Raw genomic sequence first — 144,179 nt, forward strand, 5'->3', positions numbered from 1 at the left:
ACTGAGGTTGTAAACTTGGCTCTATGGTTCTATACCATTTTACCCATCTCAGGAACGTGTGTAGTGTACTTCAGCAAATGAAAGGGGGTTCTCCATAGGTCCTGGCAGAAGAAGTCTTAGCAGTGGTAAATGCATTCCTGCCAAACTTCTGACTTAAAATTACAGGTCATGCGAAGTGGGTGATCAGGTTAAGGTGAATAGTTTAAAACTCTTTGTTGGAGCGTGTTCAAGGTTTAAAAAGGAGTGTCTACAGTGAACTTTATGGAGGCATTTGGTTTGTTAGTTATCCGAATACAAGTAAAAAGAGGGTTACATCTACCAAATGTACGTGACTTGACAGATATGTTATGTTACCAGAATGTTGTCATATTCTATGTCCGTTTTGACATGATATTCATTGTCCCATGATAGAGGATAGAAAATTGTCCACAGTATGGCATGTTGAATTATTTCAAGCCTTCAAAACCTACAGGAATATGGCAAAATGACTGGATGATGTCAATGTTGATATTATCATTGATGTCATTTAACATATCATGAGGGATGTAAATATGTGAGATCATAAGCAGTGCTAGATGGGCGCAAATTATAGTTATCTTAGTATACAATAAATTAAGAATTTCATTGTTTTTTAGTATTACCTTTTATCTTAATTTAACAACTAAAGATATAACTTTAACCTTTGTGTTTTTCAATGAATTTCTGATTTTTGTTGATCATATTCAGCTAACACCCCACCCCCAATGTCCATGGCCTTCAATTGTGTGGAGCTAGAAGTTGGGTGAATGGCTTGGCCGCTTCCAATCCCTCCACTTGCATGGGCAGAGGAGATGCAAAGCTGGGGTTCAGCACAGAATATGTGTCCAACCCTGCCATGGGTGTTCAACCGCTTGCTGTGCATGGCCTTTGGCTGTGCGCACAGAGGGACTCACTGCAGGACCTGGCCAGAGGCAGGGCCTTCACCTTACCCGTTGTGAGTGGCCAACCCCCTGCTGTGAACAGATTTCGTCGATTCACGATGGGGTGTTTGGCTCAGAACCTTCACTCACCCTCATGGGGCCACTCAACTCCCCATGAGTCCCCAATCCACATTTTATTTGCTCTTTTCATTTTAAATTGTTTTTGGGTACTGTGGTACTCAGCGATAACTTCCACACATGTGCCTACCCAGGGGTACAGCAGTACCCTGCAATCTTCCCTGAGTACTGCTAGCCAGCATTCCAGATATATCTATCTATTTAACCTCTTCAAGCCCAAATTGTGCCCTTCGTTAAATACTAATCCTGCAAACGGCTGAATGTATTTACACAAATAGCCTTCACTTCTGAGTGAAGTTCGACCCTTCTGGCAAATGTGGTGAAATTACAGTCAGCCTCTTTTCCTGTATCAGAAATCAAAGTTTCATAAGGAATTAATTTGGGAACTCAATGTGTTGACAGATCAGCGTGAACCTTTCCATGAAGGAGCTGAGGTGGATCAGATGTTATTTTGGAAAGTTTTGTCTTGCAAGTACCAAGATAAAAGGGATCTTCAATTGTCTACTCTTAAGCTTCTGTTTGCAACCTTGTTGGTTCTGATGTATTCGCCTTGAGCTTTTGCTTTTGCTGCTCTTGCTTTGCTGGTGTTGACTGCAGGTTTATTTTCCTTTTTGACTGAAGATCCCTTATTTATGCTGGTGTTTCTTGGGACCCAGTACCTCTTGGCAGGTTGATGTCACTGTTTCTTTGATATTCTCCCCCTGGCTTTATACTGGGTCACTGATGTCCTCTTGTTCTTGCTGGACCTGAAACGTTTTACTGAGGGTGACTGAGTATTCACTACATTTATGTGAATCTTTGAGTAGGATGGTGTTATGTTGCTGAAGTTTGTTTGTCAGTTCCATCAATGCTTTCTTCAGCTTTAGCTATAGCCTGGTCATGACAGGGGGATGGTCTGATGCCAAGTCCATTCCTCTCATCACCCTCATCTCCTGAACTTCTTGGGAATGTAGACATGGTCGATCTGATTCACTGTTGATGTCTGATGACACCCACTTTGCCTTGTGCAGTCTTTTGTGTATGAATACACTGCTGCCTATCACCAGACTGGTCAGGACACAGAGACCCACTTTCATTAAAACTATCATGCCTCTTACCTTGATTCCTTCGGCCTTTGGACCTTCTTTTATGTTTTGGACTCCAGACATGTTAATGATGGTCATAATTTCTTCTTTCCACAGCTTGAGGCATTGCTGAAGTGTAGAACTACCACCTGTCACATTTCTTTGGTGCTTGTACTTGGCATCACAATCCTAGAATTTCAAGGTTTGGATCCTGTTTTTAATGTTATCAACATTGGGTATGTCGATTTTCTCCATTATCTTCTTCCACAATCATGGTGTCTTACCACTTCCTTGGCCAGGGATTGGGATCCATAGATTTGCACTTCCTTTCCCTGCCTGGGCCAATCATCAAAGAGTCCAGCAGGTTTCTGCTTGTGTTGAATGAATTATAGCTGAGTATGGCAGTGGATTGTGTTTGTCTTACTTCAAGGTGCTGTGTTCACACAAATTGAATGCCTGCACTCCCCCTCACAGGAAGGTGTTAGTATATGGTCAGGGTGTCCTAAGTTCCATTTGTGTATAGCTGTGGCTGTTTCCGTTCTCTGGAGATTCATTTACACACTCTCGGATCTTAAAATGCCTGAAAATGAGCACTTCCTGGTGTTTTGTGCATGTGATGTGTATCAGGTGCAGTATTTACCACATGAGCTAAATAACACACATTTGGGAATTAACACATGCAGAAAATAATGATTTCGCAATACATGTCAACAAAATTCATAATCTATTTTATTAGACACATGCTGTTTACCAAACATGTGAAATTGATATTTACCCTAAGTGCATGTTTATTGGTTTTTACCACCAAACTCCAGACCATCTCCAACAAGTGGTTTGAGTTCAAAAGGGATAGCAAAAGAGTGACCATTTGCTAATAACATTGACACTGTGTGATGCGTCTGCACAAAATGTGGTAGATGATTGGAAGGTTTGGATTTGATTGATATGTGAAGTTCTGTGCCAATTCATTGGGGTAGCAAAATTAAAAGGGGGGGCAATACAATGTTCAGCTGCTTATAACCTCAGTAAAGTTTGATGAATATGCATCAAATGTGGCAGGCAGTCAACAAGCTACACCCAATGTAGGTATTTCCATTTTGTGCAGATCCTATGGGAGAGTTAAAGAGGGGTCTCCAAACCTTTTTGATTTACTAATAACTTTGGCACCGTGTGAGGGGTGTGCTCAAAATTAGACAGAGACTTAGCATGTTTAGCCTACTCTTGCTATTCTCAATTTCATGCAGTTCCATCATTGGTGAATTTGATGAGTGAGATGTGAAATAAGTATTTAACTGCTAATAAATTTGGAACTGTTTCATGAATCCGCACAAAATTAGGGAGACATTTTGCAGGTTTCGCTTACTGTTGGGCATGTCTGGTTTTCAGCAGATCCGTTGAGCATTGGTAAAATAAATGGGAGAGCAATTAGAGTTCCATTCACTAATAACTTCGACGCTGTTCAATTCATCTGCATGAAATTTGGCAGATAGCAAATTAAGTCAGTTGCAAGGCAGGGCAAATCCTGCTGCACACAGGAAATTGTGATTGAACCTAGGGCCTGGATAAGACTGTGCATGGTGCAAAATGGGTTACTTACTATGCCATACACAGAGGGATTTGGCTACCGGTAGGGGTTAAGCAGCAGTCCTGGCTCTGTATGCTGGACGGCCACAGCCAATTGGGAGCAGGGCAAGGCTGTGTGCAGCAGGGGTTGAAATGCTAGTAAATCATAAAATAATGAAATTCACTGAAAAAAAGCCTCTGTTAAAAAGTGAGCTATAATTCTGCCTGTAAGTCATCAAATCGCAGGAATCTACCAATTATAATTAGCAATTCACACAGCACCCACTCGATCTAAGCTCCATGCTCAAAGCACCAGTTTTTGCAACTCCCATCCCCCACGCCCCACCATATATATTTTATTTACATTTTTTCACAGGATAGCGGAATAAGTTCACAATTCCTAAATTGGCTTTGACCACATCTTACTTAATGTGGTGGTTGCCAATCAGAGCATATTTTTTGATCTGCTGGATCCGTAGATCCTCTGCAGTGGGATATATACCTACATTTTGATCCTTAATTTCACAAAAACTACTGAATGTATTTAAAATAAGTTACAAAAACATGCCTTCTGGGCCAGGATCATGCTTTCTACCAAAATTCGTGTAATTCCACTCAGCCATTTTTTTGTGGTATCACTATTACATTTTACAATGGAAAATTGTTTGAGGAAAACGTGTTTTGAGTCCATCCTTTTTCTCGGTCTCCACTAGGACCCCACTTGACAGATCCCCTAAAACCGTCCAGGAAGGAGCTGAGGTGGATGAAACCTTTCTGGAATTTGTTTTTGAAAATTCATCAAACTGCACCAAAGTTATAAGCAAACCAAAAATGCTTTACCTATGGAAACATGGCCATAACTGTAAGTACTCCGCATAGCCAAGTGGTTGTTTCTATTCCAAGAGTTTATCTTTAACATGGAATATGTTCCAGGGTTCAGGAATTCTATAGCAGATTACCTCTTCACTTTACCCATGGGAAATAGCGAGGAGCATGTGGGTGGAAAGGAATGCACGGTGACAGCAGTGGATGAAGTAATTTCTTGGTATGTGTCTCATGAGGAGCAGGTGAAAGAATTCCAAAATGATCAGGTGTTGCGAAATTTGGGAGCTTATGTGCAAACTGGGTGGCCTTAGAAGAACATACTTTAAGATGAAGAAAAGTCATTTGAATTAATAAAGTGGGAGTTATTTTGGAAAGACAGGGTTTTGAGAAGGAAATAATTGTTGATGTATCCATTTAGTATGAGATAAGGATGATGGGGACAGCTAACCAAGAACATGTAAAAGTGAGTGCTGTGACAATGATTGTTGGTGGCTAGGACTGGATGAAGATGTAGCGAATAAAGATAGAGTTTGTATAGGTGCTGCTTGGAGTGATAAGCCCCAGAGAACCAAAGCAAATCCATCTCACGAAGCATAGATATTTTGTGGGCTGTAGACCATGTACAGTGGGAATATCTATAGCCGGTTTAGGTGCAGGGTCCTTCTGTAGACCAGACTCTGTTCTGGTGAGGGATCATTCAGGCCAGTGTGTGACCAAACGTGAAGTCATTTTTCATAAAAATAACTAATAGTAAATTTATATACACTACAAGTGTATAACAAAATATTTGCAAAAAAATAAATAAACAAGTGAGCAATCATAGTGATGCCATTGATGATGTCAATTGTGTGGTTATATGTGGCATTGCTAATGATGCAATTGAAGTTGCCATTTGTGATGTCATCTGTGATGTCAGAGGTAATAGCTTGGCATTGGGGCTGATTTGGGGTTATCACATATTGCCATAACTCGCCAATTTCAATACATTTTGGTTTTGCTTCTTAACCAATGTCAATGTAGCAGCTACTACCTTTAGCCACCTGTGCCTGTCAAGACCCTTGCTAATGCTAGTCCCAAGGCTTATGAAAGCAGAAGCAGGAACAGAGTTTAAAAAGACCTTTTATAAGACTATTTTCAATTGATGTAGTTTTAACTCTTAACTTCCCCTTAGCCCATGAGTGGGATGTGGGTCAATCACAGTAATGTCATCAGCATTGAGGGGTGGATAATGGCCCGGCCACTCACCAAATGCATAGCTGAAGCTTTGTGACAAATCTTTCTTTAGCTCCTGAAGCTCCAATAATATTTGAGAGTTGAAAGAGAGACACTGGGAATCCCAAGTCTGATATGAGGCACAGTCAGAGACAAAAAGTATAAAAAAGACCTAGAAGTTAAGGGTTGATCTGTGCTCATGGCATGGACTCCATGAAAGAGCACAAAGTGGATCAGAGCCAGCGTTTATTTCATAATGATTCTATGGCAGGACCTGAGGCTTCGGATTATGCCTTCTTTCTCCTCTTTTATTTTACAGCAGCGTTATAACAATAAACAAAAAAACACATTTCCCATGAGCACTTGGGAAAAGGAAAGAAAGTCCATCAGCATGAGTCCTTCTTCTCTGACAGCACCCATGCCTGCCCTGATAGTACTTCCTCGGTGATTCCTCATCCTCTTTCTTTGCTGCTCAGCAGCAAGTTATTTTATTGCATGGGTTTGGGGAATGTTTTATAGTGATTACTGTTGACGCTTGACTCGCGGGTGATTATTTTCTACTTTTCATATTCCCTGAAAATCGTGGGACGCTGCGGGCGTACCTACTGTGATTTTTAGCCCAGTAGTGGGTGCTGTGTGGTCCTCCCGCCGCCAGGGGGTGGACTTCCCTCTCTATGACCAGCGCAAGTGGGAAGCACGAAAATCAGAGTTTTCTTGCTGGCGCTGCTCCCTTGAGGTTACCTGTCCTCTGCCACCCTGTTTTGCGTCCTTGGGGGGGTCTGTTTTTACCTTTCTTTCCACCCTGAACGTCCTCTGGGGCCAGTAGTTTATTTACCCCTGAACACCCTGTAAAAAGGGGTCATTATTGGCACTGTGTGTGGTGCGCAGGGACACTGTCCCGGGTGGCTTACCCTAGGATAAGGAGGGCTGGTGTGTCCCTAGGGCTCTGCCCATTCATTGTGCGCCTATGGCCACCTACATTCACCTGGGCTCCCTCCCAGCTCCAAATCTACGCCTTGCCAGGCCCATATGCATTTATACCTCGTGTTACTGCACACAGGCTGCCTGGCAATTTTGACCCTGTGGAGCCTACTGTAACCCAGCATGCAGGGGGAACAGGATCACTACCAGGAGGAGGACCCCCTGAGCTACCTCCCCTGGGATGATGATTTTTACCAGGGGGTAGACGATTCTATCTACAGAGCTGTAGATCAGGCCATGGGGCCCGTGGAGCAAAATCTGTCAGCCCACATGGAGGAGGCATATGCAAAATTGGCAGCCCTCATTCCCACTACCCCTGCCCCACCCCCGGTTCCTACTCCCTCCCCCTAGCAAAAAGCCTTGCATTGAAGGGTTTGATAGGGAAGCCTTTGCCCGTTTAAAGAGGCTGTTTGTGGCTCAGCCGCCCTCTCACCCCAACCCGCCAGCCCCTACAGGGGGGCACCCTCCGTCTCCCTGGCCCATCACTCCAGACACCCTTGATGACGGAGACTCCCCAGATACGGACGAGGAAGCATGCTCCTCGAGGTTCTGGGCCCCGGCCCCCGTCCCTTCGGGCCTTCTGACATGCTGGACTCAGACAATATAGTCCACCCGAGGTCTTCAGACTGGGTTCCCGAGGATAAGGTGGCCAGTACATGGCGGCGCGCCTACGGAAGTCCTTAGATAAGGATGCACGCTGCCACCTTTGGGTGGAGTGTCCCCGCCCTACTCTGGAAGGGAAGGTTGCCCTCATGTCCGAGATTGACCAGAAAATGGCGACATTCCTGGCCAAGTTCGTTAGGGACCCAAAAAAGGGTATAGAACATTCCTGGTGCGCCTGTCAGGACAAGCTGCTTGATGCAGTGGGGCCAGTCACGAAGATCTTAGACATGGCTGAGGAGGCCAAGGTGTCGGGGATGTGATTTTCCCAGAGGTTCTATACAATTAGGCGCAACGCACAATAGTCTTCATTGGAAATGCGAACTGCGCACTTTCCACGGAAAGGAGAAGGTCATTCCTCATCAAGGTGGATCCCAAGCTGGGGAACCTCGCCTCTTCCGAGGCCGGAGCGGTGGCCTTCGTGGGCTGTTTGGTGATCCCTTTGTCAAGGAGTTGGGGAGGTTTTTAGCTACTTTCACCTCCCTTGACAGGGCGCAAGCCAACATCCGGGAGGTGTTCACCCCTCTGGTTTTTGATAGGGCCGGACATGGAAGGAGCCTCTCGGTCGCTTCAACAGCTATAACCAGGGGCGATGCTCCGGTCGTGATCAAGTCCAGGACAACGCCCGGTTTAATAACTCCTACCCAACAAGAACACAGAAGTTCCATGGCCGTGGCCATCAGAGGACAGCATCAAGGAGCTCGACGAGGTGAGTGTGCTGCCTTCGGCGAGCTTGCAGGTGGGGGGGCACTTGGCGCAGCTCTTCCCAGCTTGGGTTACCCTCACCAGCAGTGCGTGGGTGATACAGATGGTCTAGGGCTTCCAGCTGGAGTTCCATGGCCGTCATTGTCAGCTTCATCACCCCGTCCCATTTCCTTTTCGCAGTGTGACACAGAGTTGATGCGCAAGGAGGTTTGCGCCCTCCCCCAAAAAGGGGTGATTTGCTTTTCAGCCGAGCATCCAAGAGGTTTTGTCAGCAATATTTTCTTGGTCGGCAAGGTCGACGGTGGCAGGCACCCAGTTATCAACTTGAAGGAGTTCAACGAGTGGCTGGTGTACCGCCACTTCAAGATGGAGGGCATTCTCCTCCTCCGGGACGTCTTGAGACCGAACAATTGGATGGTCAGGCTAGATCTAAAGGACGCGTACCTGATGGTTCCTATATTTCCCCCATATCACCGTTTTTTGCACTTCAGTTGGGAAGGTCAGGTTTACGAGTTCACCACACTCCCTTTCGGTCTATCCTCCGCGCAGTGGTGCTACACGAAAGTCCTTCGGTCGGTGGTGGAGTTCCTCAGGGCGAGGGAAGTGCGAATGTTCATCTACTTGGACGACATGTTATTTTTGGACCAGTGTCCCCAGAGGTTGTCAGCCCAGTTTCAGACCGCAGTCAACCTCCTTCAGGGTCTGGGTTTCGAAATCAACGAAAAGAAGTCCCTGCTGGTCCCCGTCCAGTGTGCAACATTTTTGGGTTTCAACATCGACTCAGTAGCGTCCATTCTGAGTCTTCCCGCCAGAAAGATGGTGAAGATTAGACACAAGTTGCGTCAGATTTTGGCGAAGAGTCAAATCTCTTTGCAAAACCAAAGGAAATGATGGACGAAGCGTTGACAATACAAGCACTCACCCCCAGTCAACTGATCTGGGTTTAATCCATCACCATTCTTTAGCCCACTCTGCAACCCCAGTTCAGACAGGGCCATATGCAAATCAGTCTGACCCTGTGCCTCATGGGAACAGTCCAGCCCGAACTGACAAGCAATGCCTTCCCTGGACCGGAAACAAGCTTCCCAAGACCGGTTTCTGGCATTGCAGCCGTCTTCAGCCGGGCTTGCTTGAATCTAGTGGCAAAGTCAGCTGGCGCCCCTAGTGGGGTTGCTTGCTTCTTCCATTCAGGTCACGGTCCCGGTCCCTTGCATTACCAAGCCATGCAGCCCCTGAAGGCCTATCACCTCAGACGGGGGCTGACCTATTCTCATTTGATCCCCCTATCAGACAAAGTACGGGACGAAATGAGGTGGTGGCTCACGCACATGGAAGCCTGGAATGGCCATGTGATTTTCGGGTCGTCCCAGATGGTATTATCGAGTCCAACTCAGGGTGGGGTGCCCGCTGCGGGGAGTTTTCCACCGGTGGCGCCTGGTCCACTCAAGAGCAGTCGTTACACATCAACTGCTTAGAGTTGCTGGCGGGCTCCTTTGCGGTACAGTGCTAGACAAAGGACAGAGTGCAGTTGTGTGTCCTACTCAGGATGGCCAATGTTTCAGCGGTCCGTTACATCAATCATCTTGGTGGGACCAGGTCCAGGATGTTAGTGAACCTAGCCAGGGATTTCTGGCATTTTTGCCTCGACAACCAGATTTCGGTTACGGCAGAGTACTTGCCGGGGCGGGAGAACGAGGTGGCCGATTGGCACTCCCGCCATCTTTTGGATGCCAGCATGTGGAAGCTGGCCCCCCAGGTCTTTGCCCGCCTGTCGGGGATAAAGGGTCCGTTCTCGGTGGACCTGTTTGCGTCGAGACTAGATCATCAGCTACCGAGATTTTCAGTTGGCGGCCAGATCCTCTAGCGGAGGCGACAGATGCGTTCCTCCAGTACTGGCAGGGGGAGCAGGGCTATGTCTTTCGCCCATTCTCTATGATCATGAGGGTATCAGCGCTCCTGCGTCACCAACAAGCACAGGTGGTGTTGATCACCCCGCAGTGGAGGTCTCAAGTTTGGTTTCCGGTTCTACTGGAACTTTCTTGGGATATTCCAATCCAACTCCTCCACTCTCCTTACATTCTTCTCAATCTGGATCTCGTTCCTCTTCGACTAGTCCAAGACGTGACATTGAGACTAATGGCCTGGAGGATCTCCTGTGTCGTTGGACACTCCCAAGTTTTTCGGGAAAGGCTGAGGACTTGCTCTCCAAGGCATGGTCAGACAGCACAACAAAGAGATACAGATCAGCCTGGCACCGCTGAAGTCGTTGGTGTTTGTGACGGGGTGTTGATTCCGTGGGAGTGGATGTAGTCCATTTCCTTAATTTTTAAGCGAGTCTGGCAGAAGACGAGCTGGCCTATCGGTCAATTAACATCTTCTGATCCACAATCTCGGCAGGACATGTGATGGTGCAGGGCTCACCTATCGGCGAACACCCCTTGGTGTGCCGTCTCCTTAATGGAATACGCCTCTCACTTCCCCCGGAGCCGCGATATTCTGTTCTGTGGACGTGAACAGAGTCTTAAACCTGTTCCTCTCTTGGCAACCGAACAGGTTCCTCTCCCGTAAAGAGTTAACGGCCAAGTTGGCGATGTTGTTGTGTTTAGTGTCCTGCAGAAGGGTCTCAGATGTCACTGCCTTTGAAATTTCTGCCAGAGTTTCTTCCCCTGAAGGGGTATCCTTCACAGTGAGCAGAAGGACGAAGTTTAACACATGGGTAATTTCAAGCCCAGCTTTTCCTGACTCCCCAAAGCTGTGTGTGGTTCAGTGCCTCCGTGCTTACGAAGAAATGACTGATGAGTCTCGCCCTCCGGACGAAAGACAACTGCTCATTGCGCTACGCAAGCCGTACAAGGCGGTTTCTTCCCCCGACTATCGCCAGATGGGTGCATTGGGTGATGCAGGAGGCTGGTAAAGATACGAAGCAGTTTGGTGCTCATTCAGCAAGGGGTGCAATGGCATCTAAAGCTTTTGCCCGAGGGACACGGTTGGAGGATCTGATGCGTGCGGCCGATTGGTCCTCAGATTCTACCTTTAAGATGTTCTATTTCAAGCCGGTGGTAGAGGTGGCAAGGCTAGTTGTCAACAAGCTTTGAACTGGCATAATCCGAAGCCTCCGGTCCTGCCATAGCAGGGGAATTTGCCTAGCCTAGGTGCCGGTAAGTACCGAGATACAATACATACAGTTAATAAGGGGTCCAAGGGAACGTTTTTTATAGACCAAGGAATATTCTATCCCCAATTTATAATATACCATAACAAAAAAGATACTACTGGTCTAACAAAAAGTAATATAGGTCAAAATAAGAAACTGTAGCATCTAGACCTGTGCTGAGCTGGAAAGGAATCCCATCAGCCCACCAAATGGCAGAACTTCATCATCTGGGAATTGAGAAGGCCGGTATTTGATAGCACAGCTCACCTTGTGTGATCGAGAGCTGTCCTAAATCAAAACCACCAGTGATGGATCAGGCCATGATCGTAAGATTTGTGGTGCTGAAAAACAATTTTTACAGTGATACTAAATATAAGAAAAATCAAAGGTGCAATTTAAAATTGGCTACTATGATAACAAAGGTAACTTTATTAGAAGCTTATCACAGTTTCAAGACTAAAAACAGTGTGTGGATAGTTTGTCAAAATAACAATCGTCAGTTGGTTAGACAAGTCTACATGTTTCAGCCATTATAGGTAACAATAAACCTCTGGCTTTCTTCAGGACCGAAGACTACACTACTGCAAAAACGACGAAAAAACTGTGTGGTGAAAAATAAGTGAATCATAGTGATACATCCTACCATACTTTATGGTTCCATTGTGTAGGACGAATGTTCAGATAATAGATTCTTTCCTAGAGAAATACACAAGAAAAACACTGATAACAGTTCATAACTACAGATTCACATGTATGTGCCGCATACACCCATTAATTTAATTATGTATGAGTAATCAAACAAGGATTTACTTAAATATTTTCAAATAACATACATTTTTGTTGACTCACCCATTATCTCATGGGTGTAATCCTCACCTCTCCTGGCAACTGCTCTGGTGATGAGGCCCCGCTCAGTGAGTGGATAAAAAGTGGCAGAGGACTAAATCAGTATCCCTCCCTCAATTTTCCACTAGCTTAAAGAAGCTAAAAACCTTGATACTTGGTATAATCAAATAGATAACCGCATAATTGAGACTCCTCTTCTAAACGAATGTGCCAGTGACTCCTCCCTTCAAAGTACTGATAGAAAATTGACCTAAATCGCTAGCATTCAGTATGTGTAAAGATGTGACCAAGACATACTGTGATCAATGGTACGTTGTATGTGGTCTGGACTTGGACTCAGAGTTGCAGATAATGCTTGATCACTATTCAAAGTAATTACCTCAATTTTCATAACCCTGCAGGGCGGCGTTCATGATGATCCCAAACGCCTTACTCAAAGAGAGTTGTTAAATGACTTAGTCAGAGGTTTCGAGATTGATGTTGCTAAAGCATCTGCAGCAGTATTGGACCTAACGCTGTATTACCGCCAGGCACACAACATTAATGTACATAGCAACAATACCGCCACGCTGTTTGTAATTCAGTTAATGGAGTGCATTCTGAATGGAAATAAACAACAAATGGAGATACTGGGTCAAAGTCCATACACACAAGTTCACTTATATCTCCAGAAAGGCGCACAAAAATCGTTATGAGTGCCTACCTCAAAAGCAAAAAACAAAGGGTTAGATGGCTACTTGAAAGACCAACACCCTGAAATGTACAGACAAACTGCAGAAGACCCAGGAAACAAGTAGTAATGCCGCCCTACCTGTCCATCGGTACCTCAGGCTATTCCTAAGCCGAAGGGGCGGTAACCAGATGGGCAGGAAGGGCCTTTTTATGCACGTCACTATTAACACGTCACTGTTAACAAGGTGGACAACAGAGGGAACTAATGTAGCAAGGACCGCTAAAGGAAATGCTATGTTATTACTTCCTGTTTAGGTGGCGCATGCGCAAAAGGTGGCGGACCAGGGAGAAAGGAGAAAGTCTACCTGCCTATGCGCTGACAGGAAATACTGTATTTTATCTTTCCTGCCTAATGACACATGCGCATATGGTGGCGGGCCCTAGAGGAAGCTGAAAGGTTAACCGCCGCACATGCGCAAAGATGCGTAGTACATCAAAATAGGTCTAACAATTGAATGGATCAAAATGGATAGAGTAATCTACTGATTACTCAGCACCTGTGTGTCAATCAGTGTGGACCAGACAAACGGCAATGTGTCCATAAAACAATATATTGTTATAACTGAAAGTAACCATACACATCAGACTGTGCGCCAAGTATCTAGTTACGCTATGAGATATAGCAGGACCTCAGCAGAACCGGGGATGGTAATGCCTGCTAACCCGAGTGTCTCACGTCTGAAAAAAATAGCAGTCTTTGAAAAGCAACAAAGTGAGTTACTAATACATAGTCACTAGATTAGTTATTATTTAAAAATTATGGGGTCGGGGGGGGCGTGGCTAGCAGCCTAAGATGGTGGCAGCTTAGAGGGCAAGCTCCGCGGTTGAAGCGGCCTCCAGACATATCCGATCACGAATCCACTACTACATTTCGCCCTGCGGGCTGGGACTGCGGCCCGGGGCCGGGCGGCACGCCCGACAGCAACCAGATTTTAAATCCGATTGCGGGAAGTAAAGTTATCCGCGCCACCCGCACTGGCCTTGGAGGGAGATTGCAGCCGGGGACCTGCCTGGCGTGACGGAGCCGGCGGGAAGTGCTCAGGACTGGGCGTGAGAGAGCCGGAAGTGGGAGCGGACGCCGGAGCACCGGAGACGTGGGGAGCTCGAGACCCGGCGCGGCCACCGGCGCCCTTGGGGCCTGCAAGAGAGTGTCCGGCCGCCACCGACTGCTACCCGGTGAGTGCTGGGAGCGCTCCGGTCCTCCGCATTGCGGCGACGGGACCTGATCCGGGCCCGCGACCGCCATCTTGACTCCTGGCCACCAGAGGGACCGGGGCCCGGCCTTGCACTGCTATAAAGCCTGCTACGCTGAGATCAGCTGAGACCGACACCCGCACTGCGGCAGGATTGTCACAGGAGGCTTCTGGGGGTGAGACGCGGGGGCAGCCACTGACGCGCTGGTAGCGCGACCGCATCCTGAAGAAAACGCGCAACCTGCGTCTCGGCTCAGCTCAGCCTGGACGCACGCACCCCATCCACGGTGCTCTGGGTCCTCGCTTCGTCTGCTGGGGAGTGACGCAGCTGAGCCCCCGCCGCTGCGGGGGCAGATCCTGACCCGCTGTGGGCGCCATAGTGTACCCTGTGCCCTTCAGACCAGCAGGCGCCCCCCGGAGTGTGGCCGCGCCATACCAGGTGAGGGCCTGGGGACATCGAGATCTGCACCTCATTTGCGCCCCTGGGGACTTGGTACTCACGCACCGCCCTGACCACTGGATATTTCTTCTCCTTCGGTGAAGAGGGCCGCCTGGATCGCCGAATCACGCAGCGAACCGACCTCACCCGCTGATCTAGTCGGCGGACCAAGAGGCGAGGGCGACGACAATTGATCCCCCGATCCAACCGCTTTCGGGGACTGCTGCTACCGGAGCTCCTTTTGAAGAGTCTTGGCTCCCTCGCAACCCTGCGCATAACACTCACTGCGGCACAAGCACATCTGTCATGGCGGGCAAAGGACCGAAGGGTGGCAATGCACAGACACGACTTGAGAGGTACGCATTCGACAAAGCATCCACCTCCCCACCAGACGCTAAAACGCAGGCAAGCAAGTCGGCCGACCCAGCGGGGGGGAAAAAAGCAACCCTTGATGACGTTATGCGGGCCCTGACGCAAGTTCAGGCTACAGTGGGTTCGATCTCGACGGAAATAACACTGATTAGAGCCGACTTCCACAAGATGTCGGAAAAAGTTTCCTCGATGGAGGTGGTGACCAAATCCTTGGTGGAGGACGTCTCGGAGCTCCAGATTAGTGTTGAACGGATCTCCAACGAAAACAAGGACCTACGTGCAAAGCTGGACGAGCAGGAGGGACGCTCGAGGCGAAACAACATCCGAATTATTGGGGTTCCGGAGTCGGAGGACACGAGAGTGATGGACCTCTATGTGGAACAACTGATCGAACAGGAACTCAAACCCAAGGGACTATCCGCCTTCTTTTCAGTGGAGAGGGCGCATCGGGTCCCGGGGGGACGTCCGAAACAAGGAGTGGCGCCGCGGCCAATCGTTGCATGACTCTTCAATTTTAGGGACCGCGATGCGATCTTACAAGCAGCAAGGACTTCTCCCCCAGTCAGGGTTCAAAATTCCACCATTGCGTTTTTCCCGGACTACACGGCGGAGGTCGCACGTAGGAGGAGAACATTCTTTGAAGTCAAAAAGGAACTGAGGGCGAGAGAACTTCCCTATGCCATGCTCTTTCCAGCCAAGTTGAGAGTAGTGGCTGACAACAGAACGTGGTTCTTCGACACTCCGGAGGCTGCACACGACTGGCTGGAAGGATGGAGACAAGCAGGTCTACCCCGCCGCTCCACGCGACCGAATAAACACCGTACAAATGGATCCCGATCAGGTCCCCACGTGCCCGGAGGGGACGTGGATCCGCATTCCCCGCTGAGTGAAGCCCAAGAACCTGAGAACAACGACGACCAATGACTTCCCAGGCTCACTAGACTAGATTGAAGGTAACGCTGGCCGGGCGGGCCGTCCAGGACGCCGGGCGGAGGTCCTCCGTGGACATGAAGGGAGGCCGCCGACTCCGGAGAGTCCCTCACCCCGACGAGCAAGTACTATGTTTGGGGTTTGGATCAGGCACTCTGCTAAGTTGGGGGGGCGGGCAGTTCGGGGTCCGTCTAGCAGGTGGGCAGGGAGGGGGGAAGTTGGGAAGGGGGGATGTTTGTTTGTTTTGGTTGGTGTTACAGGTGTAGATTGGCAACACGAGGCACACACACTTAGTAGGATGGGCTCATGTCGAGAGATTAGCTCGCACTTTCTATGTTACACAGATTTTCTCAACCACAGGAGCAATGGCTTGCAATTCACGGAATGAAGTAGAAAGGGGGGACCTGGGGTCAGGGAGAATGACACCTCTGCAACTAATGTCCTGGAATGTGAGGGGGCTGGGGGACAAGGTCAAGCGAGGTCTGGTGCTACACAGTATTAAGAGGTTCAACCCGGCCCTGGTCCTATTGCAGGAGACGCACCTCACAGGCACAGCCACACGCGCCTTAGACAGGAAAGTCTACAGTATGATCGTCCATTCAGAATTCACGAGGGGGTCCCGTGGGACAGGAATACTGATGCACCGGTCCTCCAGATTTATACTTCAATCCACGAAGCTAGACACGCAGGGGCGCTTCGCAGCAGCACTCGGGCAGTGGGAGGGGAGACAGCTGAATATTGTTTCGGTGTATATTCCACCGGCGCTACACACGATAGCTCTCCCAGATTTGGGAAAATTCCTATTGGAACTCCCGGAAGGAGACCTTCTTGTAGGGGGGGACTTCAATGCAGTGGTACACAATACACTAGATAGGTTCCCGATTCGAACACGGGCTGCAGGGCTCTCCCGGCTCAATGACTTCCTAGAAGCGCAAGGCCTGATAGACCTTTGGAGGCGCCTGCACCCGACTGACCAACACTACACCTACCACTCGGCGGTCCACGACAGCCTGTCGCGGATCGACTACTTCCTTGCACCGGGACACGGGAGGTTCACTGTCGATGACGTTCAGATTAAACCCAGGGGGGTCTCGGACCATTCCCCGCTGACGTTGACCCTCTCCAACCCAGAACGGTCCCGAGGGCGCATATACCCGATATTCCCGGGATACCTTAGGGTCCCACAGGTGACCAAAACTCTTAAAACAGCGACAAGGTGTTACCTCACGGAGAATAGTGGCTCGGTCTCTTCCCCGTCGGTTCTCTGGGAGGCTTATAAAACGGTCCTCCGAGGCCAAGCCATCTCCGCTATTACGAGCTATAAGCGCTCTCAGACAGAAGAACTAATAGATCTAGAGGACAGACTCGCCAGGGCGCATGAGGCTCACATGGCTGACCCGACCGGAGATACACTCCACACACTACGGCTGTGTCAACAGAGTAATACTGATCTTCTACGCCGTAGAGTGGTCGAAAGCATGACTGCCTCTGAAACTAGGGTATACGATGTAGGAGATAAGGCGAGTAAACTCCTGGCCTGGCTGGCGAAAAAACATGAGGGACAGAGGACCATCTTACAACTGAGGGACTCTGCTGGGGCAATGCACACTCGCCCTGCCCAGATAGTCGAACTCTTAGCTGATCACTTCCAGGCGGTGTATACCCCTGACATAGAGGTTTCCCGGGAAATGGCGGAAGGGGCACTCACGGGGGTGCCCACCCGCACCCTGACACAGGACGGGGTTGATGACCTAGAATCAGACTTAACGACTGAGGAGGTACAATCGGCTATCGCAGCACTGCATCCGGGGAAAGCCATGGGCCCCAACGGAATCCCGATTGAATGGTACAAGATCATGTCAGAAACGCTCGCAACACCGCTACTCAATATGTACCTAGACAGCTTAGAGCAAGGACGCCTGCCTCCGGATCAATACATGGCCACCATTGTGGCAATCCCGAAACCTGGTAAGCCCCCTGAGGACTGCGGCTCTTATCGGCCGATTTCCCTCCTCAATGCCGAAAGCAAAATTCTAGCGAAATTACTAGCCAACAGACTGTTGCCTCACCGTAGTCATCTCATTCATCCAGACCAATCGGGATTCATGCCGCACAGGAGCACGGCGCTGAATCTCAGATGCCTGCATGGTGTTATGGCGAGAGCTCCGTTGTTGACAACCGATGCAGCGATCCTCTCATTGGACGCTACTATGGCGTTCGATTTGGTAGAGTGGAGGTACCTCTTTGCAGTCCTGCACCATATGGGCTTCGGCCCGAAATTTATAGGGTGGATCAAGCTACTGTACACATCCCCTATGGCACGAGTGACTGCGAACGGACACGTCTCGAGAGTCATCTCATTAGCAAGGGGCACGAGACAAGGCTGCCCGCTCTCGCCGCTACTGTTTGCTCTGGTATTAGAGCCGTTGGCAACTATCATTAGGACTACGCCACTACTCCGGGGCATTGACTGGGGGGATGGCTGGGAGGACAGAGTGTCCTTATATGCCGATGATATGCTAATTTACCTAACGAACCCGGCAGAGGGGATTCCAATATTATTGGCACTGTGTGAGCGGCAGGGTGTGGCCTCAGGCTACAAGATTAACTGGATGAAATCGGTGCTCTTCATGCTGCATGGGACCCCGCCGCGTCTGGAGGAGAATTGCCCCTTGGTGTTAGAGGCTGTTTCCTTTCGATATTTAGGGGTTCGGATCGCGCGAGATCCTGTGACCTTTCAAGATTTGAATCTGAGACCGCTGCTCGACAGATTGAAAGCGGACGTGCGCCACTGGATGGCGCTCCCGCTGACACTATTGGGCAGAGCGGCGCTTTTCAAAATGATGGCGCTGCCCCGGTTCCTCTATGTTTTAGAAAGCTCGCCGGTGATAGTACCGCCTTCCTTTTTCAAACAGATAGCGGGGCAATTGTCGGGACTGTTGTGGGGAGGCAGACCGGCGAGGGTAGCACAGGTAAAACTGATTATAGATTGGTACAGTGGGGGAATTGCGCTCCCAAACCTGGAATTGTACTACTGGGCGGCACACCTTAAGGTGATCAACCAGTGGCTGCATGCACCGCAGGACGACCCGGCATACTTAGCGGATAGACGGCAGCTTGGCACTAATACACTTCTGGCCCCGCTTTACAACAAAGGACTTATGACAAAACTGATCGGCCCGACTAAACACACCGTCACGTTGTGGCACAGAGCTCAATCCCGTCTGAAATGGGGGGGGGGGTGATTACACAGCTCACACCACTATGGGACACTAGATCGCTTGGTAACCTGAGGCGTAGTAAAGGATTTGACCACTGGGACACGATAGGGATTTCCACGGTGGGTGATCTCTGGACTAATGAGGGGGTGGTGCCGTTTGACACGCTGCGAGAACAGTATGAGCTGAACACCACTGAGACATATCAATACATACAGATTAGACATGCTTTACTGGGAGCACTGACACCGGGTACTCAGGTCCCGGCTTCGGCCCCTTTGGAAGATAGGCTGCTCACTGATTACATGGAAACCAGCGCTACATCCTTAACGTATCGCAAATTGGTGAATAACCTGCCTGACCCATTACAGAAATTGAAAGGCAAATGGGAGGAGGATGTTGGAGACCTGGATGAGGCAGATTGGAATGCCGCAATGGCATCGCCTAAAGAAGCGGGAATCTCAGCAAGATTCCGCTTGGTACAATTCAAGATATTACACCGAGTGTACTACACACGCACCACCCTACACAAAGTCCAAAGGGCAGATCACCCGTATTGTTTGCGAAATTGTGGGGAGGAGGGCACGCTGTTCCATACCCTTTGGTCCTGTCCGAACATAATCGACTACTGGAAGCGAGTGGCACGCACAGTCGCCCAAACACTACAGCTCTCCTACACTCCCGACCCTAGAATTTGTTTGTTAAATGTATGGGGCCCGACCGACCTTACACCACACGGGCGGAAATGGGTGGTTATTGGGATGCTGCTAGCGAAACGGGATATAGCACAAAGGTGGGGGGCATCAGAGTTACCGACTTTGGCACAGTGGTGCAGGAATATGGATTTGCTCATGATGGTGGAGCGGGCGGTCTATCAACAGCGAGCCAATCCTCGTAAATGGAACAAAATATGGCTGCCATGGAACACTTACAGGGGGGAACCTTGTGAACCACTACCGGAAGAAGAAGAAGTGGACAGTTCAGAGGGGGAGGATGAGGTAGAATAGCAATGGGACTGCGGGTGGGAGGGGGTGGCGCGGGAGCGGGCTGCTTAGGTCCTCCATTGCCCGTCAGACGTAGCCGATGGTACGACTACCTGTGGATGGTGAAATCTGGCCAGCTGGCCTGACATAACTAGAATAGATACTGTACAATTAACATGCTTCTGTAAGCCCAATCTGTACACCTGAATGTTGTTCTTGGTTCAATATTACAAAAATATGAAAATGTTGCGCTTCAACTTGATTTTGGCGGAATGTTGACGCCACGTCTCTTGCGACGTACACTGCTACATATGTTTACTTGCTGCAACAATAAAATTATATATAAAAAATAAAAAAATAAAAAATTATGGGGTCGATTATGATTGCGGTTTTTCCGCATCCTCCGGGCCGGCGGAAGCCACCGCCGGCCCGGAGGATGCGGAAAAACGCTGCGGAGCCTCCAAAGACCCACAGCCAAATTAGGATGGCTGGTGGGTCTGGAATTCCGTCCGCAGCTTTTCCGCCGCGGTCGCCTTCCGACCGCGGCGGAAAAGCTCTAACATGGCTGGCGGTGTCTATCAGACACCGCCAGCCATATTAGGATGGTGGTGAATACATGCTTTTCCGCGGCGCCTTTTCCGCCGTGGAAAAGCATACGGACTTTCACTTTGGGGGCCCGTTGCGGGCCCCCTGGGTGAAAGGGGGGTGGGGGGTGCACAATGGGGGGTACCTATGGTACCCCCCTGCATTTGCATGCACAAAGCAGCAGGCACTGCGCAGTGCCTGCTGCTTTGTGCATGCAAATGCGATGCATGCATTTTTAACATTGCGGTGGGTGCAGCTTGAAGCTGCATCCGCCGAAATGTTAAATATAGAGGATGTGACCGCCACCCTGGCGGTCACATCCTAATCTGCTCGGAGGGAACGCCGCAGCCCATGCGGACGTTCCCTCCTCCTCAGGGGTCGCGGACGGACTCAAGTCCGTCCGCGATCCTAATCGGACCCTAAGTATGTGACCCAGAGACAAAAATACCGCTGTACACGGTTTGCTGGTGATATAATATAGCGGTCTTTGAAAAAGCAACAAAGTGAGTTACTAATACAGAGTCACTGGATTAGTTCAACACATACAAAAATACCTATTTAAAAATTATGTATGTGACCCAGAGACAGAAAACAACGCTGTACACGGTTCGCTGGTAATGTAATACATGTTGTTTAGACGTAACCACCAGAGACATGGCATAATATCCATCGTACGCCCAGGCCAAGGTGTAATGTAGCCCGACAGACATAACATGTTGTCCATCACATGCCAGGGCCACTATGTTAAATGTTGAACAGCCAGGTGCATGTGCTACAGCTGTGTTGTAATCTACTCGACCATCTATGCCTTGAACAGCCGGCCTCACGGTAGAAGAGTGAAAGTGTGTACACTGGGAACCAGACAATAGATATGCTAGACATACCGCAAGAAGCAAAAGCAAGCTATTGGTCATGTGTAGCCATATCATGACCCACGGAATGTCATCATTCAAACCTTCAGTATCACACCTAAGCTTGAAAATCCATTTTTGTTCCTTCAGAAAAAGATATCGTGTGACATCACTGATATGCAGCGGAACAAATGGTTGTTCCAAAATAACCCATTTCATCTCTTCTGCCTTATGTTTCATGCTCAGAAAGTGACTAGTCAGGCGTGTCGCTTGTTTATTACACCTAATAGTGCTCTTATGCTCGTTAATTCTCAGTTTGACCTTTCTGGTCGTCATGCCCATATACTTCATGGAACATGGGCATGTGATCATGTAAATGACCTTTTCACTATTGCAATTAGTATGCTTTCCACAGCGCCGGGACACCCCCGTTGAGGGTAGCCGTGCGCTCTACAAGTCTCATAAATAAATAATAAATAAATTCTGAGGAGCTATGGCCTACTCGTCCCTATGTCCACTGAAGAGGTTTTCTGTGTCTGAGGGCATGCCGTGCAGGAGCCGCATGGATAATGCCCTTGGACCTCAGGGAGGTTCCACAGAGTATTTGTTGGCTCCTGAGTTTGATGTCTCGGTCTGGTATGAACTAGACTGTCCCGTAAATTCATCCCCCTTTTGAAGGAAAAGAGTGGTGTCGGAATGGTTTCTCCAGCCACATTAAGAATTCTCCAATTTCTGCAAACAGACTTTTGGACCTGATGGGACAGAGTACTAAAGGTGGTTACAAAAGTAAGTCTGCCCAACTGTGGTTTCTCTACTGGTGGTTCCAGAAGGGCGTCACAATCATTATGTGAGGCTCTTTTCAGAGCTCTACCCACCAGGCGTTTAGGGTAATCTCGTCTGAGTTTGGTCGACAAATCTCTGGCATATGTGGCAAAGTCCTATATGTCCGTGCAATTACGGCGGACCCGTAAAAGTTGTCCAACCGGAAGATTTTCTCTAAGTGATTTTGGACGATGGCTATTAAAGGTCAGTAATGAATTCCTTGCCATTGGTTTCCTATACAGTTTGCTGCCCAACCTGCCAGCTGTCGGGAAAATCAGGATGTCCAGAAAGGGGAGTTCAGATTGGCTGTACTCGACTGTGAACTTCAAATATTTGTTCTTGGTATTAAGCCAGGTCTGAAAGTCAAGTATGGCTTCGGCATCGCCACGCCAGATGACAAGAATGTCATCTATATATCTTTTCCACAGCTACACATGATGGAAAAATGGGTTGCTGTGGTTAAGAACGCAATCTTTCTCAAAAAGATGAACATAGTGATTGGCTAAACTAGGCGCGAAGACGCTGCGCATCGAGGTCCCCGAAGTTTGCAGAAAGATGGTCTCCTCGAATTTGAAAAAGTTTTTGGTCATCGCTATCCTGGTGCATTGTATTATAAAGCTCACTGGTGTAATGCTATCCAGGTTGCTAACCTCTAGCAGACTCCTAACTGCTTCAAGAGTTTCCTCCTGAGGGGTACAGGTGTATAATGATTCAACATCAAAACTGACCAAGTAGTCAGTCTCGATTTTGAACTCAACCTCAGGAAGCAGCCTAAGGACATCTTTAGTGTCCTGTAGGTATGTAGGCATGGTTTTTACAAGAGGCCTAAGGAACAAGTCCACAAATGTTGATAAAGGTTCTAATAAAGAACCAATGCCAGAGATTATTGGGCGATCAGGAGGAGGTCTTTGTGTTTTGTGAATCTTGGGCAAGACGTAGAAGTATGGTATCACCGGATGTGAAGTAATGAGAAACTGGGCTTCTCAAGCAGTGATCCACCCTTCTACGCTTGCCTCCTCAACCAAATGACCAATCTCAATTATCAACCTAGCTGTAGGATCGGTAGTCAAAGGAGCAGTCTCAGACACTTTGCACGGTAGGTGTCAGTGTCTAAAATGACATTGGCTCCCCCTTTGTCGGCGGGTTTGATGGTAATGGTGCTATCTTTCGACAAAGTCTCAGCAGCCAGTCTCTCTTTGGCTGACAGATTTTGAAATGTCTGATGTCTAAGTGCACACAGGTCATAACATCATGAGCCACTGCCTTTCAAAAGCACCTACTTCAGGAGGCACTTGATGAATGAGGGGGGTAAAGGTGGAGGGTCTGTTCAAGCCGGTGTTGTGGTCCAACTCCATCACCTTTCCCTCTTTCTCCTTGTTTGCAAAAAAGAAATGAAGCCGTACCTTCCGAAAAACATTTTCGAGCTCGCAGCGTAACTGAAAGGGGTCCCCGTTGTTCGTGGGGAAAAACCCCAAACCTTTATTAAGAACCCGTCGTTCAACCTCAGTGAGGGTACGAGAACTCAGATTTACTATGAGGTCTTCCCGTCCGAGCTCGCCCCTGCTTGTTGTTGCTGTTGTTGCTGTCCTCGCCTTCTCCGTGTGTTCGGGAACGTTGGTTCGTCCTCCCAATGTACCTGGGACTGACCTCTTCTCCTGCCTCTGTTCCGTCCACGGCCTTGCCCTAAAAAAGCCTGGCTGAGAAAGAACTGTGGCTGTGGTTGAAAGTGTGGCATGGGATGTGAAAACTGTGGTTGATGATATACCCATGGTGTTGGAGGCCACCAAGGACCTTATTGGTAATAGTTCCAATTCTATTAAGTACTCGGAGGCACGGATTATCCCTTCCAATGACTTCAGTGAAGTTGACCCTCCCCATATTGCTGTAAGTACTCTATTCATGGGGATTGTATATCCTGGTGAATGGTTGCTATGGCTTACAGTTGTTGTGCCTAGTGCTGTGTGACACTATTTTTCCAGCTCAGCCTCTGACACTGCCTCTTTTGCAGGAAATGATGGTTCCAAGCAAGATGCGTGAAAATCCGACACAAGATGCATCGCGCGAAGAAAGAGAGATGAGGAATCACTGAGGAAGGACTATCAGGGCTGGCTGGGGTGCTGTCAGAGAAGAAGGACTCATGCTGATGGACTTTCTTTCCTCTTCCCTAGTGTTCATGGGAAATGTGTTTTTTTGTTTGTTGTTATAAGCTGCTGTAAAATAAAAGTGGAGAAAGAAGGCATAATCCTTGCCTCAGAGGCCTTAATAGAATCGGAACTTACTGCCACATAGGTGTGGTATCCTCCTGCATGACAGAGTAGAATGCATGGGTTATCGTTACCATGCATGACATAGTAGAATGCATGACACAGTAGAATATTGGGGGGTCATTGTGTTGTGATCTGAACTGTAACAGTTGGAGCTGATCTGGAAGGCAGGATGGATGGGATCTTCAATGGAGAATAAACCTACCTTCAAACCTACTTTGATGTGAGCCTGCATCTTTTTAAATTCTACACTGGTGTAGTCTGCAGTCTCATTTTCTACTCCAAGAAGAGCCTAACACATTTTCAAGTTCAAGTTCAAGTTCAAGAATTTGTATAGCGCACTACTCACCCAGAGGGTCTCAAGGCGCTTGGGGAGGGGGTTCATTATTTATCGAATAGCCAGGTTTTAAGTTCTTTCCTGAAGGAGATGTGGTTCTGAGTGAGGCGGAGGTGAGTGGGGAGTGAGTTCCAGGCCTTGGCCGCTAAGTAGGAGAAGGATCTACCTCCCATGGTGGACCTTTGGATACGCGGGACTTTGGCGAGGCCTTGATTGGAGGATCTTAGTTGGTGGGTGGGTGTATAGAAGGATAGTCTAGTGTTGAGGCATTCGGGTCCTAGTTTGTAGAGGGCCTTGTGTGCGTGGGTGAGGAGACGGAATGTTATTCTCTTGTTGACGGGAAGCCAGTGGAGGTCTTTCAGGTGGCCGGTAATGTGATCTTGGCAGGGGATGTCTAAAATGAGTCTCGCCGATGCGTTTTGGATGCGTTGGAGTTTTTTCTGTAGTTTGGCTGTAATTCCGGCATAGAGGGTGTTTCCGTAGTCTAGTCGACTCGTAACCAGTGCGTGGGTGACAGTCTTTCTTGTCTCGGTGGGGATCCAATGGAAGATTTTTTTGAGCATACGGAGTACGTTGAAGCAGGAGGATGAGACGGCGTTGACTTGTCTGGTCATCGAGAGGGAGGAGTCTAGGATGAAGCCTAGGTTACATGCGTGGTCTGTGGGTATGGGAGCGGAGCCCAGATCCGAAGGCCACCATGAGTCGTCCCAGGCAGAGGGGGATGATCCTAGAATGAGCACTTCCGTTTTGTCTGAATTAAGTTTTAGGCGGCTGTTTTTCATCCATATGGCTACTTCTTTCATGCCTTCGTGGAGATTGGTTTTGGCGGTGTTGGGGTCTTTGGTGAGGGAAAGGATCAGCTGGGTGTCGTCAGCGTAGGAGATGATGTTGAGGTTGTGTTGGCGCGCGATGGAAGCGAGTGGACTCATGTAAACGTTGAAGAGGGTGGGACTAAGTGATGATCCTTGTGCTACCCCGCAGATGACTTCGTTGGCCTCTGATTTGAATGGGGGGAGGCGGACTCTCTGGGTTCTTCTGGCAAGGAACGAGATGATCCAGTCCAAGGCTTTACCTTTTATGCCGATGTTGCTGAGGCGTTGTATGAGGGTGCTGTGACAGACAGTGTCGAAGGCGGCGGAGAGGTTGAGTAGAATGAGGGCCACTGTTTCTCCGTTATCCAGTAGTGTTTGGATGTCATCTGTTGCTGCGATGAGGGCGGTTTCGGTGCTGTGTTTGGCTCGAAAGCCGGATTGTGATGGATCGAGGGAGTTGTTGGATTCCAGGAAGGTGGCGAGTTGGCTATTGATGGCTTTCTCAATGACTTTGGCCGGGAATGGGAGGAGGGATATGGGGCGGTAGTTTTTAAGTTCAGCGGGGTCTGCTGTGGGTTTCTTCAGGAGGGCGCTGACTTCGGCATGTTTCCAACTTTCTGGGAAGGTAGAAGAGTTGAAGGAGCAGTTGATGACATCCCGGAGATGGGGTGCGATGATGGAGTCTGCTTTGTTGTAGATGTGGTGGGGACATGGGTCAGTTGGCGAGCCAGAGTGGATGGAATTCATTAGGCGGATGGTGTCTTCAGTGGTGATTGGGTTCCAGGCGTTGAGGTAGTTGGAGGGCGGTTTAGGTTCTGAGGGCGGTGGAGAGGATTGTTCGTTGGAACTGTTTTCGAAGCTGTTATGTATGTCGGCGATTTTGTTGTAGAAGAAGGAGGATAACGAGTCGCCGAGGTCTTGGGAGGGAGTGATGTCGTTTGAGGCTGTGGTGGGGTTGGTGAATTCCTTGACGATGTTGAATAGCTCCTTTCTGTTATGGGCGTTGTTGTCGAGTCGATTCTTGAATGCTGATTTCTTGGTGGATCGAATCAGCTGGTGGTGTTTGCGGGTGGCTGCCTTGATGGTGGTCATGTTGTCGGTGGTTGGGTTTTTTCTCCATGTTTTCTCGAGAGTACGGCATAGCTTCTTGGATTTCTTGAGGTCATCGTTGAACGAGGGGGCCTTTTTGCTGTCTTGTTTGGTGTGATGGTTTTTCAAGGGTGCTAATTCGTCAGCGCTGTGAGTGATCCATTGTTTGAATTTGATGGCAGCTTGGTTTGGGTCCAGTGAGAGGGCGGGTGGGTTCTGGTTGAGCGATGTGAGGAGTTGGTCGGTGGTGATTTTGTTCCATTTTCTTCGGGGAATAGGTTGTGGGGGGTTGTGGGTCGAGGTGGTTGTGTAGCTGAAGTGAACACAACTGTGGTCCGTCCAGTTGAGAGCTGTGGTGTGATCGAAGGAGATGTGTTTGCTGGAGGTGAAAATTGGGTCGAGCGTATGTCCGGCTACATGGGTGGGGGTGTCAACAAGTTGTTTGAGGCCGAGATTAGCCAGGTTGTCGAGAAGGGTGGTGGTGTTGCTGTCGTTTTTCTTTTCCAGGTGGAAGTTGAGGTCTCCTAGTAGAATGTAGTTCTCGGAGGCGAGGGCATGTGGACTGATGAAGTCAGTGATGTCTTCGCTGAATTGTTTACGTGTTCCTGGTGGTCTGTAGATGAGGGTGCCTCTAAGTGTGGTTCTGGGGTCGGTGTGGATCTGAAAGGGGAGGTGTTCGGCGGTTGTGAGGTTATCGTCGGAGCTGGTCATGATTTTGATGGTGATCTTATGGACAATGGCGATGCCTCCTCCTGTTTGGACGGTGCGGTCTTTCCGGATGATCTTGTAGTTGTCGGGGATGGCAATGGCGATGTCGGGTGTTGATGATGCGTTCATCCATGTTTCAGTAAGGAAGGCGATGTCCGGTGATGTAGTGTTGAGTAGAACCCAGAGTTCGGTGGCGTGTCTGTGGACAGAGCGGGTGTTCAGCAGGATGCACTTCAGGTGGTTAGAGTCGGGGTTGTGTTTGGGGTTAGTGGGTGTGGTGTGGGTCTTACCGCAGGAAAATTTGCAGGAGCGACAGGCGAAGGGGCCGTGGGTACGTCCCGGGGCAGCTTCGTAGCATTGTGGTGTGTGTCCGTGGTTAAGGGCGAGGAGAGTTGCGGCGTCATACGTGAAGCGAGTGGGCAGGGTAAGGCGGGGACCAGGGGGTCTGGCGCTGGGCGCGGTCCAGGCGTGGACGGGCATAGACGGGCTTACCTTTGGCGCACCTTCGGCGCGCATGGGGCACGACCGCTGCGCGTGGACGCTGCGCGCAAAGGCCTCTGTCATAAAAGGAGAGTGGAAGGGGCGGAGCGTGGGAGGGGCCGCTGGGAGGCGGGAGCGGGGGGATGGGCTGGAGGCACAACACAAAATGGCAGCAGACAACAACAACAGGCAAATAGGACGAGATTGGGGCACGATGCGCAATGAGCGCTACAGCAGCTGGGCAGGTACAAATATAAGCAGGCAAATAAATTCAAAGTCACTGCGAGCAAGCACAGGGTCGATTTTGGCAGCGGTGCTAGCGCTACGGTACCAAGAGGCACTAATTAAGCAGGCAAAAGAATTCTGAAAGCGCTACAATATCAGAGGCACAAATTAAGCAGGCTATTAAATTCAGAGTCAGTGCGAGCAAAGCACAGGGACGATTTTGGCAGCAGTGCAAGCGCTACGATACCAAGAGGCAGGGAGGCAGGGAGGCAGGGAGGAGCGACCGCGTCTGCAGGAGTCAGGCTGGTCACAGGGCTTCTCCGGACGGGACGTTCCTGGTCGCCAGTGGGTGGGAGGGGCCGCTGGGAGGCGGGAGCGGGGGGGATGGGCTGGAGGCACAACACAAAATGGCAGCAGACAACAACAACAGGCAAATAGGACGAGATTGGGGCACGATGCGCAATGAGCGCTGCAGCAGCTGGGCAGGTACAAATATAAGGAGGCAAATAAATTCAAAGTCACTGCGAGCAAGCACAGGGTCGATTTTGGCAGCAGTGCTAGCGCTACGGTACCAAGAGGCACTAATTAAGCAAGCAAAAGAATTCTGAAAGCGCTACGATATCAGAGGCACAAATTAAGCAGGCTAATAAATTCAGAGTCAGTGCGAGCAAAGCACAGGGACGATTTTGGCAGCAGTGCAAGCGCTACGATACCAAGAGGCAGGGAGGCAGGGAGGAGCGACCGCGTCTGCAGGAGTCAGGCTGGTCACACCATTTTCAACTTCATGTCTGTGGTGAGACTCTCTACTTTACATTTCGTGGTTAATTTCTTTGACCCTTGATATTTGTGTGTTTCCACTTTAATTTTAATGCCCAGCTTAAAGCACCTCCACCATTCACCGTATTTTTTAACTATTTTGGAGTGTGGATTTGTAGAGTCGGCGCTCTAGTTGATGCAACCACGTGATGACGTGGCACGCCTGCGGCCATGAGGGAATGCGCGCGCAGCTTAGGTAAAAAGAGCGCGAGTGTCGGAGCCGGCTAGAACCGCGGCTCGGCGCTCTCTGATGTTCAAATAGAGAATAAAGGCTCAAAACATACCTCGGTTCCTGTCATCATTTCAGGAGTGATAGACAACTTCACAATGGCGACGAGGAGGTGATGGAAAAACAAAAACAAAGAAAAAAAAACGAGGAAAATAAAACGGACCACAGGCAATATCGACCACTGAGCCCTGGGGCAAGAACACTTCACTAACACCACGACGTGCTCGCCAAAACCCCTCTATTACTGGACAGGGACATCAGAGAGCATGGCAGAGCCCGCCCACTTGCAAAGGAGCCACATAGCCACCACAGAAAGTGAGAGGGCCGAAAGGAGGGGGCAAGACAGCGCAGAACCCCACTGACCCCACACCCCAAGGGCTGGAGAGCTGGCGACTCCGGGTAAAGGCGAAGGGGAAGACAACAAGAGCCCCCAGAGACAACCAAAGAAACAGGAAGAAGACGACTCGCTAGGCAGCCCCAAGAACCACAGTGGGACTGGCCCCCCAGAAAAGTGCGAGAGAATGTGTGCCCAGACATCTTCAGCCATGGCACCGGTGCCATTCCTACCCAAACCAGGGGAACCCCTCATGCGGTGGGAAGATTGGAGAGAATATATAGACAACTTTATAGAAGTACTGGAGGATGAAAACGAGGAGAAATTCACAAGCCAGAAGAAGAGACGTATACTACTACTTAACCTAGGCCCAGAGGGACTCAGGGTCTTCAAGAACTTAGTACCCAAGCAACGGGCAAGCACGGACGACGACGTCTACGCCCATGCCATCGAGGAATTAAACGAACACTTCCGCCCAGCGGTCTGCGTCTCAATCGACAGATACAATTTCCAACAAAGGAAACAAGAGGCAGGTGAATCAGTTGAAGAATATGTGGCGACGTTGAGGAAATTGGCTTCCACATGCAGGTATGCCGCGTTCCAGGATGAGTTCATCAAGGACCAGATTGTGATGCACACCACGAGCAAAGCTGTGCAGGAGAAACTATGGGCAAGTTGTGACGCCACGTTGAAGGAGGTCATGGCGACGGTCAAGAAAGCGGAACTCGCAAAATGGTGTGCTGAGGCAGCGAAGAAAGAATCGGTGGCCAGGCCAATGGTGAACAGGATAGAGGATGAGGGGCCCCGAAGAGAAAGCAAGCACAAAGGTACGGTGCAGAAGAATCCCAACAGATGGCAAGGCAACCCAGGACCCCCAGGGAAACAGACGGGAACCAACAAACGGAGCTGTTACAGATGCGGGAGCACGGCACACGAGGCTCACGACAGGAAGTGCCCGGCATTCCGCGCCAAATGCCTGTTCTGCTGGATCGTAGGACACTATGAGAAAGTGTGCCGCCGGAAAGCGACCAAGACCATGGTGAAGTTTGTAAAACAAGAGCAGGAAGACCAAGGAGAAGACAACTACGAAGAAGACAACACCGTGCTATGCATCTACGACCAGATACTCTGCGTCGACAACAAAAGGTCAACCAAACCAGTGCTGGACCTGACTATAGGAGGTGTGCCAATCAGCATAGTGGCGGACACGGGCTCTCCATACACAATAGTCCAGAGGGCGGTATGGAACGAGACATTCAAGCCGTCACTGGGACCAGAACTGGAGCGTCTAGATATTCGCCCGGTCACGTACAATGGAGACCGCATTCCAATGGCAGGGTTCAGGCCGTAGAAGTTTGAATTTAGGGGGCGCACAGCTATCTGCAAACTGTACGTCTCGGAGAAAGGACCCTCAGTCTTGGGCTGGTTGGATCAAGGGGACCTGGTTATCAAACTAGACCCGGGAGGAAAGATCCAGATACTGCTCACCGAACCAGACAGTTGGCCGGACGTAGACCAGTGGAAGAAGGAGTACCCCAAGGTGTTTGGAGGCAAGGTGGGGAGACTTGAGAAGTTTACTCACAAGATAATACTCAAAGAAGGAGCGGTACCAGTGTCGCACAAAGTGAGGAGCATACCCCTGGCCGTGAGAGAGGCAGTCCAGGAGGAGCTACGCGAACTAGAGAGCAAGGGCATAATTGAACCCATCACATGTGCAGAATGGCTGGCACCACTGGTGGTGGTAATGAAACCCAGTGGGAAGGTCAGGCTGTGTGTTGACCTCCGCGAGCTCAACAAGAGCATCGTAGTGGAAACATTTCCGTTGCCCCACATCGAGGAGATGCTAGCGAAGACCCGGGGGATAAAGTGGTATTCCACGATAGACTCGACTTTTGCCTACCACCAGATTGCGTTACATCCGGAGAGCAAGAGACTGACGTCCTTCAACACCCCCTTTGGGTGCTACCAGTTCTGCCGCATGCCGTTTGGACTGGCATCGGCTGCGGCGGTGTTCCAAAAATGAATGCACCAACTCTTCAAGAACATGGATGGCATCCAATATTTTCAGGACGATATCCTGGTGATGGGACGAGACAGATTAGACCACGACGCAAAACTGACCAAGGTGCTGAGTGTACTGGAGAAAAAGGGGCTGACGGCGGAATGGAAAAAATGCCGCCTGGGCATGGAGTCTTTAACCTACCTGGGACATGAGATAGGAGTACAAGGAATCAAACCGAAAACTGAAAATGTAAGAGCAATTTGTGACGCACCGCCCCCCGCCAACAGAGAGGAGGTCAGGTCCTTCTTGGGCATGGCGGAGTATTATAGTAAGTTCGTCCAACACTTCGCAACAAAGACCCACCACATGCGGCAATTGACAAGGGAGAAGACACCGTTCAGCTGGACGGAAGAAACACAACAGGAGTTTGAGAGTGTCAAGAGAGATGTGGTGAACGCAGTGCCCCTACAAGGATATGACCCCCAAGGCCAAACGGTACTCACGACAGACGCCAGCGACAAGGGGTGAGGTTACGTAGTTTTAGCCTCGCTTTGCTACAGTCGCCATTTTGCGTTCAGTCGCCATTTTATGTTGCCTCACTCAGGCAGCACGGCTAACGCAGGAAAATGGTCTTTCTGCCACTTTCAGCTGCTCGGTGTTTTTCTAGTCGAAGAGGAACCTTTGTCCTTGTATGCAATACTGATGTCAGGGTCCGGCCGAGTTCGCAAAGCCATGTCTAGACTGATTAATCCATGACTTACTCCACTGTTTGGGTCCCACCATTCTTCTCTACCTTATCTTATTTAACTGGCCTTCACTATTCTCTCCGTGTGTTCTCTTGTTACATAGCTCTTCTTTTAAAGTATTCTACACATGTTTTACCACCTGCAAACTGGATTACGGGCACAAGTGTTGATTAACCTGATGGGAGGTTAGCACACGGGGTCTGAAAGGAGGGCGTGTTTTAGACATCTGATACTTGTTTTCGAACTATTCCTATTTGTCAGTTTTGTGTATCTTGGGAGTTGTCATTGTAAAATTGTGTTGTATAATAGACTGTGCGCCACAGATTGAAGTGGCAGTCTCTTGAGAGCCTACCTGTGTGGTACTTCTTAGATAACTGTGCTTAGCTGCAGCTAATAAAACTACTTTTCTACGCCTAACAGAGTGTCCAGTGTCTCTGTCGGTCGAGGCAGGTGAACCCGGGGATCTTAGGCGTGCCCTGCGCCACTCGACCCATAAGGTCGGGTTCTCCAATTGGCGGCCCAATGTGTGGGCGACTTCAGTGGTAGTAGTTTTGCCCGAGAGTCGTGAGGAGCTTCGCAGGAAAATTCCGGAGGATTTCGCGAACCACGTGAGCGACCCATGCATGTCGAAGTGGACCAAAGGTCTTTTGAAGCGTGGCTACTCCTTCCCGACGGCTGCTGACGACTGCTGCCCTGACTGTCGCCCTGCCTTGGCCCTTTGGTGATGATTGGTATCGCGAGACGATAGACGGACATCTGTTGGCGTGAGAAAAGCATTTAGTTAAGTATTTGTGGGTAGCGCCCACTCTCTTTGTTTTGTATTTTTGTTATTCGATTAGCGCGCTAACCGAAGCCAAGGGGTAAGTACGTTTGTGCTGTGACTCTATTGTCTAAAAGACCCCTTGACGTTTGTAAGGATAAAATGCCTGGATTTAGCAAGTTTAAGAAATTCTGTTGTTGTGCTTGTTTTTCGGACTCTCGGCTGGAGGATTCTTGTCCAATTCCTCCAGTTGGAACTCCTAATTACGAGCTTTACTCAAAGCACGGTGTGGATCCCATAATTTTTTAATGAAATATGGACCCGTTACACTAAAAAAGACGGTGTTTTACAATGGCCACAAAATGGGTCCTTTGAGACAGATATTTTAGATAATTTGGAAGCGATTTTATTCAAGAGAAAAGCCCGGCTGGCAATGTTTGACTCTTTTCGCTTGTGGCGCAAGGAAGCCAAACAGAAAGAAATTAAGCAAATGAAGAAAGAGAAGAAACAACAGAGTATGTCTATTCTACAGGCTGCCCAGCAATTTAAAAATGATGAAACTGATCAGGTGATTGAGGCGTCAGAAAGACAACATCGTATGGCAGTAGAAAGATGCTATCCTGTATTACCTACTGTAACAAAGAGTAAAAATCCTGATGACGATTCTTTTATGTCCCTTTTGTTGACATTACCTCCGCCTTATGTGGTAGGAGCTAATGCACCACCATTACAGCCCGCTGCCAATCTGGCCGCTGTAATTCCTGCACAATTGCCTGCCCCCGTGATTCCGCCTCAACCCCCTTTGCCAACAATACATGTACCCCAATCTCCTGTGCCTCAGCCTTCTCCATCTGTCGTTTCTTTTGCTACAGATTCTTCTTCTGTTTTACAGAATACATTGTCTCCTGTCTTAGTCTCAGATTCCCCTACAGCTAGACGACGTTTTGTTGATACTGTTTCAGGTCTTTTGTCGCCTTTGCCTGGATCTCTTTTCTTCTCTCCTGCCTCGTCTAGGAGGCAATCTCGTAGTCAGTTTCCAGATTTTGAAGAACGAACTAAATTAGATTCCCTTGCTTATAATTGGATTACGAGTCGTGTACAGTATGGTACACGTGATATATTTGATACTTTTCTTCAATGGAACGCGCCCACACAGAGATACGTATTTGATGTTATGTGCAATACTTTAATTAAAGCATGGGGAGACGTAGATCTAGACTCGCCTCCTCGGGATTTATTTGAAATACAGGATCAATTTGATAAGGGACTTATTGTGGGTCCTGCTGTAGAGCATGCTGTTCAGCAAGTTGTTGCTTTTCGTTCTACCCTTTTCTCTTAAAGTTCTCTCAAGCCTGATCCCGCGGTTCGTCGTAAGACGGCACAATATCCTATGCGAGAAGTTCCTCCAATATGGAGAGATGCAGTTCCACAAGCAGGTAATATTCCCGGTGTCCCTGCTCATTTTCAGCGTATATGGGTACATGACCCTTGGAAAAGGTCAGAAGTATTGGCACTCAAACAGTCTTTACCGGATCCTCGTAAGAATCCTGCTGGATATTATAAGGAGCTGTCTCAGACTGTTGACGCTTGTATTATGAATTTGGCCGATATTGACTTGCTTATGGGGAATGTAGTCCCACAAGCAATATGGGCTAAGATTCGTAGGCAGGATCATGCGGTAGCTTTAGGTGGTGATTGGGCTGCCATTACAGCTGCGGACGCAGGTCAAGTAGGTGGGGCCAAACCAGATGCTCTGATTACAGAATTACCTGGAAAAATAATAGATTTGATGAAAACTTTAATGCCTGCGATGCGCGTTAACTGGGATAAGTTAGCGGCGTGTAAGCAAAAGACGGATGAAAGTGTCTCCGACTTTTTTACTCGTTTCGAGGAGACTTTCATCGACCACAGTGGGCAAGATATGAGCACTGAAGGTGGACAGCGATTATTTGTAGACAAGTTTGTTTTTAATTTACTTCCAGAATTATCGAATAAACTAAAACAATCGGAGAGTTCGTGGGCTGTCTCTTCCACTGCCCAGATATTGGCTACTGCTCAATATTATGAGAATAGGGAGAAGGAAGATAAGGAGATAGCGGAGAAAAAGACAAAAGACTTGAAAACGAAGGTTCTTTTGCAGCAGGCTTATCCCCCTCGTTCTGCTCAACCCTCATTTTCACAGCCCCCACAGTTTCAGAGGTTGTTGCAGAAGCCCGTTCCCTCAGTTCCACGAGCTCCATTGGGCCCCAACCAGTGTGCTTACTGTAAGGAAGATGGTCATTTTAAAAATACTTGTCCGATTTTATTACAATGGTATGGTGGATCATTGGCACCACGGGGTCGTGGTGATTCTCGATCCATATCCAGAGGTAGAGGTCGTGGTGCGCTCACTCAGGAACGACGTCCCTCCCCTTCTCAAGCTTCTACGAATTATTTCGATCAGCAGAATTCTCAATCTGCACAATACTACAATGATGACTATTGTTACGATAATGAGGACGTTGCTTTCCATACTAGCTAGGACAGCCATAGGCAAAGTAAGGGAGTCATATCAGTTCCAGTAGATCAGGAAGGACCTTATGTTAATGTTATGGCATTAGGTGTTACAGAACCATTTCTCTTGGGTACTGGCGCTATGAGAAGTTCTATAATGCATTCTAAACTCCCTGGGGCACCTTTGTCTGGCTTAACAAATGTTTCTGTAGGATTCTCTGGCGTCCCAGTTTCAAATCCTGTTTCTTGTCCTTTGCCCATTTCTATTGGTCCATATGATTTGGAAGCTCCACTCCTTTTAACGACAGGTTGCGGAGAGAATTTATTGGGTTTAGACCTTTTGAAACGTTTATATGCTACGCTGTATTGTTCACCCTCTGGTGTACACCTTACTTTGGGTGATACATTGACTTCTCCAATGTATGTTTCTAAGGAACAGCTACCACCCGAGTTGCTATCTCTTCCTGCTACACTTTGGGCTGTGGGTCCAAATGATGTTGGTTTGTTACAAATTCCACCATATGTCATTACTGTTAAAGACAACGTTAAGATGCCACGTGTTCCACAATATAAAATCTCCAGTGATGGTGAAAGAGCCTTGTTAGCCATTGTCCATGATTTGGTTCAAAAGGGTGTGGTTGAAGAGACTAGAGGAAACGTCTGCAATAGTCCTGTTTTGCCTATTCTTAAACGTACTGATGCCTCTCAGCCACCTGTTTACCGTTTTGTAATTGATCTTCGAGAGGTCAACAAAATTGTTGTCCCTCAATTTCCTGTTGTGCCAGATATCACGTCTTTGCTTACTATGATTCCTGCTTCAGCAGTTTGGTTCTCAGTGATCGATCTTAAGAATGCTTTCTTTAGCATTCCTATTGCTGAAGAAAGTAGGGATCTTTTCGGCTTCTCGCTCGGAGGTCGAAGCTTCCGGTTTAAGCGCGCACCCCAAGGCTATTGTGAAAGTCCTTCAATATACAGTCAAGCTTTGAAATCTCAACTTGATACCTTTTCTTTGCCCTCAGGTGCCACTCTTATCCAATATGTGGATGATTTGTTGATCGCTTCCGATTCTGAAACTGTTTGTAAAGCAGCAACTGTATCGCTCTTGCAGCATTTGTCTGATTTACATCATAAAGTATCGTCTTCCAAGTTACAATATTGCCGACAAGAGGTTACCTATTTAGGTCATCTCTTGTCGAAGGAGGGAAGGCGATTGACTCCAGAACGTATTCATGCAATTGCACGAATGCCTGTACCGTCGACACAGAGAGAAGTGCGTGCTTTTTTAAGCATTACCTCTTACTGTAGACAGTGGATTCCAAATTTTTCCCTTCTTGCTAAACCTCTGTTGGCACTTACACTTAAAGATACGCCTCAGCCTTTGCCTTGGACTGATGAATGCCAAAAGAGTTTTACAGACTTATGTACTGCCTTGTGTTCCGCTCCTGTGTTGGGTACTCCAGATTACAGTAAACCTTTCACACTCTATGTGCATGAAAGGGAAGGTTGCGCATTATCAGTATTGACGCAACGATTTGGTGACAACAAAGGCCGTGTGCCTATTTTTCTGCAACATTAGATCCAGTAGCGAAGGCATTACCTAGTTGCCTTAGAGCAACAGCAGCAGCGGCAATTTCTATTCGTCAATCCGCTGGACTAGTGTTAGATCATACTCTTAATGTTATGGTGCCACATGCAGTAGACACTCTTCTTAACAGGACGAAAACTCAGCATTTAACGAGTGCTCGCTTGTCTGGATATGAGTTGACACTTCTAGCTAGTCACATACATATAAGAAGATGTAACGCTTTGAATCCAGCAACATTGTTGCCTGTTTTGGATGTTAACAATGTACAAGATCAGCATGATTGTTTTCTTCGCACTGAAGAAGAAACAAAGGGTCGAATAGACCTCAAGGATACACCACTTGTGGATCCGGATGGTATCCTATGGGTGGATGGGTCATGTTTCAAGCTCCCTAATGGCGAAACAACAGCTGCTTATGCAGTCACGACGTTGTATACAGTGGTAGAAACTGCACGCATTCTGCATAACTCAGCGCAAGCTGCAGAATTGATTGCGTTGACAAGAGCATGTGTGTTGGCGAAAGGGAAAAGAGTGACTGTCTATACTGACAGTCAATATGCATTTGGCGTTGCCCATAGTTGCCCATAGTTTTGGTCGTTTGTGGAGGGAAAGAGGATTCTTTACCTCCCACGGCACTAAGATACAGCATGGTCAGCTGGTAACTGACCTTCTTGAATCACTTGCCCTGCCTACTCAAATAGCGATTGTGAAGTGCAGTGTGCACAAGAAGATTACTGATGACGTGGGTCGAGGAAATGCATTTGCAGATGAGATAGCGAAGGAAACAGCGAGGAATGTTGAAAGTCGCATGTATGTTGCAGGGCCTGCTAGATGGGTTACAGAAGCTGGTATGTGTGAAGACACAGTGGAAAGTGTGAAAGCAATTCAGAAGGAGACCACTGAGAAAGAATTGAGTACGTGGAGAGAAAGTACGGGAATGTTGGATAGTACGGGATGTTGGACGGAATTGTCAGAGCATCAACGATGGTTGTTACCTGATGCGTATGTACTGCCGGTAGTTACTATGGCTCATGGACCAGCCCAGATTAATGCACGCGGTATATGTAAGCTTTTAGCCCCAGTATGGCAAAATGATGGTATTCCAAAATGTGCAGAAAATGTGGTGAAACATTGCATTGTTTGTTTGATGCACAACCCAGGGAAAGGAACTCCAACTCCAGCAGGTCACTTTGCACCCCCTACGTACCCATTCGAGGTACTACAGATAGATTACATCCATATGGAACGTTTCAATAACCTCAAGTATGTCCTGGTGGTGGTTTGTGCCTTTTCCAGATGGATAGAGGCCTACCCCCTAAAGGACAACACTGCTTTGTCCACTGCTAAAATACTTTTGAAAGAATTCTTTCCGAGGTTTGGTTTGCCGCGCATTGTCTGGAGTGACAATGGAAGTGAATTTGTAGATCAAATTATGCAAAAGGTGTGTGTAGGTCTAGGTATTAGACAAAAATTCCATGCGGCAAACCATCCTCAGTCAGCGGGTCTGGTAGAGTGTTACATTGGCACCCTCAAACTTAAGCTAGCAAAGATACAGGCCAGCACGGGCCTTTCTTGGCCTGATGCTTTGCCTTTAGCACTCCTTTCCACTAGAACAACTGTTCATTCTCGTTTGGGGCTTAGCCCATACGAGATTGTGTTCGGACGCCCAGCTAACGTCTGGGGAGTCCCCAGACCCAAGAAGTACTCAGATATTCCCTACCCACTGTTGATTGACTATTTGCATGATCTCACCACTAAATTGCATGTTATTCGTCAACAGGTTCAAAACGCTCTACCAGAGGCCTCTTCAGATCCCGGACACACCATCCAGCCTGGGTATGGGTGTGCCTGAAAAATTTCCAGAGAAAAAAGAATTTGGAACCTCGCTGGGGGCCTCCAAGACAAGTCCTGCTTACAACTCGTACAGCTGTCAAGGTCCTGGTGAAAAGATATTGGATCCACGGTGTGCATTGCAAAAGGGTATGGTACCCTTTTGCAATGCACACCGTGGATCCAATGCCTTTGCCTTATGACCAGTGGGTCCGAGAAGGTATTGGTGATAGTGAGTGTGAGAAGGTACCCAAGTTTGTACCATTCAGCAGTGCACACCTGGATTGGACTAGTTCAGAGAAAGAGGACGATGATGTTCTACAGGAAGCTGTACCCGTTCATCTAAGACTCAATACAACAGATCCCGAACACTTATTCCAGGACCAGACAACACTCGGAAAGAGACAATATAATTTGAGGAAAAGATCCCCTAAAGACAATTAATTTTGACTTCCTTTTTAAATTCTGTTAATAAAGAAAAGTTTTTCCTTCCCTTATCCATCAAGTTGCAGGGTCGCGGTAGGAGTCTTGAGCTGTGACCTGAATAGTGACTAGGTCAACAGGACTTGCAGTGTCATAGGACGGCTAACAATCACAGCCAAGTGATTCAGGAAGATTATCGTGAGCAACGCCTTTAGAGTAATGGATAGTACAGGGAAAGGAAGTGATATTAAAATGTTGAAGAGAGCTCATTACAAGAAATTATTATTTGGTCGTTGTGGCGTAGCACTATGTGTTTTAGTAGGTTTGAGTAGTTTATTAGCATGCATAGGATGGCTTATTCATGTCCTGCAGTTAGTACCTGTTCCTGTTTCTGTCCCTCTAACTCCCTCTACTACTGTTTCACCACACAAATTTTACTCACTCCCAGATCATGAGCAAATGAGAAGAATGGAATATCTTAACAATTCGTTTATTCAACTGTTACACCAGCATCAATTGATAGTAAATATTACTGATTGTTGGGTATGTGGTCTCATACCACATAATACACAAAGAGGAATGCCGTATCTAGTCCTCCCCTTTTCATATGAAGGTTCTGCTTGGGCTTATCTGGTTATGTTTTCTAATGCATACCAGAATTTACTTAGATATCCTTCTGGTGGATCCTATAATGGTGGAGTGGATTTCAGTCACAGTTCTTTGATAAAGGGCATTGTAACTATGGCAAAGATTGCTGACATCATCAAGATTCCTAAAGACGAAAAGAGAGCGTATGATGGGTGGAATATAACTTGCTATACTCTTAGCCTCACTGACATGCTTAAGCAACGGAGTTCTGCACCGATTTGAGTCCTACCCCAAAGAGGTCGTTTGTGCTTGCAAATAAATGGTCAGAATACCAAAACTAAGCAAGAGAGGAGCAACTGTTCCCACACTTATGTCTATACTCCTTCTACTCCCGCACCGTTAGTGGCATCACAAGGTACACATTTCATCTGTCAGGATAAAGCTTATACATGGCTTCCCACACACTGCTCGGGAGCATGTTATATAGCTTTTCTCCTCCCTCCTACATACACCGCTCCTGCTGATTATCACAAGAAGAGAGTTGCTAGAGGAGTAATAGATTCGGAAGATACAGCAGGGCAAGAAGGAGGGGATTTTCTGAAAGGATTCCTTCCCTTTTGGGGTCCGATGGCCAATAGTAAAAATATCAGACAGTTGGTCCGTGTGGTTGATGCCACAATCAATGTAACTTCTGGAGCATTGAAAAATTTGACTGCTGAGCTTCAGGCGGATCGACTTATGACTTTACAGAACAGAATGGTTTTAGACATAGTGCTTGCAGATAAAGGAGGAGTTTGCAAATTAATTGGGTCTAGTTGTTGCATTTACATTCCTGACAACGCCCCTACAGTATACCAAGCTATCTCTAAGCTACATGTCATGTCTGAATCTATTCACCAAGATACTGGAGATTGGTCTGTGATGGGATGGTTTTGGGGACTACTGTCCACTTGGGGATGGAAAGTGCTAACTTTCCTTGGAATGATTCTAGCACTCGTCTTTTCTTGTTGTCTTTGTCTGCAGTGTGGTCCAGCTATTTGTGGACTTTGTGCCACGATCTGTGTCCCCAAACCAGTAGCACAACAGACAGAACACATTAAGATGATGGTGCAACAACATCTTAGTGACCTCATGACCATTGATATCGACTCAGATTGACATGGGTTCCTTCGTGCTTTGCCTGAGTATGGCAAAAGGAGGGTCTGAGGTTACGTAGTTTTAGCCTCGCTTTGCTACAGTCGCCATTTTGCGTTCAGTCGCCATTTTATGTTGCCTCACTCAGGCAGCACGGCTAACGCAGGAAAATGGTATTTCTGCCACTTTCAGCTGCTCTGTGTTTTTCTTGTCGAAGAGGAACCTTTGTCCTTGTATGCAATACTGATGTCAGGGTCCGGCCGAGTTCGCAAAGCCATGTTTAGACTGATTAATCCATGACTTACTCCACTGTTTGGGTCCCACCATTCTTCTCTACCTTATCTTATTTAACTGGCCTTCACTATTTTCTCCGTGTGTTCTCTTGTTACATAGCTCTTCTTTTGAAGCATTCTATACATGTTTTACCACCTGCAAACTGGATTACGGGCACCAGTGTTGATTAACCTGATGGGAGGGGAGTACACGGGGTCTGAAAGGAGGGCGTGTTTTAGACATCTGATACTTGTTTTCGAACTATTCCTATTTGTCCGTTTTGTGTATCTTGGGAGTTGTCATTGTAAACTTGTGTTGTATAATAGACTGTGCGCCACAGATTGAAGTGGCAGTCTCTTGAGAACCTACCTGTGTGGTACTTCTTAGATAACTGTGCTTAGCTGCAGCTAATAAAACTACTTTTCTACACCTAACAGCGTGTCCAGTGTCTCTGTCGGTCGAGGCAGGTGAACCCGGGGATCTTAGGCGTGCCCTGCGCCGCTCGACCCATAAGGTCGGGTTCTCCAGGGGCTGGGCACAGTGTTAATGCAGGACAGAGGCCAAGGAGTGGTGGAAACGTTGAGCTTTGCATCACGCACACTGAGTGACACAGAGAAGAAATTCAGTGTCATAGAAAAGGAGATGCTGGCAGTAGTGTGGGCAATGGCAAGATTCAGACAATTCCTGTGGGGCACACGGTTCCAGTTGAAAACGGACCACAAGCCGTTAGTAAAGGTATTAACCTCAAGTGGACATGCCAGCGCCACGCCCAGAATAGCCAAAATGACATTGAAGCTGCTGGAGTACAGATATGATGTGGAGTATATCCCGGGCAGCCGGAACAAAGTAGCTGACTATCTGAGTAGATCAGCAGCAATGGAGACAGAAGCAGAAGACGGAGAAGTTGGTGGAGAAATGGTGGCGTTGACGGAGGACCAGGAAAGGGTCATCAGCAGTCAAGACTGGCACGAAGCTTATACAGAGGACGAAGGCTTACAGAAGGTGAAGGAATGCATAGTGAAGGGATGGCCGGAGAAAAGACATATGGATGAAAATCTAAGGAAGTACTACGAACTCAGGGAAGAACTATCAGTTGGCGACAAAGGAATGTTCGTATACAGAGGGGACAAGGTCATCCCCCCGTCAAGAATTATCCCAAGGTTACTGGAGATACTCCATGAGGGACACCTAGGGATTGGAAAGATGAAATCACGGACCAAGCAAGGGTACTGGTGGCCGGGCGTGGATGCCCAAGCTGAACGATATGTCAGGGTGTGCGCACAATGCCAAGAAGCAGACAAAACACTAAAACCCTTGAGGCCAGCACTAGGAAAATTCGAGTCCCCAAGGAACCCATGGGAAGAACTGTCCATTGATATCCTAGGCCCAATTTTGGATGGGCAAGGGACCCAGAAGTACGTATGCGTCCTCGTGGACCGGTACTCTAAGTGGCCAGAAATGAAGGTGGCAGAAGTGATGGACACGGAGACAGTGGTAAGGTTTCTGAACGACACATTTGTGAGAGAAGGTATTCCCAAAACCATATTAAGTGGCAATGGTCCCCAGTTCACGTCAGAGAAATGGACCAACTTCATGAAAAGAAATGGAATCCTATCCAAACACACGTCTATTTACCACCCGGCCGGGAATGGCCTAGTAGAACGTTTCAATAGAGTGGTAATGGGGTCGGTGCAGGCGGCCATCATGAGTGAGAAAGATTGGGAGAAGGAAATCTGGAAAATCATATGGGCCTACCGAATCACCCCCACGGGAACAGGATATAGCCCTTTCCAGATACTGAGAGGTCGTGACCCATTCACGAGAGACAACAGAGCGTGGAAGGAAAAAACAGTGACCAGCCAATGGTCCCCTGCTGTAGTTCAGGCCAATCTGGAGAGAGCCCAAGCAGTGTATGCAAAACACTACAACACACGAAGGAACGTGAGAGACACAAGACTGGAGAAGGGCGAATGGGTGAGAGTCAAGCTGGCGACGTTACAAAGGAAAGGGGACAGCAAGTACAGCAAACCACTCCAAGTCAAGGAGTTATATGACAGAGCGACCTTGTTGAGCGACGGTAATGTTTGGTCCCAAGATAGGATGGCGAGGTGCAATAGAAAAGTGAGATGGGACGCCGATGAACATGATCTGGAAGGAACAGTGGACTGCGGACAGGAATTGGAATCTTCCATCTCGGAGGCGGCCGCAGATGCAGGAGGTTTGAGTGAGGAGCAAGACAGCTGCACCAACTACCGAGTGGAAGCGGAGAGGAGCGCAAGGAGATTAACGGAGAGCCAGGCTGAACCCGACCAAGGTGAAGGTGGTGGAGCCACCCAGGAGAGAGTGGACACTGCGACCCCGGTAAGACGCACCCGAGGGGGGAGAGCAGTGGTGAGACCGTCCAGGTTTCAGGACTATGATATGGGTGATGGACAATAGTGCAAGTTTTGTTATATGTATAAAAAGGGGAGATATGTAGAGTCGGCGCTCTAGTTGATGCAGCCACGTGATGACGTGGCACGCCTGCGGCCATGAGGGAATGCGCGCGCAGCTTAGGCAAAAAGAGCGCGAGTGTTGGAGCCGGCTAGAACCGCTGCTCGGCGCTCCCTGATGTTCAAATAGAGAATAAAGGCTCAAAACATACCTCGGTTCCTGTCATCATTTCAGGAGTGATAGACAACTTCACAGGATTTAGCGACACACGAATGCTCGCTTCATTATCTTGAATAATATCGGGGCTGGGAGCTATTGGTGTGTGACACTTTCATTGGAGCGTTGAAAGACAGTTTGTGAAATTGACTGTATTATTCAGTAGTGGAGTCAGTTTGGTTTTGCATGCACAAGGTACTTAAGTTTGTAAAACACACGTAATAGTAGAGGAATTTATTCAGCGGCAAGTGAAGCATTTTGTTAAGGCTTCGAGTGACTTTTATTGAAATTGGCATTATCCTGGTGAAAATGGCTTTATCCTGTATCTGTGCAGTTTGTTGTGTTTTACACACACAACATTGAAGTTTGAAAGAATACACTCAACTGTTGAGGAATTACTCATGCGGCTTGCTGAGCATTTCCGTCAAAGCTTTCGAACTCCATTCTTTTATTTATGCGTCACTGAGAGGCAGCACATATTCAGCGCGTCACTAAGAGGCAGCACGTATTCAGCGTTAACGTCTTCACGCTGCGCTGACGTCTCCGAGCATTCATCTACGTTACTGGTTGCCTAGTAATCATACCACGGGAGCTAATATCATCACCTTTGTACTGTGTTTGCCGTGTCATGCATGAGAACAGCAATACGCATGCCTTAATTTCATTTCAAGATCACAGTATGGAGGTTTTCTGATCTTGGAATTGTCTTATACATGCGTGTCGCTTGCCTTTCACAGCGATACGCACGCTTATGCTGTCATATGTTCATATATTAAATTCAGCGATACGCACGTTTTGGTTTATGACTGCACTGCGTGTCCTTTGCCTTTCACAGCGATACGCACGCTTATGTTGTCATATCTTTGTTTATTAAGTTCAACGATACGCACGCTTTGGTGTTTATGACTGCACTGAGTAATACTGGATTTCACACGTTTTGAATACTTAATACGTTTATTCTTGCATGTCACTTTCCTCTCACAGCGATACCCACGCTTATGTTGTCACTATGAGCACTGAATCACAGCTTTAGTTTTACACTATTTTAAGTTCGTATGTAACTTTATTAGGCTTGCATTAAGCATCTGATACTTTTCATTTCAATTAACATTCTTTTAATTTATTCAGGTGACAATCTTTGTGGTTCGTGAATTATGAAAAATTGTTTAAAGATTAATTCCACCTTAAGCTGCAGATAACATTCTTAGTTATAAGAAATAATATTCTCATTTACATGTTACAAATTATTCTGTTTTTGTTCGGATTGTACTTCTCATGTTCGGTGCAATGCAGAATGTTACTGCATCTCAATTTTTTTTAGCTTCTCCAGGTGAGTCCCCCATAAAGTGGAAACAATGGAAGAAAGTTTTTGAAAGGTTTGCAAGGGGATGTGGTGCGTCATTAAGTGCTGAAAGGAAGACATCTCTTTTACTTCACTGCTTGGGTTCGGAAGGCCAGGATGTATTCGATCACCTACCTGAGCTACCTACTGTTGAAGCTGAGGGTTTAAATGATTACTAGTTCAGTATATGTAAATTAGATAAATACTATCTGCCTAAGATAAGTACAATTCTAGAAAGGTACCTTTTTGGTAAAAGAATGCAACGTGGAGAGGAAACTGTTGAGAGTTATTTAATGGAATTGAGAAAATTAGCTTCATCGTGTAAGTTTGAAGGTTTAACTGATGAACACATACGAGACCAATTCATGTTGGGCTGTAACATGGATAAGGTTAGAGAGGAGCTATAGCTAGGAGACGAGCCCCCCGTGGATGAAGTTGTGGCCATTGCCAAAAGATTGAAACATTTGTTGAAGTGTGTGACCATTATTAATAAAGACAAGCTTAATGATGTTAAAGTACAAAGCATTAATGAGAGGAAATCTGTTCCCAAAACAAAGGGTAAGGAGAAGTTTACAAATAACAAAGGAAAGTTAGTTAATACTCCGGTATCCTTGAAATGTTACAGGTGTGATAAAAGTGGACATCTAGACAACGATAGAAGATGTTCAGCTCTCGGTAATATTTGTAGCAAATGTAAAAAAAAAGGGCCATTATCCATCAGTAGATGTCTATGATGATGAAGGGGTAAATACCAGTTCTGACAATGCACTCTACTCTGTCATGCAGGAGGATACCACACTAGGCTAGGCAAATTCCCATTGCCATTCAAAGGGCTATGAGAAGGGCCTGATTATAATGTGCTTGGTGCATTCTGGCCCTGTGAAAACTGCTGTTAATGCATGGTTTAGAATTACAAGTTTAAATGTATCTAACGTATTCAGTAATTATGGCATGAGTTAAATACCTCAAGGCTTGTTAAGGTTCGGCAGGTTAAACCTGCCGAAATTTAACAGGGGTAAAGCATATGGTATTTACCTTATCAATTCAGTGCTTAATTTGAGGCGGTGGTTTCCAGAGCTCTGCACCGGCATTTAAATGTCAGCACCAGCTCTTATACCAGTCTGCCTAACTAGGGATGAGAACAAGAACACTTGTTTATTAATTGAATACACATTAACAATGACTCATAACTAACACCCAAGTCATTCCTATAGCTTTGGAGGCCTGGAATAGTATTCATTTTCATACGTGTTAGTGTGATGGTTAGTAGTTGAGTTGGTATTGTCATTGACAGCACTGGCAGGGCCAATCGATGGTGCAAGCTGCAGTGGCCTCCTGACGAGGGCCCTGGCACTTACTTTTTTACAAATTAAGCACTGCTTATCATGCAGATTTTGGTGGGTTAAACACCAAAATCAGCATGTTATTTCCCATAAACTGGTAATAAGTGATAGTTATAGCACCCAATAAATAAAGGGCCGCTTGGTATCTTTATTTATCAGGTGCACTAAATAGCATCTACGTTCCTAGTCAGAGCATTATAATTTATAATATAATTTAAATCCTACTTGGTCAAAATTCCTGCAGTTATGAAAATATATTTTATCGCATTGTTCAAAATTAGAGAGCTAAGGAACTATAACAGTTCTACCAAACCCTGCACATATGAAAATATTTTGGCTAAGCAAAGAAAGTTAATGAAAGTCTACTCCAGATGTGCATTGTCCAGTTCACTTTTTCATAATTTACATTGGCTTTGCATTGGTCAAACTTAAGGCCTCCTTCTAAGGGTCCCACCGTTGCCCCCCCCCAATTCTCCAGAGAAATGAGGACTTACTGAGGGAACCAGTATTTATGCAGTAGATCCCCCAATAATTTCTCATGTCCTCTAGATTCACTTTAAGATATTCTATGTTTTTGGGTGTGGGAGCCTAGACGCCTAGGTGAAATGTACAGCGTCCAAGGATTTATTGGGCACCTTGCTATTCCTAAAGCATCTGATAAGTATGCCAGGCAATTTGTAGTTGCCACATAATATTTGATTAAACTCTAACTTGTTTTTTTTGCATCTGGCAGGTTGAAGCATGATCTAAGGTCTACAACTGCTCTAGGAACTCTTGGCTTCCTGTTCTCCTCTAGGCCAGTGTAATCACTTCTTAGTCAATTTAGAATTTACTTTTCAGAACTAGTGGGGGTTTCAAGAGACTACACTGTTCCTGTGAGAATCAAGGCATGGTCTGACAACAACTTATTCATCAACAATTTATAGCGAAAAGCAAAATATCAATATTACATTAGAATTGTGACCTGTACTGAAGATTTAGAAGGGAAGTGACTAACTGTGAATTCCTCATAACACTGATACCTGTATGTGTGGCTGTAGGTCAGACGCTCACTGACCTGTGGGGGGTCATCCAGGCAGGGCTCCAGATCTCCGCAGCCTCAGCGCTGCCCTCCTCCAACACTCCCCAGGCTCCCTGCTACCTGGACGCGACGTGACGGCAGACGGCTGATCGGGGACTTCATCCCCCAACACCCCTAGCGCCTTGGAAGGCGTGCTTCCGGTCCCGCCCCCCGGAGGTGCGCTAAAGGACAGCGCGAGCCCCGGGGGAGCGGGGAACTCTGGCCAGACGCTCACTGACCTGTGGGGGGTCATCCAGGCAGGGCTCCAGATCTCCGCAGCCTCAGCGCTGCCCTCCTCCAACACTCCCCAGGCTCCCTGCTACCTGGACGCGACGTGACGGCAGACGGCTGATCGGGGACTTCATCCCCCAACACCCCTAGCGCCTTGGAAGGCGTGCTTCCGGTCCCGCCCCCCGGAGGTGCGCTAAAGGACAGCGCGAGCCCCGGGGGAGCGGGGAACTCTGGCCAGACGCTCACTGACCTGTGGGGGGTCATCCAGGCAGGGCTCCAGATCTCCGCAGCCTCAGCGCTGCCCTCCTCCAACACTCCCCAGGCTCCCTGCTACCTGGACGCGACGTGACGGCAGACGGCTGATCGGGGACTTCATCCCCCAACACCCCTAGCGCCTTGGAAGGCGTGCTTCCGGTCCCGCCCCCCGGAGGTGCGCTAAAGGACAGCGCGAGCCCCCGCGTCGCGGGATCGCGCGCGGGAGAGGGCGGGCCCTCTGTGGCCCTCAGAGGCACGAGGTGGCCGGGACGGGCCAGCTCTCTTGGCTTCACATCTAAAGAAGGTATAGTACTGCATACCATTCACAAGACTATCCATGGACTTCCTGGCTTCTCCTTCACTGTCACTAATTTTGAACAGACCTTACTTTTAGTGTTACATAAGGGGGCATACCAACCTTCTATACTACAGCCAGAGAATGGAAACGCTTATTCTGAGCTATGCATCTCCCACCTCTATCTGCGAAACAAATATTTATGATCATCGCCAAATACTATCCCCGTCACATACCGCCGTTTGTTTGCCAAACTTGTCCTACTGGGAGGAATTAAATGCTCTGTGCGGGACTAAGTTTATTCCAGTAATATCCCCCTCCCCCGTGAAAGGACTTAGCATCAACACTCCCCCTGACAGACCTGGTGAACTTTCCCTACCACCTATTGAGGATAACATCCAGGCTACTGCTCTGTTGCCGGGCCAAAGCGTGAAAAGGAAATACGAAGGGGCAAGTGAATACGAACTCCAACCCAAAATACAAAAATGCTGTATTGATCCCCCATCGCCTGTTATAAACTCCATCATACGCAGGGGGGTTGGTGAATGTTTGGATGATAAAGTAACATCGCCTCTATTGCAACTACTGCCCCAGCTTGAACTGTTGTTAAATTCTGTAATAGCACCCTTGCTAGAACGAATCACCGCTTTAGGGGATAGGCTGACAAGTATAGAGTCTGCTATTAAAGCCAACTCTTCACATGTTATAAACATGGCAACACCCAATTGCTCCATTCCACTAACTACACCTGAAGTGCTTACGCTAACTGACACAACAAAAACTATCTCAGCTCCCAGCATGTTACCTCCAATTGCTACTAAAACCACGCATAAAACTTTGTTTAACACAAAAAATGTCCCGATTGAAAGACAGCCTCCTAAGAGACAACCCCCACTGGTTACTAAAATTGCCCCTAAACCTTTGTTAACAAATTACTCCGCTATTAGAGCAGAGCCAAACAGAACAGCACGTATAGACCTACCCCCGGAAGCCGCCCCCTTTGTGCTTGTTCTTTCAGGAGTACCAGTTCCCGCTCACAGGAAATCCGAGAGTTATCAAGACCTATTATATAAGGTCATTTTCTGGTTAGCTAAAAATAGACCCCTGCTACCCAATATGGATGGTGGTATCCTGAGTGTTAGAAGGGTGGGCTGGTTAGGGTCTCTACCAAAGGACATTCCTGGGGACCTAATCCTTGTTAAATTTAGGAACAGAAACATCGTCCCCTAATTACGATCCTCCCAGCCACATGAAGGTGATGGCCCCATCTCCACTTGGGATTTGTATGATTTTTATCCGTGTACCCCATACTTTCCCTTATTAAGATCTAAAGTAGCACACAATTATCTGCCTGAAAGGGGTGGTATTAGCACACCAGCTGTTCATAGATATGACTCATTTTATAAACACTGCAATGCTTGAATAGCTGTTATTAAGGGTCAAGTTTACGTTTTTACTTAACCAGTATTGTGGTTTCAATGTAGTACGTTCTTAAGCAAGGAAAAGGCTCCTATAGATTGGGCTTATGTCTCTTTCAACTTATATTATATGTAATTATGTAGAGCCAATAGCTGAGTGTCAAACTTGTAAACTTGTTAACTTATTTTTCTTGGGAAGTATTCCTGAATTGACTCTTTATATTTGTAATAACATTGACATAAACGTCTTTCTATGTTATTTAATTGTTTTTTTAAACAAGATTCTTGGAGGAAAATTTTAAAAATTGTAATTGTTTGTATAAACCTGTACATATTGGTTGTGTGTTTTGAGTATGTATTTTATATGCATGTCTTTTATGAAGAAAAACTTCGAAATAAAGACGTTAAAAACTGAAACTGAAACTGATCTATGTTTAAGGGTACCTGTGTGCCTGTTGGCCTGGTTCCATATGTGTCTTTATGCTTAGTAGTCTGAACGCAGAAGTGTCTATATGTTTATTTGTATGTTTAAATGCCTCTTTGCCTCCATCCCTGTTGGTCTGTGAACGCTGGTACGGTTATCTGTGTGACTGCATGCCTGAGTGACCTGTTTGTGTGTGCCTCAATGTGCATGCACTGTACGATCAAGCATTGGCAAAGCCAATAGGTTAGGCCATGGCAAACTGTTAAAATTGTTATTGTTTTATTTATAATTGCAAGCATATAGCTGAAAAAATGAAAAAAGGTAAATATGCCACCACATAAATGTCACTGCCATATGCTGCCAATGATAATTTTAAATAAAAAAAAAATCACGGATGCTGCTATTTTACCATATTTGTATTACCTCAGAAGATTTTCAGTTGAGTCATGCATGTTATTATTATTATTTGTATTATTATTTATGTTATTATTATATGAGAAGTAGACAAGAATAAATCACCACCTTTAGAAGCATGCACTCAGGTTTGTATTATTGTAATCATATTTATATAGAGCTTACGAGGCATTGAAGCGCTTTTCAGCAAGTAGCACTTTACTCTGGAACCCAAAATACTTAGGGCCATATGTAGGAAGGCCATTACCGGTCGGTAAAGGCCGAAATCGGCCGTTACCTACCAGTAATAGGCTTTTCCTATGTAGGAGGCACATTTACCGATTCGGTAAATAACGAATCGGTACGGTATTTACCGATTCGGTATTTACCGAATCGGTAAATGAAATGTAAGAAGCACTTCAAAGAGTGCTTCTTGGCATTAAGAATTCGTTATTTACCACCAATTATTAGTTGGTGGTAAATAGCGAATTCCTATGTAAATGCAAATCTGTGCATTTACAGCAGTGCCATGTGACAGACATACATGCCCTTAGGGCATGTATGTGTGCCACATGTGCACACAAGCACTAATCAGGGGTGCAACAGGGTGTCAAAGTGACCCCCTGCCACCCTTGACCCTTTCCCTATTTTACCGAATCAGTATTTACCGATTCAGTAATTGACATTCATTCCTATGGGCCTCCATGCCCATAGGAATGAATGGCAATTACCGAATCAGTAAATACTGATTCGGTAATTACCGAATCTTAACGATTCGGTAATTTTTACCGGTTTTTTATGTACATAGCATTTACCGATTTGAAAATACCGAATCGGTAAAATTCCGTATTTTCGAATTGGTAAATCAAAATTACTTACATATGCCCCTAAGTGGTGGATTAGTTGAGTTTGATATGAGTTGATTTGGTCAGTGGACACAGGAGTCTAGAGGAGGCTAGAAAGTGTTATTTTGGAGATTATAGTAGTATAATTAGATTTGGGGTGAGTAAAGGAGAGATTTAGGAAAGAAAGGAGTCTCTCTAGAAAGGGATTAGGGAGACCATAGTAGTAAAATTAAGTTTTGGATAAGTCAAAACAGGGATACATGAGGAAAGAATGTCGAAAGGGTTTTTTGGAGAGATCATAGTAGTAGAATCAGGTTTGGGTAAGCCAGAAGGAATAGCGGCGTCAAGAGTATAGGAAGTGTTAGTTTTGAGATTATAGTAGTAGAATTAGGTTTATAATGAGTCAGAGAGTGGAGGTTGAGGATATGATGTGAGAGGTATAAGGGAGATAGAGTAGTGCATAGGAGAGAGTTCAGATATTTTCTTTCCTCTCTTCTATTGTAGGACTAAAGTAATACATATACAAAAACATGATGACATAGAAAGGGTATACATGTATAAGAAAGATAATATAATGAGATTTAAGGTTGCATTGTTTTAAACTCAGACTTTCAAGTGTTGCTGTACTTGAAGCTAATTTACTTGTGTATTTTTATAACTCAACTTTAAAAAAAATATATTTTGTCTTTCCTGAATATTTCAATAGTGAAGCTCTTGTAGGTATAATTGTTAAGATAATATTTACATATCGTGATAGATAAAGAAAACAAAGACCCATAAGCATCTTATCAAATAACTTATGTAAAAACTATACAGTGACTATAAACATGTTAAGAATACAATAATACATATACATATATTTGACCATAAGTAATCTATATATTTGTTAGGCAGACCTAAATAATTCCTATATAGTTTAAAAAGCATAGTTATTATACAATTCAGCAATGCTTTTTTCTTTCTATCTACTATCTCGTATATTGACTTGTCGCCCTTGCTCTGTAAGGTTTCCCCTCCCCCAGCTTGGCGTTGCGACATCCTGTATCCTGCTTGAGCATGTTGTTGTATTGCCTCACCCATGTTTTCCTTCCTATCTATGCTTTTGTATATAGACTTGTTGGCCTCCTTGCTCTGTATGGGTCTACCTCCCCCAGCTTGGCATTGTGACTTCCTGTATCGCTCTTAAACATATTGTTGTTTAGCCTTACTTATTTCCTCTCCCTGACCATTTGTAGAGCGCTCTGATACCCTCTTGGGTCATCTTTGCACTATATACAGCTCAATAAATAAACAAATAAATAGATATAATCAAATTATAAATGTTTACATACACACAGATAAAGTGTACATTAGTGTTTCAGTATGGTGGTTATGTAGGTAAGAACCAGCTCTTGAGTAGTCTTCTGAAGATAAGATAGTTATCTATGAATTAAATTCTTTGATCATTGCTGGTGAACAAGCCTGCTGGATCAGGCGAAACGCGTCCGGCACTGCCGATCAATAAAAAATCTGTAAAGAACTATCGAGACGTGGCGTCGTAATTTCCTTACGCGTACTTTTGATGTGACAGACCAGGCTTGAGAGGACTGATTCGATGACGCACCTGCTGGTTTGGAGTGCGGCGGCTGTTTTCAAATATTGGGAAGTACATATATATATATTCACTCAAAAAACCATGGGTTATAGACCATATATAGTTAGGAATTAGCATTTACAAAACCTTATTTTACTCACACAAAACCATTGAAATTCCATATACAGTTAGTTGCACTAACTATATATCACGCACCCGCAATCCACTGCTGATCATGTCACATATTACATCATTCATGACATGGTCAGTGACATCACTGATGACATCTCAAATGACATCACTGATGACATCACTGATGACATCTCAAATGACATCACTGATGACATCTCAAATGACATCACTGATGACATCTCAAATGACATCACTGATAACATCTCAAATTACATCACTGATGACATCACTGATGACATCTCATTTGACATCAATGGTCACATCACTGATGATATCATTCATGTGACAATACAATGTATCTCCTCACACTTTAATATAACCTCTGTTACACCCAGTGTTAAATACAGAATATAATTTTTTAAACCATTGACACACCAATACTAGTTACTACATACGCACTCACTGATTCCTATGTCTACACACACATTCACTCATTCACCCATACAATCATTCATACATACAATCACTCATCTTTACAACACTATCATATGCACTCATACACCTATACAGACACTCACACTCTGCCACTCATCCATGGAGTTACTCACACACATAGTCAGTCCTGTAAAGAATCAATCACACTTCCATTTTCTAATCTATACAGTTAAACATAGAGTACCTTACATTTTCAAATATATACTAACACATTCTTACTCTCTTATACAATCATTGATACAAGAACACATTGATCTGCACAGAGTCACACATCTCCCAGCCAGCCACACACACACTCAGTCTCCCATACAAATACTTGGACAATCAATCAATAACCCATATAGTTACTCATATAGCTACTGATCAACACATGCAGCAGTTTACAGAACAACAGACATAATGATGCACAAATTAAGACAGTTTAGTCACTAACCCATGCACTCAGTGAGACACATTTAATCACTCACTCATACAGTCAGTCACGCACCTACTAAATCTTTTATTTAGACACTTCTACATCTACTCATTTTTCAATATGTAAAACATATTTAAACTTTACAGAAACACACAGTCACTGGATGATGTCATCAGTGATGTCATTTGAGATGTCATCAGTGATGTCATTTGAGATGTCATCAGTGATGTCATCAGTGATGTCACTGACCATGTCATGAATGATGTAATATGTGACATGATCAGCAGTGGATTGCGGGTGCGCGATATATAGTTAGTGCAACTAACTATATATGGAATTTCAATGGTTTTGTGTGAGTAAAATAAGGTTTTGTAAATGCTAATTCCTAACTATATATGGTCTATAACCCATGGTTTTTTCAGTGAATTTTCAAGGTTTTGTAAATGCTAATTCCTAACTATATATGGTCTATAACCTATGGTTTTTTCAGTGAATTTCAATGGTTTTTTATTAGCAAATATCAAAAGCTTTAAAATGTCAAGTACGTGGTAGGTAAAAACATTTTCGTGTTTATGCACGCTGATGTGCTTTGAACGCTGCCCCCCCCTCTTTCCTTTTAGGAGTATTCTCTCTTTGCAGATAGTGAAGGGTAGGTAACGCAGGCCTTTGCCCCCGTTGCAATCCGTCGTGCCTGCTTCCCTCTCCATTTGATTGATTGTTATCCAAGCATTTACTGTTTTGGAATTGGTTCTCTTTGGTTCATTCTCTATTTACAAACAAGCACAGAGTCGCAATACTCTGTTTAGTCTTTGCAGATAGTGGAAAATCGTTAGAAAAAACAAAAGGAATCAAGCAAAATCAGTAGGCCACTAATGGGATCTCTTTTTGACCTCGCTAAAATAGAAACATTAGGAACAACCCCTCATGAGAAATATGAAACTAGTGAGAGGAACCGATCTCGACGCCATGATGGCTGCAAGACAGCTCGGCTCCGCCGCCCACCCCGCCCAAAATAACGACAAACCCTATGCAAATATAAAAAATATATACAACACACCAGCAAAGTAACAAGTAAAATGTTTTATTACATAACTATTTACATGGCAGCCTGCTGCCACATCGATCCAAATGCATGCCGCCGTTCCCGGGATTTCTCCCCGACTACTCTGCGGCCTACGAGATGGAGAGGCCGGAGCGTTGACTAGGCGGGGCCTCCGGCTGCAACCACAGCGCCAACGATCGCTGCTGACGGAGGGGAGCCTTGCCGGTGAGACCACTGATCTGAAGAACCGCTGCCTGCGGTGCCTCCCCGAGCCGCTTGACGGAGGCCCCCGAGGGGCGGTGTGGTGGCGCGGACTCGGAGGGGGCGCTTGGCTCCTGCCCCCTCCCCAAGTCTTGTTGCCCTGGTGTGGCCTGAGATCGCCCCCGACATAGGCGGCCGGCTCCCGGGGTCCGGCGGAACTTTTAGCCTTTTGGTGACTCTTCCATTCTGGACCTTGTCCCACAATCCGTTTGACCTGAAGACACGTCCTGCGGTGCCCTGGTCCGACCATCACATATACCTGTGCCAGGAGACGGCGTGGGGTGCACTGGAAGGGAGAGGCGGCGCGAACGAGCCTCCCCCACCTCCCCAGGTGGAGGTTTCTCAGCTCTACCCCAGCGCTTCACTCGACATAGGCGGCCGGCTCCCGGGGTCCGGCGGAACTTTTAGCCTTTTGGTGACTCTTCCATTCTGGACCTTGTCCCACAATCCGTTTGACCTGAAGACACGTCCTGCGGTGCCCTGGTCCGACCATCACATATACCTGCGCCAGGAGACGGCGTGGGGTGCACTGGAAGTGAGAGGCGGCGCGAACAAGCCTCCCCCACCTCCCCAGGTGGAGGTTTCTCAGCTGCACCCCAGCGCTTCACTCGACATAGGCGGCCGGCTCCCGGGGTCCGGCGGAACTTTTAGCCTTTTGGTGACTCTTCCATTCTGGACCTTGTCCCACAATCCGTTTGACCTGAAGACACGTCCTGCGGTGCCCTGGTCCAACCATCACATATACCTGCGCCAGGAGATGGTGTGGGGTGCACTGGAAGGGAGAGGCGGCGCGAACGAGCCTCCCCCACCTCCCCAGGTGGAGGTTTCTCAGCTGCACCCCAGCGCTTCACTCAGCCAGCTGAGTTGCGCCTGCTCTTGCTATTACATCGTCTCACCCGCCATCCGGCTGAATTGCACCCACTCTTGCGGTACAGCGACAGGCGGCTGCCACGGAGCTCACGAAATGGCGGTCGGCTCCACCGTCTTGGGCCTGGCCTGCAAGGATGGCTCTGGGCAACCCTGGAACTCGGACACTTGACTGCTAGGGCATGGGCCCCATTCCCAAAAGCGTCCCCTCAGCCTTGAAGATTCTACAAGAGTCACCGGGGGCCCCCGACTCCCGCAGACTTCCGGTGGGGAGCGACTGCCATGATTGCTCGCGGAATGGCCACGACGTAGCCACGGGGTGCTCTCATGCTGACGCCAGCTTCAGTCTGAAACATCCAGAAACACTGTAGTATCGCGTTGTCGCGTAATGCGTCATATGACGCGCCGCGTTAGCGCACCCGATGCGCGAAGCGAGGCGCGAAGCCCAGCTACCCGGAAGCGATCCGGGGCGCGGCGCGGAGCGCGTAACGTAAGCATAACAGGTCATGTGACTTGTTAATAAAAATTTTCATTGGTTCATTTCACTTTTGGTTTCCTAATGATGTAAGGCTAGGTCATGTGACCTAAAAATAACACTTTTCATTGGTTTAGAACTATTTTTTGTCCCAAATGATGAAAACCCCTCCTTGTTTCCTCACTCTGACTTTCATCTTTGTGAGAGGAAGACCTTTTTTCATCACTTAGCAATGGCAAGTGTTGTAGGTTCAGCTGGTGCATCCCCACCACCACCACCACCTCCTAGGAAGAGAGTACCACCTCCTCAGGTGGTGGTTGAGCAAGAGGTGCCCCCCCCACCTTCTTGTTGCCTGATTCGGCCAGCTCAATCGATCGAGCATGAGACTCTGTTGTGATCTGAAGAACCGCTGCCTGCGGTGCCTCACAGAACCGCTTGACGGAGGCCCCCGAGGGGCGGTGTGGTGGCGCGAACTGGGAGGAGGCGCTTGGCTCCTGCCCCCTCCCCAAGTCTTGCTCGGCCAGCTGAGTTGCGCCCACTCTTGCGGCCTACGACATGGAGAGGCCGGGGCGTTGACTAGGCGGGGCCTCCGGCCGCAACCACAGCACCAACGATCGTTGCTGACGGAGGGGAGCCTTGCCGGTGAGAGCCACTGATCTGAAGAACCGCTGCCTGCGGTGCCTCCCTGAGCCGCTTGACGGAGGCCCCCGAGGGGCGGTGTCGTAGCGCGGACTCGGAGGGGGCGCTTGGCTCCTGCCCCCTCCCCAAGTCTTGTTGCCCTGGTGTGGCCTGAGAATGCCCCCGACATAGGCGGCTGGCTCCCGGGGTCCGGCGGGACTTTTAGCCTTTTGGTGACTCTTCTTTTCTCCCCGACTACTCTGCGGCCTACGAGATGGAGAGGCCGGGGCGTTGACCAGGCGGGGCCTCCGGACGCAACCACAGCGCCAACGATCGCTGCTGACGGAGGGGAGCCTTGCCGGTGAGAGCCACTGATTTGAAGAACCGCTGCCTGCGGTGCCTCCATGAGCCGCTTGACGGAGGCCCCCGAGGGGCGGTGTGGTGGCGCGGACTGGGAGGGGGCGCTTGGCTCCTGCCCCCTCCCCAAGTCTTGTTGCCCTGGTGTGGCCTGAGATCGCCCCCGACATAGGCGGCCGGCTCCCGGCGGGACTTTTAGCCTTTTGGTGACACTTTTCTTCTGGACCTTGTCCCACAATCCGTTTGACCTGAAGACACGTCCTGCGGTGCCCTCGCAATGCGGCGTGGTCCTTGAATATGTGCAGGGGGACTGTATTGATTGGATCAAGATGGCGGCTTCACACAAAGCTGACTCAAGTGTTGCAGCTGATGCTATGCAAACAAAAACTGGTTTTCAGTTTGTACATTCTTCAGGGCCCCCGAGGGGCGGTGTGGTGGCGCGGACTCGGAGGGGGCGCTTGGCTCCTGCCCCCTCCCCAAGTCTTGTTGCCCTGGTGTGGCCTGAGATCGCCCCCGACATAGGCGGCCGGCTCCCGGGGTCCGGCGGGACTTTTAGCCTTTTGGTGACTCTTCTTTTCTCCCCGACTACTCTGCGGCCTACGAGATGGAGAGGCCGGGGCGTTGACTAGGCGGGGCCTCCGGCCGCAACCACAGCGCCAACGATCGCTGCTGACGGAGGGGAGCCTTGCCGGTGAGAGCCACTGATCTGAAGAACCGCTGCCTGCGGTGCCTCCCTGAACCGCTTGACAGAGGCCCCCGAGGGGCGGTGTGGTGGCGCGGACTGGGACGGGGCTCTTGGCTCCTGCCCCCTCCCCAAGTCTTGTTGCGCTGGTGTGGCCTGAGATCGCCCCCGACATAGGCGGGCGGCTCCCGGGGTCCGGCGGGACTTTTAGCCTTTTGGTGACTCTTCCATTCTGGACCTTGTCCCACAATCCGTTTGAGCTGAAGACACATCCTGCGGTGCCCTCGCAATGCGGCCTGGTCCCTGAATGTGTGCAGGGGGACGGTATTGATTGGATCAAGATGGCGGCTTCACACAAAGCTGACTCAAGTGTTGCAGCTGATGCTATGCAAACAAAAACTGGTTTTCAGTTTGTTCATTCTTCAGGGCCCCCGAGGGGCGGTGTGGTGGCGCGGACTCGGAGGGGGCGCTTGGCTCCTGCCCCCTCCCCAAGTTTTGTTGCCCTGGTGTGGCCTGAGATCGCCCCCGACATAGGCGGCCGGCTCCCGGGGTCCGGCGGAACTTTTAGCCTTTTGGTGACTCTTCTTTTCTCCCCGACTACTCTGCGGCCTACGAGATGGAGAGGCCGGGGCGTCAAGGGTGGTATTGCCCAGAATGTCTTGTTTTCTAGTGCTCGTAATGACAAAGCCAGAACTGCCGAAAGGGATTCTGGTCCTGCCGCTACTTATTAGAGACATTGAACTATACTCTGGACCTGCCTGACCTCGACCAAAATGGCGCCAGTATGGGAGCGACTTGCAACTCCTTATGACGTTCTAGTTACTTAGCCTTGACGTTATGGGGGATGTATGCGGTCTTTGTGCACATGGCGGGCGGGGAAGGGTACTGACTGGGCATACGGACAACCCAATTGATGTCGGTTTTTCATTATTGATTATTGTATTATTAAAGCTTCGAAGTAATGTTACCCATGATACTCGCCCATGGTGTGCGTATGGACGATTTTATTGTAACTAATCCTGTTATACTTTCAATTATAAAATCAACCTTCACTGATCCTGCAACCGTTTGTCACGTTTAGTTTTTTCAATTAAATGGCTCGCTTGTTACATACTCCTATACCCCTGGCTTTTGAAAGACACCATCTTGTAGAATAAAGGGCTGCGTCAAGGGTGGTATTGCCCAGAATGTCTTGTTTTCTAGTGCTCGTAAGGACGAAGCCAGAACTGCCGAAAGGGATTCTGGTCCTGCCGCTACTTATTGGACACATTGAACTATACTCTGGATCTGCCTGGCCTCGACCAAAATGGCGCCAGTATGGAAGCGAATTGCAACTCCTTATGACGTTCTAGTTACTTAGCCTTGACGTTATGGGGGATGTATGCGGTCTTTGTGCACATTGCGGGCGGGGAAGGGTACTGACTGGGAATACGGACAACCCTATTGATGTCGATTTTTCATTATTGATTATTGTATTAATAAAGCTTCGAAGTAATGTTACCCATGATACTCGCCCATGTTATGCGTATGGACGATTTTATTGTAACTGATCCGGTTATACTTTCAATTAAAAAATCAACCTTCACTGATCCTGCAACCGTTTGTCACGTTTATTTTTTTCAATTAAATGGCTCACTTGTTACATACTCCTATACCACTGGCTTTTGAAAGACACCATCTTGTAGAATAAAGGGCTGCGTCAAGGGTGGTATTGCCCAGAATGTCTTGTTTTCTAGTGCTCGTAATGACGAAGCCAGAACTGCCAAAAGGGATTCTGGTCCTGCCGCTACTTATTGGAGACATTGAACTATACTCTGGACCTGCCTGGCCTAGACCAAAATGGCGCCAGTATGGGAGCGACTTGCAACTCCTTATGACGTTCTAGTTACTTAGCCTTGACGTTATGGGGGATGTATGCGGTCTTTGTGCACATGGCGGGCGGGGAAGGGTACTGACTAGGAATACGGACAACCCTATATACTTTCAATTATAAAATCAACCTTCACTGATCCTGCAACCGTTTGTCACGTTTCGTTTTTCAAATTAAATGGCTCGCTTGTTACATACTCCTATACCCCTGGCTTTTGACCCTTTCCTTGGCGCGGTCTGTACTACCGCCCTCGGGCGATCTATGTAATGAACAGACTACCATTGCCGAAACACAAGGGAATGCATCTCAGAGAGATAAGTCAAGTACGTGGTAGATAAAAACATTTTCGTGTTTATGCACGCTGATGTGCTTTGAACGCTGCCCCCCCCTCATCATTTAGATTACCACCGCCCATTGCACAAAAGCGTACCGGGCGCTCCCCACGCAACAAAAACGTTTGTTTTTTTTGCCCCGCGGGGCCCTTTTAAAGCCTCCACATCAAACCTAGGGGGTCAGGGAGGATCTACTATGCCCCCTTATGGTCATTTCCCCCTTTGTTTTGGCCTCCTCTTGTCTCTTGATCCTACCGAGAGACAAGATGGCGGCCGCTCCGGACTGTTAGAATGTTGACAGACACCGGAGAGCCAATCAGCTTCGCTTCGCGAAGTTCCGTTACGCGTCAAGTACGCGAACCGGAGCGCTACCCGGAGCGCTGTTACAGATATATATATTTTTTTGAACGTTTATTTCTCAAAATCCACTGGAGCACATATATTGAGACCTAGCAAAGGCACATCGGGCTACCAGTCCCTACAATTTTGCCAAGTTTCGTGCAAATCCATTCAGCCGTTCGAGCTAAAAGTGAGGCCAACCGCCCTATGGAAATTAACATGGGAAAAACGCGTTTTGGACCCCCCTTTTTTCTCGGCCCCCCCCTTGACGAACTTTTCAGGGGCTGCTCAGAAACAAAATGTTCCATTTTCCTGAAAATTTCAGCCAATTCCGTCCACAAACGCCAAAGTTATTAGACATAGAATTTTCAAAAATCCCATAGAGAAAAAATCCTAACTATATATACCTACTGGCGACCGCCAGTAGGTAATATATATATATGGATTCAAATCGTTGCTGTTCACCGCCTTGATTCCAGGCAAGAAACGAAAAAGTCGACCCACAGTTCTTGTGCCAATCAAATTTTTATTGTGAAGTTCTTCCGACCAGCCAGTCCGCCATGCCGCGTTTTGACCCCCACTGGGTCTTGATCACATGACGCATTACCATGGAGGAGGAGGCTATTTAAAGTGCACTCACCACAAAGGATATAGGCATGTGACTTACATAAACATAGAGAGAGACAAAATACTTGGCATGTCCATGTGCAAATACTGCATGTGAAAATAGTAAGCAGAGGACAATAACAGGTAATTAATGAATCATCCCAATAAATTACCCTAATAATAAATAAAGCCAAAACATTAGGCTAAAGGCATGTAGGATGTGCAAAAAAGCGCATGAGTCATATGTACACTTAGAAATGAGTAATGTTAAGGAACTCAATCTGGAAAATGTCCGCATAATGCGAGTAGTCTTCCATAAGTGCAAATCACGCTGTTATATCTAAAAGCATAGACTATAAATCATATAGAAGCAGCTAATTGATAATAATTACATTTCATATGTGCAAATAACGCTAGTGCAAAGAATCTGTTTTGTAAACCAAACAATAGCAGCATTATAGTAGCAACTAATCAGGAAGATATCTGCTTAGTGCAAGTAATATTTCCTATGTGCAAACCACGCTAGTGCAAATGAAAGAATAGTGCGACAGCAATATGGTAGCAGCAAACAGTGGAAAACATCACGATCATATGATCTACATAGCAAAACATATGAATATATAAATATAAATATAATTAATTGCATATCATAGATATCTTTAAAATCCACTATATACATATAATACACCTATGACTACCCTTCAGCCAACTGCTTACATCATATCAATGCACTGATGTCTATAATTAAGCCCAAAATGGCAAATAACTCTCCCTTGTCTATAATAGGTCCTGTATGCTGATCCCATAGTTATGTGATGAATGATTAAAAAAAAGTGCATAATTATCCATCATAACCTGTGCAAAAGTGATTAATTATAGTCACCCTGTGTCATTAAAAACAAATCCTCAGTTTGATTTTATACAATACTATGTGCCCCCTCTAAACAAAATTGATAAATAAGTATAAGCTACCATGTATACAGTTCTATCATGTCCTAAAAATCAATATACAATCAGTAGATCTGTGTAGAATCTCAAACAACACAATGCGGGACAGACGTTGCAACTAAGAAATAAGGAACCATCTCCAGCTAAAATTACTTCTGCTCAGATACATATCAATAGAACCCAGAAACTAACTAAAGGCAGGTGTAAAGATCCTCACTGGAATTCAGACCACTGGGATGCTTAGTGTCTAGTTCTAATATGTATCTGGTCTCTAAGGAACGTAATTTGGCCTCTTGATTACCCCCCCCGCTTCATCGGGTCTACAGAATCAATCACATAATATTGTACCAGGTTGGGATTGCTGTTATGTGACTGTTCAAAGTGCTTGTCCACTGGGTACGTTTGGTCTTTGCTAGAGATGGCGCGTATGTGCTGGAGTATCCGTTTGTGGGCAGGTAACTTGGTGCTACCAATATACCTGAGCCCACACGGACACTCCAGCACATACACTGCAAAATCTCTCCTACAGGTCAGTCTCTTGGTGATAGTAAGAGGTTCTTTGTGGAATGGACTAATATACTGTGTCCTATTGCTGCCGAACTTGCAAGCCTTGCAGCGTGGGAACTTTCTAAATCCCTTTATTAGTGACATCCAAGTACCTTGGATAACCATTTCCGGGTTAGATTTAACATATATATATATATATATATATATATATATTCACTGAAAAAACCATACGTTTCAGGAGTTATATAGTTAGGAATTCGTTTTTAAAAAACCTTTGAAATTCACTCAAAAAACTATACCAGCGACCTGGAAACATGCTATGGTGCGGGCCCTTCTAAAAAAACCTTCCCTTGACCCAGCTAACCCAGGCAACTACCGCCCGATCTCCTTGCTCCCGTGGACAGCAAAGATCTTGGAGAAGCACGTCAATACCGTTCTGACGACGTTTCTCGAGGGAAACCATCTCCTCGATGCTTCTCAGACGGGCTTTCGCCCAAAACATGGGACGGAGACCGCCCTACTGGCCGTAACTGAGGAGGCGAGACGGATCTTGGATCGGGGGGGTCAGTGGCAGTGATCCTCCTCGATCTAAGCGCCGCATTTGACACGGTACATCATAAAATTCTGTTGAACCGTCTCGCCGACCTAGGAGTGGCCGGAGAGGCCCTGGTCTGGTTCGAATCCTTTCTTTCGGACAGGACCTTCCAGGTCTTCGACGGCACCTCCGTATCATCTAGTAGGCCTCTGGGGTGTGGAGTCCCGCAGGGCTCATCCTTGAGCCCCACGCTCTTCAACGCATATATGAGGCCGCTGGCTGGGATTGTTCGTCCGCATGGTGTTAATATCATCTCCTATGCGGACGACACCCAGCTGGTGGTTTCCCTTGCGCCGAAGAGCGGCCTTCTCTCACCACCCAATCTAGCGGCATGCCTGGAGGATGTAAAAAGCTGGATGACGAGCTCATGTCTGAAGCTCAACAACGACAAAACTGAGCTCATGCTCCTGGGCCCGGCGGCCCCCTCCGCTTTGGAGCTGATATGGCCCACAAGCATGGGTGCTGCCCCACCCCCGAGTGACAACATCAAAAGTCTGGGAGTATGGCTCGATAAATCGCTGAGCCTTAACACACAGGCCACCAAGGTGTCGGCCACCTGTTTTGGCCTCCTTAGGGTAACAAAAAAAATTCTCCCCCTCCTTCCACCCGAGGCCAGACAAATAATTATACAGGGCCTTGTCCAATCCCGTTTGGATTTTAATAATGCACTATATCTTGGAGCACCAGACTACACTCTACAAAAACTTCAACGTACCCAAAATTGTGCAGCCCGTGTGCTATTGGGAATCCCTCGGAGGACTTCTATAAAAAATGGCCTAAGAACTCTACACTGGCTACCTGTCAGGGATAGAGTGAAGTTTAAGGCTCTATGCATCGCCCACCAGACTCTCTGGAAAATGGGCCCAGAAATCAACCGTGCCCTGATCTCTCCTTATGTGCCCAACAAGGCACTCCATTCTTCAACTGCTTCACTAGCCAAAATTCTCAGAATCTTTAGAGCCAGAGCAGGAGGACACTCATTCTCGTATAATATGTCTAAACTTTGGAACACCCTCCCTCTACAGATGCGAGAAAACCCCAATCTAACCAGCTTCTGGAAACAACTTAAAACCTTCCTCTTCAGCAAATAGTAACCTTCTGAGGGTACCCTCTGTTCAGTGTTAGCGCCTGGACGCCTCAGGGCAACTGTTGCGCTTTATAAATATTATTTTCATTTCATTTCATTTCATTAGTGGTGTTATAGTTAGCTGGACATTTTACTCATACAAAACCAATGAAATTGCTCCTATATAGTTAGTTGTACTAACTATATTTCGCGCACCCGCAATCCACTGCTGATGATATTAGATCATTCATGATATGGTCAGTGACATCACTGATGACATCTCAAATGACATCACTGATGACATCACTGATGACATCATCCACGTGACAATCACATACACCTTTTCATACACTATTACAATTTTTCATCACTCTTTGTAAAATACAGAATATCATATTTAAATCTATTGTCACAGCAATACAAGTATCTAAAAATCCACGCAGTGATTCATAGATGTACACACACATCTAATCACTTACCTATGGATTCACTCATACATGCTGTCAATGAACAATAGAACACTATCAAAAATACTTATACACCTAAATGCACAACGCAAGATTTTTTAAATGCTAATTCCTAACTATAACTGGTGTGAAACCTATGGTTTTGTCAGTGAATTTCAATGGTTTTTTAATAGCAAAACCCGTAAGCACGTGCCTACGGGCGAGCCCTGGGGCGCGTAGCGTAAGCGCGTTGGGTCATGTGACCTGAAAATAACACTTTTCATTGGTTCACAACAGTTTTGTTTAATAAATGATGAAAGACCCCACCTTTTTTCCTCATTTTCACTTTCTTGTTTGAGTGAAGAAGACCTGCATTCATTCTGTGAGAAATGGCTTCACTAGTAGCAGCTGCAGATGCATCTGCACCACCACCACCTCCACCACCACCACCACAAGGACCACCACAAGACCACATTGGTGGTCAACAAGAAGAGGAGGACGAAGAGTAGGAGGTGGAGAGGGACTTTCTGCCTGAGGACAATCCCCCATACAGACCCAAGGAACATTTTATTTGGAACTTTTTCAAGATGCCAAGGGGTGCAAAAAAGGTGAATGCAGCTAAGGTGACTTGCCTCATCTGTGGCCAAGAACTGTCAAGAGGGAACCCGAAAAAGAAGTATTCTTTTGGGAACCACACGATGATTAGACATATGCAGAGGAAGCACCCAAACAATTATTCAGCAGCAGAGGTCAGGGAACTGACCAAGAACCCTTCCCATCCTTCTTCTTCAAGCGCCTCCAATCAACCCACTCTATTGGATGCAGAGGCTAGGGAGTTGGTCCCTAATGTACAAAATAGGTTTGGAGATTATAAATTTGTTTGCAAATATTGCAACAAAACAATTTCATATGGTGAGCAAAGCATCACTTTACTCAATCGAGCTGCAGACAACCATCACTGCAGCAAGCGACCTTAATTTTTTTCTATTTTTTTGCTCCAGTTGAGCTGTTTGCAATTCCCTGTGTTTTGTTTGACCCCCAGAAAAACAAAAAAAAGTAAAAAATGTTCCAAAAAACAATTAAAAAAATATAAAACAACAAAAAGAATAAAAACAACAGTTCTTTTCAGAACTACCTCTAATTTATAAAAAAAGCTACTTTTTTATAAAACTCTGTCTTTCTTTTTTCTCCAGGGTACGCTCCCCGGTGCGCGTACCGGGCGCTCCCCCCGTGAAAATCGAAAAAAAAAATATATAATAATTCCCCGCGGGACCCTTCTATGGCCCCCACATCAAACCTAGGGGGTCAGGGGGGTCTACCCTGCCCCCTTTTGGTCATTTCCCCTTTGTTTTTTGCCACGTCTTGCATCTCAATCCTACCGAGACACAAGATGGCGGCCACTCCGGACTGTTTGGAATGTTTACAGACACCCGAGAGCCAATCAGCTTTCCGTTTGCAAGTCGCGTGTCGCGCCCGGAGCGCTCCCCGGTGCGCGTACCGGGGCGCGGCTATAGATATATAAATTTTTTAGAACCTAAATTACTCAAAATCCTCTGGAGCACATATCTTGAGACATAGCAAAGGCACATCGGGCTACCAGTCCCTACAATTTTGCCAAGTTTGGTGAAAATCCATTCAGCCGTTCGAGCTAAAAGTGAGACCGACCGCCCTATGGAAACTAACATGGGGAAAACACGTTTTGGGACCCCCCTTTTATCTCGGCCCCCGCTTCACGTATCCCCCCCAAACTTTCAGAGAAGGACCGGAGCGCCGCGAGGCAAAGTTGCTGAACAATTCAGGCAGATTCCTCAACCGGCGCCAAAGTTATTCGCAATAGAATGTTGCGATTTCTCTATGGAAATCAATCCTAACTATATATACCTACTGGCTATCGTAAGTAGGTAATATATATTATCGTCGGTTGGTGCAATCCCCGCGGTTTTGGCTACCGCGTAATACATAAGGGTTCACATTGCCAGAAGCTTTAGGATGCACTCTCCATTTGTTCAAATAAGGCTGCAGCGTGCTCCGCCAACCACAGGTAAAATATAATGCCTGACGCGTTTCGAACAAAGTCGTTCTTCCTCATAGGCTGATTAGACTTTTTTAAATCAGGAGGCAAAGACCGCTGCTTAACATACAACCCATCACTTTATTGGCCCCCAAGTGGAGCCTTGTAGAACTTTTGCTTTGCATGTTGGGATCAGCAGTCCATGCATATAAACCTTGAAGATCATCAGCTTCTAAAAAGTCAATCAAAATGTTCATAATTACAATAATGCCATTAATGGGCCATCCGTGCAAGGCAGATAGCGCTGCAATTCATCTAGTGCCAACAATCTGGATCTCAAACAGCCCCAACATCAAGGGCCGTCGGCCGCATTATCGTCGGTTGGTGCAATCCCCGCGGTTTTGGCTACCGCGTAATACATAAGGGTTCACATTGCCAGAAGCTTTAGGATGCACTCTCCATTTGTTCAAATAAGGCTGCAGCGTGCTCCGCCAACCACAGGTAAAGTATAATGCCTGACGCGTTTCGAACAAAGTCGTTCTTCCTCATAGGCTGATTAGACTTTTTTAAATCAGGAGGCAAAGACCGCTGCTTAACATATAACCCATCACTTTATTGGCCCCCAAGTGGAGCCTTGTAGAACTTTTGCTTTGCATGTTGGGATCAGCAGTCCATGCATATAAACCTTGAAGATCATCAGCTTCTAAAAAGTCAATCAAAATGTTCATAATTACAATAATGCCATTAATGGGCCATCCGTGCAAGGCAGATAGCGCTGCAATTCATCTAGTGCCAACAAACTGGATCTCAAACAGCCCCAACATCAAGGGCCGTCGGCCGCATTATCGTCGGTTGGTGCAATCCCCGCGGTTTTGGCTACCGCGTAATACATAAGGGTTCACATTGCCAGAAGCTTTAGGATGCACTCTCCATTTGTTCAAATAAGGCTGCAGCGTGCTCCGCCAACCACAGGTAAAGTATAATGCATGACGCGTTTCGAACAAAGTCGTTCTTCCTCATAGGCTGATTAGACTTTTTTAAATCAGGAGGCAAAGACCGCTGCTTAACATATAACCCATCACTTTATTGGCCCCCAAGTGGAGCCTTGTAGAACTTTTGCTTTGCATGTTGGGATCAGCAGTCCATGCATATAAACCTTGAAGATCATCAGCTTCTAAAAAGTCAATCAAAATGTTCATAATTACAATAATGCCATTAATGGGCCATCCGTGCAAGGCAGATAGCGCTGCAATTCATCTAGTGCCAACAAACTGGATCTCAAACAGCCCCAACATCAAGGGCCGTCGGCCGCATTATCATCGGTTGGTGCAATCCCCGCGGTTTTAGCTACCGCGTAATACATAAGGGTTCACATTGCCAGAAGCTTTAGGATGCACTCTCCATTTGTTCAAATAAGGCTGCAGCGTGCTCCGCCAACCACAGGTAAAGTATAATGCCTGACGCGTTTCGAACAAAGTCGTTCTTCCTCATAGGCTGATTAGACTTGTAGAACTTGTGCTTTGCATGTTGGGATGGCCCATTAATGGCATTATTGTAATTATGAACATTTTGATTGACTTTTTAGAAGCTGATGATCTTCAAGGTTTATATGCATGGACTGCTGATCCCAACATGCAAAGCAAAAGTTCTACAAGGCTCCACTTGGGGGCCAATAAAGTGATGGGTTATATGTTAAGCAGCGGTCTTTGCCTCCTGATTTAAAAAAGTCTAATCAGCCTATGAGGAAGAACGACTTTGTTCGAAACGCGTCAGGCATTATACTTTACCTGCGGTTGGCGGAGCACGCTGCAGCCTTATTTGAACAAATGGAGAGTGCATCCTAAAGCTTCTGGCAATGTGAACCCTTATGTATTACGCGGTAGCCAAAACCGCGGGGATTGCACCAACCGACGATAATGCGGCCGACGGCCCTTGATGTTGGGGCTGTTTGAGATCCAGTTTGTTGGCACTAGATGAATTGCAGCGCTATCTGCCTTGCACGGATGGCCCATTAATGGCATTATTGTAATTATGAACATTTTGATTGACTTTTTAGAAGCTGATGATCTTCAAGGTTTATATGCATGGACTGCTGATCCCAACATGCAAAGCAAAAGTTCTACAAGGCTCCACTTGGGGGCCAATAAAGTGATGGGTTATATGTTAAGCAGCGGTCTTTGCCTCCTGATTTAAAAAAGTCTAATCAGCCTATGAGGAAGAACGACTTTGTTCGAAACGCGTCAGGCATTATACTTTACCTGTGGTTGGCGGAGCACGCTGCAGCCTTATTTGAACAAATGGAGAGTGCATCCTAAAGCTTCTGGCAATGTGAACCCTTATATATATATATATATATATATATATATATATATATATCAATCCACATTTGCCACGCAAATAGACCTGTACCTTTGCAGGGCGGCCAGTGATACTGGTGCGAGGCTTCCAGGAAAACATAAAGTCCAATCCCCATTTCTCCTTTCAAAGAGGCACACCGGCTCTGGCTGGGTTGCAATTATTCATTTATTTAGTGAAACAACACGAAGGCAAGAGGCTTCCTTATCCCAACGTTTCTGCTTGTGAAAGCCTTGGTCACGGGAGGCAGTCTCTGTATTTTGAATTCCACCCACGTGGTCTGCTTTTAAACAGGGTGGGCCGTATTCTCTTTCAGAGTGCGCAAAGGAAAACTTGAAGGCTTTGAATGAAAAAGAGCATTCTGTGCTCCAGCTTCCTTGTTTTAATGCCCTTTCCAATGCGCAAAAATAATGTCAGCTTCATTGCACAGTTCGAAATTTTAGTAATTCACTCACTTGATTAAAAGCAGCCCCAGCCTGCATTTTAGGATATGCATCCTTCTGCTCCCAAACTCGCCAGCACCGAAACCAGGGGGCAAGCAGGTCAGGTTCAAACAGTAAATCAATCCACATTTGCCACGCAAATAGACCTGTACCTTTGCAGGGCGGCCAGTGATACTGGTGCGAGGCTTCCAGGAAAACATAAAGTCCAATCCCCCTTTCTCCTTTCAAAGAGGCACACCGGCTCTGGCTGGGTTGCAATTATTCATTTATTTAGTGAAACAACACGAAGGCAAGAGGCTTCCTTATCCCAACGTTTCTGCTTGTGAAAGCCTTGGTCACGGGGGGCAGTCTCTGTATTTTGAATTACACCCACGTGGTCTGCTTTTAAACAGGGTGGGCCGTATTCTCTTTCAGAGTGCGCAAAGGAAAACTTGAAGGCTTTGAATGAAAAAGAGCATTCTGTGCTCCAGCTTCCTTGTTTTAATGCCCTTTCCAATGCGCAAAAATAATGTCAGCTTCATTGCACAGTTCGAAATTTTAGTAATTCACTCACTTGATTAAAAGCAGCCCCAGCCTGCATTTTAGGATATGCATCCTTCTGCTCCCAAACTCGCCAGCACCGAAACCAGGGGGCAAGCAGGTCAGGTTCAAACAGTAAATCCTGTAAATCGGTGCCGGCGAGTTTGGGAGCAGAAGGATGCATATCCTAAAATGCAGGCTGGGGCTGCTTTTAATCAAGTGAGTGAATTACTAAAATTTCGAACTGTGCAATGAAGCTGACATTATTTTTGCGCATTGGAAAGGGCATTAAAACAAGGAAGCTGGAGCACAGAATGCTCTTTTTCATTCAAAGCCTTCAAGTTTTCCTTTGCGCACTCTGAAAGAGAATACGGCCCACCCAGTGGCGGTTCGTCCATTGGGGGCATTGGGGCGTTGCCCCACTAGCAATGGACGACCGTCACTCACTGTCACTGCGCATTCGTTCACGCACCAAAATCACGAGCGCAGCAGCGCATAATACCGAGTCCGACACCGCCAGTCATAATGATTTGAGGGAGGTCGGACGTCGGAGTCACTATAGTGACGTCATCGTCGCAATCGCGGAAGGGTGTGGGGGGCGGGCCTGCGGCAGTGAGTGGCAGGCTCGGCTGGCAGATAGCAGCGTGGCAGGGAGGGCAGCAGCAGTGTGCGCATTTAGGACAAGTCATTTTTATGACTTGCCCACGCATGCGCACACACGCTGCAGTACCTTCCCTCCTCCTCCCCCCCCTAGCAGTCACAAAGGCAGAGACCCGGGGGAGCCGGGTCTCATTATGGGCAGTATTAGCCCAGCTCTTGAGCCAATCCTGGCGCAGTGGCGATGTTAATGCTGCGCCAGGATTGGCTGAGTTACAGCGCATGAGGATGGTGGTGCCGCCGCGCGTGGGTGGGTGGCTGTGCTCAGCCTGCCGCACTGCATGGCCAATCACATGTGGCCAGTGTCAACCTCCATATAGTGGTGATTGGCCGGCGTTGGCCGCTATCAGTTCTGATGAAACCACGTTTCGCTTTTGAAAAAGTTGAGCGGCAGTCGCTTTGGAGGGGGTCCCGGCCTCATCTCGTTAGCGTTTCATAACTTTCATGTATAATAGAGCAGAGGCCCGAAAGAAGGAACCGAGTCGAGTGTGAACACAGTCACCAGTATAACAAATGTTGGGGGAGCGTAGAGAGAAACAGATGAGACAGCCATAATACCCGACTGACTGACCTCTGATGGATCATCGTTCGAGGGCTAAAAAGTAAGTACGAAGAAGTAGTCGAAGTCACTGAGTCGGCGGCGGAGTGGGCCCTTAATTAAGTTTAAAATAATTTTCCTAGTAGGGTAGGCCCAGGGCCTAGGGCAATTAATTGCGGCGAATAATCTGTGCGAGTGCAGTGCGCACCTATGCCGATCAGGCGCCGCCAGAACGGACCTCAACACCTCCTGCTGCCGGCTGCCAGTGCCAGGCCTGTAAGTTACCTACGCACTGGGCAGTGAATCCCTTACAGTTGCACGATGACAGAATGGTGAGTAGACAGTCTGCATAAGTCATGAGAGAGCCTCTCACGAGAGTGCATTCCAAGACATCTGATGTGGTCTCGGGTCTGTTTAATAAAAGTAATGAATAACTGTTTATGTGGATGACTCTGATGACGGGGCAGAGTCGGCACGGGTTTTAGAACAGCAGCGGTTGGAAAAAGCAGTTCAAATCTGTTGCCTATTTGTATGACTAAAAAATGCAAAATCTCCCGAACTGACAACTAGGGGTGGGAATCTCTGACACTCATTGGTGGGATTTTCAGAACTAACAATTTTCAAATTTCGTCACCAGTGCAAGCTGTGCGAAATACAAACTAGAAGGTGAAAAATACTGTAAAAGTGATTCTGTTTAACGAAAAAAAACTACTTTTTAAAGACATATGGTTAGGGTGGCAAACTTTGCAGGTTTGCGACCTTGCAATTTTTTTTTGATTTATGGTAAATGTTGTAAGTGGGATTAGATTGGTGCACCACAGGCCTCAGCCTGGCAGCAGAGCGCTCGTTGAACCCAGTCATTGCTGTGGGGAAACATGATAAATTTGTGCCTTAATTTTAAGCACCGACTGCATTAGAACAGCGATTTCTTTTTCAGCAACCCAAGCCCAGAGCAAACCCCCTCTCATTGTGGGCCCCGCTTGTCAACATTCGGTAAAGCCTCGAGGCCCGGATGGAGGAAATGTCTGTGGTCTGCCCGATACCCTACCGAGGACAGGAACCATTGACGCAAATGGAGTTTCTCCTGCTTTTACATGAGTGCATAATCATTTTTTCATTTAGTATTTTTATAAAGCGCCGAGTGTCACCATTCGGTGGCACAGCAGGACGCTTAACTACGGGAGTCACTCACTTTAGACGAGGGAGCGCTTGACAAGGCAAGTTGTTGCTGGAGGAAGTTTACTGTGGTTAATTTAACTAGTAGTTATATATTTATTTGACATGTATGGTGCTGCGATTAATTTATATTTAGGTTCAATGTTGGATTAGCTTTCAGCAGGGCCAATTAACAAGAGACATTTACTTTGTTATCATGTCACCGCTCCTCATTTTACCAAAATTGTGCGGCTGGTGACTTCAATGTTTTTATTGGTTCTAAACATATTTGTTGCTTCTCTCGAAAGAGTGAGGTGAGGCTCACTTTTGCTGCACAAGACCCAGCGGTGTAAAGCGTGCATGCACGATCATTCCTGCATGGATGCATTAGGCAGACTTTCTTTTTAGCTGGACGAGTGGATTGTTTGCGTGGCATTACTTGCTCTCTGCTTCTTCTCCAGGCTTTTTAGCTTCCCTTGGGCAGTGAGTTCTTGCTGTACAATAACAAAGCTAAGACTATATAAATTGCCACTACACCCCAGCACACAAACAGCTCATGCTCTCTACATACCACCAGATACAATTCTATACGCATAACCTGCAATCTAACCCCCCCATATAGGTCTATAATCTGCTATAAACTACCAACAGAAAGTCAAATGATGTCTGCTCACTGCCCCCATGAAATTCAAGGTGTTTATATGCAGTTACATGAAATAAGGCATTTGTTTATTGAATGGTTGTTTGTACATTGCTGATTGGATATAATGGATTGCTGCTTCCAAAGTGACAGAAAAGTCGTATAACTTTTGGTGCAGGATTGAATGCATTGTAACAATGAGTGAACACATTTGCACTCGGAACTGGGCAATTTGTCAACAGTGCTAATGGATCATTATTGTTAATGTCAAATTAAGAGAAGGTCGTCCCAAATAAACTTTTTTGTTGTAGCTGTGTGTAAGGATGAGCGCTCCACAGGACTGTGCTGTTGTTGCTGTGCTGGGTGGTCAGTTGTCTATTTCTGGCCTTTGCAGGTACTTTCCCCACGGCATCTCTTGCTGAGTCTCTCTAGCAGTGATGCAGTACTGTGCTGCAAACTGGGTGACATCATGTTCAAGCTGCCCGTTTAAGTCGGTTCGTTCAAGGACACGTACGGTTTGTTGAGCTAGCAGTACTTTGCCTGCTGTCTGGCTCTGGTGCCTTGTCATCAGACCTCAGAGTGGTTGACACCTTCCTGCTTTCTCAAATTTGCTTGAAAATGCACCATTTGCCCACTATTTTTCCACCGTGAAACACCCCAGAGCCCTCCGTAGGTGGTTCAGGATCGCTCGCTACTCTCGCCGCAATGAAGTACAACAATTGTTTTACGCCTCACCAATTTCAAATGTCACCAGCCGCCACTGGGCCCACCCTGTTTAAAAGCAGACCACGTGGGTGGAATTCAAAATACAGAGACTGCCTCCCGTGACCAAGGCTTTCACAAGCAGAAACGTTGGGATAAGGAAGCCTCTTGCCTTCGTGTTGTTTCACTAAATAAATGAATAATTGCAACCCAGCCAGAGCCGGTGTGCCTCTTTGAAAGGAGAAAGGGGGATTGAACTTTATGTTTTCCTGGAAGCCTCGCACCAGTATCACTGGCCGCCCTGCAAAGGTACAGGTCTATTTGCGTGGCAAATGTGGATTGATTTACTGTTTGAACCTGACCTGCTTGCCCCCTGGTTTCGGTGCTGGCGAGTTTGGGAGCAGAAGGATGCATATCCTAAAATGCAGGCTGGGGCTGCTTTTAATCAAGTGAGTGAATTACTAAAATTTCGAACTGTGCAATGAAGCTGACATTATTTTTGAGCATTGGAAAGGGCATTAAAACAAGGAAGCTGGAGCACAGAAGGCTCTTTTTCATTCAAAGCCTTCAAGTTTTCCTTTGCGCACTCTGAAAGAGAATACGGCCCACCCTGTTTAAAAGCAGACCACGTGGGTGGAATTCAAAATACAGAGACTGCCTCCCGTGACCAAGGCTTTCACAAGCAGAAACGTTGGGATAAGGAAGCCTCTTGCCTTCGTGTTGTTTCACTAAATAAATTAATAATTGCAACCCAGCCAGAGCTGGTGTGCCTCTTTGAAAGGAGAAAGGGGGATTGGACTTTATGTTTTCCTGGAAGCCTTGCACCAGTATCACTGGCCGCCCTGCAAAGGTACAGGTCTATTTGCGTGGCAAATGTGGATTGATTTACTGTTTGAACCTGACCTGCTTGCCCCCTGTTTTCGGTGCTGGCGAGTTTGGGAGCAGAAGGATGCATATCCTAAAATGCAGGCTGGGGCTGCTTTTAATCAAGTGAGTGAATTACTAAAATTTCGAACTGTGCAATGAAGCTGACATTATTTTTGCGCATTGGAAAGGGCATTAAAACAAGGAAGCTGGAGCACAGAAGGCTCTTTTTCATTCAAAGCCTTCAAGTTTTCCTTTGCGCACTCTGAAAGAGAATACGGCCCACCCTGTTTAAAAGCAGACCACGTGGGTGGAATTCAAAATACAGAGACTGCCTCCCGTGACCAAGGCTTTCACAAGCAGAAACGTTGGGATAAGGAAGCCTCTTGCCTTCGTGTTGTTTCACTAAATAAATGAATAATTGCAACCCAGCCAGAGCCGGTGTGCCTCTTTGAAAGGAGAAAGGGGGATTGAACTTTATGTTTTCCTGGAAGCCTCGCACCAGTATCACTGGCCGCCCTGCAAAGGTACAGGTCTATTTGCGTGGCAAATGTGGATTGATTTACTGTTTGAACCTGACCTGCTTGCCCCCTGGTTTCGGTGCTGGCGAGTTTGGGAGCAGAAGGATGCATATCCTAAAATGCAGGCTGGGGCTGCTTTTAATCAAGTGAGTGAATTACTAAAATTTCGAACTGTGCAATGAAGCTGACATTATTTTTGAGCATTGGAAAGGGCATTAAAACAAGGAAGCTGGAGCACAGAAGGCTCTTTTTCATTCAAAGCCTTCAAGTTTTCCTTTGCGCACTCTGAAAGAGAATACGGCCCACCCTGTTTAAAAGCAGACCACGTGGGTGGAATTCAAAATACAGAGACTGCCTCCCGTGACCAAGGCTTTCACAAGCAGAAACGTTGGGATAAGGAAGCCTCTTGCCTTCGTGTTGTTTCACTAAATAAATTAATAATTGCAACCCAGCCAGAGCTGGTGTGCCTCTTTGAAAGGAGAAAGGGGGATTGGACTTTATGTTTTCCTGGAAGCCTTGCACCAGTATCACTGGCCGCCCTGCAAAGGTACAGGTCTATTTGCGTGGCAAATGTGGATTGATTTACTGTTTGAACCTGACCTGCTTGCCCCCTGTTTTCGGTGCTGGCGAGTTTGGGAGCAGAAGGATGCATATCCTAAAATGCAGGCTGGGGCTGCTTTTAATCAAGTGAGTGAATTACTAAAATTTCGAACTGTGCAATGAAGCTGACATTATTTTTGCGCATTGGAAAGGGCATTAAAACAAGGAAGCTGGAGCACAGAAGGCTCTTTTTCATTCAAAGCCTTCAAGTTTTCCTTTGCGCACTCTGAAAGAGAATACGGCCCACCCTGTTTAAAAGCAGACCACGTGGGTGGAATTCAAAATACAGAGACTGCCTCCCGTGACCAAGGCTTTCACAAGCAGAAACGTTGGGATAAGGAAGCCTCTTGCCTTCGTGTTGTTTCACTAAATAAATGAATAATTGCAACCCAGCCAGAGCCGGTGTGCCTCTTTGAAAGGAGAAAGGGGGATTGGACTTTATATATATATATATATATATATATATATATGAAGAAAACGCCATTCATTTCGGTAAGTTGACCAGGAATAACGAGAGTGAGCCCAGAATTTGCGCTGAATTTTCGGTGATTTATTTAGTAATCCCACCAGCCATCCGCCATAACGCGTTTCACCTCCCAAACGAGGCTTGATCACATGACGTTGATTGAAACAAACAAAGGTCTTAAATACATCAAAACATGGGAGCGGCTTAGCGCTTAAAGTGATATGTGCATAGACAGACTTTTCCAATGCCGCCTCATAAATATCGAAAACGGCAAAAGTACAAAATAGAGGGACAGTGCCCAACGTCTTCAAATTCAATACATTGCTGAAAAACGGCATAAAACATATCTACCAGTATTTTAGTGATACATATAAAAAAAGAAGCACATCATATCCAAAACAGGTTCATTGAAAAATAGATTATTCAATATTATCAAAAATATATATATATACCAATGGAAGTATTACACTGTATATATACAAGTTATTTACACAGTGGTATTCTCTGAAAGCTATCACAAAATATATATGCTTTTTTCTCTCAATTCATCTATATACACCAACTCAGTATTTACATATTTACACATGAAACAGATTCGCCATTTAATCTAGAAACTCTAAATGCATGTGCATTCATGTGTCAATCTGAAAATATAAATCCATAAAATCCTTCTCAATTGATGCTGGATAGGAGTCGCTTTAACAATAAAGAATTTAATGCCGTTACATTTAGAAAAGGTGTCCAATAGCACTGCGCTTCTAAGTGATGTGTAAGACCCTTGCAGGCAGCTGTGAACTCATAAGTATATACACCCTATATAAAGTGCTTGTGTTGTAAGATAAATCAAACAAAGTATAAAAAGAATTAAAAATAAATGTTTCACAGAGAAAACGGAGGAATTTATAGCGTGCCCCAGAAGGGATTTCCACTTAAATGTGAATGGTAATTAGATGTACTGAGATACCAATCATACAGTTACATTAGAGTAAGTGGAGAAAAACCTGTTACAACTGGGAATGATTAAGGAGATCATATAGATTATAGATATGGGATCAGGTCAGAGGTGCCCCTAATTTTATCGGGATGGTATCTATAGAGATGGAATCTCAAAGGTGGAGGATGGGCCTTTATATAACCTTGAGACAGGTGTAAAGATCTTCTCGATCGTTCAGTCCAGTTGGACTCTTAGTGTTCATTTCAAGAATATATCTTGTCTCAAGGAGACGCAATCTGCCCTCTCTGTCACCCCCCCGTTTGAGTGGCATAACTGTGTCTACTAGATAGTATTGCAAATCAATGGGGTCACTGTTGTGCATAGCCTCAAAATGGCGTGCCACCGGGTATGTCTGATCCTTGCTGACTATAGCTCTGATATGCTGGAGGATCCGTTTATGTGCTGCCGGACGAGTGCTGCCCACATAGCGCAAGCCACACGGGCATTGCAGCACATAAACGACGAACTCCATTTTGCATGTCAGTCTTTTCGTAATTGGAATCGGATTGCCTCTAAAGGGACTGTTGTAATGGGTTTTGTTTGCTCCATATTTGCACGCTTTACAGAAAGCACATTTCCTAAAACCCGTGCTCAATGCTTCCCATGTTCCTGAAATGACGGGTTCTAGAGTGCTGCTGGTTAGTGCATTCTCCATGGAGGGGGATTTGCGGAAGGTGATCTCCGGTCTAGGCGAGACATCACTTCCAATTATAGGGTCTCCCCTTATCAAATTCCAATTTTTTAGGAAAATCTTTTTGATTGCGGAATGTTGTTGGCAATATGTAACTATAACCCTTGAATTGACATGCATGTTATCCAGATTGTCAATAGGGTCTTTGTTCCTAGATGTTAATGCCGCCTCTCTGGTGATGGAATTAGTTTTTCTTATGGCTATCTCAAGAGTTCTATCATTATAGCCCCTTTCCAGAAAACGTTTCCTGCACTCATGTTGTGCTGCTTGGAAGTCAGATTCCGTGCTGCAGATCCTTCTCATTCTTAGCATCTCCCCATAGGGGATGCTATTGATTAGGTGACGGGGATGCTGACTGGTGGCGTGGAGCACTGTATTGCCTGCTGTATCCTTTCTGTGTAACCTGGTTTGTATTTGATGATTTTCAATGTAGACTTGGACATCTAGAAAATTTACAGAGGTTTCATCTACGTGAGAGGTAAAGTGCAGATTATACGAGTTGACATTCAATTGTTCTACAAATTGCTCAGCATCTGATTTACCACCTTTCCAAACAACGAAGAGGTCGTCAATGTAACGTAAGTATTGTGGTAAATAAATAAATAATACCCTATTTTTGACTAGACTTATAGCATAACAGATAGCTCAATAAAATAAGAGTCAAGATTCGAGGTAGTAGGAGTTTCTGCAGGTTTATTACAGCATAAGGACAGAATCAGGACAACCTGCATGGGAATAGGACAATAAGGCCCGGCAGCTGCCGGGGCTGGGTCTGGGATGAGCGCGCTAACATTCAATAACAAAACACAGGCATATATACATAGCGCAAACACATAGCATTACATTGCAGTAGGCGTAGCAGTGGGTGGAGCAGAAGACGTGACGCGTAGCAGTCGCGAGAGATAACAGTAAAAAGAGGTGTAACTGGGAGTATACATAGACATGTGATGCAAACGTAACAGAATATGTCATGAATGGGCGGAAACTTTGGAGGGGGCTACCTAAGGAGCCGGGACCTCTAACCTAATGGTGCGCGAAAACTGGCAATGACGTGTTACTAGGAGAAGCTGGGGGCTATGAACTCTGTGCTAGGAGCAGAGACTAGAGTCTGAAGGGTCGGAGCGACATGTACCTAAACCCTATCTGGTATCTGATGTTTAGGGAACATGTTGATATAAACTAGAAGTCATGAGGGGAAAAGCTAACTTGATTCTAAGACTGGACCATGCATTATTCTACATGTAGTGCGTGATGAAGAATATTAAATGACCATTAAATACAGTATTTCTCTAACGTGGAGACGAGAAGGCTAGACAATGACGGAAACTATTGATGCAGTTCAGTAGCTTAGGAATGCAGAGGAGGAGGACTGAACTGATAACTGGAACTATAACATACTTTTGGCAGACTCAGAGGCAGGGCCAAGCTGCACCGGGCACTGCGAGGCAGGAAGTAAGTGAAGGGTCGAGGATACAGGTGGGGGCTGTATCGCTCCTCAGCGAGGCTTTCAGGAGACAGGAGCTGAATCTGTGGTCCGGGCCCTTTTGAGGCCTGGAAACGGGGATTTTATAATGGAATAACGTGCACACTAAGAAACGTGGCAACATTACTTTACATAGGCCTAATATTCGTAGTATTCACGAGGACTGGAAACTAACATACTAGAGGTGGACACAACTGGAATTGCGTCATTAATCAGGCATGGGGAATACATATGCATATTGGTCATGCACACATAACTTATGATGGATGAAGCGTAGGGACACAGAACATGGCAAAATTTACTTTTCCACATTCCCTCCTTGTCACTACGTTTCCATCAGGAAACATCAATTTTCATGATACCATCTATCATTTCATACAGTATCATTTGCTCGTCTCGAATTGTCTTGGAACGGGATTTAGAACGGGGCTTGGGACTAGGAATACAAGAGGTAGCACACATGCTGCAAATCGCAGGGCCACATTGTATACAGAGGCAGCAGCTAAATATGATCGCTACTGCAATACCTAAAAAGGACAGGACTTTCCATCCCCATGCGGAAATTACATTCCAGAACCAACCGGACCATGTCCAGGTGCCTGGATCTTGGTGTAACAGATGGGCAATTTTATGGAGTCTGGTTATAGCTGAATAAACAGACGGCGCGTTATTTGGAATAAAAATGCAACAACTGGATCCGAGGACTCTACAGGCCCCGCCCCTATCGGCCAGTATGACGTCAAGGACGAGACGATTTTGCAAAACGACAAATCTCATAGCAGATTGCTCTTCGGTTAAGTTACCTAGAGCGGAGGCAGTCTCATCTACTACTGCTTCAAGGGTTCTTGTTAACCTACGGATTAGCTTACTGTTTACAACTGTGCCTAAATAAGGGAACACACCTTTATCAATATCAATGAATTGCTCTGCAGCAGTTTCAGTATAATCGACAATCGGGAGATTTCTCTTGTGTCTGGTATGTACTAGGAAGGAATTCCTATGATAGTCAGGTGGGGCTAGGAAAACAGGTGGCAGTAGGAAGGCAATGTAACAGGTTCCCTCCCAATCGAGGGGCAGACGGACATATGCAGTTTGACCACAAATAAAATAAGAATGACGTGAAGCTTTGAAAATAGATTTCCCACTGTCACTATACTTGATAACAGTAGTACATTCACTATGACCTATGTGTACAGAACCATAACTACGGACACATAATTCGCCTTTGACTGGTAGTACTGAAATAGCAGGTAAGTCTGGAGTAGTATCAGACTGAACATTCAGGACCATGAAATTCGACGAATAATTACCTAAATTATAAACTTCATTTTCTAGATCTAAACCTGTTCTGTGGGGGAGACCTTGCTTGTCTGGAAAACATGTACTGTTAAGAAAAGACATATCTGTTGAGGATGACGTTAACGTGGACCATGCTCCACACGAACCATTGTGTGAGAATGGATAAGGAAAAAGTGGCAGAACTCCCTTCGGTGTCTGGAAAGGGGGGAGTCGCCCACACACCCAACAATTAGTGGCATTGCTGGTCTGGTGTGAATAATGTAACATACGGATAAATGTGTTGTTGCGCATAGCGAGGCGGTAAGAATATTCGTGAGGAGGCAGATCACTAAACGTGTGCTCTACTGTAACATTAGTAGACATATTTACATGAGGGACTGGAAAACACAGGAAAAGTGCGTAGCTGGTGCAGGAAATCATTATGCTGAGAAATAATACGAAACTCAGAAAAACGATACATTTGATTGAACTTTGACTGACTCTCTCACTATGGGGGTCTATTTTATACATGTCAGAAACAATTTAACCGTTTCACCTAGGGGAGGACTTATACAATCAAACTGACTGACTTATTTTACTAGACCTGAGCTTCAACTTATACTCCTGTTGCGGAGTTTTCTCTAACAAGGGAGGGGTTGTAATAATGTCTTGTGCGGGACAGTCCTTTAAAACAATGTTCTGGCAGTCCTTTGAATCCTGGAAATCCTTGGAAATGTTTTTGGAGACTGATTTCAATGGATTGAAAAGTTTTACATGAGAAAGGTGGACCCACCCCTTCCTGCCTTCCAACTTGACGGCAGTACGGGTGGTCAAGAGGACCTGACGTGGCTCCTTCCAACGTGGTTCCAGCGGACTTGATCTGTCGAAATTTCTGATCATCACAAGGGAGCCTGGAACGATCTCGTGCGGTGCCACCTCGGTATTGTCTGGAAATGCGGCGGCAACCTGTGAACGACATGAGTTGAGGGCAGACATCAAGGAAGCTAGGTAGTCTGTCAGCATATTACATGAAACATCGGTAATACTTCGGGGTCTAGGAGTACCCCACATGTTAGGGGGGCGGCCGAATACGACCTCATACGGGGACAGACCTGATCTGGAATGTGCGACCATACGCATATAAAATAAAGCGACTGGCAGAGCTATTAACCAGTCCACACCTTTGTCCTTACAGACTTTTGCAATGCGGATTTTCAGAGTCTGATTATGCCTTTCGACTAGTCCAGCTGCTTCTGGATGGCGTACACAATGAAACTTCCACTGGTACCCTAACAACAGGGAAACGTGCTTCATTAACTCTGAGGAGAATGGCTGACCGTTATCAGAATATACGACTCTAGGGAGTCCGTATCTAGGGAAAAATTCACAAACCAACTGCTTGGCAGTGGTCGCGGCTGTGTAATCTGGGACTGGATATGCTTCTGTCCACCTGGACAAAGCGCATACTACTACAAGGACATACTTGAAACCTCGACATCGCTCCATCTGAATATAATCCATCTGGAGGACCTCAAAAGGGTGGTCAGGGGGCTGGAAACCACCTTGTTCCACCGGGACACTTTTACCTGGATTAAACTGACAACATATCATACAGGTACGGACTTTCTGCTTGGCTGCAGCTCGTAAATGCTTGTTGAACCAAATGTTCTGGATACTGTCTAACATAGCTTTTTCTCCTAAATGTGCTGGACTATGTGCGGTATTGATAATGACTTGAACCATAGAATCGGGGAGAAACCATGTGGCTCTACCCTTCGTTAACCATCCTTGATCTGTCTGAACCCCTCCTTGTTCAGACCATTTCTTGATTTCATCGGGGGTAGCATGTAACTGTATATCTATGACATCTTGTGTAGGGTCCTTAACTGTCATGCATGTAATCGGATCTGGAGTATGTGTCAGATTAACTGGAATGTCTGGAGTCTGTGCTGTAAGCTTGGCTGTGCGGTCTGCTAGATCATTACCTTGGGAAATAATGTCAGTGACTTTCGTATGTGCTTTGCATTTCATGATAGCAATAGATGTCGGTAAATGTATGGCATCTAACAGGGCTTGAATAAGGAGACCATGCTGAATCTTGGTTCCGTGAGAAGTCATGAAACCTCTCTCCTGCCAGAGCACTCCGAAGTCGTGTACAACTCCGAATGCGTAACGTGAATCTGTGTAAACATTAACTTTCTGGTTCTTGGCGTGTATACAGGCTTGTGTCAGAGCGACTAGCTCTGCTGCTTGAGCGGACAGGGTGTCAATACGGTGTGTCTTGATAACTTCAGTGTCGGTAGTCACTGCATACGCGGCGACTAGTTCTCCTGTACTAGTTCTCATACATGAACCATCTACATAAAGTGTCAGGTCAGGATCTGGTAACGGAATGTCTGTCAGGTCTTGTCTTGGCTTCGTCGTAATGTTAACTACTTCCACACAATCATGTGGGTCTAGATTTGAATTAACTGATGGTAACAGTGTAGCAGGATTCAGAACGTTGCAGCGTCTGATTTCTATGTGTGGCTGGAACAGTGTCAATTCATAACCTGTTAAACGTGCAATTGTCAAGTGCTGAGTTTGTGTTCGGTTTAAAAGAACTTCTACTGAATGTGGGACTTGTACTGTCAGGGAATGTCCTAAAACTATGGAATCACTTTGTCTGATAGCTAGTGCTGTGGCTGCAACTGACTTGAGGCACGCAGGCAACGCCTGGGCGACTGGATCTAATGTGCTCGAAAAATAAGCACAGGGCTTGTATTGACCTGCTTGATCTTGTGTGAGAACAGATAATGCTGTACCTTCCCGTTCAGTAACGAAAAGTGTAAAAGGCTTACTGTAGTTCGGTGTAGCTAGAACTGGAGCTTGGCATAAAGCTTTCTTTAACTCGTTAAAACTAAGTGTATGTCCAGATGTCCAAGGGAGGACAGTCGATACGGCTGTCTCCTGTGTCGTTAACTGTATCAGTGGCTTGGCTAGAAATGCATACTGGGGAATCCATTGTCTACAATAAGAAGTAAGGCCGATAAAAGCACGTACCTCCTTCTGGGTTCTGGGCTGGGGAAGACTCGCTATTAACTGGATACGGTCGGGTGTCAACTGCCTACCCCTCTTGGACAGCAAGTGTCCTAAGTATACCACTTGCTGGACACAGAATTGAAGCTTCGAAGGTGACACCTTGTGCCCCATCTCAGCTAGAAAATACAGAACTGTAAGGGATGCTCGCTCGCAAGCACGTTCAGAACGGGCTGTGATCAGTAGATCATCGACATACTGGAGCAGGGCAGTGTCAGTTGGCATGTGAATATTGTCTAGTTGTCTCTTGAGTGCCTGACTGTAAATACTAGGACTTTCTGTGAAACCTTGAGGAGCGCGTGTGAACATATAGCTCCTTCCATTTAAACAAAATCCAAAAAGAAACTGGCTGTCTGGATGAATTGGAACACTAAAAAATGCATTCTTGAGGTCTATGACAGTGAAAAACATGGCTTCGGAATCAATGGCTGTTAACAGGGAAGAAATGTCTGGAACAACTGGGTACTGAGGAATAATACATTTATTAAGCTCTCGTAAATCAATCACTAATCGATATACTGGGGGTGCATTCGGATCAGTACGTTTCATGACTGGAATGATCGGAGAATTACATACATTGGAGTCAGTTTCTACAACTACTCCTTGAGCCATGAGCTCGTCAATAATTTTGGATAAGGCTGCTACAGCCTCAGGTGGCAATCTGTACTGTCTGATTCGGGGTAACACTACACCTGGTTTGAGAGTCACACGATGGGGTGTGATTTGCATGTAACCTACATCAGTTGGACCTTGCGCCCATAAATGCTGTGGAACATTAGACAATCTTGAATCAAAATCTCGTAACACATAGTGACCCTTAAAGTCACGTAGGAACAGACGTATTCCCTCTGGGGAACAGCAAATAACTGCACCTAACTCTTTCAGTGTCTTAATACCTAGTAGATTTTCTGGACATGACTTAGTAAGTAACAGATCAGTAGTACGGGACAATGGACCTACTTCTAGAGTAACTGGCTTAGATATTTCATTAACTATTGGCTTTCCTGAAAATCCAAGGGAAACATTTCTTGAGCCTGAGAGTGGAGCCCCTGGAACTTCGGCATGACTAATTGTGGTCCTACTTGCCCCTGTATCGATCAAAAACTTTCTGTCTTTCCCCAATACTTGACTGTGAACATAGGGACCTTCTTGATCTACAGGTATCTCGATGAGAGGCAAGCCTACCTCCCTCTCTAGGCTGTTTCATGAATATGACTGGTACTCTGGATACTCAGACTGTGCATACTGGTACATCTGCGATGTAACATGCTGTGTTGCAGCAATAGGCTGCGGTACTGTAACTGTCTGTGGTGCATTCTGTGACTGAGGAGTCTGTGAAACTTGTTCTTGTCTAGGCGGACGTGGTCTTTCTTTAGTCTTACCAGTAGCTATGTTGTGTTTCAGAACTGCACACTCGTTTATAAAATGACCTGGCTGTTTACAATAATTGCAGTTCCCTTTAACGGGAGCTGCAGGATGACTGGCTTGATTCGGACCCCTCTTCTGACTGTCTTGAGGAACAGATTGTGCAACTAGCACTTTCATTTTCGTGTCTTTCATACGTTTTCTCTCGTGTTCTTGCTCTTCCCTGATTCTATTCTGGTGGTACTGGAGCATCTGGAGCATCTGGGACGGAGTATTTGCTTGCCAGGTGCTTTCGACTTTCAAAACTCGATTTTTAATTTGTGGACTTGAATTCTCAACTAATTTGGTGACGAAAAGATGAGGGTATGACTCACTACTTGTCTTGAGACCACTGTTGATACTGAAACATTTTTCAAATCTAGAATAAAAATCACTAATATCCTCGTCTTGCTTCTGTTTACAGGCTGAGATTGCATCCCAGTCTTCTTTCCTTGTTGTCAATAATCTGGGTAAAACTTGAATCAATAATTCTGGTAATTCTTTACATTTATCTCCAAGACCGGTACCTGGTACTCGTGCCTTGTCTTCAGCTTCTAGAGCTGTCCAATCGATCTTTTTCTCTCCACCTCCCATTCTTTTTCCTTTAACTTTTCATACACCCCTGCGGGTAACAGGACCTTTAACATTTTAATGATATCTGGGTAAGTGTATTCTCCCATACGGAGCATGTCTTTTAATTCTCTATGGAACCCTGCTGGATCTTTGTCATGACAGGGAATTAATTTCTTCATTTCAAGAAGTTCCATCTTTGAAATCGGAGTGTATACAAACACTCGTTGCATTACGCCACCCGCCCCTTGGACTGGGTGGACTTCTCGTAACGGATTCTGTCTGTCTATGTAGAATGATTTACTTTCTGGGGGTGAGACATGAACAAAATGCGGGTTCAAAAACGTTCTATACTTGTGACGCTGTTCTAGAATGACACTAACTAAATCGGTACCTAGACCTCTCCATCTATACTGGAGTAACTCGTTCAGGATATCGTGCAACGGGCCTGGATCAGAATGTTGACCCTCATACTGAGTAATGAGGTGCTGGATCATATACATACCCACCAGTCGTTGCTCGGCTGGGGGCAATTTCAGAAACATTTGTGCCACTATTTCGTCTGGAAAAGTGGTAGAATCAGTAATCCATCGGACTGCTGATCGGGCTAGTTCTTGTTCATGCATAGTACTTAGTTCACTGTAACCGACTCGTGATTTCAGAATGTGATCGGTAGCTTGAAATACTTGTTCTAGGGAACCTTGTTCTGGTGCTAGATGTTGAAAAATAGACTTGGGTTCTAGACGTAAATGGCGATCTGGAAATCTAGATTTTCCTACATACGCTATTCTGGCGGGATTCTCGTTCTCTTCCTCTTCAGGATCAGAGATACTTTCTTTCTCGCTTACTTGTGCTGCTTTACGTTGTTCGTGTAACCTTATTATTTCTTTACGAATTTTCTTGTACATACTCTCCATGGCACTGACGGTCTTGTGCTTACCCTCGGCTATATTATCACTCCACCTTGTCAGGATTCTCATTTCGGCGGGATCTTTAGACGGGTAATCTTGTTCTCTTATTAAACAATTGATCAGGAACTTTAATATCATGAGCTGAATCTCGGCTTTCCTTTGAGACATAATCTCGCCAATACTTTCTGGATCATCCCCTGTACGGATGAAACGATATATTCTGTCTAGATCTTCTTTCATATTCGGCAAGGTGACTAGATACTCGGTCACTCTCCTTACACGTAAGGAATATAAAACCATAGTATATTCGCCTGGGACTGGATCATAGACACATTCGTTAAGGGCTTGTCTGATTTCTGTAACAGACTTATTACTTTTAGGAGTACGCTGTGATGCTTGAGCATGTAATTCGAGTGCTGATAAACGCTTGTGTGGCGGCGGGGTTTGAGGAGTAGCTCCTCCTGCGGCCCCTAGACTGGAGTCGTCTACTGAGGCTCTACGTCCTGGCAGAGTGGGAAATGGAACTATAGGCTGGACCGGGGGTACCGTAACAGGTACTCCGGTGTCTGGAGGAACATGAATTACCTGGTTTACAGGGACTGGCGGAGCGCGAACAGGATTGGCATATTCGGGGACTGTGTCGTCCAAATAGGACGAAATAAAAATATCAGCTGCGGTCGGTTTGTGACGTGGCTTGGTCGGAACTAATGGTGGCGGGAAATTACTAGATGCCTCTGGGGTCGCTTTTGGCACTCCTTCGGCAAGAAGAGGATACATACCCTTAATAAGGGCATGCCTCTGTCTGTCTGACTGTTCGGCTTTGACTTGTTCACCTATCTCGATTAATTCTCTTTCTTGAGCTCGTTCTTGGGATTCTCTACTTAACTCTGACTTTCTGACTTCCTTTTCCGTTCTTCTATGAGCTTCCTTGCGCCATAACTCGATGGCATCTTTCTGTGACTGTCTGGCTTTCTTTTTCCATAATGCTTCTTCTACTCGCATGATACATTCGGCATCCCACGTACCCGATACGGGCCATCTATACTTTTCTTCTAACTGTTTGGTATACTCTACCCATAAATCTAGATACATTATGGCGCTTATGCCATGTTTCTGATACATAAAATGACCTGGACTGTCCCTAGGCGGGACAGGAACTGCTTCCTCTAACAGACCCTTTCTAGTTTTTAACTGACGTAACTTGGAAAAGAGCGGCATTCTAAACTTGAATCGGAACACAATACAATACACAAAAAACAATAACAATTGGGAAAACAATTCAGGCATACCACGACATTGGAAATACACTAAACAATATCATAACATAACAGTTCGAACAGAATACTACCTGAAAATACTGAAAACAGAAACAGAACAGAATTCTCGAGAACGGAACAGACTAGAGTTACTGGATGCACTGGTGTAACAGTACGGAACATACCGGTCCCATAAAGGAACGCATCAAGACCCGTATCCACCTAGGTGAACACTTCGTTTGTGGGCTTGGATACCACCAACCCACGGACCAGGAGTCAATTTAGATTGGTCCTGTCTAGATACTACCCCAGCAATGGTACTCACCGGGCAGCACGGAACGGAAAGCCTCGGACGGGACTGGACTACGACGGACTTCGGACTTCGGACTTCAGTTATGGGTGGGCCTCCGGATACCTCGGACCTTGGACTCTCGGCTTGGGCTCTGGTCGGGACTCGCCGCGTTCCTCCACCGTCTCGTTTGGATGCTGGACCGCCTCCTCCGTCTCCTCCGTGGGCCTGAGGGATACTTGGAGCAGAAATATCTGCCAGTGCACGGTATGGTTCCGTCACGACTGCAGAGGGTCAGGGGGTCGGCGTGGCTTCACCGACGCGTGGGGAAAGGGCAAGTCCCTATTCGGGCGCCATTATGTGGTAAATAAATAAATAATACCCTATTTTTGACTAGACTTATAGCATAACAGATAGCTCAATAAAATAAGAGTCAAGATTCGAGGTAGTAGGAGTTTCTGCAGGTTTATTACAGCATAAGGACAGAATCAGGACAACCTGCATGGGAATAGGACAATAAGGCCCGGCAGCTGCCGGGGCTGGGTCTGGGATGAGCGCGCTAACATTCAATAACAAAACACAGGCATATATACATAGCGCAAACACATAGCATTACATTGCAGTAGGCGTAGCAGTGGGTGGAGCAGAAGACGTGACGCGTAGCAGTCGCGAGAGATAACAGTAAAAAGAGGTGTAACTGGGAGTATACATAGACATGTGATGCAAACGTAACAGAATATGTCATGAATGGGCGGAAACTTTGGAGGGGGCTACCTAAGGAGCCGGGACCTCTAACCTAATGGTGCGCGAAAACTGGCAATGACGTGTTACTAGGAGAAGCTGGGGGCTATGAACTCTGTGCTAGGAGCAGAGACTAGAGTCTGAAGGGTCGGAGCGACATGTACCTAAACCCTATCTGGTATCTGATGTTTAGGGAACATGTTGATATAAACTAGAAGTCATGAGGGGAAAAGCTAACTTGATTCTAAGACTGGACCATGCATTATTCTACATGTAGTGCGTGATGAAGAATATTAAATGACCATTAAATACAGTATTTCTCTAACGTGGAGACGAGAAGGCTAGACAATGACGGAAACTATTGATGCAGTTCAGTAGCTTAGGAATGCAGAGGAGGAGGACTGAACTGATAACTGGAACTATAACATACTTTTGGCAGACTCAGAGGCAGGGCCAAGCTGCACCGGGCACTGCGAGGCAGGAAGTAAGTGAAGGGTCGAGGATACAGGTGGGGGCTGTATCGCTCCTCAGCGAGGCTTTCAGGAGACAGGAGCTGAATCTGTGGTCCGGGCCCTTTTGAGGCCTGGAAACGGGGATTTTATAATGGAATAACGTGCACACTAAGAAACGTGGCAACATTACTTTACATAGGCCTAATATTCGTAGTATTCACGAGGACTGGAAACTAACATACTAGAGGTGGACACAACTGGAATTGCGTCATTAATCAGGCATGGGGAATAACATATGCATATTGGTCATGCACACATAACATATGATGGATGAAGCGTAGGGACACAGAACATGGCAAAATTTACTTTTCCACAGTATAATGGCACATGTGATTTCATGATGTCATCATATGTGCCCATCAGGACCCGCTCCTCCCAAAGCCCCATATGGAGGCACGCAAAGCTTGGGGAGAAGCAGGCCCCCATTGCGACCCCTCTCAGCTGTTGGTACGCCTGCCCATTGAAAAGGAAAAAGTTCTGTTCTAAACAAAGTTTTAGCATGTCCAAAAGCATACGATTATATATATATTACCTACTGGCGGTCGCCAGTAGGTATATATAGTTAGGATTTTTCAAAATTCTATGTTGAATAACTTTGGCGTTGATGGACGGAATTGGCTGAAATTTTCCTGAAAATGGCACATATACTCTCCGGTCCTTCCCTGAAAGTTTGGGGGGGATTCGGCAAGCGGGGGCTGAGAAAAAAGGGGGGTCCCAAAACGTGTTTTCCCCATGTTAATTTCCATAGGGCGGTTGGCCTCACTTTTAGCCCGAACGGCTGAATGGATTTTCACCAAACTTGGCAAAATTGTAGGGACTGGAAGCCCGATGTGCCTTTGCTATGTCTCAAGATATGTGCTACAGTGGTTTTTACGAAAATTAACTTTGAAAAAATATATATTGGGCTACATTGGGCTATATATATGTTAGAGCCCAAATGTAGCCCAATGTAGCCCAATGTAGCCCAAAGATGGCCACCAGAGACAAAAAAATCCAAATGTAGCCCAAATATCAGCCAGATGTAGCCCAACTATAGCCCAATCACAGAATGTCCCAGAGTGTTCTAAAGAACAACTAGAGCGCTAACAGTCTTACTTATGACAAAAGTATGGCACACCTGAAGTCATCTTGATTGGAATAAAGTGTTAACACTTAAAACATTTAATTTGCAAAGGAACAAAATGAGGGGGTTCATTTTGCCATAGAAATTATGATTAGTGCTGAAGAAAGAAAAATTAGGGCACATTTTGAGTGACTTCTCAAATCCTCTTATATTTCATTAAAAAAATTCTGATATGCAGTCTCCCAAGATGGCCACCAGAGACAAAAGAGCCCAAATGTAGCCCAATGTAGCCCAATGTAGCCCAAAGATGGCCACCAGAGACAAAAAAAACAAATGTAGCCCAAATATCAGCCAGATGTAGCCCAACTATAGCCCAATGACAGAATGTCCCACAGTGTTCTAAAGAACAACTAGAGCGCTAACAGTCTTACTTATGACAAAAGTATGGCACACCTGAAGTCATCTTGATTGGAATAAAGTGTTAACACTTAATACATTTATTTTGAAAAGGAACAAAATGAGGGGTTTCATTTTGCCATAGAAATGTTATATATATATATATATATATATATATATATATATATATATATATATATATATATATATATATATATATATATATATTCACAGAAAAAACCATAGGTTTGAGACCATATATAGTTAGGTATTTGCATTTACAAAACCTTGAAAATTCAATGAAAAAACCATAGGTTTGAGACCATATATAGTTAGGTGAATATTTTAATCATACAAAACCAATGAAATTCCCATATATAGTCAGTTGCACTAACTATATATTTCGCGCACCCGCAATCCACTGCTGATGATGTCACATATTACATCATTCATGACATGGTCAGTGACCTCACTGATGACATCACTGATGACATCTCAAATGACATCACTGATGACATCACTGATGACATCATCCAGTGACCGTGTGTTTCTGTAAAGTTTAAATATGTTTTACATATTGAAGAATGAGTGTCTGGATGAAAGATTCAGTAGGTGCGTGACTGACTGTATGAGTGAGTGAATAAATGTGTCATACTAAATGCATGGGTTAGTGACTAAACTGTCTGAATGTGTGCATCAGTATGTCTGTTGTGGTGTAAACTGCTGCATGTGTTGATCATTAGCTATACGAGAGACTATATGTGTTATTGATTGGTTGCCCAAGTATTTGTATGGGAGATTGAGTGTGTGTGGGGGTGGCTGGGAGGTGTGTGACTCTGTGCATAGATGTGTGAGCAGTTGATTCACTAGGTGTATGAGTTCAAGAGTGCATGTGGAAACAGCTACATGGGCGGTTGACTGTGTGCATGAGTGTATTGATGAGTGAATGGATATCTCAATGCTACATGTCATAGTAAGTACATATGTAAAACACAGTACATGTGAGAGTTGGCATATATAAATAACTGTGCATGAGAGCCAGTGAATGTGTGAGTGGCTGTATGGATCATTGTGAACTTGTATCAGGGATTGTATAAGAGAGTAAATATGTGTTAGTATATGTTTGAATAAGTAAGGTGTGTATAACTGTATAGTTGAGGAAATGGAGGTGAGCATGACTGACTAGGTGTGTGAGTAACTCCATGGAGGAGTGACAGTGTGTGAGTGTCTGTATACACTGAGTGTATCTAAGGTTATATTAGAGTCTGAAGAGGTTCATCGTATTAGCACATGAATGATGTCATCAGTGATGTGATCAATGATGTCAAATGAGATGTGATCAGTGATGTCATCAGTGATGTCATTTGAGATGTCATCAGTGATGTCATCAGTGATGTCATTTGAGATGTCATCAGTGATGTCATCAGTGATGTCATTTGAGATGTCATCAGTGATGTCATCAGTGATGTCACTGACCATCTCATGAATGATGTAATATGTGACATCATCAGCAGTGGATTGCGGGTGCGCGAAATATATAGTTAGTGCAACTAACTATATATGGGAATTTCATTGGTTTTGTATGATTAAAATATTCACCTAACTATATATGGTCTCAAACCTATGGTTTTTTCATTGAATATATATATATATATATATATCCAACCATACCAGGAACCAACTTTTGAACGGAGACCACAGGAGGTAGAAATAAAACGCTCTTTATTCGGAGAAAGCAGCTTGCTAGCAAACCCTCTTCATAGAAACACAACCTGGAGTAAAACGCCGGACGCGTTTCAAGAGTGAATCTTTTCTTCAGCGGCGTGAGTTCCAATGGAGAATGGCAAGCATTTTTCACCTGTGCACTCGGTATTCACATATCCCCGCCCAGGTAGGCGTGGCCGCCACAAGCCTTCTGGGATATGTAGTGCCAGGATATTACTCCCAAGTGGGCCGATGCCATCTCCAAATAGTAGGAAAATAAAACCCATGTGGGCTGGTGTGCAGTCTAGTAGGAGAGCCTGCTCTGCTTTATAGATGCTGTCTTGAGCTGCAAACGGGCACCTCCCTGTAAAAGCGCCAGAGATGCGCCTCCTGACAAGTTCAAACACGGATGGTGTCAGAACAGACCTGCTGTAGCTGATGGTCTCAGTTCTCGACTTAGGCAAGCCGTAACATTTTGGAGATGGCATCGGCCCACTTGGGAGTAATATCCTGGCACTACATATCCCAGAAGGCTTGTGGCGGCCACGCCTACCTGGGCGGGGATATGTGAATACCGAGTGCACAGGTGAAAAATGCTTGCCATTCTCCATTGGAACTCACGCCGCTGAAGAAAAGATTCACTCTTGAAACGCGTCCGGCGTTTTACTCCAGGTTGTGTTTCTATGAAGAGGGTTTGCTAGCAAGCTGCTGTCTCTGAATAAAGAGCGTTTTATTTCTACCTCCTGTGGTCTCCGTTCAAAAGTTGGTTCCTGGTATGGTTGGATATGTTACGGCTTGCCTAAGTCGAGAACTGAGACCATCAGCTACAGCAGGTCTGTTCTGACACCATCCGTGTTTGAACTTGTCAGGAGGCGCATCTCTGGCGCTTTTACAGGGAGGTGCCCGTTTGCAGCTCAAGACAGCATCTATAAAGCAGAGCAGGCTCTCCTACTAGACTGCACACCAGCCCACATGGGTTTTATTTTCCTACTATTTGGAGATGGCATCGGCCCACTTGGGAGTAATATCCTGGCACTACATATCCCAGAAGGCTTGTGGCGGCCACGCCTACCTGGGCGGGGATATGTGAATACCGAGTGCACAGGTGAAAAATGCTTGCCATTCTCCATTGGAACTCACGCCGCTGAAGAAAAGATTCACTCTTGAAACTCGTCCGGCGTTTTACTCCAGGTTGTGTTTCTATGAAGAGGGTTTGCTAGCAAGCTGCTGTCTCTGAATAAAGAGCGTTTTATTTCTACCTCCTGTGGTCTCCGTTCAAAAGTTGGTTCCTGGTATGGTTGGATATATATATATATATATATATATATATATATATATATATATATATATATATATATATATATATATATATATATATTCCAGCAGATCCACGGGACTGTGATGGGCACCTGTTTCACCCCAGTTTTGCATTTTTACATGTAGCATGTTGGATAGTGGGAGGAGCAGGTGCTTTGCAGGGTCCATGGAAAGATATGGGATGAACATGTGATAGTGTGGGCCAGGTTTATTGACAATCTATTTGTTGTTTGGAAGGGGTCTATGGAATCAGCCGATGAATTTGTTAAAATGATCAACAACAATGATTTGAACTTGCATTTGGATTATGAAATGAGCAAAACTAGTGTAACATTTCTAGACATGTATATTGGGAAAAACAAATTGGAATCCAGGTTGTATAGGAAGCCCACAGCCAGAAACGCAACGCTACATGCAAAGTGTTTTTATCCGACATACACTAAATTAAGCATTCCATACGGGGAAATGCTCTGAGCCAGGAGAAAATATAGTACACAAAAAGAGACTATTCATTGCCAGAAATTAATGAAAGAAAGGTTCTTTCAGAGAGGCTATAGTTAAAGTGTAATCAAGGAACCTCAGATATCAGCAAATAAATTGGACAGGGAAACAGTTTTGTTCCTCAGAACATATTAAAAAGCAGAAAGTTGCAGCCAAAGACAAAAATACGATGCGATTTGCAATAACTTACAGTACTCAAGGGAAGGATATGATTGCTTTACTTAGAAAAGTCTGGCCGATAGTAAAGGCAGATTCTGTAATAGGCTCCATTATATCCAGATGGACACAAATATCTTTTAGACAAACACCCTCACTAATAGATGCACTAGTATGCAGCAGCCTGGAAATTGTGGAGAGAGAGGGGTGGTTAAAACCCAAGTCAGGTTTAAAAAAATGTCTGAAATGCAAAGCATGCTGCATAGGTCTCAAAAGCACGTCATGCATCTCTCCATTGCACAAACAACATTTTTCTATTAAAGGAACATTCAATCGTAGAACAGAATATGCTGTGTATGTTCTTCCTTGCGCCTGTGGGCCGAGATACATTGGCAGCACTACATTGCCGGTGTACAAAGAATTCTTCAGCACATGTGGGCCATTACAAATAATGATGCAACTTATCTGGTGGCTCGGCATTGTGCGATCTACCATAATAAAGACCCCAATTAGATAACATATTTTGTGATCAATGCAATACCATCAAATAGGCGAGGAAGAGAATTGAGAAGCAATTGAGGGTAACAGAAATTAAATATTTCATAAAATTGGACTGCAAAGCCGCGGAAGGTCTAAACATGGACAAGGAGCTACATTCAAGTCTGTAAATTACTATGTAGCTCTGATGTTGAGTAACTGGGGAATTGACATAGGGTACAGTTCTCAAGTTATTTGTAATATGGGAGACGATATCCATTCGTCATGATCACTCGCTAAAAGATGCAAGATTAGTATAAGAAATTGCTTCCACAAACCGTTGTGGTCAATCAAATGGTATTTGTGTGTGAGGGCAGGAAGGGTAATATATTTTGGAATGATTTTCTTTTGTGGGCCAAATAGGAGGATTATATGAAGCTGCAGTTACAACAAAGTTCAAATAAGTTCTTTAGGAGAACCAATGCATTGTATCAATGAGTTGTAAATACATTTACACAAAGCCACTATGGCATGACATGTGTTTTGTGTGTATATGAGAACTATGCAGAAATGAGACTACATATGCCTGAGATCATAAAAAAGCTCAATTTAGAAAAATTCAATGCGTTGGATTAATTAATTGTATATAAATGTGAACTAAGCCCCTGTAGAGTAATTATTGTTTTGTTGTTCAAGCAGATGTATTAAACATTGGCAACAATGATAAAAACAAAGTGAATAAGAGATGCAACTTTGCATCATGAGTGAATTGAAAGAATTAAGAATCATGTAAAAGTAATGAATTAAAAAGTAAATGTAATGAATTATGTGTTGATTCAAGATAGAACCCTTATTCATAAATGGAGATTCAATTTTAATCATGGTAGTGGAAGTTGGTGTCTGCCTCAATCTTTTGAAGGAATTTCTGACTGCAAAGACAACTATATACTTCTGCCCTTTGTGACTTGAACCAATAAAAAGGTTTACTTTCCCTGATCTTGAGTGCCGGCTCCTTTCTTGTAATGGAGTTTAGGGAGACAGCTTTGATATTTCTAGTGCTAGCGGAAGCGCTGTTTTCCAGGCCTCACCTGCGTTTTGGTTGCACGTCAGAATGTAGCATTTTTCCGTTTTGATACATACATATATATATATATATATATATATGTTTTTTCTTATGTGGAGAAATCTTCTTTTGTATACTTTGCATGCTAGCCCCTGGTGCACTTGGTGGACCCTCCTGTCAAGTAGGTCAGAGCTTCACGGGCAAGAGTTTTTGCTCTACTTTGTTTTTGCCAAGGGATTGGTTCAGCTTTGGCCCTTGCATCCAAGGACCGCCATGTACAGCTGTGAGGAAACACGATCTGTATTACACGGAGAGACCAGCTCACCATAGCTGAGTCTCCGGTACAGTGTGAATTGGACAGATGCGGTAAGGCGTAAAGGGGACCCAGGAGAAGAGTTATTTTAGTAGTGACACCAGGAGATGATATTTGCATGCATTTTCTAAATGTTTAAATAACCGGCACTCACCATGAGATTTAAAGAGTCGTCTGAAAACGTGTTCCCGTTCAGCCAAGATTGGGCAGTATGGGATATGTAATCCGCCGAGATAGACTGCGGGGTGTTTCAAACAACCTGACTCAGCTGGGCTCCCACCAATAGGAGCAGGATTGCTATTTAAAAAACAGACTGTTACTTGTGCAAGGGCATATGAATAAGGCAGTAGCCGAAACGCGTCATGCCGACAGTGCTTCAATAAATGCATTCTTCTGTGAATTTTCCCGATGTGTCCCTTCGGTTTTTCTTATGTGGAGGAATCTTATTTCGGAGATATATATATATATATATATATATATATATATATATATATATATATATATATATACACACACAGCCACTCTCCTTTCTCTCCCAAAGAAGTCACAGGCATAGGTTTTGTTGTTTTAAAATTGTTTAATTCATGGAACCACACAAGCGAAATACGACTGAAAATGGTACAATTAAGAATTGTTTTTGCGCTGTAAACACGTCGACGTAAGGACGAATGATGCAGCAGCACACAGAAAGATAGTTGGAAAAGGGTGTGACAGGCAGTGATGAGGGGAAAAGAGTGAAAGTATTATAGAGCCTCAAGGAAAAAAAGAGAGCTAGATACAAGTGGAGAAAAGGCAAATTGAAGTTTGCCCTGATAAACCATGTCCACGGCAGGGCATAGCCCGCTAGCTGTAGATCATCTGTGGGAGCTTATGGACCAGCAAACAGTGGGAGAGGTGGCCACCAAGTAAGTATGGCTCTGCGTGTTGTTCCCTGGCCGCCGTCCAATGCCACTTCAGGCAGGCACGCATCCGGGCCCAAGGTGAGAGACTCCAGCGACTAAGGTGTTGTTGCTATATGTGTGTGGCGGTAGTCCGGGATGATCCGACTTTAAAAGCCATAAGGGGAGGTGCGTTGGAGAGCCTGACACTCATAGTCTGTCAGCTGGAAGCCGGGTCGCCCGTTGCTGGTTTTTCCAGGTGGCACCGATGGTGCCTGGGATGACGGGCTGGAGAACCTGGGTCTTAACAGATTTCCCCATCCCCTCTGCATGTAGCTCCACTGCTCCACAGTCACTCTGCAAAGGGAACTCTCCGATGGACCGGGGGGGGCAGGTCTCTGACCAGCTATTCTCCGTGCAGATGAGCCTGCCAGGCCGGGGAAAGCGAGGTCTGCTGCGTAGGCCGATGCCACCGCCATTTTGGTGTCCCAGGGCTCTGCTCAATGCGAGAGCTCAAGAGCCATCTCTGGGGTTAGGAAACAAGTACAGCCTCCCGATCATCAGGTGATTGTGGTGGTAGCTCTGGGGCACTGGATTATTTGTTGATGCCAGCCATGGGGGAGGAGAATCCGGACCCATACTTACTCCTCCGCCATCTTGGCCATGCCCTACAAAAGAGAATTAAACAAACTAATAGACAAAGCCCTCCGACGAAATGCCCTTCCATTTGTATTTGTTGTATTCATTTCTGGGAAAATCAATAGCCCGACGAGATATTTAAAGTTGCTTCAAAGGCCAGACCTAAAAACAAACCTCTCAGCTTTGCGAATGCTTATTTTAGTAGTGACTCTGTGATGCTTGTTCCTGTCAAACGCGTATTATTAGAGCTGTGTACTCTCAAACGCCGTGCCATCCTGTCAAAACAAGAGAATGAAGGCACATGACTTGGAAGTTTGCCACTTGAAGCCATCAGCTCGACGGTTCGATGCCCTCTTGCTTTCATCAGTAAGTGCTAGATTCATCATGCTCAAAAATGCAAGCCTGGCTCGCTTGACAGGCTTAATTAAACGTAACGTTCTGAACACCGAGGGAGTGAACCTGTTCACTTGAAAAGGTAATTTTCTTTTTTCTCGGAATCTTGACTGTCAAACTTGTTCTTCTTGCACGAGAGAATACCACTGCACCGTTGACCTTTGCCATACGTCCTCTAGAATTATCTCCTTCAGTACAACCAGAGGCAAGCCTTTGTCTTGTAGGTTTTTCCATCCAGGTTGTTTTCCACCATTGTTGCTTATTACGTAACAACGAACAGAGAACGTAATTTGTGCACTCAGGCAAGTATATATACACATACTGATTTGATACTAAAATTACCTTTTTTACATATTAAGCAAGTTGGAAATGCATTTTATCTACTTTCAAACGTGAAACACAGGGCGATGTTTGAATCAAAATCCGTTTGTTCCATATGTTATTACATAAGCAACAAAAACAGTGCAAAATGAGCTTGCTCATTTTTAATGGGATATTCCTGCACTAGTATTTTTAGTACATCAATTGCTTATTTAAAAGGACTTATACGCATGGACATGCCCTGTATTTTAATGTAAGCCAAATCTTCTAATCACAGAGATTTTTTATGTCTTCAAACATTAACCATGGTGTCTGGGCCTGAGAAAAATGTATCTATTGACTTTATTGCAAAATGTATTTTTTGTTTTAGAATATTTCTCATGTGAACTGTTATCTGATCATGGCATGGCTCTAAGTATACTTTCCATTTTGGAACATTGGAACAGTGTTTGTTTTGAATTTCGTTAGGGCATGCTTTAATATCTGGTCACCATCCTTAATGTAATAGTCGAGCAGAGTACCAATCACGTAAAACTGCAATATTTGCAGCATTTTATGACTAACACTGAGTGTAACTGGACACAATTACTGCCTGTGGTGGAATTTTCATGTAATATCATTGACCATTGCGCCACAAGGGACTTTCCATTGTTTTTCTCACTAAGCCTTAATTTTCAGAAACTTTACACTTCAAGGAATGGTTTTTGTAACACTTTTCTCTTGATTTTTCCAGCTACTAAGTTGGCACTTTGGGCCTGATTTAGAATTTTTGCTGATGGGTTACTCCATGAAAAATGTGATGGATATCTTGTCTACCTTTTTACATGTGCCGTAGGATATAATAGGATTAATAACTTATTGTAAGGAGGAGAGGCTATCTATCACTTTGTGGAGTAATCAATTTGTCACACTTTAAGTTAGACATTTGAGTCTAAGGTCATTTGTAGGCCCGGGTATTTATGTTACGTTGGTGCAATGTGGTGTAACATTTCTCATTTTGCATTGTGGAACTGACGAGTGGCATCTGAGATTTAGCCATTATGCCTCATAGTATAAACACGATGTCCATTACAGTAAGAATGTTATCTCAGGGGCATGGGAAGAATGGAATCGATACTAACCGAAGCAGCAGTTGTTTAAAGTGAGTACTGCTAAAAGAGTGGCCCCCAGGGGCGTAACACAGGCCCCCGCAGCCCCCGCGGTGCGGGGGGCCCCACGCCCTACTGTACATGGAATATCAACCTCCTCTTCCTGTCCTGAAAGCTACTCCCTGTGCTTTGGTCAGCTTTTTGTCATTTTGAATTTGGACTTTCCAGGGAAATCATTACTCTACCTTGGTCTTCAATTTCTACTGTACATCCACAATTGGAATATTTAATTTTTTTGGCAAAATCAACTAAGTTCAGTTGAGCACTTTTTGTTTGTTGTTGACAGGCACTTCTTTCACCTTTGATTAATTTCTTTGTTGCCTGAGAGACTGGAGATGGAGTAGAGATTGCAGGCAAGTCCATGTGAGATTATGGGATAAGAATGTATGAGCAATGGACATTTTGGGGTGTAGTAGGTACTAAGTAGGTAGAACTTCCTGTGTTAGTAAATGAAAATGCTACAGTAAACAGTCATATAAATGACTAGAGATGATAATCTATTAAAAAAAGTTAAAATCCATATGTTTGTAGTAAGTACTCCGTAACAAGTTGCAGTGTAACTACTTTATTGCCAAGGTACAGAGTGAAGTGATCACAGTCTGTCCAGCTCTCCCGTCTCCTTCAACTGCTACCAAGAATCCCCGCACAGCAATGGAATCAGAATCCATTTACAAATAATAATAACACAGGGTGACACAAGCCCATACACAGGTCCACAACGTATTCCCCTCCTTTAAAATAAAAAACAATTCTATTTAATTTAACATCACTACATCGCAACACACACATCCCCCTCTTTTATTATGCAAGTTTGATACCTTGTTCTCTTGTTTTGTTTCTAGAGCAAATTTTTATGTTACATACCTATCCTATATTACCCTATATCAAAGGCAAAAGTAAAAAAAAGGAAGAGAAAGAAGAAAAGAGAAAAAGAACAACAAACACACAACAGAAAAACCTTCATGAATATAATCCTCTAACCACTTAGGTGGTTTCCTTGTTCTACCACATTTACCCAATCTTGCACAAGGAAGTGATACATTCACACCTTGCTTTTGTTCAATTCCCTCTTATGATACTTGCCTGGTACCACCTGCATTATGTGACAAATACATCTACGGAGGAATTTGCGGGGAATGGCTGACCACTGCCCCCGAATATCCACTCAAACATTCTTGAGTACCCATCATCAATGGTGTCCTTCGCATCCAACAAATCAAATACTTTATTCCCTCTGTCCTCCATCAGATCCTTCCATCCCTTAATGTTACTCAATGCTACCCACTTAAGATTCCATACTTTACCATTACTTAGCCTGACTGCATTGTCCAACACTTCCACTACCTTTTCTGGTTCGTACAATTTGCTGTCTCCTTTAGTTATAAACCAGCTTTCTTTATACAAAACAAATCTCCAACCTGAACACACACATGGGAGAGGATGTGACATAAAGGCCTGAGCTGCCGACTTCGGACCCAGTGGGAAACAGTTTCGAGTCTTGGCGTCAAAATCCTGTGATTCGGGGCAGATCGCTTAATCTTCCTGTGCCTACAATTCAGCACCTTGAGTCCCTCACGGGTGATTTCCCAAGCTTTACAACTCCTGCATTTCTTTATTTATTTACAAAGGTTTTGTGCTATTCTTGAACTCATTACAACGTTTACTCTTAAGATGACCCTTTGCCATGGTGTCTCTGACTGTTCAACTGACCATGGTTCAACAAATGTACCAAATAACCACCCTGGGTTGTACTTGTTTCTTGGATTCCTATTCCTCATTATCAAACAAAGGGTAGTCTCATTCTTAGTGACACCGCGTTCAATACTTGTACTACCCAGTCCTTGTTGTTAACACATACAACCTGAATTACACCCTCAACGATACGGTTGAATATCTCAACGATGCCGTTGCCACTAGGATTATAAAGAGAGGTTGTTTTCAGTTTCACTCCAATTTTTTCACAAACTTGGTTCCAGATTTCAAAAGTTGTCTGATGTGATAAAATTTCTCCACAAACTTTGGCATAAACTTAGCACAATATTTCGGAAGGCCTATAGATGACAGTAAGTCGTCCTTGCTCCTAGGCCTGGGTGTATCCTTGATAGTTTGCACCAAGGACATTTTTGGTTTAACTCCAAATTCATCGATTACATTGCCTAAATAAGTGACTCTTTTCTCAACTAACTTACATTTGGTAGACTCCACTGTCAAACCTTTTGATTTAAGGTTAGAAAAGAATTTTGTCAATTTTGAATCATGCTCACCTCTTTTCTTGCCAAATTCCAAGATGTCATCCTGAAAGAACATTATGCCTCATTCTTTGCTAAACAAGTTGAACATCAATCTCTGAAAGACAGCAGCCGCCGCCACTAGTCCAACTGGCATGTAAACTGCCAACTGGAGTAATAAAAGCTGTATACTTTCAGGAATCAGGTGTCAGTGAAATCTGGTGATACACAGATAATAATTCGATAGTCGAGAACCATTGCCCATCTTTGAGCAACATAATTATTTTGTTGATCTTTGGTAATGGAAACCTGCCAATAATATTCTTTGAATGGTGCGGGTTGATGTATAATCTGATTTGGCTATTATTGTGCTGAGCTACCACTTTTGGAGAAATCCCATCAGATGCCTCAATAATGATGACACCAATCTTTCCTATTCTTTAGAACCCTTTTCTCTTATTGCCATTGGTATTTATTTATTTAAAGAGTTTTATATAGCGTTGCTAGACCCGAAGGCATCAGAGCGCTTTACAAGAGAATCAACAATGTAACAGAAAAAGTTCAACAATTACACAATACATCAAAAAATAGGCAATACAATTAGGAGAGGAGAGAAAGGAGAGAGAAAAATAGTGGAGGGTGCAGGGGAGGTGAGAAAGGGAGGATAAGGGAAGAGACAACAAGGAGAGACGAAAGGAAGTCTGTCTAAAGCCCGACTGGGTAGGTGACGACCAAGGAGGGACTCCACGGCCCATCTCCCCTATAGCTAAACCAGGTAGCTCCATCGGGCATCAGACAAAATAGTTCAGTCTCAATACATTGAGAGAGGAGAAAAGGAGAGACATAAATAAAGGGAGGATGTGGGAGGAGACGACAGGAGAGACGAGAGGAAGTGCAACAATGTGGTTCAACAATATAACAGAAAAAGATCAACAATTACACATTACATCGAACAATCAGCAATACATTAGGAGAGGAGGGAAAGGAGAGAGAAAAGTAGTGGGGGGTAGGGAGGTAAGAAAGTGAGGATAAGGGAAGAGACAACAGTAGAGACGAAAGGAAGTCTGTCTAAAGACCGACTGGGTAGGTGACGACCAAGGAGGGAATCCACGGCCCATCTCCCCTATAGCTAAACCAGGTAGCTCGATCGGGAACCAGACAAAATAGTTCGGTCTAAAGTGGCGAGGGAAGAGGTTCACAGAAAAACTGGGTGGGTACAAAGGGCAAGGGCATGTGAGGGCAGAGGACAGAAGCTGGAAAGAGTAGGAGCAGGGAGGGGTGAGGGTTGGGGAAGGGAGAGGGGGAAGATAAGGTCAGGAGAGACGCTGGAGCGTTTGCCCGAAGTCCGGCTGGGTGGGTGATAGTCAAAGGAGGGAATCCAAAGTCCATCTCCCCTATAGCTCGCGAAGTAGCTCCACCGGGCATCATACAAAAGTAGCTAGGTCTCAGCTGTCTAGGGAAGTAAGCAGGGAAAAGGACCAGTTTTGTGGACGGGTACGGGCGAAGGCTGGTTGAGGTCCTGGGGAGATCAATGATTAAAGACCAGGGGAGGAACGAAAACATCACAGAGGGTCTCACTGAGTCAGCCATCTAGAACTCAGGCGACATTCTAAGTTCAGATACAGTCAGTCAGAGGGGATGAAAAATGGCCTCAGAAAGAAGCGCTCCTCACAGGCAACTGGCAGCATCAGCGCAACAGTCCAAAGTCGCCCAGACTTCAGCGACAGTACAGTGGAAGCGCTTCCCTCCCCCTCCCCCCTGGTACCTTGGGAAACATCACGTATTTTAAGACCCCATCCACGTATTTTAAGACTCCATCCGGCGATGTTACGGCTCTTTCAGGGTCCTCTGGGGGCCTGCCGAGGACCCGCTCCTCATCTCGTGGGACGGGTGCTGGCTCAGCAATAGATGCAGGAGTTCTTCACAGGGGAGAGGTGACACGAATGACGGCCGGAGCCCGTGGACCTCTCCTCCAATACCGGGGCTGCCAAAGTCGCCAGCGTGGGATGTTTCAGCCGAGATGAGTTTGCAGCATTGGATCTCGCAGCGGGGTTGGTGTACACGCAGGGCCACATCAAAGCTGAAATGAGCAAGAGGGTCTCAACAAATTAGGCCGCATGCATCAGTACTCCAGAGAATGGAGGCAGCAGGATGCAATTGCCACAAGCGGTGGGCCCCCAACCTGGAAGAAACAGTCAATCCTAGCGCACAAAGCGGGAGTATCGGTGATCGCCGCCTTTTAAGTAAAGGCGGCCGCCACATTAGAGTCAGGCAGAGGCGAAGGGAGAAATGTCCTGCCGAGCCCGAGAGCCAGTTTTGCCGCCGATAGCACCCCCTTGCCAAGCGGTACCTTAGAACAGATCCGGTGTGACACTAGGGGGAAACGGCATCCTCTCTGCAGCGGGAATCCGCGAAGGGGGCCCATCACCGCGGGCCTCGCGCTGCCTTCTTAAATGCGGTGCATTTCTGAACCTATGTCCTTTAGGGTACCCATCTCTTTTTAATTTAATTGTTTTTTATATAATTGTTTTTTGTGCATCATTTAGTGTTTGCTGACGCAACATTGTTTAGGCTTTATTGTGTTAATAATGTGTGCCATGCAAGAAATTGTCATGGTTTTTAATGTATAGCTGTACTTATTGCAGTGGGACATCTTTGTTTTTTGCTTTCTGTATACCCTTTAGCACCTTCAGACATTCTGCAGCACACATAGAAAGAGCAATTAGCCATTATTGATTGTTTTTGTGCATGAAGGTGTCCCTTCCTGTACATAAACAATCACACCTACAGCGCAGGCACCCTTTCAGCAGGGCTCCTGCACTGGCACTAGGCAGCTTTTTAGCACTAGGGGAAACACAGGGGTATGCCGTATTCATGTGACTTAAGCGCATCTCTACGTTATAAAAATGTCAGAGCTCAGCGTTACCAAATTTGGCGTAACACTACACTCCTACATTTTTTGTAAATATGCCCCATTGTTCAGTAAGGCCCCAGGTTGTGATACATTTTTTGCCCCATCATGAGTGCAATTATTATGTATTTTGTCAAAGTGGTGAGTTTCTCTGCAGTGAGGGCAATGTCCTCCTATAAGCAGTGTGTCCAAAATGCACGCAACTTAGAAAATATACTGAGAAATGTATTTCACTCCTTGTTTCAAGAATACAGATTTGCTGTGGTCGGACAGGCCTTTTATTCCACAGGTCTTTTTCCTGGTCTGCGGGGCCCTTGGAGCCCGGTTTGGAATACCCAGGGGGGAGCTTTGCTTATTTTGTGGCGAACTCTTGTGGCCCTACCTGTTGTCCACCGTCCTCGCAGATCCCGCTGCCTGTGTTGCCGCGCTAGCCCGCCTCCCGCTGCTGCACATCTTTTCCACCTTAGTGCGGCCGCTGCCTGGAGGGGGGGCCCGTGGCACACAAGAACTCCAACTCCCACCAGCCTTTGCGGCCGGAATCCGCCCACGGGACAATCGCGTCAGGAGGTGCTTAAATTACTGCCTCATCCCCGGTGGAGCGGGGAGCTTTGCTTATTTTGTGGCGAACTCTTGTGGCCCTACCTGTTGTCCACCATCCTCGCGGATCCCGCTGCCTGTGTTGCCGCGCTAGCCTGCCTCCCGCTGCTGCACATCTATTCCACCTTAGTGCGGCCGCTGTGTGGAGGGGGGCCCATGGCACACAAGAACTCCAACTCCCACCAGCCTTTGCGGCCAGAAGCCGCCCAAGGGACAATCACACCAGGAGGCGCTTAAATTACTGCCTCATCCCCCGCGTCGCGTGAGGGAGCGTCCCGGGAGAAGCCCAGGACAAGGGCGGGGCCGTCTGCGGCCGTCTGCGGCCAGACGAGGCCGGGCCGGGCCTTTCCCCTTTCATGTGCCCATTGGGACCCTGCCAGTAAGCATATTGTATCCCTTCATTGTCTATAAGTAACTTGGGCGCCTGATTGTGGTTTATATTGTGAAGAATTTTGCCACCTTTCTCTTATTCCCCTTTGTTGCACTCTGCTGTTGTACTGTTGACGTAAGCATCTAAACCATGATATCCCGTCTCAGTCAGGGCAGAAGTTCTCTGGTGGGCGGCTCTGTTAGAGGGACATTGGACCAATTCATTACCAGGGCCGCATCGGTCCTGGAACGTGAGATAGCCATCACCGAGCGGCGCCTTTCGTTAGAACCGCTTTATAACAAGCGTTCTTCTTTGGGACAAATCCAACACGCAATTACACCTCCAGCTGATGCTACGCCTACAGATTTAATTGGGGACATAAGCGTTCCCCTCCAACTACAAGATTTAATAGGTTGATCTGAACTTATCAGGGATAGTCACTTACATGACCCAAATATAGCTATACTATCAGATACTTTATCAGAGGAATTTATATCTAAATCTCCTCTCAAGCACATAAAGAGAAAGAAATCACATAGAAAACCTATGGCAATAGGGCAGAAAACTAAAAAAAGGAAGCGTGGGGGAAATGAGCAAAACGGCATATGTAAAGAAATACCAATAAATGTCACAAACATCTCTAAGACTCCAACGATAGCTACAATAAAGACCATGCGGGACTTTTTGCAGCCACTAGTTCCTCCCATCCCAGATCTAATGGGAAATATCGAGCAATTGGTAAAATCCTTAATTTTGCCGTTAGTGGAGAGGGTTAAAAAAATTGCAGATCAACTGGCGTCCCTTGAAACTTTAATTACTACCAATATAGAATTAACAAGGGAACAAACCACTCATGCCTTGAAACAGTCCACCCAGGCAATTAATATAGGGCCAAAACCAACTGATCTTATGATCAATCAGGACCCACCGCCCACAAATAAGGATACACCGCTGCACCTAGGACAACAGTTGTAGCTCAACCAACACATAATGGAAACAGCTCTGGAGGGTTAGTTAATAAATCAGATGACCCCCATGGAAATATCATCAACTTGCGGCCACCCAATAAGAACCAGAGGGGAACCACACAACAAATAGATTTGCCACCTGGAGCAGCACCCTACGTAGTGACACTTACTAGGGTTCCAGAATTAGCGGTGGGGAAAACAGAAAGCTATCAAGAACTCAAAAATAAAGTAGTTTATTGGTTGCAGCAAAACAGGCCTCTGCCCCCCAATATTGACGGTGAGATTCTTCATGTTAGAAGACTAGGATGGGTCGGACATAGACTTAAAGGACATTCAGAGGGATGCTATTATTATTAACTTTAGAGACCGCCGGGTAATTACACATATTGTAGACTGGTATATCGCACGGGGAGAGGGAGGAATCACGACACATGATCTAAGTTATTTTTATCCACGCTCCTTATTGTCTAACCCGTCAAGACCCCGGTTACCAAATTTGGGCAACATAGAGGGCCCTCGTTTTAACATCCCCACTTCTAATCGTTTTGCTGCTTTTTCCAGTTTGGAAGGAGTGGATTGACTCTTTAATCCGGCTCCTAGTGATAGTTATTCTGTTAACCACGCAGTAAGGCAACTTGTATCCTATCCTACAGCTGACGGTAAAATGATTAATCGTATGGCCTCCACTAACTCCCTCGTGGAAACAACACGTAGCGGAAGGGACATGAGCCCTAACAATGTAATTTCCTGGAACTTTGCGGGCTTAGGTGCCAAGATGCAGGATTCTAATTGGATTATTTACATTAAACAGTATCTTATCATTTGTTTGCAGGAGACTTGGTCTATTGAATGTAACCATTTTTTAGAAGGGTACAAGGCATATTATGTCCCTGCTATTGCAACTAACAGGGGAAGACCTAAGAGGGGGATGGTTACGTATATTTCTGTTGCACTGACTTGTAAAGTATGTAGAGTACCATCTGCTAGCCCTGGAATTCTTGGTCTAATTTTAAATGGAGAAAACTGTCTAGCTGGTCTGGTAAATTTTTATAATTCAGTTAATTCATGCTCAGATTTTAGTCAAGTATCTGCTTTGAATGTTTTCATTAGTATGTCAATGAAACAGAGTCTACATAATCTTATGATCATGTGTGACTTTAATGTTCACCCTTGTGGTGACCCCTTATTTAAATGTCTTCTGGATCTAAACTGTGTACGATCTAATGGTTTACATTTAAAACACTCAATTGAGGGGGAGCTTTTCAATGATTTATTGAATGATCTGGATGTGACACCAACCATGGCCTTGATGGATCCTGCCAAGAGATTTGAGATACCGACTTTTAAGGGCCATGGGAGGGGAACTTTCATTGACTATGTACTGATTTAATTATCTATGCAGTCTTTTGTGGACTCTTTTATCATTGAAGAGAGCGAATTTAGCGATCATAATCCGCTCACTGTACGTTTGTTGGGACCGTGGATAGCTAAAGAAGGGCCGAACCCCAGTCAGGGAAGGCTGATCACAACTGACGGGAGACGTAGACTGAGATGGTCTAAGATCCACCCCAGATCTGCTGTATAAAGACATTAAAGTCATATGTGCAGACGAAATTAACATCTGCACCCAAGAAGGCACACAGCCTAGTAAGGTGCTTGGGGCGTTCCAGACACTCTCAGATAAGGTCTCGAAGCTGCTGTCGGTACCAGCTAAAAATCTTGTCAATGTGGGCCCAAAGTGGTTTAATCATGATTGCACCAAAGCAGCAAGTAACCTCAGGCTGGCTTTAGTAGCTAAACCAAGAGGACAGGCGACAGTCCAACTTTGTCGAAAAGAATATAAATCTACTATAGCCAAACGCAAGGAATCCCTAAGGGAAGAGGCCTGGAACGAGATCCTGTATCCCATAATTCTAAAGAGCAGCTCTAGATTTTGGGCCGTTATGAAAAAGCCTTTTCTTGTTCAGGAGACCAGCAACGGCCTCGAATGCCATATACCCAAAGGGGACTGGGAAGTGCACTTTAAGGAATTATACTGCAGCCCGATGGAAGAAACTTCTAGCCTAGCACTTTGTACTAATGGAGAGAAGATTAGCATTGACAGGGGTGAAGTTCTTGAGAGTATTATGGGACTAACAGCCGGGAAAGCACCCAGACCCGATGGGATTCCTCCGGACTTATTTAAGTCTGAGCCTTCCTTTTGGGCTCCTATTCTAGAGTCTGTATTTAATGCTGCAGTGCAAAGTGGTTGTCCACAATCCTGGGGGGTTTCTACAACTGTCCCGGTTTTCAAAAAGGGGGACAAATGTAGTCCACATTGTTATAGACCTATCTCGCTCATCGACTCTATGGTAAAAATAATAGGAAGGATACTACTGCGGAGACTTTCAGACTGGGTGATGGAAAACAATATCATGTCCATCTTCCAGTATGGATTCTGCAGTGGTCGTTCAACAATAACCCAATGCCTTAACCTATTTTTAATTTTAAGTACACAGTGGCTCATAGGGGTACCATCCACCTCGCCTTCATGGACTTGTCTTCAGCTTTCGGCTGTGTGAACAGTCGGAAGCTGTGGCAGTCCATCTTATAGATCTCCACAGCAATACCAGAGCTAACGTCAGATACTCTCAAGATCTGAGCGTAACAAACAATTTTGATATCAGAAAGGGAGTCCGTCAAGGATGCATTTTGGCTCCCTTCCTTTCTAATTTTTATAATAATGATCTGGATAGCGTTTTACAGGAGGTGCCGTCTGACTGTCCTAGAGTCGGTCGGCGGGGTATTCCAGTACTCTTGTATGCAGATGATGCAGTTTTAATATCTAGGACTGAAAGGGGCCTTCAAGCTCTTTTAAATGCTTTTAAGTCCTTCATGACAGATAGAGACATAATGATTAATAACTCCAAATCATTTGTCATGCAAGTAGGTCAACAACCCACAAGAAATTTTTTATTTAAAATAGATGAAGCGGTAATTCCGATATCAAAAACGTTCTCCTATCTTGGGGTCCTTTTTGATACTAAATTAAATTGGGGCCCGCATCTTCTTAAAAAGAAAGGAGAACTGGCCAGGGTGAACGCCTCTATTTTTAATTTTGCTTCGAAGCTGGGGAAAAAACCTACTGGCGCCATGTTGCAACTCTATAATGCCAAATCAGTGGCAATGGCTACATATGGTAGCGAAATGTGTGGGTATGTCGGTGGTGAGCAGCTGCAGATTTTTGAAATTTTTTTATGAAGCGTCTTTTGTGCCTCCCCTCAGGCACGTCCAATCTTTCAGTTCATGAAGAATTGGGGACACAATATATATGTGACATCTTTTCCCTTCGCCCACTGACCTGCTGGATAAAACTGTGGTTGAATCCTGATATCCCACTGACACACCTGATTGTGAGGGGCTGTTTGTCTCGGGACAAGGCACTGGCTATCCCATGGATAAAATATCTGAAATCCAGCTTCTCTAGACTGCGGCGCCCCGAATTGTTTGATAATCCCAGTGACATTGTTAAGGGGGACTTGGAGACAATCAAACGGGCCTTCCTCATGGATAGGAAGACCCAAAGGGAAGGAGCGGAGCTCCAGAAGCTGACTGTCAGAAAATATGCTATACTATGTTGAAAACGTGTCTAATTACCGAGCCGTATTTATTGGGTTCCCTGACCGCTCACGAAAAGTTTTTATTAACCAGGTTCAGGTTGAATCTTTTTCATCATCTGCTTGTTAAGCCAAAAACTGCCAAATTTAATAAGACTGCAGCTCCCTGCGGCTGTGACGGAAAGTCTCTGCAGAATATGCTGCATTTTATATTTTTATGTAGGTTTTATGAATACCCCCGTAAGCGCTATCTGGTGACTCTTTTAAGAAAGTTTAATTTTACTCAGATCAGACCGGCCCTGATGTATTTACAACTTCTACACAATTATAATATTTTCCAAGTTACTGAATTTTTTAAACTAACTGTTAAATATAGAAAATGTATGGATTTGTAGTGGTCTTTATGTAATGAATTTTTCCAATCTCCTGATTTTTATGTAATGAAGAAATTATATCCTTGCATCTTTTGCACTCTATTAAGATATGTGTTTTTAACAAACGTATTGTGAATTGTGAGTATTACTGTATATGTACTTTTATGGTTTTGAACAAAAACCGAAAATAAGTTGTATTGAATTGAATACCCAGGGCCGCCACTGGTGCCTCTGGCACTGCCCCATCTCCACAACGTTCATTACAGCAGGCACAGCGAGGCTTTAAGAGAGAGAACAAGAGGGCAGGAGGGAGGGGGAATGCAGAGAGAAAGCTATCAGGGAGGGTGAAGAGAGATGGGAGAGAGGAGAGAAGGAGAGATTAAATGGTTGGATGAAAAGAGAAAGATTGCTGGAGGAGATGAAGGACGTGGGCTTGGTTGTGCATTTTTTTTTGCCAGTGCTGCTTTTGGTTCCCCAGTCAGGACCAGTCGACAGCTTGGTCTTGAAAAGAGAGCAGGTGAGGCTTACAAGCATCCTTTGTTTCGGCTTCCAGTGTTTGTGGGGCTCATGCGTTTGTGTTGCACAGTTCTGTGCCAATTTTCAAACTCTCTGGCGCTATGGAATGGGCTGGCGGAATTGTTTAACAACACAATTTAACCAGCCCCAACAGGAGTTTATGAAAACAAACCAAGCCCAGCCGTTTTGCTGAACACACAATTGCTGGGAGTGGAGCCTTTTTGTCTACCTCCATCCACGTTTAATACCTAATACTCGTGGAGAAGTAGGCAACGCCAAGAAGGCGCTCTGTGTTGGTGTCAAAGGCTTCTGTCTTTTATTCATTTTCCACACGTTCCATGATGCTGTAAAATGCATCAAACACTCTTTAAGGAAATATGCAGGGAAAACTATATCGAATTAACCCAAAGACATGGTAAAAAGCAAAAGTTAAGAGAGTATTCTAAGTGAAAGTATGGGCTGGAAAGCATTGCAAAATAAGAGACAATTTCAAACAATGTGCATACTCAGTGCTTAATTTGAGCCTGTGGTTGCTAGTGGGGGTCAACAACACTTATTTTTGGGACTGAAAAATCGTCACAAAGGGAGAGAAAGCAGGAACCTTCAGGAGTGAGATACAGGGTCAGGGAGTTTCTGGTATTGGATTAAATAGGCATGAGATTCATTTAAGTCTACCAACCTTGGTAAATGGCACACTGACTTTAAATTAGGACAGAAACCATGCCTGTCTGAACTGGCAGTCAGTCAAGTTTATTGTTTCAGCTCACAGGTCTAAGCAACCCAATAGACAACACTAACACAGATTCCATAAAACGCATGAATAAAAACGTGTATAAAAAAATGAACATCATAACAACACCAACTGAGGAAAACAAAGTCATCTTGAGCTTGCAGCGCAGCGCCACCATTATAGTGCAAAGCCTCAAAATAATTTTCCTTTGATTCCAGTTGCAAGGCCAACCATGCAATTCCCTAATATAAGTAACAAATCTCTTAAATCATTGTGCAAAATGAACACAATAGTAAATTACAAATGGTTCCCAATACACGCAATACTACAAGTTAACTGATTTAGGGCCCGATGTAGGTGGCCATTACCGGTCGCTAACGGCCGAATTCGGCCGTTACCGACCGGTAAATGGGTCATTGAGATGTAGGGGACCTTTTTTACAGAATTGGTAAATTTACCGAATCGGTAAATTTACCGATTCTGTAAAATACTAAGGGCCAGATGTAGGTAATTCCGATTTACCGACTCTTAAATACCGACTCATACCGATTCGGTATTTAAGAGTCGGTAAATTGGAAGGAGGCAGATGTAGGTAAAAAATTACAGAATCTGTAAGAGTCGGTATTTACCGATTCTGTAAATACCGATTCTGTATTTCCCATTGATTCCTATGGGCCTTGAAGCCCATAGGAATCAAAGGGAAATACAGAATCGGTATTTACAGAATCGGTAAATACCGAATCCTGCAAGGGTGCAGGGGGTGTCACTTTGACACCCTCTAGCACCCCAAGTACAGGCTAGTGTGACATGTGGCACACATACATGCCCTGAGGGCAAGTCTGTGTGTCACATTGCACAGGTGTGCATGCACAGTGCATGCACACCTGAATTCGGTATTTTACCACCCAATAGGATTGGGTGGTAAAATACTGACTCTTAAGGGCCTGTGGCACTCTTAGGAGTGTCACCTACATATGGATTTACAGAATCGGTATGTTTACCGATTCGGTAAAATACCGCAGTGGTAAATTTACCGAATCGGTAAATATACCGATTCTGTAAATAACTACCCACCTACATCTCAAAAGCCAAATACCGGTCGGTAACGGCCGAATTCGGCCGTTACCGACCGGTATTTGGCTAACTACATCTGGCCCTGAATCTGTAATTTTACTGATTCGGTAAATCTTACATGTAGGTGGCACTGCAAACAGTGCCACAGGCCTTTAGGAGTCGGTATTTTACCACTCAATCCAATTGGGTGGTAAAATACCGAATCCAGGTGTGCATGCACATCTGTGCATGCACACCTGTGCCATGTGACACACAGACATGCCCTTAGGGCATGTATGTGTGCCACATGGCACACATGCCTGTAATTGGGGTGCCAGAGGGTGTCAAAGTGACACCCCCTGCACCCTTGCAAAATTCGGTATTTACCGATTTGGTTAATACCGATTCGGTAATGCGCATTGAGTCCTATAAACTTCAATGCCCATAGGAATCAATGGGCATTACCGATTCGGTATTTACCGAATCGGTAAATACCGATTCCTTCCGATTCGGTAATTATAAAAATAAAATTACCTACATCTGCCCTCCTCTTTTTTACCACTTCTTAAATACTGATTCGGTATGAATCGGTATTTAAGGAGTGGTAAAAAAGATGTACCTACATCGGGCCCACAGTGCTTACTGCATGAAGTGCTAAATAACAAGCACACGAATGTGCGCCTAAAATTAATTGAGAAAACTGGCAAAAATGCAGTCTCAAGAATGCCTATGGTTTTGAAGAATACTCATTAAGATATAAAATAAAAACTGCAAGACCTACTGCACAGAGCTGTGCAAATTACTTATAAAGTGCTTGGTCTAAGTGCTATTACAGTAAGCTGGAAGCATAAGCCCACCTAATTTTAAAAAGTGAAATCAGGTTAACGCCAAGCACAACCTCCCACACCATGTTCCGAAGATAATAATCTACAAATGACTCATAAAGTCTTTGAGCTAAGTGCTACTGAAGTAGGCAGTAGGCTTTTGGGCACAATATCACATAAGTCTAAAACATAGCATTAGATAAATGCTTGACAGCCTCCCACACCATGGGGCATATTTACAAGTCCCTTGTGGCGCTGGTGCGTCACTTTTATTATGGAAAAATATATGATAACGCCAGGCACATCCTCCTGCACCACATTTACACCACATGATGTGACACAATAGTATGAGGACCTTTGCCAGCTTTTTTAATTATATAATGCTGCCCATGGAACCATTTGTAAAAACCAGAATGCTGCAAAATGATGGGTGAAGAGGTCTAGTGACCTTCCAAGAGACAGCTACCCGATTAAAATGAAATACTGTATCGGTACTCAAGCAAAAAGTCAATGCATCCATGCAGTGTCAAATGTTGTTGATGTTAAATAGAGATCGAAGATGTTGCCTCCTGGCCAACAGTGAGATGGTACAAAGTATGCAGTGGTTTTTTCTTCCACTAGCCCGTAGTTGCAGTCTGATGTGCCCCTAGGTGCTCCTGACTAATGGCTAGTGTATGACCTTATCCTCAATGTGCCTAGACTGAACCTTATATACAATGATTTCCTCATTTCTGGAAATAACTGGTCCAAATAACTTTCATAAGCTGAAAACGGGTTAAAAGCTGGAAAGCACATGACTTACTTACCCCTCAAGTGTCCAATGTTATATTCACAAAACTACTCTTTTACTAGCTGCACATTCGATTGGGATATAGGCTCAGGGCCAGAACTCGGGCAACCTATGGATTTCTAGGTGACAGCAATGTGATCATACCAAGATGATTTAGGTAACTTAGGACTTGGCCAGTCCTCACACAAAATTTTTAAGTAGCTAATCAACTCAGGCTTCATCCAAATTCTAATCCAATACAAAACTGGTTTGAGTGATAAATGCGATCTACAGACACTGTGCCCAGCTCCAACCTGAGAAAGTCAATGGGAGTCCTCAGTCCAAGATAAAGAAGGCATTGTAGAACGCAGTTCTCAGTTCTCACCAAGACAACAACTTTCTTGTGCCTCCATAGCCCTGTCCCATAGATGCCTGCTGCTATGGCCTTTGCGCTATATGCCTCGAGAGCGGGGCAATTAATCTGCGTTAGCATTGTATTAGCATTATGACTTACGGTGACTTAATTTATTAGTAACTGAGATGATCAAGAAATGTAGCATCAAATCTTACCCACCAAGTAATCATAGTAATCCACACGATCTGAAGGTTTCCATAGATGTAAATATGTTCTGTGGGATGTGTCTGCAGTTTAGGATCATATACTTTGTTTTCAATGTATTGATCATAAGATTCTTCATTTTACAGTAATCCTCAAAACCTCTGAGAAGCTTAAGCATTACTAGTTTCGGGCAAGACAAGAGATCTGCATCATCGACAAATAATAAGAGCAGAGTTTTTTTTCCCACTACAAGCTGGTACATCACGATTCAAAGCAAGCAGAAATGTATCTACATCATTAATGAAAATGTTAAATAAAGCTGGGGCCAAGACACCAACTTGCCTTACACCAACATTTATTGCCAAACTTGAAGTTGTTTCCCCTCTTGACCCATATCTGACTGTTGACACGTTCTCCAGATAGAGAAGTTTTACTGCAGACACAAGTAACTCAGGGAAGCCTAGATCCAGTAAGTTCTGCTGCAGCAATGGTGTAGCAACACAGTAAAATGTTGTTTTAAGGTCAATAAAAGTCATGTGTAGCCTTCAATTATTTTGTATGTGTATTTATTTTCAGGCATATATTCCTTGATCAATTGTGCCTTGTCCTTTTTTAAAACCTGCTTCGAGTGGTGAAATAATATCACTGTCCTCAGCTCAGTCTTGTGGATGGGGAAGTAGAAGTTTGACATAAATCTTTCCAACCTGTCAAGCAAAGACATTGGACCGTAGTTATTAGGGTCATTCTGTGAGCCTTTTTTGTGGAGTGGTATAATAATTGCTGCTCTCCAGGATACGGAAACCCCCTCTTGGAGCCTGATTGCGTTGTAGACAGTAGTTAAGATAGGTACCCAGACTGGTAAATCAGTTTGAAAAGTGTCGGTCGATACTCTGGCAGGGCCAAATACCTTGTGATGTTTTTGACTGAGAATAGCCACATGGACTCCACCTTCTATGAACTAAGGGGCCGATTAGGATGGCGGACGGAGCTGCGTCTGTCCGCCACCCCAGAGTAGGAGGGACCGGCAGCGGCGGTCCCTCCGTGCAAATTAGGATGTGACCGCCACCCTGGCGGTCACATCCTGTATTTTTAACATTGCAGCGGGTGCTGCTTGAAGCAGCACCCGCCGCAATGTTAAAAATGAAAGCAGTGCATTTGCATGCACAAAGCGGCAGGCACCGCACGGTGCCTGCCGCTTCGTGCACGCAAAGGCAGGGGGGTAACATAGGTACCCACCATGTGCACCCCCCACCCCCCCTTCACCCCTGGGGGCCCGCAACGGGCCCCCACACAAATGTCTGTATGCCTTTCCACGGCGCAAATGCCGCTGTGGAAAGGCACAGAAATGCAGACATCCTAATATGCCTGGCGGTGTCTGATAGACTCCGCCAGACATGTTAGAGCTTTTCCGCCGCGGTCGGAAGGTGACCGCGGCGGAAAAGCTGCGGACGGTCTTCCTGACCCCCCCAGCCATCCTAATCTGGCGGGGGGGTCTTTGAAGGCTCCGCAGTTGTTTTTCCGCATCCTCCGGGCCGGCGGACAATTCCGCCGGCCCGGAGGATGCAGAAAAACCGCAATCCTAATCGGCCCCTTAGTACGGGATTCCATGAAAATTGATGCTGTAGCCGGAGGATGTGTTGGACAACTTAACCGATTCGGTTCCCTATGGTCCGAATGAGGGTCTGGCTGGCAGACTGAAACATCGGAGCAGGCTGGGTTATACAGTGTCAAAAAATGGATATACCCAGCAGCAGGTGGACTAAAGGAGTCTAGATTTTTGCCACAACCTTCTGAGCCCCTTTTGACCAATTTCCAGATTCTCGTCGGGGTCCTGGCCCTTGATCAATCCTTAAGGGCCAGCCCTGTTTTTATATGAAGACTGCTTCTCTTATAGTTGATAAGGCGCTTGTACTCCTGTCTTAATACTTTTAGGGGTAAATCATCATCCGTTAGGTAAAGTGATGGCTAATAATTGCTTTAGCTTTTGACATTCCCCATAAAACCAATACATTTTCAAAATTTCCATAAGGCTGCAAGGCAAGGTGGGCCAAAATTTACCTAGCCTACGAGTTGACTTTATTAGATTTTCAAGCTTTAGGATTACCTTTCTGTCATGAGTGTCTTTAATTTCTACAAATACTTTGCATTTGAGATGCCAATGATTATAAGATGTTTGAGGCTCAGTTTTCCTAATGTTAGTACGGCACCAGGCAATATAGGTCAAATCTCAAGAGGACTTTTGCTTATCTGAAGCTCCATAAAGAAGTCTAAGATGGGATGTCAATGGGTCATGGTGCCTTTTGATCCTTCTCTGGACAACAAAGTCCCCGGCCAACTGCCATGATTCCAGATTTACAAGGATGTAGTCGATGAGGCTCTCTCAGTTCCCAAACCTGTACGTACTTTGAGCAGGAGAATCAGAGGGCATAGGCCCTTTAAAGGGGCATAGATCATTACTCAATATGAAAGCAGTTAATGTGGCCACAGCTTTCAATTTCCCAAGAGTTTGAAAGGCAGTGTATGGTATAATACTGGCTACTTCTTCTTTGAGCACCTCTAAGTCAGCCAGCGATACATCAGTTGAGTGTTGAAAACCCCCATACGCCAATATGATGTGTGGTTTGGGTGTAGACAATTTGGCATGCGGTTGCATCAGAAATTCAGGGTGAAGTCACTAATACACTTATGTAACTCCTGTAGGTACACAGCAAACTCTTTTGGATTTCTAGGCAACAAATAGACCTTTAATTAGATCCACGTTTCACATTTCGTGAGTAATCTGCAGCAACTGGATATTGTTGCTGACTATAGAATAAACCTGGCTTCTTGGCCTAGGCCTAGCAAGACCCAAATTGATATAGCTCCTTTTGGACTGCCTTTAATTTCCTTCACAGGTAGGATGTTATAAAAGGAAAACACATCCAGATCAATCTTGTCCGATAGCCATGTCTCTTGGAAAAAACAAATTAAGTTGGATTCAACAAATGGATCCAGTCTTTGACCTCAACTTTTATTTTCAGACCTGCTATATTCCAACTTACAACATTTCTCTGGACATTGGGCGAGCGGTAAGGAAGTTGTTTGCTCCTTAACAGAGGTAAATGCAGATTTATTTTTGAATTTTGCAAATCCTTCATTCATTAGTAATTTATTGTGTGATTAATTAAAATCTTTAAAATATTATGATCCCAGTAAAAAGAAATACATTTTAAACAAAAGTAAACAAATGCATTAAAATGGTATAAAACCATAAATTTGTACAATGATCTAAAATGGGTCATGAAGGATTTCCTTCATAGGAGTCTATAAAGAACTTGTTCATAGATGAAGAGCTAGACTTAATGACGTACTGTGCATATGGCTGTTATATTGTTAGTAACTGAAGTGAAGTGCAGAGAGAAGGAGTAACTGGCAAAGCTTATATGCACATGGGGCAAATGGTCAGACTGTTTTGGTCGTTTAGTAAGAAAGTGTGACCCTTCGCAGGCATTTGGGCACAACTCAGGGCCATTGGCAATCTGTGCGTCACAGAATTCAGGAATAATCTCCACATAGTATGGCTGCCCGAAGGATGGCTTGATATGTGTGCAGTACTTGAGTGATCTGTGGCTACAACATGTTACTATTGTTATGGGCCAGATCCAGAGTTGTCCTCTCTGTGTGCAGTCTACAAGAGACCTGCTTCACCTCTTTTAGGTGTGCTTGTGAGGTGCTGATGAGCTTGCTGAAATTGGCCAACACAGTGGGCTCGGTGATGGTAAACATGAGGTTCCTTGCCTCATTGTATGTTTGAATTCCATAGACTTGGAAAAGAGGTCTTAGTAAGATGTGTCTGGCATGCAGGAGTACTGAACAGCAGCTCAGTAGATGATTGAAAGACTCAGACTTATAGGCACAGAGTCTTCAAATTCTTCGCCCACCCTTAAATTAGACCCTGTTCAACTACACAAACAGTATGCATCCTTAACATCTTCCGTGTATAGTTTCTGCATTATGTGTCCCAATAATAAGTTGTATGCTTTTCCTCAGTCCCCCAGATTAATTTAAGCCCTGATGATACCCTAGTATCTTGTAAAGGGTCGAAACACTGTTGACCATAACAAAAAGACAGATCCCATGCATTTATGAAAATACACACTGGGACCCAGCCCTTTGTGTTCAACTGTTTGCAATATAACTGCCTGTATTTTGAAAGAAAAACAATATACCATTTATGCTCACTTAGGGGTCGATTAGGATGGCGGACGGACTTGCGTCCGTCCGCCACCCCCGAGGTGGAGGGACCGTCCGCAAGGGCAGCGGCGTTCCCTCCATGCCAATTAGGATGTGACCGCCACCCTGGCGGTCACATCCTGTATCTTTAACATTGCGGCGGTTGCAATGTTAAAAATGCATGCACAAAGCGTCAGGCACCGTGCGGTGCCTGCCGCTTTGTGCATGCACATGCAGGGGGGTACCATAGGTACCCCCCATGTGCACCCCCACACCCCCTTCACCCTGGGGGCCCGCAAGTGCCTCCCAGATGCAAAGGTCCACATGCTTTTCCACGGCAGAAACACCGCCGCAGAAAAGCATGTTTACACACGCTTCCTAATTTGGCTGGCGGTGTCTTGCAGACACCGCCACCAAATAGCGGTCTACACCCCGCGGATCAGCGGCGGATTGACCTGCCGTCCGCCGCTGATCCCACCGCCATCCTAATCTGGCGGGTGGTGTTGACAGGGACCGCGGCGGTGAATCCGCATCCACCGGGCCGGCAGTGGCTTCCACCGGCCCAGAGGATGCGGAGTCACCGCCATCATAATCGTCCCCTTAATTAGTCACTTTTATTTCTTCTTATATGGTTTTGGTTTCTTTCACTTTGGGTGCTTATAAAGATCATTCCACAATTCACTGGATGCAAATTTCTTGTCATCATAATGGTTTGTCTGAAAAATACATTTTGATTCAGCTGAATCGAATATGACTATGAAATACTGGTTGTTGTTCCATGTTAATTAATTCTATACGGAATTGTATGTGTCCTATTTCTATCCATTTGACTCAGATTACATCTGTACAGGATTTCCTGTGCTATTACATTGTATTAACTAAAATGAGATCCATGTGACGCTTCTTCCAAATTCTACTCTTTTTCTTATATGACCTGCCAAAGGTTACTACTTTGGTCTGTGTGCTATTTGTCATAATATTGTTGGCCAGACTGTATTTGTCTAGAGGATTGAGCACTTTTGGAATCCCTATTCTGGGATGGTCCAACAGGACGATGTTCACTGCATATTGTAGTATTGTAATTTTGCTGGCTCCAATTTTTGGGGGGATATTGTTGGCTTGTTTCAGTGCTGATCCCATGTCTGCAGTGTAGAGGTTGAATAGTAGGGGCGCAAGCATCCACCCTTGTTTTAGGCCGTTGTCCATCGAGATTTTCCTGGTTACCACGGTCTGAGATAACATGACCCTCACTCAGGTGGCGGTATACAATGATATGATTGTTTGCAGCTGGTAGTGCCTGAATGCCCCACCCTTTAAGTTTCCTCCAGGGGTTGTGCTAGTCTACAGAGTAAAACGCAACAGAATAGCTGCCAAAACACACGTAGAGCGGAAGTTGTTTCTGGGATGTGGCCTGGTGGTTTAGGTACGAGAGTGCCACAATATTATCCAACTTTGTCCTGAATCTGGTTTATGTGAGCGGAATGATCTTATTTGCCTCTGCACAGCACTCCAGTTTTGGTAGGGGGACGGAGGCATATGCTTTTGCTTCTACGTCCCAAAGAGCGATGAGGATATAGTTTGCTGGGTCCTGCCTGTCTCCCTTCTTAAATATGGGGTGCAAGGTCAAACTCTTCCAGCTCACTGGAATCTCCTGGGTAGATATACATGATTGGTATAGTGGGAATAAGATTGTTGACCACAGGTTGATGTCATCTTTAAAGACCTGGGCAGGAATACCATAGGGACCTGGAGAACAGGAGGGTCTGATCTTCCTTTGAATTTTGCAAATGCCAGCTAGGGTTGGTAGCACCTCTTGGTCGGAGTTTCCATAGATGCCATGCAAGAGTCTGCATTGCTTACAATTTTGTCAACATATAGGTTTTTTAGGTGTCTACTGATGTACATCAAAAATGGTATTTTTAGATAGCTCCGGGCGTGTCTTATCTCTGAGATACCTCATTAGGTCAGCTTGGTTTTGTTTGTCCATCAGAGTTTTACGTGTAGCCACTTTTTATGCGCTTGCTCACGTTTTACCGCCCAGACCAATTGTTTGTAATGTTTTCTTAAGCGTGATATTTTAAGTTTTATTTCTGCTTTGTTAGCCGTTTGGCACATTTTTTGTAGTCTTTGTATATTCTGTTTACTTTCCGTTATTTTATGGTTTGGCCTTTTTTGATAGAGACTTTATGACCATCCGATGAGACATTGCAATGTTGCCTAGTGCCTGGTGAAGTTCACCATTGAATTTAACCCAGTTGTCCAAGATGGGTTTGCCAGTTTGTTTTTTAAATGTAGACCTCCCGTTAGTTTTCATGCTGTCAGTTTCTGCAAACAGACTGGGCCCCATTTTACTCTCCTGATCAGCTGCCGGCATTCGTTTTATGATGATTCGCCCACTACTCTCAGATTTTCTTGCTTGCTAATGCTAGTTTTTATAGTAGTGGAGAGAGGAAGATGGTCACTCTCGTTAAGGGTTGGAATTTCATCGTTTTCCATGGAATTTAGAACTTTGTTAGTGGTAAATACGTAATCGAGGGTGCTTTTTCCCTTGAAGTTGAAGCCTTTTGGACATTTTTGGGCCGTGGGTATGTTTTCCAATGTGTGTTGAATAGACTTGATACTGTGGTTATTTAGGAGAGAGCAGAGTGGATTCGTGCTGCATCCCAACTGAGTGAGGTCTGTGATGCCATCTCCAGAAGGCGCAGGTTGAAATCACCACAGATTATGATTTAGTAGTTGGTATATTTGCAAAGCACAGAGTCAAGGGAATCGCAAAGTCGAGTCAGTCTGTCTGCTTGTCTGTGACCGAAGCGGTTGAAGTAGTTGTTGGCCAGCAGTATCTCTGTCGGCTGGTTGTCCATGTGCAAGCCTTCCAGAGTAACTAATTGGATCATTTTGTTGCATACTTCAATACTTTTTAGTCTTAGTTCTAAATCCATGCATGCATATATTGACAGGCTGCCTCCCAAAGATGTTTGTTTTTGTTGCAGCTTGATGTACTTCATGGAATTCACGGATTGTTGTAGGATTTGTTGACCCGGTCTCCTGGAAACAGTAAACCTGCGTTCTTTATGAACTAGTTTGCAGGTAAAGATTTAAGTTTTATTATTTAACATTTTGGGGAGAGGATGTAGACACGGTCAGAGCGGTCGACCTTGAGGCTGGGGAACCGGGTTTGAGTTTTGGCCACAACACTCAACATCCTGTGATTCTGGGCAAATAACTTAATCTCCTAGGGGCAGATTTACAAGCCCCATGCGCGTCATTTACGCAGCCGTTGCGTCACTTTTGTGACGCAGAGGCGGCGCAAATCCTGCTCCATGGTGTGGGGGTACTTACAACATGACGCATCTGGGAGATGCGTCACGTTGTAATGCCCTGCGCCACATGTAGGCGTTCCTGTGCAGGGGGGATGTTCCGGCGCAGGAACGCCTCCTAAAAGTGGCTGAGTGAAATCTACAAGATTTCACTCAGTCACTTTTAGGCCCACGCTGCGTCAAAACCCTGCGCCTTCCTGAAGCAGGCGTAAGGAATGACGCAGCATTAACTAGATAGGGCCCCCAGAAAATTGCTGGAGCTGCATCGCGCTTGCGACGCAATTCCAGCAATGCGTCACTTTTACGGCACAGATGCGTGACACATCTGTGCCATTTGTGCACCATGGTGTGCCGCATTATAAATGCGGCGCATCCATGATGGCGGAGCTGTGGCGCACAATAACTGGCGCATCCCTGCTGATTTGCAGGGATGTGCCAGTTATTGTAAATATGCCCCCTAGTGCCTAACAAAAATGTAATGTGTCCATTTGTAACAAAACTGATGCTCATGTAAAGCGCTCTGATACCTGATGTCACGGGTCTAGTTTGCACTATATAAAACTCCAAATAAAAAAAAAGTCGTTTTACTAGCCCGGTGACATTCCATGATATTATGTTTATAGTTTGCATTTGCGTTCATTCTGGAGCTTTCTAAAGTAGACAGCTGTTTAATTTAAGGAACATTTTACAGATACTAGAGGGTGGATGGGTACCACCCCCAATCTTATGTTTGCTTTGGGCCCTCGGGTTCCAGAGCAATTCTCCTTGTTGCCCCCAATCTATTGGAGTAGGATCATAAGATTTGCAGCTTGTTGTACGGCAGGTTTAATTGTGAGTATCCTGTGCCTCAGAATGCTATGAGGGTGTGTTGTGAATGTATCTAGGACCCTATTTAAATATTCCCGATTCATGCCCTTATGTGGTTATAACAAAACATATCCTTATAAAGGCATAGGAATCATATCCATATTTAGTCATAGCCAATGCAGTCTAAAACCGGCAAGGCTACTCCCATAGACTCCTAGAAAGCACAACGCGTTCTTTAAACAAACCAAGCCTCCACCATAGCTCGCAAGATCCTGATGAATCTTCTGGAGACAGTGGACACGAATGAATACATTCAGGTGGAAACTGCAGACACCAGAGTTAGCATTAAGCATGGGCGTAAAATCCGTTACGCTCGCGGATTTTTCGTATTTTCGGAAAATCCGCAATCCGCGAACTCTCGCGGATGTGGCGAGAATACGCAAATCCGCGCGAAGCGGATTTTTTGCTTGTGTTCGCACTGCTCGCGGCCCGCGGCGCGGGCAGCAACAATCTCGCACTCGCGAAAGTACAAAAATTACAAGGGGAGGGGTAAAGGAAGTGGCCCAGTCTCCAACTTCCTGTTCCTGTCCAGCAAGCTCCTCCCATAGGGGTGGGGTGAAGGAAGTGCCCCAGTCTCCAACTTCCTGTTCCTGTCCAGCAAGCTCCTCCCATTGCTTAGTCCATTTCCTGGCCACTTTGATTTCGATCTTGACTGGGAAGGATTACTTTTTGTGGTTGCTGCTGGATATTTGGATTTGAGGCCTTTTGGATTACTTTTGGATTCGAAATTTGATTTCACAAAGAAGTAAGTTGATGTTGTTTGTTTGTGGTGATTTTTGTGTGTGTTGCTTTTTTTTCGACTTTTTTGGGGGGAAAATCTGCAAGTTCGCGAGCTGAGGATGTTTTTGCTTGTGTTCGCACTGCTCGTGTCCCGCGCAGCAACAATCTCGCACTCGCGAAATTGTAAAAATTACAAATCTGCACATGAATTGAAAACCACCAGGCTTAGTTATGGGTGCATGCATGATACAACTGTTTTGTTGAATTATTTTTAACATGATTCTGGCCAGGGCATGGATGGCATTGGATTGTGGTGATTTTTGTGTGTTTTACGACTTTTTGGGGTGGTGTTGGGGGCTTGCTATGTGGGTGGGGGCGATTTTATTGCCTGGTCCCGTGTGGGTGGGGGTCTAGGGGCCATTTTTAAGCCAGTTTGTGTGCTTTGTGCCATAGGCCTGCACCCAGTGTGCTCTGATGTCATCCATTATGCCCAGGGGGCCCAGAATCGGTCTGTTCGCGGATTTTGCTGGTTTTTCGCCACGTTCGCGCCGTGAAGCAACAATCTCGCACTCGCGAAATTGTAAAAATTGCAATTTTGCACCGGAAAACCACTAGCAGGCAGCATAAGCCTTCTGAAACTTGATGGATGGCATTGGATTGTGGTGATTTGATTTGTGTTGTGTTTTTTGACTTTTTGGAGTAGGGGTTGGGGGCTGGCTATGTTGGTGGTGGCCATTTTGAGGCATGGTCCTGGCCATGTGGATGGGGGTCAAGCGGCCATTTTGAAGGCAGGCAGTGAGCTTTGAGACATAGGCCTGCACCCATTGTGCCTTGCTTTCACCCATTGTGCCCAGGCGGAGTCAGGGGTACATGAAAGTACAACCCTCTCTGTGTGTGCTCTCTTGGATCAATGTTAAATTCCTGTTTCCCAAAAATTTAGCAAATCCTAATTTTGAAATTTCCATATTGTGTGGTGTGCACGTATGTATTCATAAATGCCTACTTGCAAACTGTTTATTGAAGCGCTACATATGCAACATATATTTACTGATGTTCCTCTGTCTTCGTTTGCTTTTAGGTGCACAAAACTCCGCATCATCGTTGAGCATCAGTGCCAGGAAGAAGTCCTGCTGCGGCCTGTTGTTCCGACATCTGAAGAAGATGGCTCCAAAAAGAGGTGCCCGTAGGTCCTCTTGCAAGAAAGATGTCTCTACTAAGGAGAAGAAGAAGCAAGTGGCACCACTTACCAAGGAGACTGGTGGCTCAACCAATAAATTATTTTGGGAAAAACAACAAAAAAAAACAAATGCCCACCATGAGTGCTGCACAGGTAGCCTGTTTAGTTGTTGAATCACCAACGACCAGTGATGTTGGTTCATCGCAAGAAAGTAGCAGCACACCATCAACACAGGTTGTAACTCATCTCACAAGTACTATTCAACAACCAAAGCCGCAACAACAACTGCATGGGCTACTAGTACATGCAGAAGTACATGCGCAAGGAGCTGTCCGAGAAGGAGCTGTCCGAGAAGGAGCTGTCCGAGAAGGAGCTGGCTGTGAAGGAGGTGGCTGTGAAGGAGCTGGCCGAGAAGGAGCTGGCCGAGAAGGAGCTGGCCGAGAAGGAGAAGGCCGAGAAGGAGAAGGCCGAGAAGGAGAAGGAGAAGGCCGAGAAGGAGAAGGAGAAGGCCGAGAAGGAGAAGGCCGAGAAGGAGAAGGCCGAGAAGGAGAAGGCCGAGAAGGAGAAGACCGAGAAGGAGAGGTCCATGGAGACTTGCAAGTAGAGGTCAGTGAAGATGCCCATGTAGCGGCGCATGGAGCGGTGTAAGTGCCCACAATGGTTGTTCTTCCAGAAGTAGGGGCACAGGAGGAAATTGACTTTGGAGCCGGGGTATCATGTCAGGAAGACGAAGCCACTCCTCCTGATGATTCATTTTCTCCCAGCTCCCCAGCAAGGAAAAGATCAAGGAGGGTGTGTAGAAGTTCCTCTTCAAGCCCCGCTCCATCAGATGATGATCTGGATCTAGATTGGCAACCATCTCTGACGTCTGAGAGGGAGGCACACCATGAGCTGCGAAAGGTATCAAATGTTAAAAGGAAGGGCCCCGGAAAGCTTATACTTATGGATCCGAACGTCGGACTTGATGAAGTGGTGCATTCTGATGTTGTTGAACAGGATGACAGCAATGACCTAGTCATCACACATGTCAGTCCAGCCACACTGGCCATGCAGCAGACAGACATTTATACCCTATCCCGACGTCATGCTGAGCGTGACCCTGGCGACGTGCCACTGGTAGCACCACCAACGCAGTCAAGTAGTACAACAAGTTCAACAAAACCTACAGCTCCCATATTTTCTCCCCAGAGGGGGACTCCATCCAGCTCGACTCCCTCAAGTAAGGTTGCTGCAATAATTGCACAACCCAGTAGATGTCTGCAAGGCTCATCCACCACTGCTTCATCTGGCATTAGCAGCAGTATCACCTCGTGCGGCAAAACCAGAAGTTTCCAGTCCCCAGTTTGGAACTTTTTTAGTGTCCATGAAAAGTATGATAACATAGCCGTTTGTTGCATTTGTAAGACTAGCGTTAGCCGTGGTAAGACTGGTACCAACTATGGAACCGGAGGCCAGATAGGTCATCTTGAAAGAAAGCACGCTGTCGAATGATTTCCGCACCTAGCAAACGTCAAGGGAAAGCGATCCCAAAGGGCAAGTGGCCAAAATATACCCATACTAGGTGTTTCATCTGAAGATGACGGGGAGGTAGAAGAAGCGTCAGACATGTGTCCGGTTGCACCCAGTACCCCTGGCAACACCACACCCTCCGGAACACATAGGAGGCACACTGAGAGTCTGGGAGACACACCAATGCGGAAAATGTCAACACTGAGCAGAAGTGGGTCGAAGAAGGCATCAGCATCATCCCGTAAATTTGTCCAGCACACCATTTCCGCCATGTTCTCCTCAGATGTGCAATTTCAACGCAACCACCCAACTGTACGCCTGTATAACACTAAGCTGGCAAAAATGCTAGCGGTGGACCTTCTCCCTTTTTCGTTTGTCGAAGGTGTGGGTTTCCTTGAACTCGTGGCAACATTGGCCCCTAAATGGAAGGTTCCTAGCCGGTTCTATTTTGCCAGGGTTGCTGTTCCAGCACTACATAAAGAGGTGCTTGAGTTGGTGGGGGCAGCTTTGAAGAAGAGTGCTGTTCACACTATACACCTGACAACAGACATGTGGACCAGTTGCCAAGCCCTTGATTACATGTGCATCACTGCACACTGGGTCTCTTTTTCAGGGGTTATAAAACAGATAAATGCAGGTGGTGACTTGGTCGAGATTTTTAAGGGTGCTCGTAAACATGCAACATTAGCCATGTTTGGCATGGAGAAAAGTCATACTGCAGTCAACATTTTGGCTGACTTTAACAAAAAGGTCTCGCAATGGCTGCCCCCAAGAAAATGCAAGGTTGGTTATGTTTCTACAGATAATGGCAGCAATGTAGTTAGGGCCATGGAGGACGGTTTCTATTTCAGAGTGCCGTGTTTGGCGCACTGTATCAACCTTGTTGTGCAACATTTTTTGAAAAAAGAACTTGCAGTCGACAAAACACTGACCATCTGCAGAAGAATATGCACACATTTCAACCATTCTTTTAAGGCCCGGAAGGAGCTGAGGCGCAAGCAAAATGAACGTAGAATGCCAGTGAAAGCACTTATCCAGGAGGTGGCAACACGTTGGAACTCAACCTTCTACATGCTTGAGCGTCTGCATGAGCTGTTTCCAGTAGTCAATGAGTATTTCTACAACCTGGGTGGTGATACGACAGAAATGATGCTAGCGGTGGAGCAATGGCAGCTAGTTAAAAGCCTGACAGACATGCTTCGTCCTTTTGAGGTCTTCACGCGTGACGTCAGCAGGGAGGACTGTTCTTTGAGCAAAGCTATCCCATTGTTGCTGAAGCTCGAGCACCAAGTCAAGGTGGTGTCTTCACAATTAAAGGACGTTGGAAAGAACGAAGCACATGAGTTGGCGCAGAGATTATTACAACGCCTAGTTAGCAATAAACGGCTTGTAAATATCAAGAAACAACAGCACTACATTTGTGCTACTATTCTGGATCCACGTTACAAAAAGCCATTGTTTGGCAAAGTAATAATTCCTTTTGAAACATCGGATGTTACAGAGTACAAAGGTTGGCTAGCTCAGTCAGCCATTCGTTTTGAAAGAGAGCGGAAGGAAACTGTAGGAGAAGCCAGTACTACTAGTGAATCAGCAGGCCATCAGGCGTCCCAAAAAAGCACTTCTGCATCTGTGCCTCTGGCAGAAGTGAGTGACTTTTCCTCTGAGCCGTTAACCACACCAGCAACCGTATCATCTGCACCAGGCCCAGGCGATATGTCTGAAGCGGGTTGGCTAAGTGAGCTAGGGTTTCCTTGTCCCAGAAAGGACACAGAAGTGCAAAGTACAGGAATGCGGGAGGACATTCTTTCAATGGTGCAGGCCTATCTGGATGACTCAACAGAGGTCAATATTACTGAGGACCCATTGGCGTATTGGCATGGGAAAAGAAAAATATGGCGAGAGCTCACCAACCTGGCTATCAATTACTTGTCTTGCCCACTCGCAAGCGTGTCCTCAGAACGTGTTTTTAGTTCTGCTGGTGGCATTGTGACTTCCAAAAGGTCCCGCCTCTTGCCCGCAAATGTGGAGCGGCTCACCTTGATAAAGATGAACCAGCACTTCATACCACCAGATTACAGAGTACGAGAATCCACGCAGGAAGAAGAGGACACCGACCTACCTGAGGAAAGTTCTCCTCAGTTACCAGAAGTAACCCCGACTGATGATTTAGCAGAGTATGAGGACGAGTTCTGCTTCCCTGACAGCGAGTTCTGAAAATGAGTCAATCATTCATTAATTAATTGTAAATTTAGTCCTCCTTATTCACTTTTATTCCTGTGTGTCTGTCTTTCTTTAGCAAGTGCTTCATCACATTCCCAACAAAACTGTAATCAACCAATAAAACAACAAGCCCATCAACAGAACTGTCTTGATTTTGATGCCACAGCATTCCTCAGGTTCACAACAGTTAGTTGACAAGAACTCAGTCCTGGTCGTCTATCCTGAGTCCTCCTCCTCCAGACTCACCCTATCCATTACCCATAATGCTGATGCCTGGATTCTGCACAATGAAGAAACTTACGTTGACGAGTCCCCTAACGCCTTAGGACACTGTGAATTCCAGGTGGAGCCAGCCCTCAAACACAAATTACAGGTAAGGTAAGCGTTTGGATGGGAGGTAGTATAATGGAGTATTCGGAGAGGCGAGAGAGTGACAGTGGTACTAACAGTAAAGTCCTAGGGCTCTTGAATTAACAAACTCTGTGACAGGCATTTACTTTGGAAAACATTTGGCCTATTACACATGAACGTTTAGGCGTTATTATTGCTCGCTTGCCTGTCTCAGGGGTGCTGTCTGCGGGGCTTCTAGGTTTTTGGGTTGTGTGAGCACCGCTGCCACATTTCTAATGTTGATTGCTTTTGTTTTGCAGAAAATCCACGCCGGGAAACTCCAGTTGGGGCCCTGCTGCAGAACGCCTTAGGAGGACACTGTGAATTCCAGGTGGAGCCAGCCCTCAAACACAAATTACAGGTAAGGTAAGCGTTTGGATGGGAGGTAGTATAATGGAGTATTCGGAGAGGCGAGAGAGTGACAGTGGTACTAGCAGTAAAGTCCTAGGGCTCTTGAATTAACAAACTCTGTGACAGGCATTTACTTTGGAAAACATTTGGCCTATTACACGTGAACGTTTAGGCGTTATTATTGCTCGCTTGCCTGTCTCAGGGGTGCTGTCTGTGGGGCTTCTAGGTTTTTGGGTTGTGTGAGCACCACTGCCACATTTCTAATGTTGATTGCTTTTGTTTTGCAGAAAATCCACGCCGGGAAACTCCAGTTGGGGCCCTGCTGCAGAATGCCTTAGGAGGACACTGTGAATTCCAGGTGGAGCCAGCCCTCAAACACAAATTACAGGTAAGGTAAGCGTTTGGATGGGAGGTAGTATAATGGAGTATTCGGAGAGGCGAGAGAGTGACAGTGGTACTAGCAGTAAAGTCCTAGGGCTCTTGAATTAACAAACTCTGTGACAGGCATTTACTTTGGAAAACATTTGGCCTATTACACGTGAACGCTTAGGCATTATTATTGCTCGCTTGCCTGTCTCAGGGGTGCTGTCTGTGGGGCTTCTAGGTTTTTGGGTTGTGTGAGCACCGCTGCCACATTTCTAATGTTGATTGCGTTTGTTTTGCAGAAAATCCACGCCGGGAAACTCCAGTTGGGGCCCTGCTGCAGAACGCCTTAGGACACTGTGAATTCCAGGTGGAGCCAGCCCTCAAACACAAATTACAGGTAAGGTAAGCGTTTGGATGGGAGGTAGTATAATGGAGTATTCGGAGAGGCGAGAGAGTGACAGTGGTACTAGCAGTAAAGTCCTAGGGCTCTTGAATTAACAAACTCTGTGACAGGCATTTACTTTGGAAAACATTTGGCCTATTACACGTGAACCAACACGATGACAGTGTTCAGTAAAACGAACTTACTGCAAAACCACCACCCACCAGGCTCAAAAGTAGTAAAAAACAGGTATGCTCAGATAAAGTTTGAAAAAGTATATTTATATCCCTAACAAAATAATCTCCCGCAAGACCCTCCCTAACCCCAAATAAATAGTCCATCAAAAATCCCCAAAAAACCCAACTCCCAATTCCCACCCCCCAAAAGTCTCTAAAAAAGGGGCAAGGGACACTCTACGGATGCAGGTTGTTCACTTTGGCCTCCAGGGCATCATGCCTTAGGGCCAGGGCATCGTACTCCTCCCGGAGCATGACGTGATCTAAACGGAGGCCCTCCATCACCTTTTGGTACTCTTGCCATTTCTTGACCTCCGCCTCCAGGTTGGACACTCTGCGGAGTGCACGGCGCAAACGAGCCTTTACAGTACTGTGAGGAGGTGCAGCCTTTGCTGCTCGGCGGTGGCGTCTTCCAGCACGGCTCTGGTTGGCTGGAGCACTGCGCTTAGCGGCAGAACGTGGGGTCACGGAGGAGGATGCAGAAGATGTTACATTTTATGCACTTGAGTGCGTGTCGTCCCCCTCCATTTCCACCAGCCGGCGATATTGCGCAACAGTGGCATCCAGCCTCCGTTGCTGGGCCAGTACAGCCAGCATACTCCTGCTCGGTTTTGCAGTTTTAGTATTACCAACTATATGAAGAAAGAAAGACATAATCTGTAACCAATGCTCTTTAAAAATATGATTAACACAAAATGATTCAGCAGAAAGTTGTGTCACAGTACAACTAGCAACTAGCCAGCGCAGTACAAATCTATTCAGGCCAGTATCATGGGCGTCTGCATGGAGGGGCAAGGTGGGGCGCTTATGGTTTGGTGCTCTTTCATATGAAAGAGATCTGGCAGAAGTGAGTAACTTTTCCTCTGAGCCGTTAACCACACCAGCAACTGTATCATCTGCACCAGGCCCAGGCGATATGTCTGTTTCCCTCTCTCTCTCTCTCTCTCTGTCTCCCTCTTTCTGTCTCCCTGTGTCTCCCTCTACCTCGCTGTCTCTCTCTTTCTGTCTACCTCCCTCACCCTCCCTCTGGCTCCCTCTCTCTCTCTCTCTCTCCTTCTGTCTTCCTCTCTCTCTGCCTCTATCTGTCTGTCGGTCCCAGCCTGCTGTAATGACCATATTGTAATTTGTCACTGGGCCAGCACTGGATACACATCATATGCTATCTAAGAGTCAGATAGTACCATGATCCAGCTTACCTGTACTCGCCACCACCACTGCCTGCTTCCTCACAGTCTGATTGTCCTCTGGCGCCGCATCCTCCACAGAGTAGTCCTCAGACTCGGAGTCGATCACAATCACGTCCGAGCTGGCCCCGCCACCAGATGTTCCACCTAAAAAATATATTTAAGACTGTTAGATTACACCACTCACTAGTATTTGGTTTAGGAATGAAGAAATTTGAAAACAACAGAAAAAATAATTGACTGTCTACTCTAGTCTAAAGTAAAAATGTCCCTCCTTCCAGGCAAGGCTGTTGTCTTGCTGCTTTTTTTTGTCACAATTGATGACTGCTTGCTTAATTTTAACACACATCATTTTTCTCTGAACAGACAGACGCTGGACTTCTACAGACAAGAGCAACATCAACTAAACCAGGTGAAAGCTCGGCTCGACCACAAGAAATGTGTTCCATTACTCATCAACTCAGCACCAAGCACTTTTCCTTTTCCAGCTAGCTTTATTTTAATATATGTGTTTACTTTTACTTTTACTAAAGCTTTTAAACTTGAATAGACTCTGTGGTTTTTGGTCCTCCAGACTAGAGTGACTGAGCGAAAGGTTTTGTAATTTTTGCAAGGAGGAGTCCGTGCCGCTGACACTACCAGGTTTATACAGTGTGCAAACACACCACTCTGAAATATTATGACTCTGGTCTTTGGTGTCCATAGTTTGGTTTGTGGAGAATTGTCCCTGCAACAGTAGTATTATTGATTTTGCTCCTATCTAAACACTGTTTCGAAAAAATTAAATTAGTAACGCTTGGACAACAATAGGTCCTCTATATTTAAATGAAAACTTACTGGGGCCAGCAAAGGAGCACTCGCCGCCCTGGCCTGCATCCTCCTCCTTTGGAGCCACTGCATCCACTGTTTCTGTCCGCTTGCCCCTGGGCGGACCTGACGTACAACATGAAAGAAAGAACAGAAAAAATTGATGATTGCTGCTTGTCGATGTCCTTGTCAACCAAATCAAACATTTAGAAAGAACAAGAACCAACTATTTCAGCCAAAAAGAGGGCTACAAAGGAAGGACTGCACCTGAGCCTCTACTCTAGGGGCAGATTTACAAGCCCTTTGCAGCTCTTTTGCTCCGTTCTTGCGTCACTTTTGTGACGCAGCGCCACAACAAGAGAGGCGCCATGGTGTGGCGTATATTAACAACGTGACGCATATGGGAGATGCATCCCATTCTGAAGCCCTGCGCCATAAGGGAGCGTTCCAGCACAAGGGAGGGCGTTCCTGCACAGGAACGCATGCTAAAAGTGGCTATGGGGAATAGATACAATTTCAATCAGTCATTTAGGACAATGATGCGTCACTGAAACCCTGCGCCTGCATGAAGCAGACTTATGGCTTGACGCAGCATTGCTGGAGCTGCGCCATCGTTGCAACGCAACTCCATCAATGAGCCGCCTTTACGGCACCGATGCGTAACGCTTCGGTGACGTTTTGGCACCATGGCGTGCCGCATTGAAAATACGGCGCACCATGGGTGGTGCCGGCGTGCCTCACACTTTGCAGGGATGCGCAGGTAATTGCTAATCTGACACTTAGGGGCATACTTACGAGTTCTGAGCTGGACACCTCCAGATATGCACCAGAACAAATGCGTAACGCAAAACTAACCTTGCGTCACGGCAGATGCGCCGCAATTACAATGCGGCAAACCCTGGCGCAAGGGTAGGCAGATGCGTGACGCATCTCGTGATGAAAGAGGGGTGCATCTCTAGAGTCGCATCGCAGGCGCGATGCAACTCTAGCAATGCTCAGGGCTGCCCAATACTCAACATACCGCATCAGTCCTTACGCCTGCTTCAAGCAAGCAGGCATAAAGAATTGACGTAGCAGCGTCGCGGAAGTGCCTGCGTTAAATCTTGTAGATTTCACGCAGGCACTTTTGCGAGGCGCACATCTGCCTGACCGCCACCCCCCCCCTCCCCCTGCGTGGGAACGCTCCCATTGTGGCGCAGGCCCAGGTCTTAACGTGGCGCATCTCCCTAGATGCATCACGTTGTACATGACTCGCAGGGATGCGCCACGTTTACGTCGCTGTGCGTCAGGTAAGGCAGCGTAAACGTGGCGCAAGGGGCTTGTAAATCTGCCCCTTTGTGTCTAGCATTACGCAGTTCTGTAAAGTACACTCATACATTACTCAGCCCAAATAAATTAACACAAAATAGAAAACAAATAAGCAGTGGCACCGCCACAGAGAAGGAGAGCAGTGCACCTGAAATGCACAGAAGATGTTGAAATATTAATTTACCTCTCCTATCAATGTAATCAGCAGCATTATTGCTCTTTGTAAAAAAGTTAAAGCAAACATTTGCAATATTATATAACACACAGAGCAGGAGAAAAGTAGTGACGAGTGATGAAAAAATTGCTACTACTACTCACCAAGCCCGGGGACCTCCACTCCCAGCAGGTCGAGCAGGTCGTGCTCCCGGTCCAGGATATCGGTCCAGCGGTGGGTCACCTGATTATAGGTGCGCTGGACCCCCGTGATGTTAAAAAGGGCCCGGCACACCTGCCCCCACCGCTTCCGACGCTCCTGGCTGTTGGTGTAACCGGCAGCGATCCTGCCGCCTGCCGCGATGGTCCTGGGGAGACGGCGCTGCACATAATAAACCAGTGAGCCCACCTCCTCAGGGCTGAAGATCTCCCGGGGCACCACCATTTCCGCCCTCAAGCGGCCACACGGGAGACGGGCACGGGCTGCGGTGCCCGTCTTGGGCAGCTTGACAGCTGTCTTACTCTTAGTCTTCACCATGTTCTGGGCAGGTAAGGAGATAAAATGAAAAAGAATAAGAGTAGAGAAGAAGGAAATAAAAGTTTAAAAAAGTAGTTGAAAAGTAAACAAAAGTAGACTAAAACACAAAAATATAGACCTAGAAAACAAGAGGGATAGAAAAAAAGTTTAATAGATCAAAAAAAAAAAAACAAGCAAAGGATGGCAGAGATATACAGAGGATAGAAACACCATGCCCAGACACATAGGAATGAATGAAAAACAAGATGGCCGCCCGAACACGTGCGTGTAAGTAAGTTCGCACGCGATTTCTCTCGCGAACTCGTGCGAACTTGTATTCGCAAGGCGCTCATCGCGCGAGATTACACATAGCGGGCGGAAACGGAAATACGTCACGCAAACAAAATGGCGGCGCCCGTACTCAACCTTGGGGTAACTCGCACGAGTTCGCGGCTTACACGATCGATTTTGCACGACGTCGCGCCTCACGAATAGGGCGAAATTACCGAAAAACGAGTTTTGCAAAAGCAAAACCAACGAGCAGGTGCAAAAGTTCGAGCTCATCATTTGTAACCATTTCCCTGTAGTGCTTCCTGAAGGGGCCCTCCAGAATCCGGTTGCCTACTTGCAACTATTGTGTGACCCTGCTCTGACAGTCACAGAATAGTTACAAGTATGCCATTGCATCCTGTTAAAAAAAATGTACAATGCAACAAAAAGGAAAGGGAGCATACAAGCAGGTGCCAACCTTCATTAATGTCAGTTGAGGCAGGGCAGGTGTTGCGGTTTGCATAACTTAAAGCACTTAGAAGGTGTGCTTTGCTTTGCCTCAATAATGTACACTCACTGGTCAATCAGAGGGTGTTGTGATGACACCGAGGGTGGCATGGGTGTGCCAGCCAGAGGGTGGCATGGGTGAACCAGAGTGCCAATGTTGACAGAGGATGGCGAACACCCCCCCCCAAAAAATACGCAAATCCGCGAGAATTTGCGGAATTTGCGGATTTTCGCAATCCGCAAATACGCAAATTTGCAGATTGCGAATCCGCAAAATCCGCCCATGCTTAGTTAGCATACCCCATAAATTATATGAAATAACATTACGTATAGAGGGGGACAAAACTAGGAAAATAAAGGGTCTCTTTTGGGATAACCTTTCGGAAGGCTATGCTATCCTTCTAGCAGAAAAAGACTGGCCACCAGAGTTTGTCAGGGAGTGCCCACATGGTGAAGAAATGATTATGCCTTGCCTTCTCAAATCAAATTCCAATACATAAAAAATACACATTTGCAAGAAAATGGGCAGTTGTCCAAGCCCCTGCATTATATAAAAATCATGTAGGACGGGATGAGGATTCTCCTCACCACAAAATCCAGTTAAAAAATCAACCTACTGCACAGAGGCAGTATCCTGTTAAGCAAGAAGCTAAAAAACAAGTCAGGGAGATCTTAGATCAACTTGAATACCAGGGGGTGATTGAAACATGCACCTCACAAATGAACAATCCTTTGTTTCCTGTCTCCAAGCCAGACGATTCATATCGTCTAGTTTTGGACTACAGGCACCTAAACTCATGCTGCAAAACTTTTGCAATACAAAACTCACACAGTGCAGCACTAATGAATAACATCGTGCGCAAAAAATATAAAACGACATTAGATATCTCAAATGGTTTCTTTTGTCAAAACATTGCTCCGGAAAGTAGGTATTTGACCGCTTTCTACTGTATGGGGGGGCAAAAACAATTCTGTTGACTCCCACAGGGATTCAAGAATAGCCTAGGATTATTCTCAGCAAGGGTAACAGAGTGACTACAAATGTATGATGATGAGGCATTATCATATGTCGATGACATCTATCTTACAGACGACGACCTGGAGACACACTTTGAAAGAGTGAACACCATCATACTTGGGTTCGCATTTGAGGGTTATAAATTCAACTTTAAGAAGTCACGAATTGCCCATTTAACTGTCCTGTTTTTAGGATATGAATTATCAAGTGAAGGCAAAAGCCTAGCAGACTACTTCTTAGCCAGCAGTACTCCAAGCTCCAAAAACGCTGAAAAACTTACAATCAATTCTAGGTTTCCTGAATTTCGGAAGAAAATACATTCTAAATTATGCAGAGAGGGTTAAACCTCTCTATGAATTAATAAAACCTGATTTCAAACCAATTAATTGGACTCAGAAACACACAGAAATTTTAAGATCATTACAAACAGACATGTTAACTAAAACAAAACTACAAATGAACGCAACCTTGTATTCTGAGTCATCCCAGGAAGATGCGGATTCACGTACCTGACCTCTAATGAGGGAGAAACGGTACCAACAGCTTATAAATCACACTTGTACACACAAGCTGAAATGAAATTCAGTTCAACTGTAAAAATTCTGACTGCGGTTCAAACTGCTGTAGCAAAAGAAAGAGCCCTAGTCCAAGGGAGAAACATATCTGTTTTAACAGCAGTATCAGCCCTTGAGGCAGTAACAAGACCACGCATTCCAAATGCAGTGGCATTAGATCCAAAATGGATACAATGGGAAAATTCTCTTGCTGCAGAAGACGTGAAACACGCTTTTGATCCAAAAATGAAAAGACTAGAAGATCTAGAATACGAAAGTGAATGTCCTCTGCCAATCGAAATTCTGCCTCTCGAACAATACACCTGTGTAATCTACACGGATAGATTTGCACAACAATACGTTGTGAAAAAACAAGTTTACAATGCAGCATGCGCGATCGTTAAAGGTCGCTGGCGCTTAGGTAAATTCAGACCGATGGTCACCAAAACTGAATCAATCAGAAACTGTACAGCTCTGCAAGCTGAAATATGACCTTTAAAGATGGCGCTTTAAAATGCCGATCGCGAATTCCCCACACTAGTGTGCGATTCGCATTACTGCGTCCAGTCTTACAATAATGACATGCAGACATGGATCAAAAACGGTTACAAAGATGAAACTGGTGCCACAATAAAGCATAAAAAACTTTGGGAACAAGTAGTTCTTTTGCAGAAAGAACTACAAAAGACTCATGTGATACATACACTGAGTCATCAACGTGATGGCGTTCACGTTGCAGGGAATTCATTGGCTAACAGAGCCACAGCGGCAGCTGTCAAACCGGCTTCCGTAGCTACAAAAAAGCGTACTAAAAAACATATAGACGGTGAAACGCTACTAGCAGTAAAAGCCTCAATGGAAGGCAACTATGCGGCGTTACCTCTAAATTATCCACTCTGAAATAAATACATAATTGATGCGAACTCCGTTCCTTTTGCTCAAATCCCTGGAGTGGGGGATAGAGTAATTCCGAACACGAACCGGAGGGCTTACTTGATTCAAGAAGCACACATGGGAATGGGTCTGAGGCACCAAGAGATCTTGAAATCTCTAATAGAATTACAATCAAAATACTGGTGTCAGGGGAAGAACGTGCAAATTTACAACTTTGCAACGAATTGTCAGGACTGCAATAGAGATCGCAGTTGTGAACCGGACCAGACACCAGCTCGGACACCTCTATTAGAAAGCATTTGGCTATCTATACGCAAAAATCCAAATGGAAAAAGGCAATCCTATAATTATTAAGACAAGATTCATTTAGATGAGGCCCCAGCGCTCGTCTGACGCCAGAACTGTTATAAAAAGATTTGCTAGTCTTTATCGGCACATACGTAATTGGCATGCTACATTCTGACCAGGGTCCTGCGTTTAGCTCTCGGGCTTACAAGGAGGTCATGGCCAGCATGGGCATTGCATTGCGGTACTCTAGTCCATTCCATCCCGAGGAAAATGCGGGAGTGGAGAGAAAAAAATGGGATATAAAGCAATCTATAACGGCGAGGGTATTAGGTACGAGTGATGGGTGGGTCAAACATCTAACAAGTGTCCAACGTAGTCTTAATAATCTGCCGAGAAATTCTCTAAGAGGTATCGCTCCATACGAACTTTTGTTCAGTACTAGAATGATAATCCATGACTTAGATTGTCAGACTTCAGTGGTGAAAGAAAAATCCTTTAACATCAAAGATCATTTGGCTGTTTTACAGGACTTAAATGAAACAAGAAGAAGTCTAAGTAACACAAAGCTAAAGCCAACGGCCACTGAAGAAAAACCACCTGTCCCAGCAAGACCTGTCTGGATTCCAAAGATTGGCGATCTGGTCAGAGAAAAGATCGCGGTGAAGAAGGAATGTGGGCCTTCTTACAGAAAAGCAGTACCTGTCTTAGCTGTCAGCGGGTCAAGATCAGTAGTACTACCACCACTTGCTGGTAAAAAGGAGAACAGAGTTGTATCAATCGACCTGGTAAAACCACAATCATGTGGCCAATAATAAGTAGTAGGCCCAGTGGACTCCCAAGAATTAGCAGAAGACCAAATCTTGCTACAATCCAAGAGGTTCAAACTGAGAGACTAATCACTTTTGATAAACCTACAGTAAATAAAACAGGACTATGCAACAAAGCCATGGAACTTGTGCCTCTTGAAACCCAAATTGCAACAGTTCGTCAAGAAACATCAGTCTACAATGATGTAGCCTCTGAACATACATATCCAAAGATTAAGGAAAATCCGGAAGCAATTCCAACAGTTGACAGAACTGCATCTGGCTACTTCTTCAATTTCGATGACTTTTCTGATGATCCAAGTGAACATGAAGAAACGCCAGTAACAAAAACTTTCAAAGAAAAAATGATAGAACTATTTCATCAACTCAAAGAAACATATCTGATTTCACCATGGATTGAATTATGGATTGTGTTAGGTGTACTTTTCCTCCTACTTTGGCTCATCATGATTTTATAATTGGGTAGATTTATTGATGGAAAATATAGTACAATGGACACAGCAAGTCAGAACATCAACTTGGCCCTAAAGTCTCACAGATCCTCTCACATTGAAAAAAGAGAACTGTCATCAGTGAACATCACAGCCAATCCTATACCTGGGGGTGTAGCATGGGACAAAACGGATTACAAAATCTATGGCCCGGTTGAACTCTTGACATATCCACATCAGTTCAAGGTTTCATTAAGTGACTTTGTGACACCAAGTACTTTCTCTGAGGATTGGGACTTTGAAAATATTAATAATATGATGTCAGATTTAGAAATGTCAGCAAAATTCACAGAACATGACTATTTGCAGGGTTCATCAAACTATGAAGAAATGTACTGTTTTAACCACTATGGTCATCACTATTTGCATAAATCTGCTAATCCTAGAAATGCTTCTACTTATAACCAATGGGAACATTGTCCCACACCGCCAAAAGGCAGCTCGAAAACATTTTATGAGAAATTCCCATACTTCTCAGGGTTTAACAACACAGATCCAGAAACATTTTATTTCAAAATGTTAAATAAGACAGGAATGAAAAACATGTTGACAAATACTAAATTGATTTATTCTGAACCATTTTATGAAAAAATGTCTACATTTGGATTTGAATTTTGGAAAAATAATATTGAGACAAAAACCATCTGGGGTACAAAAGACTGGCAGGTACAAGGTTTAGAATCATTATTTAGAGCCTGCATGATCCCAGAACAGATAATATTTCTGTATGACACCATTCAACAAACAACCTGTCTTGGCATAGCGAAGATAAAAGACTTAAATAAACCATCTATTCCAAAACCAATACCTGATAGTAATAGCACTACAGATGTGGAGATAGACGTATCCCACATTTTACACCAAAACAGAACAAATCCTGATTGGAAAAAATGGTTGATCTGGCCCACAGACACTAATAACTGTCAAGATAGATTCCTGAACAAAACACAGGGGTTCAAACAGACCAGGCCAGACCCAAGATATTCCCAGAGACAACATCCAGGGATAGTTACAACATACAGTGTAGGAAAACTATGCCTCGAATAGCTACAGAAATCTACACTGCAGGAACTTAAGCAACACTTGACTTTACTTAAAGAAGGTGCTGACTTGCGAGATTTCTTATTGGGACCTCGCAAACAGTGTCAAAAACATTTCATATTCGCCGGTATACACGCAGCTTACAACGAAGCTTGGAAAGTAATACAAATTGAAACTGCTGAAAAAATACGAGAAATTGATCGTATACATTTGGAAAAATCACTGTCTGTAGTGGACAATGGGTTAACGACTCTGTCCTCCAGAATTTATTCACTGGACAGCATTGTATCATCTGCTATTGATATAATAGAGCAGGACTTGCTAATGTTACAACATGGCCAGTCCCAATTACATTCTATTGTACAGCTAGGCTGGACGTTACAAAATCTGCGTTCAGGTCACGTGCCATGGCGTCTAATCAACAAAACGTCATTATTTTCTATCTTTAACCTTACTGATAAACAAATCAGTTTGGCACAAAAAGGAGCAGATTATACAATTCTGAGCATTGAAAAACTTGAGAGATTACCATTGACAATGTCAGAGAGACCTGTCATTGAATGGATAATACATGGTACAATTACAATTCCGATAACAACTTTTCAGTTTCAATATTGCCAAAAGTATATACCAGCAGGCCTGTATGAAAGGTTGGGTAAAGGATACATCAAGTCAACCTGGAAATTACCTTACACACATAAATGTTATATTGAAGTGGTAATAAATGTAAAAATTCACTAAGCGGTACACTTCTGTGTCAAAGTATTAACTTGCATGGAGCCTGCGAAGGTTCATCAAATAACCTTTCATGTCACCTGCATGGCACTCCTGCAACACAGATAGAGCCTTTTTCAGACAATTTTCCAACGGCAGCTACGCTTTAATAAATGACCGCAGCTGTTGTGGCATGGTGCCAGGATTAGCCTATCTCGTGAGCGTTACTTCCAGGGTCATTTGCTGTATGCAAGTATTGTATCCAAAGAGCAATCTAGACAAGGAGGCAACATTATGGCCTTCTGTGAATATCTCTTCTATTCGAATTGATACTTTAAGCAGAATGAAGTCTATTCTTTTACAAAAAACTGTGCCTTTAACCTCGTCCAAAGAGACGTATGATCTGCAAGTTGCAAGGACAGCGGCAGAGATACATTCTCTATTATTGACAAATTGCCCCATACATTTCGTAGAAATGTTAGGTCAAATTTTAAACATGTTTGATACCAGTGGCATCGCACATGTATTTAAGACCATTTTTTCGGGACTGTTAGCACCCTTTGAAACAGTTCTGGGCATCTTCCCAAATTTTGTGCATTCTGTATTCGGCGGACTGCCTCTTCTTTTGGGACTCGTAGCAGGAATTTTATTTTTGTTACTTCTGCTTCAATATGGCAAGTCAAGCCACAGACAAAACTCAGGCTACGATGGAAGAAACGATCCTGGCCATACGTTACAGAGAACGGATCACTAATGTCCTCAGTTTTGCCCGGCTAAGAGATCGGAGTACTACCTGGTTTCTTTCTTTCATTCAGACCAATCTGGCAAGATTGCATCTTACCTGTGCATCGATGTCTGCTATGCGGAGAAGAATGCGTGTTGGACGTCTGTCTTACACTACTATTAGCAGTACCTATGGATATCGATACTTTGCTTGGTTCGGTAACGGCTCATGCAACGTGTTGTCCCCAGCGGCTACCTATTCTGATGACGGCATTCGTTGAGACTTTACCATTACGATTAGGTAGCGGTGAAGTACGAGATGAAAGCAGCACCACACAGGTACAACCTTCTGTGAGCACTGTTGATCCAGACATCGATGATGGCAATGATTCTCACATATGCACTATTGCAGCTTTTTCTAACTTGGTCCAACTTTCACCTACTGTTGTAGACCAATTCTTCGCAAGCCTGTCTGATTTGATGTTCTCTCCTAACAACGAGAATAACTTTTAAAACAACGAGCACACAGCGTTCCCTGAACTCTGAATTTGGCCTTCATTTTTGATAAACAAGACTACTGAAAACAATTGGAACTATTTTTTCCCCTGAAAGCAAAATTTTTTTTCCATTTCAAAAATATTTACCTTTTTTCTGGCACACTGTACTCTGCTTAAAGTAGAACTATTCTTAGAGAACAGAACTTCTATTTTAAAACTCTAGAGACAAATATTTTGATTCAGCATCTAGCACATGTACAGTATTGTATAAATATGTGATGAAATAGTCTCGACCTTCTTTTCTGTATTAAGAGCCATTTCATAAATGTAATTTTCGCAATTCATTCAGCCAATATTTATGTATGCATTATCTAATTGAAAACCGTACAGTACAAATACTCATTTTCGTGTATATACCATATACCATTTCAAATGCATTTTTTGTATTTTGGGATGGGTTGGAAAACACATGCATCGTTATATGTTTAGTATTGCTTAGTATTTAGTAATGATGGACATTATACGTGGAGTGGGTGTTGTGAATGTACCTAGGACCCTATTTAAATATTCCCGATTCATGCCCTTATGTGGTTATAACAAAACATATCCTTATAAAGGAATAGGAATCATATCCATATTTAGTCATAGCCAATGCAGTCCAAATACGGCAAGGCTACTCCCATAGACTCCTAGAAAGCACAACGCGTTCTTTAAACAAACCAAGCCTCCAGCAGCCCGGGAAATCCCCCTGCTTTTGTTTTGATTTGTGCAAGAACTCCTGGAGTCCAGATAGAACTGTAAGTTCTTAGTGACGTCTTATGTCCAACCTTACGTCAAACTCGGCACCTTCCAGGTATAAATATACCAACGTTGCCTTAAGCAAACACACGGTGGTCTGGAGCAGAGCGGCTATCTAC

Source organism: Lissotriton helveticus, chromosome 7, assembly GCF_964261635.1.
Source record: "Lissotriton helveticus chromosome 7, aLisHel1.1, whole genome shotgun sequence".
In the NCBI taxonomy this organism is placed as follows: Eukaryota; Metazoa; Chordata; class Amphibia; order Caudata; family Salamandridae; genus Lissotriton; species Lissotriton helveticus.